At 41.7% G+C, this 118,604-nt stretch overlaps 1 protein-coding gene across 1 annotated transcript; it reads right to left on the reverse strand.

Annotated features, from left to right (window-relative positions):
* Positions 1–11,303: 11,303 nt before the first annotated feature.
* top3b (DNA topoisomerase III beta) lies at positions 11,304–91,962 on the reverse strand. Its single transcript, XM_063040916.1, has 17 exons — positions 91,841–91,962; positions 78,669–78,800; positions 69,548–69,654; positions 63,057–63,131; positions 61,524–61,720; positions 60,309–60,465; positions 49,065–49,178; positions 48,329–48,419; positions 47,063–47,217; positions 46,015–46,120; positions 43,314–43,460; positions 40,645–40,818; positions 37,487–37,615; positions 34,091–34,240; positions 32,758–32,858; positions 25,695–25,896; positions 11,304–14,299 (listed from the first exon to the last, which is right to left on the reverse strand). Exons 1-17 carry the CDS (start codon positions 91,908–91,910, stop codon positions 13,812–13,814), a joined length of 2,595 nt encoding a protein of 864 aa, XP_062896986.1. The 5' UTR covers positions 91,911–91,962; the 3' UTR covers positions 11,304–13,811.
* Positions 91,963–118,604: the final 26,642 nt, after the last annotated feature.

A 118,604-nucleotide genomic window follows, 5' to 3' on the forward strand; every position in this document is an offset into this window, starting at 1 on the left:
AGGGTCCAGTGAGATGGAGGAACTGAGGGAAATACATATTAGTAGAGAAGTGGTGTTAAGTAAATTGAAGGGATTAAAGGCAGATAAATCCCCAGGGCCAGATGGTCTGCATCCCAGAGTGCTTAAGGAAGTAGCCCAAGAAATAGTGGATGCATGAGTGATAATTTTTCAAAACTCGTTAGATTCTGGACTAGTTCCTGAGGAGTGGAGGGTGGCTAATGTAACCCCACTTTTTAAAAAAGGGGGGAGAGAGAAACCGGGGAATTATAGACTGGTTAGCCTCACATCAGTGGTGGGGAACATGCTAGAGTCAGTTATCAAAGATGTGATAACAGCACATTTGGAAAGCGGTGAAATCATCGGACAAAGTCAGCATGGATCTGTGAAAGGAAAATCATGTCTGACGAATCTCATAGAATTTTTTGAGGATGTAACTAGTAGAGTGGATAGAGTAGCTTCTGAGAGGATTTCCCATCTCAGAACCTGGAACAAGAGGGGCTAGTTTTGGAATAAGAAGTCATCTGAGAATTAATGAAGAATTTCTTTTCCTGTATGGTCATGAATCTTTGGAATTCTCAAGCCCAGTGAGGTGCAGGGGTCAACTTAGTCAAAGCAGAAGTCGTCTGTAGGAGTTATCTGAAAGAGGCAAGGAAGTGAAGCTGAGACTGTGATGAGATCAGCTATGATTTTATTGAATGTAGTCCATGATTGATATCTCATATGTTGATATCGCTACTCCTGCTCCTATTTGTTATGTTCTTTTCCTTAAACCTAGGCACATGTAACATATATAGTATACAATCCTCCCTAGCTCCAAATGACAACTTAAGTAATAGTCTGCACATACAATCAAGCATTTGGGAGACTGGTGGATAGTTTTGCCAGCTACTGCAGGGTTGCATTCATTATCCGCTGGGTGGAAACTTGATTCATGGCTGTATCATTACATCTTGCAGAGAAATCTGAATGGTTGAATTCAACGTAGGTTTAACTATATGTTGTTCCTGGTTGGCTTATTTTTTTATCTAAATTGTCGGATAGCTGCATTTCCAAGTTGAAAACTTTTCAGGTTATGAAAGTTCTCATGAACCTGTCATAATATGGGGAGACACGTATGTAGGTATTTCATCTTAAATGGTAATGGTAACTAAAACTAAGTATCAACTAGTTTGATCAAACCCTTTCAGGGCATTTGCTCTGAGAGTGTTTGACATACTGATGTAAACACTTAGAAGATAAGGTTAGTTACTACTATGTATTCATTACCATTTGGCCAAACAAAGAGAGCAGTTTTGTCAGTTCCAATCTCTTATTGAGACACGGATTCACACAGCACAAAGCAGATTCTCTTGCTCACTGAGTTTACATTGAGCATCAAGCACCCATTTATGCTGATCCCTCATCAACCCCATTTTGTTCTCCACATACTCCCATCAACTCTGCTATACAAAGGGCAATCACCCCACAAAACTGTGTGTCTTTGGGATGGATGAGGAAAATGGAGCATCGGGAAGAAAATGGAAAGCCATGTAGTCACAGAGAATATATGCAAATTCCCCGAATTCAGGATCAAAGACAGGTCCCTGGGGAGCTACCTCAGAATTACGTTTAATATCACTGGCATATGCCGTGATATTTATTGTTTTGCAGCAGCGATATATTGAAATTCATAAAATAAAAAATGATAAATTACAACATATAACATTAAATTAAGTAAGAACTAAAAGAGAGCAAAAAATAGTGAGGCAATGTTCGATTTATTGTCTATTTAGAAATCTGATGTCGGAGGGAAAGAAGCTGTTTCTGAAACATTGAGTGTGTGTCTCCAGGCTCCTGCACATCCTCCTTGAGGTAGCAATAAGGAGAGGGTACGTCCTGAGTAATGGGGAGTGGGGGTCCTTACTCATGGATGGCACCATCTTCAGTCATCATCTTTTGAAGATGTTCTCGATGTTGGAGAGGCTAGTGTTCATGATGGAGCTGGCAGAGTTTATTACTTTCTGTATCTTTTTCAAATCCTGTGCAGTGGACCCTTCATACTTGATGGTGTTGCAACCAAGCTGCGAAAGTCTTTGGTGACTTACCAAGTATCTTCAAACTCCTAATGAAATATAGCCGCTGTCATGCCTTTTCTGTAATTGCATCAATATTTTTGGCCCAAGGTAGATCATCAGAGATGTTGACACTCAGGAACTTGAAACTGCTCACACTTTCCACTTCTGATCCCTCGATGAGGACTGGTGTGTTCCCTTGACTTACCTTTCTTGAAGTCCCAATCAATTAGTCTTTCTGATGTTGTGCGCAAGGAAGTTGCTGCAACATCACTTAACCAGCTGTTTGAGCTCATAGGATTAGATGTTTCAATCCCTTTGATAAGCAGATCCTCTCTCGGATCATAGTACAGTATAGAGATCTTGAGGTGGGGCTAGGTGGGTGGCAGACACTTCCCAGGGGTGATCAGGTGGGCACCCCCCTTCTTTAATGTTTCGTCGTTTTAAGCCCACTACATCTCCAGAGGGCCCAACAGTGCGACCCGGCATTCCAGGTGCGCCCACCCCTTCACATCTAGCCACCCATGGGTCATTATAGGGCCCAGCTGCCGTCACTCCTCTTCATCCATAACCAATTGCTACTTCACTCAGCTACATCTGAGAGTTCACTTATAGCTTGCTGCTGGCCCTGGTCTCTGTCTCCCAATCCCCTCAGCAACCTGACCATGGAAGTAGCCACAAATCCTCTGCAGCCAACCTCTACTGGGAAAATTTGCACCTTCCATCCACGCTGCTTGGCATGTGACCAGCTCAGCGTATCTTAGATGTTTCCACTCATACGCCTCACAGACTGCCTCTTCCCAGGACACTGTGAGATTTGAGATTACTACAGCCTTCAGACTGCTGGACCACAAGACCGAGTCTGGTCTGAGGGTTGTAGTGGCTTTCTCCAGGAGAAATATTAGCTTTTTGTCAAGGTCAATGGCCATGCTCCAGTCACAAGCAGACCCCAGTATGCCTGACATCAACCATGTCACTGAGGGTAGCAGTGTCTGGCCGTGGTGGTTCTTCTGGTCATATTGGGGCTTAGAGTTGTTATTCAGCCTTTGCTTCTCCACAATGGATGCTAAGCATCTGAGGACCTGGTTTTGTCTCCATGTGTATCTTCCTTGAGTAAGGCTTACTTTGCAAGATGAGAGGATGTGCTTGAAGTTTGCTGTTCTTTCACAGAGTGGACAAGCTGGGTGTTCACCAATCCACTGGTTCAGATTTTTGAGATCAATCTCAATTCTATATGCCTCCTCATCACTATCTGAAAATCTGCCAACAATAGTTGTGTTGTTGGCAAATTTATAGATGGCGTTTGAGTTGTGGGTGTAGGGAGAGTAGAGCAGTGGAGGTGCACCAGTGTTGATTGTTAGTGAGGAGGCAATGTTATTTCCAATCTGCAGAGACTATGGCCTCCCAGTGAGGAAGTCAAGAATCCAGTAGGTACTGAGGCCCAGGTTTTGGAGCTTTTTGATTAGAACTGAGGGTATATTCATGTTAAACACTGAACTGTAGTAAATAAAGAGCTGCCTGATGCAAGTATTACTCCTGTCCAGGTGATCCAAGGCCAAATGGAGAGCAGTAATATTGAATCCACTATAAACTTATTATAGTGAAAGGCAAATTGCAGTGGGTCCAGGCCTTTGCTCTGGCTGGAGTTGATTCTAGCCATGACCAACGCTGATTTAAGGATAAAGCACTTCATCACATTAGATGTGAGAGTTACTGGGCAATAATCATTGAGGCAGCTCACCCTGCTCTTCTTGACCACTGGCATCATTGTTGCTCTTTGGAATCAGGTGGGAGCTTCCGACTGCAACAGTGAGAGTTTGAAGATGTCCCTGAACACTCTTGCCAGTTAGTTGGCACAAGCTTACAGTTCCCTGCCCGGTACATCTGCTAAGGTCTCCATGTTTGAAACAGCCGAGCACCCTGTTCAATGCACATTGGTCTATGCAACATTGTCAACCTCTCAAAAATAAATTCAAATGGACAGTAGTGTTAATGCTGCTGTTTCATCCTCCAGAGTTGATCCTGATTTCTGGTACTGTCTCCGTAAAATTTGGACATCCTCCCCAGCACTGAATGGATTTCCTTTAGGTGCTGTGTTTCCTTCCCACAGCCTAAAGATGTAACAGTGGGTTAATTGGCTTCTATAAGTAACCTAGTGTAAACGGTGTAGACGGTGTAGTTGATTGGAATGTAGAAGTTGTTTACAGAGAGATTAGTAAGGAATTAGGACTGATGAGTGTGTTCCATCACCCTCTTTAGTAATGTTGATTTAAGGATAAATATTAGCCACAACAAGAAGAATATTGCAGAGTGCTATCAGTAAGGGATACCACTTTATTTTTGATATTGTTGAGCATGGGATCCGCAGTCATTCAGGCATGTTGTGAACATTTCAATTTCTACTCAAATTATGTTGTGCAGAATGTGGAATTGGGAATTAATGGGTTACTCCCTGGAAAATATCCAGTCTTTGAGCTATTCTTGCAGCCATGCTATTAATATGCGTAGTCCATTTAAGATTATGCTTGACAGCAACCTCCCAGTTGTGAGCACATATCTGCACTTAGTCTCCACACAAGGGTTTGCACCTAAATTCTGACTCCATGAGACTGACTCAGTTGCCGGTTTGCTACTGCAGCAACCCAACATCACAGTGCAGGTCGTGAGCTATGTCTCAATCTGTGATATCAGATCTCAAGGCTCCTTGTCTACAACTCTGATATCTCACCTCTCTCAAAGGCCTTTGAAAATCTCATTTAAAAGAAAAAATATTTTACACAAAATAGTTTAAAATACCAGAGAATTGGTCACAAAATAAATGAAAGAAAAGTTAATAGCATTTTCATTAAAGGTTCACGATCACACTGAATACAATAACTGGTGGCATAAAGTCAAATTATGTGGTGCAAAGTGCATGTCTCTTATGGAAATCAGATATTGTAGTGATCAAGAATGGAAGTTAGAGAAAAGCTGACCTGCAAAGAACACCTCTCTCCAGAATTACCGTAAAAAGGCATGTATAACTCTGACCACTGATGCTAGGGAATTAATTGATTGCAAAGCCATTGAATGTCAAGGTAAAAAGGTGATCCAGGTGTGTTTTTGCCACGCTGGTATGATGAACTGGGACCGAGGCTTCAGCCTACTCCAGCTGCTCCAGGAACAGATCTGCAGACTCAGTCTGGTTCAGAATGCTGTTGGCTTGCTTCTATTGGTTACATGATTTGTGTTTTTTTTCTCTTTCTCTGAACATTGGTTTTGGGTCTTTTTTTTAAAATTCAGGTTTCTTGCTTTGTGGCTGCCTGTAAACAGACAAATCTCAAGGTGAATAATTTATACATTATTTGATAATAAATGGGGTTTGAGTCTTATGGCCTTCTCCTACATCTTGATTCAATGTTTGGTACTGGAGATGGAGTGTCTTCCCTGCTTCTTATTGGCTTTAATCTTTATTAGGGCTCTTGCTACTACTGCAATTAGAATGTTATTGTCACATGTACAATGTACAGTGAATAACATCTTGCATACTTTTCATGAAAATCAAATCATTACACTGAGGTAGTACAAGGTAAAATAATAATTGCATGCAAAATGAAGATTACAGCTCCAGAGAATGTGCAGGTAGACAATAAGGAGGTATATTGTGAGGTTCGGATTCAGACCAGGCCATTATTCAATAGTCCTATAACAGCTGGGTAGAAGCTATCCTTCAGCCTGGTGATACATACTTTCAGGCTGCTGTATCTTCTGCACAATAGAAGAAGGGAGAAGAGAGAATATCTAGAGTGGATGGGGTTTTTGATTATGCTTTACTGAAGCAGCAAAAGTTATACACAGAAGCTGGTTTCTGTGATGTGCTGAGCAACATCCACATCTCACTACAGTGTCTTTCAACTGGTCTCAAGAGTGATTGCCAAACCAAGCCATTATCGTCCAGATAGGATGCTTTCTACATTTCATCAGTGAAAGTTGGTAAGAGCCATACCTGGTCTGAGGACTCCTTCGATCAGGGTTGACCATGGATATTGCATCCTAGCTGTCTAAATACACAAGCCTGAACAGTACAATATGGAGAGCAAGCTGTTGCCCTCATAGCAAGCTCCCCCCCGCCAAGCAACTGATGAACCCAAAGGAATGGCAGAGATTGATACAGTTTGGTACCAGTCATAGGAGTTGCCAGTCAACATTGAACACATTGTGGGACTGCTTTAGGGAATCCAGCTCCAGATTTTTCTTCTCTGGGTTTACTCCCGAAGCCTTCCCCATGAGTGGGTATAGCCGCAAGGCAGCGGAGGTTTGAGGTCAGAATTTTCCTTTTCCTAGATGAGCTGCCAATTATGGCTTATGAGCCCCATCTGCCCGAAGCAACTAGTTTTAAGGTGCCAGTAACCCACCTTTGCCCCTTCTCCTGTCAGTAGAAACAGTTCCGGCAGGCTTAGTAGCTAAGCCACATGTGAAGGCCAGGAGCTGGACTTGGTTGTCAGAGGCTATTTGAGGCACACACCACTGGGAGCATTTAGTAGGTAGTGGGAGCTTGTCCCATTACGACCTCCGGTTATAACAACCTTAAGGACCCAAGAGCCATATGCTGTCTTAATATTAATTGCAGTCTCTGAAATTCAGCTCCAAGTTAATCTTTGAAGCAAGAGTGCAATAAAGTCAAGTGTGGAGTCATGTAAATACAAGACTAAATTTACAGAGCAAGTTACTTATAATTGCTGCTTGGTTTCACATTTGATCCACCTTACTGCTGATTGAAAGTATACCAATGAAATGATAACTGGCTAGATTGTATTTATCCCACTTTCTGTCAACAGAAAAGGCTGGGCAGTTTGTCATATACTATTGGATATATGCCACTATTCTAGGTGTAATGAAGTTACTTGGTTAGTGTTCCAAATGAATTTAGAGTCATATAGCTAGGATGTCATCAAGTTCCATAATCTTTTCTGTGTTCAGCTGTTTCTTGGAATTACATGGAAAGTACTGAACATCGGAGCTTTTGCAACGGTTAGATTCTCAGTAGTTTGTGATGGCTAGAAATAATTGCATACACCTCTGACTCATCTTTTGCACTCAAGCAAAATCATAATCGAGGATTAGGGAAAGAAGCTGCAGAACTTCCTGTTTAAATGTAGCTAATCATTCATAACCAGTGTAAGAGGATTGAAGAACTTTGGTTTGATCTGTTGGTTGACAACAAAAGTACAATAGCAATATGCTCAACAATAACATTTCAGTAAAATGGGTACAGCAGCCTATTGGTTAAATTACTTAAAAGCAAAGATCTAGAGGCTCAACTTTAAATCCCATCATAGAAGCTGAGGAATTTAAACACATTTCTTGAATTAGGAAGCCACTATTACTAATGGTGACCATTAATCTACTAGACATGTAAAACTGTGTGTGTACATGGGTGGGTGAGAGTGAGAAACGGGCAACACACACAGAATGCTGGAGGGACTCAGCAGGCCAGGCAGCATCTATAGGAAAGAGTACAGTTGACGTAGATCTACTGTTTAGATTTTTTTTCTCCAGTCCTGCCGAAGGGTGTCAGCTCGAAACGTCACCTGTACTCTTTTCCATAGATGCTGTCTGACCTGCTGAGTTCCTCCAACATTTTGTGTGTGTTGACTGGATCTCCAGCTTCTGCAGGTTTTCTCTTATTTCTGCAGGGGGAAATGGGATCTGTTTTGCTGTTTCTGTTTTCTTGCTTGTTGCGTTGTATTGTGCTACCAAGCATTGTGGGCATGCTGCGTTGACGAAGAATGTGTGGTGACATTTACAGAAGGCCCCCCAGCACACTCTCAGGTGAGTTAGTTGTTAACTCGAATGGCGCATTTCACTGTACATTTTGATGTACATGTGTTAAATAATATATTTGAATCTTGAATTTTGAACCCACTTTGTCTATCAGAAAAAATGGAACCTGGTATCTTTACCTGGTCTGGCACACATCTGAAAATTGTCTTCAGAGATGGCACCGCATTATTTGTATCAACGAAGCTGATGCAATTCCCATGATTTATCTCCAGGCAGCAACCCGAACCAGGACAATACAAGATGAAGAGAGCCTGCTTATAAAGGAATACACCGCCCCTGACTGGCTGAAGTAATGGTACACAGCGTAAATCAAAGTCCAGCAAGAGCTTCAATCATCTGATCACCTCAATGAAATCCTATCCAACTAGATACCTTCAGGGTAAAGAATCTTTAGAATATCTGACTTCCACTCACAAAACAATTCCATATATATTACCCCATTTTTAAATCCTTCAATAAGCCAACCATTTGAACTGCCTAAGATGGAGACTTGAAACTTGTGTTGCAGGCAAGGACATAGAAATGAGAAACAGTACAAATATAAAGCTTAAGAAAAACTTCAAAAGCAAATAAACTACAGAAACTACAAACGTAGAAACTTGAAATAAAAACAAATTCAGGGCTGAAGAGGATAAGAAGCTTGAAATGGTTCTTAAACTACTGAGTCTTTTCAGCATTGACATTATTTATTTGTTATCTAAGCAGAAAATAATTAACTTCAACTTGATGAAATGCCAGGCAAGCCTGTGGCACTAGTAAAGTGCCGTCCAGGAAAAACTTGGCTCAGTGAGTCATCAGGTTTGGGCAAGTAGTAACTCTCACAGTTCATTTACTGTCAATTAAAACTAGAAATGTTACTTATCCATATTGTGAAAGAATCACAAACTAGTTGTTAGACTAGTTTTCACTCCTATGAAGTTTAATAATTGCAAACCATCTTTATATTACAGAAATAAATGCCTTTAGGACTAATGCTGGTAAGAAAGAGATTTGCTCTTAAACGGTGACTTTGATCAAAATTCTATTTGGTATGGTGACTTTCATCTCAGAGTGTCTATTGTTCAGATCTGCTGGTCACAAATGATTCTTTTGCTAGAAGTTGGAGGAACACTGGTGTGGATCTGAGAGAAAACCTCAAGTGGCATTACTCAAACAAATTATGTTGAATCAAATAAGTTCAATGGAACAATACCCTAGCAGGGATGACAGTGGAACAGCAATGGCAACTGTTTCTGGGAATAATGCGGAAGGTGCAGGATCAGTTCGTTCCAAAGTGGAAGAAAGATCCTAAGGGGAGTAAGGGGAGGCCGTGGCTGACAAGGGAAGTAATGGACAGTATAAAAATAAAAGAGAAGTATAACATAGCAAAGACGAGTGGGAAACCGGAGGATTGGGAAACTTTTAAAGAGCAACAGAAGGTAACTAAAAAGGCAACACGTGGAGAAAAAATGAGGTACGAAGGTAAACTAGCCAAGAATATAAAGCAGGACAGTAAAAGCTTCTTTAGGTATGTGAAAAGGAAAAAAATAATAAGACCAAAATTGGGCCCTTGAAGACAGAAACGGGTGAATTTAGTATGGGGAACAAGGAAATGGCAGACGAGTTGAACAGGTACTTTGGATCTGTCTTCACTAGGGAAGACACAAACAATCTCCCAGATATAATAGTGGCTAAAGGACCTAGGGTAATGGATGAACTGAAGGAAATTTATATTAGGCAGGAAATGATGTTGGATAGACTGTTGGGTCTGAAGGCTGATAAGTCCCCTGGACCTGATGGTCTGCATCCCAGGGTACTTAAGGAGGTGGCTTTAGAAATCGTGGACGCATTGGTAATCATTTTCCAATGTTCTATAGATTCAGGATCAGTTCCTGTGGATCGGAGGGTGGCTAATGTTGTCCCTCTCTTCAAGGTTAGCCTGACGTCGGTGGTGGGAAAGATGCTGGAGTCAATTATAAAAGATGAAATTACAACACACCTGGATAGCAGTAACAGGATCGGTCCGAGTCAGCATGGATTTACGAAGGGGAAATCGTGCTTGACTAATCTTCTGGAATTTTTTGAGGATGTAACTATGAAAATGGACAAGGGAGAGCCAGTGGATGTAGTGTACCTGGACTTTCAGAAAGCCTTTAAGTCCCACATAGGAGATTAGTGGGCAAAATTAGGGCACATAGAATTGGGAGCAGAGTACCGACATGGATTGGCTGGCTGACAGAAAACAAAGAGTAGCGATTAATGGGTCCCTTTAGGAATGGCAGGCGGTGACCAGTGGGATACCGCAGGGTTCAGTGCTGGGACCGCAGCTGTTTACAATATATATTAATGATTTAGATGAGCGAATTAAAAGTAACATTAGCAAATTTGCCGATGACACAAAGCTGGGTGGCAGTGTGAAATGTAAGGAGGATATTATGAGAATGCAGGGTGACTTGGGCAGGGTGAGTGGGCAGATGCAGTTTAATGTGCATAAATGTGAGGTTATCCACTTTGGTGGTAAGAACAGGAAGGCAGATTATTATCTAAATGGAGTCAAGTTAGGAAAAGGGGAAGTACAAGAAGATCTAGGTGTTCTTGTACATCAGTCACTGAAAGCAAGTATGCAAGTACAGCAGGCTGTGAAGAAAGCTAATGGCATGCTGGGCTTCATAACAAGGGGAATTGAGTATAGGTGCAAAGAGGTCCTTCTGCAGCTGTACAGGGCCCTGGTGAGAACACACCTGGAGTACTGTGTGCAGTTTCGGTCTCCAAATTTGAGGAAGGACATTCTTGCTATTGAGGGAGTGCAGCGTAGGTTCACAAGGTTAACTCCCAGGATGGCAGGACTGTCATATGTTGAAAGATTGGAGTGACAGGGCTTGTATACTCTGGAATTTAGAAGGCTGAGAGGGGGTCTTATTGAAACCTATAAGATTATTAAGGGACTGGACACGGTGGAGGCAGGAAGCATGTTCCCACTGATGGGTGAGTCCAGAACCAGAGGCCACAGTTTAAGAATAAGGGGTAGGCCATTTAGAACGGAGTTGAGGAAAAATTTTTTCACCCAGAGAGTGGTGGATATATGAAATGCTCTGCCCCAGAAGACTATGGAGGCCAAGTCTCTGGATGCTTTCAAGAAAGAGATGGATAGAGCTCTTAAAGATAGCGGAATCAAAGGTTATGGGGATAAGGCAGGAACTGGATACTGACTGTGGATGATCAGCCATGATCACAGTGAATGGCGGTGCTGGCTTGAAGGGCCGAATGGCCTACTCCTGCACCTATTGTCTATTGTCTAAACCATCTTAAGAAACGGGAGTAATTGTTGTAAACCTCACACCTTACCCTACTAGCTAAAAGACAGAACAGATATAATTAATTCAGACCATAGGAAAAACCAGGAAATAGAATAATAATTAAGAAGATTCAGAAAATAAAAATATCAGAAATGATGATTTATTTACTCAATTTTTAAAAGGGATAAGAATCTTTAGTGTGTGCCAAAACATATATATGCATAGTAACTAGTGTTCTTACAACACACATCAGATTTTGCAGCCTTGTATATTTCCTCTGTAGATCCCATCTTCTCTAGAATTAAGATATACTTTAGTTGTTGCTTATTTCAAGCTATCTTATTGATACAGAGAAAATAATATTCTTTAAAATTGCTTTCCATGTTTCTTAGACAGTGATACTGAGAAGTGCAGGCAGCTTTTACTATTCTGGCTGGTAAACCCACAGTACATAAACACAGAAACTTTGTGTGTGTGTTTTTTTAAAATCAGAATACCAACACATAAGAAATAGAAGTGCTGTTTATGCCCTCAAGCATGCTTTGTCATTCAATAAGATCACGGTTCATCTTTTAACTCGGTGGCACTTTCCTGCACTAACTCTACATTGCCTTAATTTCTCTAATTTTGAAATGTCTATCAATTCCTGCCTTGAATATAGCCAATAACTCAGCCTCACCAGCCCCTTGAGGCAGAGAATCTCAGAGATTGACTATACTCTGGATGAAGAAGAGGTTTCTTCTCATGAATCTCTCCTTGAAGTATCTCCCTGAGAACAGGTAAAATCAAGGACAACTACCCATCATCACCCACAGAGTGTTAAACAATTACTGGGAGAAACTGTGCAAGTTGAATACTTGATAAGTTCAGAAGTACCAGAACAATAAGTGTGTTAACATTCATAAGAACATTTGGGTGAGAAATTTATCTTCTGTTACTGGGGGAAAATGAACTCTGCAAAGGCCTCCATTATACTCCCATTAAAGTCACTCAGCTATGAGTTCTAAACACCAGATATTTTGCAGATGCTGAAAGTCCAGAGAAACATACACAAAATTCTGGCGGAACTCAGCAGGTCAGGCAGCATCTATGGAAAGGAATAAACAGTCCACGTTTCAGGCAAAGACACTTTGACCAGAAGCTTTGACTGTTTATTTCTTTCCATAGATGCTGCCTGACCTGCTGAGTTCCTCCAGCATTTTGTATTTGTCACAACATGTGTTCAGCCCGTGAGTTGATTAAAGGATGTAGTTGTGCTGAAGAAGGTACAGAGGAAGTTCACCAGGATGTAAGGAGTCTGAGTGGTGACCTGATAGGGGTATTTAAAAGCTTGATATAGAAAGAATAAATTTCCTATTGGGGTTGGGGGAGGAGTGTCTAAAACAAGAGGACATAGGTTTAAGGCAAATAGGAGTAGGTTTACAAGGGATCTGAGGGGACAGTGTTTCACCAGATTGGTCGCTATCTGGGACATGCTGCCAGATAAGATGGTGGAGGCAGATGTAATCACAATTTGTAAGCTGCATTTGGCATAGCAGGGTATGGACTTAATATGGGCAAATGTGATTAGTATAGATAATTACAACAAATAGTAAGGATGTGATGAGCCAAAGGACCTGGTTCTGTTTTGTATGAAACTATCACTCTTGTTCAGAGTGGTCAGACATTATAAATAATGCAATGGAAATGCTCCTGGACAAATATTCATTGTGCCAGTTGAACATGACATACTTGTTTCACGCAAACAACAGGAATTCTGCAGATGCTGGAAATTCAAGCAACATACATCAAAGTTGCTGGTGAACGCAGCAGGCCAGGCAGCATCTATAGGAAGAAGCGCAGTCGACGTTTCAGGCCAAGACCCTTCGTCAGGACTAACTGAAGGAAGAGTGAGTAAGGGATTAGTTTCTTGTTTCACGTTGTTTTCACTGCATGTTTCATCCCCAAATGCTTACTTCCTGAACTTTGTGAAGACTTAACCTGTCAACTTCAACACATTTCAACAACAAAAATCCAAGGCTTAAATTATTGCACTGATAATTCTCAATTCATGAGCAGGGATATTGGATCTCCTTTTTGAAGGACTTGTTCTCATTTTATGGGCTTGCATGTATACTGTGCTCTTTAGAGTAAAAAGTGCTCAGTCAGTTCCCCTTGATCTGTACCTAACTAAGAACACGAAAAAAAGTTTTCTACTGCCATTCCTACCATGGCTGAGATCAGTACTGAATGCTGATTTTCTCAAAGCTGTATCATGTCATACATTTGCCAGCTCAGCAATCAGAGAAATTACTCAACACATGTGAAGCACAACTTTAAACATTTCTAGGACAAGGCAAACTGTATATTGCATGAACAACACAACTAAACTAATAATAAATTTAGCACCATTTGTATATATCTGGAGGCCTCATGAACCACATATTTTATTTTATTTTGAAGGTGAGCTATTTTAGTTTGACACAGTCATGTGCCCAAATCCTAGCTGCACAGCCTGCAGATTCCATAGTTTCTTCTGAGTTTTCTTTTCCTTTTCCTCATTTCCTTGGGGTTTCAGGCTTTATTTCAGATCTTCAGCTAGAGCAAAACAGGAAGAAAACAAATTCCCTAAACAAAGCAATGAAAATGCAAACCATGCATTATTCAAATCCCTTACTTACACCTACACAAAATAAGCAGCTAGAGCAGCCATTTTGTCTTTGGGCTTCTTCGGATTGCCCCTGCCTGGAGCTCTACGTCCCCTGCCTCTCCCTCGGCCCCGTCTTCGTCCCTGTCCTCCACCACTTCTGTGCATTGGGTGTTTCATTTTGGCATACTGAAGTTCGACAAGGTTTTGAAACACTGGATCACAGAAGACACAGCCTGAATGCTGTGTTGCTTCACCAGGCAGCGGGGATTTTGCTTTGTTGAAATCTACATCAACGATTGCTGCTTCGCACACGTCACAGGTTTCAGATGATACTTTCACTCTGTGGGCATTTTCAAAGAAGTGCACCACCACGTTGCATTTGTTACATGCCATCTTCCATTTGGGGCCTGAGGTGGGGTCGAAGACCAGCACACCACTGTCACAATCAACACACTGGACAATCCCCAGCAAGCTCAATGAATGCTGACAGGTCGGATGGGTGCATTCGTTACATCCCATTCCTAAGAAAGAGAAACAAATAATGAGTCACAAGATGAATTTCCCTGACCTCAGTCATGTTCCTATCAATTGATCTTACTACTAACAGAAGAATAATTGGTTATGTGGAGCAACAAGCAATCTGCTGAAAGACTGCATTTGTAGTTATTTTATTTCTTATATTCAAGGGAGTAAAAATCTTTATGTTGCGTCTCAGTTGCCATGTACATGCAAAAAAGAGGGGAAATGTGGGAAGATACTGCCGAAAAACTAAGATTGTATACATAATTGCTTTGTATACATGTACAATCAGATACACAATCAGATCAATGTACAGTCAGATACACAATCAGATCAATGTACAGTCAGATATACAATCAGATCAATGTGTTTTGATAAATCTGATGGCCTGGTGAAAGAAGCTGTCCTAGAGCCTGTTGGTCCTGGCCTTCATGCTGAGATACCACTTGCCAGACAGTAGCAGCTGAAACAGTTTGTGGTTGGGATGGCTGGAGTCCCTGGTGATCCTCTGGGCCCTTTTTACGCACCTGCTGCTGTAAATGTCCTGAATAGGGGAAATTTCACATCCACAGATGTGCTGAGCTGCCTGCACCAGACTTCTTCAGCCGTCTGAGGTGAAAGAGGCGCTATTGTGCTTTTATCACCACGTAGGCAGTATGTATTGTCCAGATGAGATCCTTGGTGATGCGTATACTGAGGAACTTGAAACTACTCACCCTCTCAACTTCAGACCCATTGATGTAATTAGGGGCTAGCCTGTCTCCGTTCCTCCTGTAATCGATCAACTCCTTTGTTTTTTCAACATTGAGGGAGAGGTCGTTTTCTTGGCAATCTGACAGGAAGTCCAGGATCCAGCTGCACAAGGCGAGGTGTAGGCCAAGGTTCTTGCTGAGCCTGACGGGAATTATGGTGTTGAATGCTGAACTGTAGTCCAAGAACACCATTCTAACCTAAGCATCCCTCTTCTACAGGTGAGTGAGGATGGTGTGTAGTGCTGTGGCTATGGCAATGTCTGTTGATCGGTTGTGTTGGTAGATGAATTGTAGAGGGTCCAGTGTGGGTGGCAGCATGTAGCAGATGTAGTTCTTGACCAGCCTCTCAAAGCATTTGCTTATGCTTGAGGGGAGTGCAACAGGATGCCAATCATTCAGGCATGTTACCTTGGTTTTCTTTGGTACATGGACAGTGGTGGATGTTTTGAAGCAGATTGGGTTAAACGTCTGGCCTCCAAACTCTATTAGTTAGAATGATGCAAAATAAATGACCGGGGTATTTACCTTTATGAACTTTACTGCAAAATGGTGGCTATGGAGCTAAAAATAAAGGTTACTTCTCTTACCTGCAAAGGAAGATGTCTAAGAAAGTGGAAGAATTTGCATACATCTTAAATCATTAATTTTACAAAATGTTAGTGTTCTGTTTCAGGATTTATCCACATTGTCTTCAAATATAAATGTACGGAACAACATGGAAATCACTGATGACTGCCATCAGTGCCACCAAGTTAAAACAACAGATTAGATATGTTTGATCACCTTTTTCTTGTGTCTATACTGCATGAAGCAGTTAACAGAACACAAGAGCTAAAGGAGAACCATCACCACAACCATCAGCGGACACTAAAAATAAACGTGGATTCTTGGGAAAAAAGAGGGAGGCAAAGAATGAAAAGAAATCAAACTCCCAATGTCAATGAAATGAAATTATCACAATGTCTGAAAAATATTCATAATATTAACCCATTTGAAATGATACTTCACAGTTTAAGTATAGAATTCACCCAGCTTTTTTATCCCCTTCAATCTTCCTTTCTACCCACAATTCAAAGCCTGTGCTCATCATTAGTAATAACTTCCTGGTTTTTCTTTTCTTTACCTGTTTTGTTTTTCTTAAATTTATAGGCTCTTGCATTTTCAATTTTTAGCTGTACTTATCTGCCAATAAAAATCTCCGTGCTCTAAAACTTCTAAATTCCAATGTATTGACTAGTAGTCCTTTGACAAGCAAGTGATCCTGGAGAGTTATGGATAAAACACTGCCCAGGTATTGCTGTGGACCAAACCAGATCCACATTCCTTAGACCAGTTAGGAACCAAGTGGTGAGGCAGTGTCATGAATCAGGTCATGTGGATGGGACAGAACAAACCCATCCTGTAAACTCTTCCAGAATGACCTCGTGAAAGCCATTTCCCATGCGAAGTGGCAATTCTAGACAAAGACTGAATCATGGAAGGATATTCAACCACTCTTACTTACCTTACCTATACCTACACTAAATGATCTATATTATTGAACTATGACTTTTACTTATTGAAAATGAATACCAGAGCACGAGAAGCCAAAGAAGGGAAAGGTTCCGCCGGGAACGGAAAAAAAAATGGTGACCCTGGAACTTTGAAGGATACTCCGGTAACTATGGAACAAATGAAGAAACTTTTAGAAGATACAGTTAATCGAAGACTCACCGCAATTGAAGAAGCGTTGAATTTGAGGAAAGAAGAATCAAGAACATTCAGACCTGAAATCGACCAACATCAAGTCAGGATTTCGGAGTTAGACGAAGATGGTCGTAAAAGAGATAAAAGAATTGAAGCGCTCGAGAAAAGTTTAACTTCGGTAACTCAGCAATTGGAACGCTATCAAGCTAAGACTATCGATCTTGAAAATCGTTCCCGACGACAGAATTTGCACTTAATTGGTTTCCCTGAGGATGTGGAGAAGGGAGATCCAACTAAATATTTTTCTAAATTGCTAATGGATGTGTTTGGCTCTGATACATTGGAAGAACCACCGATATTAGATCATGCTCATCGCTCATTCCGTTTTAATCCGGAGAAATCGGCTAAACCGAGACCGATCATTATTCGGTTTCATTATGTCCACGAGAAGGAACGAGTTATCCGAGCTGCTCGGAAGAAAGGTATGATCGAATTTCAAGATTTCAAGTTCAGAATTGTTGAAGACTACAGCCAACACGTACTGAAAAAACGGATGGCCTTTAAACCTCAGATGGCAGAACTTTATCGTCGGGGCTATAAAATAGCGCTACTGTTTCCAGCCCGTCTGAGAGTGATTATGCTGGATAACTCGTGCAGTCTGTTTAAAAATCCGATGGAAGTCCAAAGTTTTCTCGATGATCTGCCTCCCTTTACGGAGGATTAATCAATGTATCATTTGGTTTTTTCTCTCGTCTCCGATTGTTTAGTTCGAGGCTTCGTTTTTTCGATCTGGCAGTGTAGGTTCGTCTTTTATAGTTAAACGATATTAGGCTTTTCTGTTAGTGATCCTGTATATCTTACTCTTAATATCTTTGGGTAGTTATTTAGTTATAAGTTTAATGATTGTTTTCTTTTTGAAATGTTACTAAAGTATTATATTTTAAAATGGGGGATTGTTTTTTTTCTTCTCCCCAGAATCCTTGCTGTTTCTTACGTCACTTCCGATCATTTATATTTGAAAAATTAATATAGTAATATGATTTAATGTTTGATGTTCTTTGAAATATGAGTAGCAAGGAACTTTTTAATGCTTTTAATCTTTTTAGATTTTTTTTTCTTGTTATAGTTAGTTTTTACTTTTTTCCATAAGGGAGGTGTTTTTCTTGATAAACATATTTCTGTTGGGTCGCCCTCCAGAAAGATGGGGGTAGGTTTAGTCTTAGATTTAGCATTGGCCACTGTCTGGCTTTTTTCTGGAGTTTTGTGGGAGGTGGGTGGTATTTTTCCTTTTATTCCTTTTTCATTTTTTCTTTTTAAACGGGCTGACCAGAAACTACTAAAATGTCTGAAATGTCGTAACTTTCGGTTCCTCTTTGGACCTTTTTTCCTCTTCCGGGGTCATGAGTCTCTACTCTGGTTAACCCTTTACATTCTTTATACTCGAGCTCATTATGATGGATAAGACATTAATTTAGTTTCTTGGAATACAAATGGTTTAAGCCACTCGGTTAAACGGAAGAAAATTTTTGAAGTATTCCACAGGATGAATGCTCATATTATTTTTGTACAAGAAACTCATGTCCAGAAAGAGGATAATCAATGTTTCTTTAGATTCTGGAAGGGCCAACAGTATCATGCAAATTCACAAGCTAAAGTAAAAGGCATTTCTATATTTATAGATTCGTCAATTTCATTTACGCACTATGAGACGATTTCAGATTCTAATGGCAGATTTTTATTGATTACTGGCTTGCTATTTAATAAAAAAGTTGCCATGCTCAACGTTTATGCTCCAAATGTTGACTGTCCTGACTTTTTCAAGAATCTCCTCACATCTCTTCCCAATTTAAATGACTATATGCTGATTATGGGTGGTGATTTTAATTGTTGTTTAAACCCTTTGATAGATAGATCCAAGTTTAATCAAGCACTTCCGAATAAATCGGCTACCCTTATTAACTCTTTTATGATTGACTCTGGAATCTCAGAAATTTGGAGATTCTTGCATCCAAATGACAAAGAGTTCTCTTTTTTTTCACATGTACATCAGCATTATTCAAGAATTGACTACTTTCTTATTGACTCTCGATTAATTCCTTTTGTTACGAGTTGTGAATATGATTCTATTGCTGTTTCTGACCATGCACCGTTGAAATTATTTATCAATTTAAGGGATATATCTACTAATTCTAGACAATGGAGATTTAATATCTCTTTGCTTCAAGATTCAGATTTTGTTAGGTTTATTGATGAACAGATTAAGTTTTTCTTTACAACGAATTCCACGGATGATATTTCCAGTGGGATCCTCTGGGATACTTTTAAAGCATATATTCGTGGACAAATTATTTCATACACTGCTGGACTAAAAAAGTGAACTAATAAGGAAATACTTAAACTGGTTATCAAGATTAAAGAAGTTGATAAGAAATATTCTATAGCTCATATATGGGGTATATGGGGTGTCAGGGAGGGGTAGCACCTCTGGTGGGGGAACATGTCGCGTCCTTTTCAGGGCGGTTAGTCCACCTTTGGTCCCCACCTGGCACTCAGCTCTCACCTGTGGCTCCCCGTAGCTGTTTGCATGCGACAGCGGCCACACCCCGGGCAACAGCTTCGACAAGCCGGCTAAACCAGGTGAGGGTAGCCGACAGGTCTTAAACCCTCGGTGAGATAGGGAGTTGTCTATCCCAGCATGTGAAGACAGACACCGGCGGATTGAGCGGACGAGACCAGCGGAAGGTCCAATGGTCAAGAAGGCGGTCTCTGCAAGCGTCGTGGAACGTGTAGAGCAGGACAAGACACAGAAGACGTCCTGGTCATCCACTGCGCCTAGTCTCATCTCCAGCCGTCTAGACTCTGTCTTGCCACTGGATCCAGATGGGAATTGGGAAGAGAGAGTGAGGCTGACGCTACGCAACTCTCCCTCACTTAAATCCAAATCACGCGCTAGTCTGACACCATCATTATGGTGTCGAGGTCCTCTTCGACGTCAACGATGGACGAACAACATAGCTCCTAATCAAGAACTTTATAAACAGAGAGTTGAACTTCAAATGGAACATAACCTTTTATTATCATCTTCAATTTAAAGTCAATTAATCAAAACTAAGAGTCAATTTTATATACATGGTGATAAAACTGGGAAACTCTTAGCCAATCAATTGGAATCGGCCTCGGTTAAACGACAGATTCTTAAAATTCGTAAACAAGATGGCACTTTGACAGTTGACCATGACGAGATTAATAAATCCTTTCAAGAATTTTATACTCACTTTATCAATCAGAATTTCCTGATGACTCCACTATAGTGTATGAATTTTTTAAGAAATTGAATATTCCAAAGTTATCATCTAATGAACGTTCAAAACTAGATGTACCTATTACTGTAGAGGAAATAAAGAATGCTATTTTTTCAATGAATTCAGGTAAAGCACCTGGTCCAGATGGATTTACAGTAGAATTTAAAAAATTTTTCTCAACTACACTAACTCCTTGGCTATGTAGCGTTTTTAGGGATACAATTTCAATAGGTAAATTACCACAATCTTTCTATCGAGCTTCTATTTCCCTAATTCTTAAAAAAGATAAGGATCCTACTGAATGTGCATCTTATAGGCCTATATCTCTGCTGAATGTTGATTCTAAGATTTTTTCTAAAATATTGGCAATGAGATTGGAGAATGTATTACCCCAAATTATTTCTGCTGATCAAACTGGATTTATTAAAAATGGTTACTCTTTTTTTAATATTAGGAGATTAATGAATATCGTTTATATGCCTTCACCCAAAATTCCAGAATGTGTCGTTTCACTGGATGCTGAAAAAGCTTTTGATAGAGTTGAATGGGTATATTTATTTAATACCCTTGAGAAACTCACTTTTAGTCCGATATTCATTTCCTGGATTAAACTGATATATTTTACCCCTTTGGCCTCGGTATTTACTAACAACCAAAGATCCCCTTTTTTTCATTTATTCCGTGGTACTAGGCAGGGTTGCCCTCTTAGTCCATTACTATTTGATATTGCCTTGGAACCGCTAGCTATTGCCATTCGTGACTCCCCTAATATATTTGGTATTACTTGTGGAAATGAGACTCATAAATTATCACTATATGCAGATGATCTACTATTATATATTTCCAACCCAGGAAAATCTATTCCGGCAGTATTAACTTTGCTTGCTCAGTTTAGTAGCTTTTCTGGTTATAAACTGAACCTAAGTAAGAGTGAACAACAGGAATTCTGCAGATGCTGGAAATTCAAGCAACATACATCAAAGTTGCTGGTGAACGCAGCAGGCCAAGCAGCATCTATAGGAAGAGGCGCAGTCGACGTTTCAGGCCGAGACCCTTCGTCAGGACTAAGTAAGAGTGAACTCCTTCCATTAAATATGCAGGTTCCTATTTATAGAAATTCTCCATTTAGATTGATTACTGATTATTTTACTTATTTGGGAGTTAAAATTACTAAGAGACATAAGGATCTATTCAATTTCAACCTTTTACCATTAATTAATCAGGTTAAACAACTGACTACTAAATGGTCCCCTTTGTCTCTATCATTGATTGGCCGTATTAATGCTTTTAAATGATTATTTTACCCAAATTTTTATATTTATTTCAAGCGAGACCGATTTTTATTCCTAAATCTTTTTTTGATATTATTGACTCTAAAATTTCTTCTTATATATGGCAAAATAGAAATCCCAGATTAAGTAAAAAATACTTACAGAAATCTAAGAAAGAAGGTGGTTTGGCATTGCCTGTCCTAAGATTTTACTACTGGGCAATTAATATCCGATACTTAATATTTTGGACACAAGATTGGAATATAACTCCAAGCCCACATTGGGTAAACCTTGAAGGCCATTCTGTACAAGGGTTTTCTTTAGCCTCCATTTTAGGAACTTAATTGCCTTTTGCACTATCTAAATTGAATAAACAAATTTTCAACCCTATAGTTAAACATACATTGTGAATATGGTTTCAATTTCGTAAATTTTTTGGCCTGAATGAATTTATGTTATCAAGTCCTATTATATCTAATTTTTTTTTCCAACTTTCGGTAATAGACCAAGCCTTTTTGATATGGAAAACGAAAGGCATAATATGTTTTCGCCATTTATTTTTGGATAACTGCTTTATGTCTTTTGAGCAGTTATCTGAGAAATTTGATTTGCCTAGATCTCATTTTTTTAGATACTTACAAATAAGAAATTTTTTAAATATTACGTTGCCTACCTTTCCGACTTCCAATCCTTCTGGCACTCTTGATAAAATTTTAGGCTTTAATCCTTTGCAGAAGGGATTAATAGCAATAATTTATGATATAATTATGAAATTACAGCCAGATATATCTGACAAAATTAAAAATGAATGGGAAAGGGAACTTCAACTTTCCCTACCTACAGAGAAATGGGATAAAATTTTTCAATTAGTTAGTACTTCTTCTATATGTGCTAAACATACTTTAATACAATTTAAAGTAGTACACAGAGCTCATATGTCCAAAGATAAACTAGTTCATTTTTATTCCCATATAAACCCTACTTGTGATAGATGTCACTCTGAAGTGGCTTCTTTAATTCATATGTTTTGGTCCTGTCCTCTTTTAGAAAAATATTGGAAGGACATTTTTGATATTATTTCAACAGTTCTATGCTTTAATTTAAAACCCCATCCTATTACGGCAATCTTTGGATTGCCAATGGTAGAACATATATCTTTGTCTTCTTCAGCCTGTTGAATGATAGCTTTTGTTACTTTAATGGTGAGAAGATCTATTTTGTTGAACTGGAAGGAAACTAATCCTCCAACTACATTCCAATGGTTTTCTCAAACCATATTAAGTTTAAATTTAGAAAAAATTAGAAGTGATATTTTTGACCCTTTGGTTAAATTTGAAGAAACTTGGAAACCTTTTATGCAACATTTTCATATGATGTAATCTGACCTTTCCAAATCTTTTTTCTAAACTTAAATTATATGAGGAGAGGAGCGGAGTTAACGACATTATCGAACATGTCCGATATAAGCTGTTGGTCTAGCCCTGTTTTGTTTTTTTTTCTTGGGGTTTTTTTTTCTTTTGGGGTTTTTTTTTGTTTATATATTTTTTTTCTTTTTATTTCTTTTTTAATGTTTAATCTCATTATGATTTTGGAAGTCTTTTATATCTATGTTACTTAAAATTCATTTTATATATGTTGATGAACATTTTTCCAATCTCTTTGTACCAACTTTGTTATTGAGTTTGTAATTTTGAAAAATTAATAAAAAGATTTAAAAAGAAAGAAAGGAAGGATACTCAAGAGCTGTGGCAGGGTTTGAATGCTATCATCTCCTACAAAGTAAAACCAAGCGACATATGCGATAACAAGGTTTCACTCCCAGATGAGCTCCATGCCTTTTATGCTTGCTTTGACCAACAGAACACATAGGCATCTTCATGAACTCCCAAAGCTCCCGACAACTCTTGCTTCTGCATTCTGAGGTCCCCACCTACTTCAGGCAGGCTTCAATCCTACCAGTACCCAAGATGAACATGGTAACCTGCCTCAACGACCATCATCCAGTCCCACTTACATCCACTGTGATGAAGTACTTTGAGAGGTTGTTCATGCAACATATCAACTTCTGCCTGAGGAGTGACTTTGATCCACTCCAATTTGCCTACAGTCACAACAGGTCAACAGTAGAAACCTATTTTATTGGCTCTTCACTTTGCTCTGGAATACCTGGATAGTAAAAATGCACATATTTGAATGTTCTTTATTGACTACAGCTCTACATTCAACACTATTATCCCCTCAAAACTAAACAATAAGTTCCAAGACCTTAAGCTCAATACTTCTTTGTGCAACTGAATCCTCAATCTCCTCACTTGCAGACCCCAGTCAGTTCAGATTGACAATATCTCCTTCACAATCACCTTCACCACACATCCACCACAAGGCTGTATGCTTAGCCCCGTGCTCTACTCACTTTTACAGTTATGACTGTGAGGCTAAGTATAGCTCCAATGCCATAGTTAAGTTTGCCAACAACGCCATTGTTGGCTAAATCAAAGGTGGTGACGAATCAGCAGATAGATTGAAAATCTGGTTGAATGGTACCACAATAACAACCTCTCACCCAAGGTCAGCAAAACCAAAGTACCGATTATTGACTACAGGAGGAGGAAACCAGAGGTTCAAGAGCCAGTCATCATTGGGGATCAGAGGTGGACAGGGTCAATAACTTTAAATTCATTGGTGTTATAATTTCAGACCATCTGTCCTCAGTCAGCACACAAGTGCCATTCCAAAGAAGGCACAGCAGCGCCTCTACTTTCTTAGAAGTTTACTAAGATTTGACATGTCATCTAAAACTTTCATAAACTTCTACAGATGTGTGGTAGAAAGTATATTAACTGATTGCATCGCAGCCTGATATGGATACACCAATGCCCTTGAACAGAAAAGCCTACAGAAGTAGTGGATAGAGTCTAACCCTCCCTACCATTGAAAACATCTACAAGGGGAGCTGTTGAAGGAAAGCAGCATCCAACATTATGGACCCCCAACATCCAGTCCATGCTCGCTTCTCACTGTTGGTGGTACAGGAACCTTAGGTCCCACACAACCAGATTCAGGAACAATTATTACCCCTCAATCATCAGTCTCCTGAATCAAAATGGCTGACTTCACTCACCTCAACACTGAACTGATCCCACAACCTGTGGACTCACTTTAAAGGACTCTACAACTCATGTCCTCAGTATTGTTTACTTATTGACTTAATATTGTTTTTCTTTCTGTATTTGCATAATTTATCATCTTTTGCACATTGGTTATTTGCCAGTATTTGTGTATAGTTTTTTATTGATTCTGTTATATTTCTCTGTTTTACTGAAAGAAAAGTAATCTCAGGGCAGTATAGGGTGACGTGTACTTTGATAATAAATTTACTTTGAACTTTAAAAATCCTTTCATGGACAGCATTGTCAAGCCTTCAGCTTTTGACGCATGTCAAAGCTCTTAGGTCTTTTTAATGCTTTTGAATGTCCTTCAGAAACAGTTAAAAATGTTAGGAATGAAATAAATAATTAAAACAAAAACTAGGGAAAAAACAACTTCTTCCTTGTTGTTATATAACTGCCTTTCAAATGAATGTGTTTATGATTCTGGATTATGGCTCAGCTAGTGTAGAGTTCAAGAGCACAGTAATGAATGTAAATGCTGGGGAACTGCAGCAAGCTCCTGCTCCACTCTTTGGATTCAAGCAGGAAAATCGGTAAATTGGCTTATTATTGTCATATGTACCAATGTAGAGTGAAAATTTTGTCTTGCATATTGTTCATACGGGTTAATTCATTACAACAGTGCATCGACGTAGTTCAATGTAATATAACAGAGTGCATAATAAAGAGTTACAGTTACAGAGGAAGTGTAGGTAGGCAACAAGGCACAAAGTCATTAACAAGGTAAATTGTGAGGTCAAGAATCCACCTTTTTGTACTAGGGCATTATGAGTTTTCAGGCTTTCTACTGTTGGTCTAATTTTCATAAGGGTGGATGTGCCATCCTCATCATATACTTTGGTGTAGTGTGACCATGGAGTAAAACAGATTAGGTCGTCTCTGGAATCTAGTCTGTGCTTAAAGCCATCAGGCTTCAGCTACCTTGTTCTTGAATGGGATTAATTTTCTATCTGATTACTCAAATTGGGGAAATATCATAAAACTTACACAACTGAACAGCCCATATCACTGGTCACTGCTTTATTTTGAATCACCCATTAAGAACCAGTGCGAACCAGTGACATTTATAGAACCCTCCTAGCAAACAGCATGCTTAAGGAAAAATGTAAATTGGAAATATATCAATACCAACTCTCCTTGCTTATTTGCATCCTATTTACAGCAGATTCACAAACAAGGTGAACTCAGTCAGCAACGATGTTGACAAACATCTTACCTTTCCTCATATCACGGAATGGTGGGTGGTTGTAGCAATATGGACACAGAGGGTAGCTCTTTCCTCTGGAACCAGAAGACCAGAGAACCAGTTCAAACTCATCTAGTGGACAGCGGAGTTCCTTATACAGTTTGATAGTTCCATTCTGGGGTAAGCTGTAGGTATCGTCACAATGGGAACAATGCATCCGGCTTGGTTTGGCCTGAAAGGTGAGAATCAAATTTAAGTAGTATGTTATTGAATTAGAGTACTACTGCAGAATGGCCATAGTTTTTTTTTACTTCAATGATTACTAATATCTGCTAACTACAAATGGAATCCTACAGTTCAGTTCACCTACCTACCAATCGTATATTGAGAAGAGTGTGTATCCAGACCTGGTAACTGAACAACTAAACCATTAGAGTTCCATCCACAAGCCTGGTAACTACAAACCAAGATCCTCAAATTCACAATCACAGACCGGTGAACAATGATCCATCAGTATTATATTTCCATTCACAGCCAGTGGAAGTAACCATTCTGTATTCAATATCTGATAAACTCAATGTTAGAATATGGGAGTTCCATTCTCTGCCCAGAATCTATTAAAAGTTAAACTGTTCTGGAGTCCTACTTTCTCCCCAGTACATAGAATGAAAGAATTCCGACCTCATATTTTCTACCTGGTAATTATATTGTACTCTAGAATCAAATTCCATGTTCAGTAATTATAATGTGATAAGACAAGATGTTCATTCCCCTTTCATTAGCTGTAGCAAGAGTGGACTCTACAATATCTGTAACTGCAAGAACAGAACCTTGTACTTCCATTCACTGCCCTTCACCTACATTGACTTTGTTCTGTTCTTTCCTTATTCAGGACTGGAGCAAACCAGATGAAGGATCTCGACCAAAATATACATCAAGGATTATTCAGGAGTTATTAAAGTTCAGAAGTTCGAAGCAAGTTTTATTATCAAAGCACATATCTGTCACCATTTACAATCATGAGATTCATTTTCCTGTGGGCATACTCAATAAATTTACAGAATAATAACTATAACAGAATCAATGAAAGACCAATGAAAAGCTCGGGCATTCAACCAGAGTGTGAAAGACAGCAAACTGTGCAAATACAAAAGAAGGAAATAATATGAATAAATAAATAAGCAATAAATATCAAGAACATGAGATGGAATCCCTGAAAGTAAATCCTTTCGTTGTGGGAGCATTTCAAAAATGGGGCAAATGAAGTTATCCCTTTTGGTTCAAGTGCCTGACGGTTGAGCCTGACTGTTCCTGAACCTGGTGCTATGAGTCCTGAGGGGTTGTGATATTTGAATGTATCAAATATGAATTCAAATGAGAACCAGTCTTCAGTTCTTAATGTAAATTGAAGTTAATAACACACTTTTTCAAAACTGTTGACCATGGAACATTCACATATGGCCTGCTTCACTCAAGACAACTATGGGTTCACCATTGTAAACAAATTCAAAGGAAGCACTGTTAACACAAAATATTGAAGTAACCAATGTATTGAATTACCTCCCATTGCCATTGATCTTAAGAGTATCAAAATGTGATGTGTGTTTTGAGTTTGTGTGACTCTACCAAGAAGAACTCCAGGAGAATGTCTGTAGTCATGATGAATGAAAACTCATATCTATAACTTCTCCAGTTTCTCATGTAACTTAGTTACAGCAACAACAACGTTGACTGCCCATTTCCCTCCACAGATGTTTCCCGGCCCGTTGAGTTTCTCCAGTGTTTCATATGTTGTTCTTATGAATATAAATTGTACTATAAACTGTTGTGAGAGGTATCACATTTAATTTAGAAACATCTGACAGGCTGCATTATATTTTCAATTTGATGTTCACATTATTTTGGTGTTTGATTTTGTTGTTAAAAAGAGCAGCTGGATTTCAAATTAATTAATTGATCTTATCCTCCAACTTCCAATGTATGTCAAAGTTCTCAGATCTTTTCAATGCTTTTGAATGTCCTGCAGTAACATTAAAAGCAGGGGGTCCCTCTACAATACTCTGCAATTGGATCCTCGACTTCTTCTTTCTTTCTTTTCAAATCTTTTTATTGTATATATAGGAAAAATAACATGAGTACATCGAAGTAACAACACTTACGATGCCTCAAAAAAAACATTATCTTAAAGACTGAAAACAAAATTTTGTGATAACAAAAAAAACCCTACTGAGCAGAAAAGTGAGAAAAAAAAGAGAACCCATTAGGTGTACAACCCCGGAGTCATGCGTCATACAAAAAGCTTCTAAAAATAAACATCAAACCGCCAGCAAGAAAAGAAAATATACTAAAAAAAATTTACAATTAGATCGTGGAAAAATTGTATCAATTAACTCAAATGATAATAACGAACCCAATAATAATAATAATAAAGCCCCATTTTTTCTCAAAATCAAATAAAGGTTCAAAGGTTCGACTTCTAATTTTCTCCAAACTAAGACACAGCGTCACTTGAGAGATCCATTGTGACAAGGTGGGAGCTGATGTATCCTTCCACTTCAACAAAATGGCCCTCCTAGCTATCAATGTAACAAATGTAATAACATGTTGGCCAGACACAGAAATACCATGAATACTTTGAGGAACTATTCCAAAAACCACAGTTACTTTATTAGGTTGTAAACTAATTTTAAGTGCTTTAGAAACTGTTGAGAAAACCGACTTCCAGAACTGTTCCAATATAGAACAAGACCAAAACATATGTGTCAGTATAGCTATCTCAGTTTTACATCTATCACAATGACTATCAACATTAGGAAAGATTTTAAAAAGTCTCTCCTTTGTCAAATGATAACGATGTACAATTTTAAATTGAATCAATGAATGGCTAGCACAAATTGAAGAAGAGTTAACCAACTTCAATATCCGCATCCAATCCTCCATCATAAAAGTCAAATTAAGTTCCTTTTCCCAATCCTGTTTAATCTTAGATAAAGGACGCTTATCCCATTGTAATAATAAATTATAAATTCTTCCAATAGAACCCTTAATCAAAGGACTCATACTCATAAGGTTCTGAACTTAAAGAGGGGTAACTTTGAAGGTATGAGTCATGAATTAGCTAAGATAGACTGGCAAATGACACTTAAAGGATTGACGGTGGATATGCAATGGCAAGCATTAAAAGATTGCATGGATGAACTACAACAATTGTTCATCCCAGTTTGGCAAAAGAATAAATCAAGGAAGGTAGTGCACCCGTGGCTGACAAGAGAAATTAGGGATAATATCAATTCCAAAGAAGAAGCATACAAATTAGCCAGAAAAAGTGGCTCACCTGAGGACTGGGAGAAATTCAGATTTCAGCAGAGGAGGACAAAGGGCTTAATTAGGAAGGGGAAAAAAGATTATGAGAGAAAACTGGCAGGGAACATAAAAACTGACTGTAAAAGCTTTTATAGATATGTAAAAAGGAAAAGACTGGTAAAGACAAATGTAGGTCCCTTACGGACAGAAACAGGTGAATTGATTATGGGGAGCAAGGACATGGCAGACCAATTGAATAATTACTTTGGTTCTGTCATCACTAAGGAGGACATAAACAATCTTCCAGAAATAGTAGGGGACAGTGAGATGGAGGAACTGAGCGAAATACATGTTAGTAGGGAAGGGGTGTTAGGTAAATTGAAGGGATTAAAGGCAGATAAATCCCCAGGGCCAGATGGTCTGCATCCCAGAGTGCTTAAGGAAGTAGCCCAAGAAATAGTGGCTGCACTAGTGATAATTTTTCAAAACTCGTTAGATTCTGGACTAGTTCCTGAGGATTGGAGGGTGGCTAATGTAATCCCACTTTTTAAAAAAGGAGGGAGAGAGAAACCGGGGAATTGTAGACCGGTTAGCCTAACGTCGGTGGTGGGGAAACTGCTGGAGTCAGTTATCAAAGATGTGATAACAGCACATTTGGAAAGCGGTGAAATCATCGGACAAAGTCAGCATGGATTTGTGAAAGGAAAATCATGTCTGACAAATCTCATAGAATTTTTTGAGGATGTAACTAGTAGAGTGGATAGGGGAGAACCAGTGGATGTGGTATATTTGGATTTTCAAAAGGCTTTTGACAAGGTCCCACACAGGAGATTAGTGTGCAAACTTAAAGCACACGGTATTGGGGGTAAGGTATTGATGTGGATAGAGAATTGGTTAGCAGACAGGAAGCAAAGAGTGGGAATAAACGGGACCTTTTCAGAATGGCAGGCAGTGACTAGTGGGGCTTAGTGCTGGGACCCCAGTTGTTTACAATATATATTAATGACTTGGATGAGGGAATTAAATGCAGCATCTCCAAGTTTGCGGATGACACGAAGCTGTGTTAGCTGTGAGGAGGATGCTAAGAGGATGCAGGGTGACTTGGATAGGTTGGGTGAGTGGGCAAATTCATGGCAGATGCAATTTAATGTGGATAAATGTGAAGTTATCCACTTTGGTGGCAAAAATAGGAAAACAGATTATTACCTGAATTGTGGCCGATTAGGAAAAGGGGAAGTGCAATGAGACCTGGGTGTCATTATACACCAGTCATTGAAAGTGGGCATGCAGGTACAGCAGGCGGTGAAAAAGGCGAATGGTATGCTGGCATTTATAGCGAGAGGATTCGAGTACAGGAGCAGGGAGGTACTACTGCAGTTGTACAAGGTCTTGGTGAGACCACACCTGGAGTATTGTGTGCAGTTTTGGTCCCCTAATCTGAGGAAAGACATCCTTGCCATAGAGGGAGTACAAAGAAGGTTCACCAGATTGATTCCTGGGATGGCAGAACTTTCATATGAAGAAAGACTGGATGAACTAGGCTTGTACTCGTTGGAATTTAGAAGATTGAGAGGGGATCTGATTGAAACGTATAAAATCCTAAAGGGATTGGACAGGCTAGATGCAGGAAGATTGTTCCCGATGTTGGGGAAGTCCAGAACGAGGGGTCACAGTTTGAGGATAAAGGGGAAGCCTTTTAGGACTGAGATTAGGAAAAACTTCTTCACACAGAGAGTAGTGAATCTGTGGAATTCTCTGCCACAGGAAACAGTTGAGGCCGGTTCATTGGCTATATTTAAGAGGGAGTTAGATATGGCCCTTGTGGCTACGGGGATCAGGGGGTATGGAGGGAAGGCTGGTGCAGGGTTCTGAGTTGGATGATCAGCAATGATCATAATAAATGGTGGTGCAGGCTCGAAGGGCCGAATGGCCTACTCCTGCACTTATTTTCTATGTTTCTATAATAGCATCTAACAGGTCAGCCTCCGATATGTAAGGGAAATTACTTAAATATTTTTGTAAAAAATATCTAACTTGAAGGTATTGCAGAAAGTGAGAGTATGAAAGAGAACATTTATCAATTAATTGTTCAAAGGACATCAATCTATCTTCTTTAAATGAATCCAAAGAAGAATTAATACCTTTATTTTTCCAAAGTAAAAAAATTGGATCACTCAAAGAAGGCTTAAAAAAGTAATTTCGGTAAATTAAACTACAAAGTTTAAATTTTTTAAGATTAAAAAAATTGCGGAACTGGAGCCAAATTTGTAAAGGATACTTAATCACAGGATATAGGTTTAAATTAACAACTTTACCTAATTGCATAGGTAAAGGAGCTCCCAATAACGAGGTTAAATAAAACTGTTTTACAACTTTCAGTTCCAGGTCTACCCAAATTGGCCGATCACTCTTATCAACCCAGTATAACCAAAAAGACATATCGCAGATTAACAGCCCAATAATACATTCTAAAATTAGGCAAAGCAAGACCTCCATCCTCTTTCAATTGATCCTCGACTTCCTAACCAGAAGACCACAGTCTATGTAGATTGGTGATAACATATCCTCCTTGCTGACGATCAACATTGGCATACCCCAAGGGTGTGTGCTTAGCCCACTGCTCTACTCTCTATATACACATGACTGTGTGGCTAGGCATACCTCAAATACCATCTATAAATTTGCTGACGATACAACCATTGTAGGTAGAATTTCAGGTGGTGATGAGACAGCATACAGTAGTGAGATATGCCAACTAGTGGAGTGGTGTCACGGAGCTGATTGTGGCCTTCTGGAAGGGCAAGACGAAGGAACACATACCAATCCTCATAGAGGGATCAGAAGTGGAGAGAGTAAGCAGTTTCAAGTTCCTGGGTGTCAAGATCTCTGAGGATCTAACCTGGTCCCAACATATCGATGTGATTATAAAGAAGGCAAGACAGTGGCTACACTTCATTAGGAGCTTGAAGAGGTTTGGTACGTCAACAGATACACTCAAACACGTCTATAGATATTGTGGAGAGCATTCTGACAGGCTGCGTCACTTTCTGGTACGGGTGGGGGGAGCTACTGCACAGGATCGAAAGAAACCGCAGAGGGTTGTAAATTTAGACAGCTCCATCTTGGGTACTAACCTACAAAGTACCCAGGATATCTTCAAGGAGCGGGTGTCTCAGAAAGGCAGCATCCATTATTAAGGACCTCCAGCACCCAGGGCATGCTCTTTTCTCACTGTTACCATTAGATAGGAGGTACAGAAGCCTGAAGGCGCACACTCAGCGATTCAGGAACAGCTTCTTTCCCTCTGCCATCCAATTCCAAAATGGACATTGAACCCTTGGACACTACCTCACCTTTTTAATATATAGTATTTATGTTTTTTGCACGATTTTTAATCTATTCAGTATACGTACACTGTAATTTATTTATTATTATTATTAGTTTTTTTTCTTCTATATTATGTATTGCATTGAACTGCTGCTGCTATGTTAACAAATTTCATGTCACATGCCGGTGATAATAAACCTGATTTTGATTCTGATTCCCAACTTGGGGTCCATGGACCCCTCGGTTCATGGTAGGGGTCCACGGCACAAAAAAGGTTGGGAACCCCTGCCTTACAGCAGCTTGACATAATTTCAGAATTCCTAAAGATGTCCTGTGTTAATTTGGACAGCAAACATATGGCATTCTCAATGGAACCAATGCATTCGCAAGAAATTATTAATGTGATTATTAAAAACGAAACAATTAACTCTGCACCCTACAGTTTCACATTCCTTTTACCAACCTGAATGTACTTCATGAATCGATGGCACTTGCCACAACGGGACAGAGGCTTCCCTGTTTCAGCAATGGGAGAAAATGACACCTCCATTAATTCATCCATACCTGTAGAGAGATCAAGTGCAAACTGAGCAAAACAGCCAGAGAGGAGACAAGCCACCATGATTCCTTCACTGACATTCAAAGGAGAATCCTGGAGTTCAATTTTTCAAGACTACATACAAGATTTAGCCATTTAGCCCCTGGAGTCTGTTCTGTTATTCAATCTTTGGCTTAACTCCATGTATCTGAAATGTTCCCACACTCTTTAAGCATCAAAAATCTGTCCAGATTTAAGATCTGTAAATGACCGAGCATCAATTGTCTTCTTTTTGTTTAAAAAATGTTTTAGTGATTGAAAATGCATTGCTACAACATATGTGACTCTTCTAATTTGGGCAGGCAGATTATTTTTGTACAATGCTATCATCTAATTAAGATGAGTCGCAGTGTGGATTCTGAGGAGTATGCAGAGAGGCTTCACAAGGATTACAGGCAGGCAGGATCATAGAATATGGAGCATAACGTGGAGAAATGGGAGAATAAACCTAGACAAATTATTGTTTTTTTCCATGAGATATTGAAAGATGCTGGTATTCATCTCCTTGTATGTAAATTACAAAAGTTAACTTGTAGGTACAACAAGAAATTAGGAGGCAAAGGATATATTTATTGTCTTTCATTGCAGAAGGATTTTGGTATGAGTAAATACATATTGCTTTAAATTTACAAGGTGTGGTGAAATCTCATCTGGAACACTGTGTACAGGTCTGGTCTCCCTATTAAGTCAGGATACGATTGCAATAGAATGCAGTCAAACAGTCTTCAAGTAATTTTCCTAGTCTGAGTATGATGGGGAATATCTTTTGTTGAGGACCTACTTTGTACTGTGCAATCTGCTCTGGTTTGGGATACCTGGGACAAATTACAGGGCACTTCTACTTCCACCACTGAACTTTACTTGACAGGGACACAAGAGATTCTGCTGATGGTGGAAATCCAGAGTAACATACACAAAATAATGGAGGAACTCAGCAGGTCAGGTAGGAATACGGAGGCGACGTTTCAGGGAGAGACCCTTCAGCAAGACAAAATGTCGATTCTTTATTCCAGTTCATTGATGCTGCCTGACTTGCTGAGTTCCTCCAGCATTTTGCGTGTTTATTTGAGAGGAGCATAGATTACACACCTGCCTGTCTGTATCTGTAGTAAGCCTTATAAAATATCTTTTTGAACAATGAGTTGAACAGTCCAGCAATTAGGGATTTTCTATAACATGTTAAAACATTCACCCATACCTCCTATTGAGTCTACGAAGTAATGGAACTTCCTTTTGAAGATATTCAGAGCATGCTCCAGTACCGGAGGGAAATCAGCCTTGCCTGCAGCAATGAGACCAAGCTGCTTCTCCACTGCACTGCGGATAGTGGGAAGGACAAGCTCCTGGTCTGTAAACAGATCATATATTTTACATGATGCTACGAAGTAATTGGTAATAAGAGAACCAGGGTGCTTCAAATAACTAATAGAACTTGATTGATTGATATTCACTCTCCAATCCAATCCTAGAGATGTGCTTGAGGACATAATTAAAACCTGATCTGACACCAACCCCAGTGTAAGGTCCTATGAAACCAAACGTGCCCAATCTACTCAACACAGCAGGGATCTCACATGTGATCAACTTTTAATATTTGTATCCCATGCTACATCCTTAAGTGTGAGCTTCTTTCTTTTCTTTTTTTATTCTAATCAAGCTCACTTCTTCTCCATCCTGAAGTTCTCTTGATTGTGCACTGTGAGTGCACCTTTCCAGAGCAACTTTTCCTACTTCCCGGTTAGATACACTTGACCTGTCTTGAGGATAATAATCACCACCTCACAGTGTGCCTGGTGACAGAATACCCTTGAGAACAAGGTAGTCTGACCTATCAGGCCATTGATCTGAAAGAGATTCTACCTGCCCTATGAGTATCTCCAGCAGAACGTAGCTTGAAAATGATCAACAAACACATTTTATTTTACTTACAAAGGCTGCTCTAAAACATCTGGACATGCTATTACTGTATCAAAAGCTGCTGGTGCATGGACCTTTTCTTTCTCATAACAAACACAACCTGAAGCCAGTTGGGTCTTGTCAGGCCTAGATCATTTGGGGGTGGGGGAGGGATGACCTTTCCAACTTTAATTTTCTGCAATAGGGTTCTGAAGGCAAGTTTGATATTTAATTCCTGACCCCACCTGTCCTGAGTAGACCAGCTTCCTGAGTAACTGCAAGTAGCAATTTAATGTAACTAAATGACTAGCTGAGCAAATTCAGAGGGGAGTTAAGGGCTAACCATACTCTTAAGGGTCAATAACACACCAGGTAAAAAGGATAGGTTTCCTTCCTCAGCAGCCACTGGTGTAGCAGTTGTGATCTTACAATAATCTAACAGTTTTGTGGCCATTGTGATCGAAACCAATTTAAGTTTTGTACTAGAACATATTCTAGATTAATCTAGTAGAATAACACTATGTTACATTAACAGTAATGGCATCTGCACTGGACTTCGAGGTTCCTTGCATGCTTTCCATCCATACGGGGTTGAGCATTGAGCTAGCAACTTGGCCTCATAAAAACCAGACAAAATGCTAAAGAACTGGCAAGGTTGCCACCCGATGTGCAACAAGGCGCAGAAAGAAACAATAATTCTATGTACATCATAGCATTCAGTCATTGAACCAGACCTGAAGAAATCCAAAAAAAAAAACAAAATGTTTTTGGTGTGAAAAAGAAGCCATTTGACTTATTGAGTCCATGCTGGCTCCAAACAGAGCAATGCTGCTTTAGCACCTTTCCCATAAAGCAACAAAGAATTGCATATAGTGAGAGATGGTGGAAAGTAAAAGCAATGGTAAAAAAAAAATGAAAATAAAGGAAAAAGATGCTGGAATCAATAACAAATAATGTTAGAAACACTTAGCAGGTCAGAGAGCATCTGTGGAAATAGAAATAGAGTATTTCAGATTGAAGACCCTTTGTCAAAAGTATTGCTTCATCTTGTAAGTGGTACCTACATGAAGATGGACTAGCATTGATCAAAAATTGACCAAAATTCTAAATCAAGGGAGGCTTTTTTAAAAGAATGAGGGTTGAAATTGTGAGGAGAAGGTCTTAATTATAGTTTATAAAATTACCTATCATATATACGTTGTACTTTCCTGAAATCAGGTGTATTATTTATAGCATTTCACCTTATATACTGTGATTTCAATAAACTTTTTATAAAGATTTCCAATTGTTCAGCTCCATGAATCTCGCCTAGCATTACTCTGCAAAGCCAGGTTGAAGGCTGACCACAGATAATAAATATCAGAAGGAATATCTGAAGGAAATTAAATAGAATGAATATGTTAATCGTTTGGGGCTGCTTCTCTGCACTCCCCGTTAAATCCATGCTAAAGCTCGTCACCAGCCAGCTTTCTTTCATCATGTTACTGTTCTTTTCCGCGCAGTGTGGTGCATCGGGTGGTAACCTTGCCAGTTCTTTAGCATTTTTGTCCATTTTTTATGAGGCCGAGTTGCTAGTTTGACGCTCAATGCAGCACAGACGGAAGGCAGACAAGGAGCTGGCCAGATTTGAACCCAAGACCACTCACCTCAAAGTCCAGTGCAGATGTCACTACACCACTGGCCAGCTTAACCCATTACATGTAGGGCAGTTTAAAATAAGTGAAGTAATAAATAAATCCATTCTGTGTTAAACAAGACTTTTTCCTCATAAAAATGCAAAGTTCAAGTCACATCCAAATAAATTTAAACAATTCACCCATTTCCTTTGTATACTGCAGAGTAAAATATACCATTCTCAGTGAAGACTGCTGGCAAGCTGTTACCAATACACTCCCTGATGTGACCCACAGAGGCTACACAAGCTGTCTTTTGCGTTATCTTTCTGCAGGATACTGCTTAACCGAACTATTGCCAAGAATAGCTAAGGGGAACAAATGTACCAGAGAATCATGTTCTTTGACACTGTGCCATAGTGTAGCTATTCACTATGTCAACAGCATGCCAAAAACCAATAGAAGTCATGAGGAACTGCATCACAACACAAAACCTGTCTTTGATTTTTGCCAAGGATTAAGTTTACATGGTGATAATTTATGTCTCCCTTTTAGTTTTCTAACATGAAATACTTTACTGTAAAGTACTTATCTTAAGTATGTAATGAACATCAGTAGCAAAGTACATATTTCTGCAAGCCTGCTAACACAATTCTCCGAGAAAATAATGCCAACTGCAAAGGAATACAGTTTGGCGATGTAGACAGAGGTACATCTCAGCTAGCTCTGAGCAGCACCCCAGCAGCAATAAATATAACTGGATGAGCATGTGCCCAATGGATGGTTATCATTTTAGTACAGCATAAGAGATATTGGCAAAGCTGGCATTCTTCTTGAATCATGTCATGCAACACATTGAGACAATGTGAATATATGAAGCAATTTGTTGATGTATTTTTTTTAAATTGGTGTTCAACTTTACTTATAGGGGCAACCACCATTTATTGCCACAAAATCAGAGCTATTACATTGTCCATTTGCAAACATTCTGAAAAGGCATCCTGGGATAATTAATTCTCCTGAAGGATAAATAAAGACCTGCAAGCAAGATCCTACATTCAGAACTGTAGGTTTCCAGTCCTCACCAATTTTGTAATATCCATGAACAAGAACAATCCCAAGATTTGTGGGTTTCAATCTGCGGCCATTCTCCACGGTTACATAGTTGCGTTGACAGATGTTGTTGATGTGAACAGGAATACTGGCATCTGTTCCTGTTAATGAAAAGAAACAATTTAAAGTTAAACATTTCCAGGTTAAATTTCAGATAAATTCTCTGATGCTGCATTCCTCAGAATCCAAATCTGCACCACTGCTGAGATAAACTCACAGCCTAGGTTTTTGTCTTTGAGAAAAGATGTTAGAGCTGTTATTACTTTAATTACTGCCTATCTGAGAAAGAGGATAGGGATAGGGGTGTGGGGCAAGGACAGGGATTCTGTTTTACCACCATTTCCACACAAAACCATCCATGGAAAAGTTCAGCTAAAATTAGAGAAAAGCTTCACAAACACAAGGAAATCTGCAGATGCTGGAAATTCAAGCAACACACATCAAAGTTGCTGGTGAACACAGCAGGCCAGGCAGCATCTCTAGGAACAGGTACAGTCGACGTTTCGGGCCGAGACCCTTCGTCAGGACTAACGAAGGTCCTGATGAAGGGTCTCGGCCCGAAACGTCAACTGTACCTGTCCCTAGAGATGCTACCTGGTCTGCTGCGTTCACCAGCAACTTTGATGTGTGTGGCTTGAAAAGCTTCATAAGACTGTTATACTTAATTGAAAATCATCAGCAGCCTTCTGGAAAAAAAAGTTAAGAGAATAACTTAACTACTTTACTGAAATATACTAATACCAGATGGCAAATTCTTCACACTATACAAGTGTTTCAGCACCCATACACAAGACTGGTTATGCACAAAATAAATTAGTAAAAACTATCTTGCAACACTTCTTTTCTGAGAAACCGTCAGTTAAATAAAGAAAGGTTGCAGCTGTGATGTTTTTTTAATCCTGGGAAATGGGGAAAATGAGAAAGCTGTTAGAGGAGCAAATCTGATGCCAAATAGAAAAGACTACAAAAGCAAATCATGTCCAGTTGGAGTAACAAAATAGATCAGGCAGCACAGGCTAAGAATATAAAACCTATAATTTTGCTTAAAATAGTTTTGTTATTGATAGCAACACACACAAAAAGCTGGTGGAATGCAGCAGGCCAAGCAGCATCTATAAGAAGAAGTACAGTCGAGACCATTCGTCAGGACTAATGGAAAAAAGAGATAGTAAGAAATTTGAAAGTGGGAGGGGGAGGGGGGGACCCGAAATGATAGGAGAGGACAGGAGGAGGAGGAATGAAGCCAAGAGCTGGAAAGTTGATTGTCAAAAAGGATACAAGGCTGGAGAAGGGGGAGTATCATAGGACGGAAGGCCTTGGAAGAAAGAAAGGGGGATGGGAGCACCAGAGGAAGATGGAGAACAGGCAAGGAGTTATTGTGAGAGGGAAAGAGAGAAGAAAAAAAAATAAAATAAAATAAAAATTAGGGATGGGGTAAGAAGGGGAGGAGGGGCATTAATGAAAGTTAGAGAAATCAATGTTCATGCCATCAGGGTGGAGGCTACCTAGACAGAATATAAGGTGTTGTTCTTCCAACCCAAGTGTGGCTTCATCTTGACAGTAGAGGCGGCCATGGATTGACATATCGGAATGGGAATGGGCCTCCTCTACTGTCACAATAACTCCTTGCCTGTTCTCCATCGTCCTCTGGTGCTCCCATGCCCCTTTCTTTCTTCCAAGGCCTTCCGTCCTATGATACTCCTCCTTCTCCAGCCTTGTATCCCTTTTGACAATCAACTTCCCAGCTCTTAGCTTCATCCCTCCCCCTCCCAAATCTCTTACTATCTCTTTTTTCCATTAGTCCTGATGAAGGGTCTTGACCCGAAACGTCAATTGTACTTCTTCCTATAGATGCTGCCTGGCCTGCTGCGTTCCACCAGCATTTCGTGTGTGTTGCTTGAATTTCTAGCATCTGCAGATTTTCTCATGTTTGCGTTTGATATTGATAGAATGATTAAGAATTTTCTAAAGATTAGCTTTATTTGTTATGTGTACATTGAAACATACAGTAAAATGCAGTCCTGCTGAAGGGTCTCGGCCCGAAACATCAACTGTATTTCTTTCCATAGATGCTGCCTGGCCTGCTGAGTTCCTCCAGCATTTTGTGTGTGTGTTGCTTGGATTTCCAGCATCTGCAGATTTTCTCTTGTTTGTGAAATGCAATGTTTGTGTCAAATCAAATCAGCAAGGATTATGCTGGAGGCAGCCCAGAAGTGTCACCACTCTTTCAGTTCCAGCATAGTATGGCCACATCTCACTAACCTTAACGTCCAAGTCTTTGGAATGCTGCAGAAAACCAGAGCATCCAGAGAAATCCCAAGCAGTCACAGGGAGAATGTACAAATTCCTTACAGAGTGGCAGGAATCAATGCTGATCAGTGATCACTGGCACAGTGACAACCACTACGCTACTGTGCCATCCTGAGCCGAAATTAATACACCAGGTGATGGCATGACTGAGTTAATGAGGTGACTGAAGTGAGGGACCATTAGTCAGGTTAAAATTTAAACATGAACAGAAGGGAGGGATTATCTAAAACTAAAATTAACACTGAGGCCCAATATGGAATTAAGTATATTAAGTGATAGGAGACAGCAGAGACTGAAATTATCCGTATAATTGAGAAGTGTGGATTTTGCTTTATCCTCAGGTGGAAGCAACAATCCTTGCTGCCCATACAGCGAGTTACCCACCGTTGCTAGGGTTCTCATTTCCAATGCTAAGAATGTTGGGATGCCACGGTAGTGAAGCGGTTAGCACAATGCTATTACAGATCTGAGTTTGGAGTTCGATACCAGCATCCTCTGTGAGGAGTCTCTCTTTGTCCTCCCCGCAGAATGCATGGGTTTTGTCCAGGTCCTGTTTCCTCCTACAGTCCAAAGACGTACTGGATACTGTAAATTGTCCCATGATTAGGTTAGGGTTAAACTGGGGTTGTCAGGAGTTGATGGTCAGTACAGCTCAAAAAGCCAGAAGGGCCTATTCCACTCTGTATCTCTAAATAAAATAAATGTTGACTCAACACAATGAAGGTAAATGAGACAATACACCGTGATTTATGTCCAAGATGCAGTGGTGGTGAAGATCTTTAAAAACAAAAAAAAGGCCAGAACAGTAAAATGAATTTACCAATGCCATGTTTTTCCATTAAAGTGATGAGTTCTGACTCTGTCAGGTAGTCGGGTGGATTTGTCTGTTTCTCTAACAGCTTGACCTCATTGACAGTAAACCCATCACCTCGCTCACAGACTGGAAGGGTCTCCTCATCTGCTAGGCTTTGCCATGGCATCACTGCAGTGTAACCTGGATTACAGCAAGAAAGTCAAACATACAGAGCATGGAGCAAATGCAGCAACCTTGAAGAAATAGTATCCCTGATCTTGTTCTAACAAATGCTTAACCATCAAGAGGCAAACACAGATATTTAATAATTGGTTCCCTTGCAATCAAAACATGGCAAAAAAATGAAAAATCATCAGGCATATCAGCAACAAAAAGCTGAAAGTATTCTTCTCAGTCAATTCCTTCAGTGAAAAACTTAGCAAATTTTTTTTACACAAATTAAGCATTAAGGATGCCTATAAATTTATTAATTAGTAACTTAGCTTTTGCCTGAACTATACTTGTCTGTACCCATTCATTTGATTGCCTGTTGCAATAATATGGCATCAACACAGGTGATGCCAACAGGCTCAATAAACTAAATAGAGAGGCTGGCTCTGTTATAGGAATCAAACTGGACATACTGGAGGCTGTGGTAGAACAAAGGATCCTACGGAAAATCCTGGACAATGTTTCTCACCCTCTGCATGCCACCTTGACTGAACAGAGGAGCACTTTTGGTAGTCATAGTCATACTTTACAGGTAATAGGTGAAGATAACTGCACTGCTCCAAAGAGTGCCACATGAAGTCATTAGGTGTGGCTATTAGGTTCTATGAGTCAACCTATAGCCGGGGAAGTAATGAACCCCTCCTGTTAGGGTAACTTATTTTTTATTCTTCTTACTTCTCTTCTAATATTTGATTATCTGTGCACTTGTAATGCTACTGTAACACTGTAATTTCCTTTGGATCAATTAAGTATCTATCATCTATCACCCTGTAACAACACAGATATTCTGAAATCTACAGCAAAAAAAAGGTCATCAATCAATTTATTAATTTCCATGTGTACTTTTATCAATTTTCTATTATAAATAAGTTCACCCACAAATAAAATGGAAACTGTTAAAAAGAACTTCGGCTGGAAATGCATGATACTTGCCGATATCTAAATGATGTCCGTTCCAATCCTGGAAGAATAGTTTAACTTTGTGATAACACAAAGGTTGGGAGTGTTGTGAATAGTGTGGATGGCTGTCAGAGGTCACAGCGGGACAATGATAGGACACAAAACTGGGCTGAGAAGTGGCAGATGGAGTTCAACCGAAATAAGTGTGAAGCGGTTCATTTTGGTAGGTCAAATATGATGGCAAAATATAGTATTAATGGTAAGACTCTTGGCAGTGTGGAGTATCGGAGGGATCTTGGGGTCCAAGTCAACAGGACGCTCAAAGCAACTGCGCAGGTTCACTCTGTGGTTAAGAAGACTTACAGTGTATTGGCCTTCAGCAATCGTGGAATTGAATTTAGGAGCCGAGAGGTAATGTTGCAGCTATACAGGATCCTGGTCAGACCCCACTTGGAGTACTGTGCTCAGTTCTGGTCGCCTCACTACAGGAAGGATGTGGAAGCCATAGAAAAGGTGCAGAGAAGATTTACAAGGATGTTGCCTGGATTGGGAAGCATGCCTTATGAAAACAAGTTGAGTGAACTTGGCCTTTTCTCCTTGGAGCGACAGAGATGAGAGATAACCTGACAGAAGTGTATAAGATGATGAGAGGCATTGATCGTGTGGACAGAGGCCTTTTCCCAGGGCTGAAATGGTTGCCACATGAGGACACAAGTTTAAGGTGCTGGGGAGTAGGTACAGAGGAGATGTCAGGGGTAAGTTTTTTTTTTACACAGAGAGTGGTGAGTGCGTGGAATGGGCTGCTGGCAACGGTGGTGGAGGCGGATACGATAGGGTCTTTTAAGAGACTTTTGGATAGGTACATGGAGCTTAGAAAAATAGAGGGCTATGGGTAAGCCTAGTAATTTCTAAGGTAGGGACATGTTCGGCACAACTTTGTGCGCCAAAGGGCCTGTATTATGCTGTAGGTTTTCTATGTTTCTTGTGTTGAGTTTATTAAACACTTTCCAATATCCCCTCACTGTTTTTACTTATTCACATGATATGGTCATTGTTGTTAATGCTTCCATCCTCAATTGCTCCAGAACTGAGGAGAGAGTAAACAACTTTATTCACCATATATATTTACATGTATTAGGAATTTGCTGTGGTATTTTGGTCAGGGCACAACATGCAACAGAAACAACATTCAACAATGATAAAGAATAAAGAATTATACAAAAATATGTATAAATACAAAAGTACCAGCAATGGTTCTTCTAAAGTTATATATAGACCAAAACAGTAAGGATGAGAGAACTCCATGTAGAATACCTTTTCATTAATAAAGTAGGTAGAGACTTAAAAAAAAATCCAGTTGTTTAAAGAATATAATCACAGACTTTTATTTAAAATAAATCAAATGTATTTATTTAATTGAAATAAAACTCCTTAGGTGCCACATTAGGATTCAAGTTCATGTTTCTGGACCAATAATTCTGATTGATGATTTGACTATCAAGTAACTCAACTATTACACAATTGTACCCAACCACTACCACATTAAACTGATGTTTCATCCTTACCAGCCAAAAGTAAAGTCTTCCCCGAACAAGTAAAATGTTCCTCATCAATACTGAAAGTGATTGTGGTTTGGAGATATTTGCAGTCAAAGCTGATTGTAGCAATGAAGTGTCTGGTAATGTACTCATAAAGCCTCCAGCCATCACTACCTAGAACAACAGACAATAAAACAAAAGGTTAGAGGCAAGTTGATGTTCACAAGGAAAGGAGGAGCAACCATAACTCAGTTAGATCCTTTCACTAGTCCAATCGACCAGTGCATCCCTAATACAAACACAAACATTACAAAAAATATTTCCAAATCTAAAGGTTTCCTTCAAATTATTGACAGGTTATTTGTTCTGAAGCAAATCTTCACTTATTGACAAAACCATTGTAAAAATAAAAAGAATGGTACCAAATCTTATTTGCAGCAAACTATCATATGCCATCAAGTAAAACTTCATTCCTACTTAACGTCTCTATTTTTGAGATGATATTCTACAATTCAACTCAATTACAAGTAGGCTTAGTTACTCTCTAATGATTTGTAAATAACATCTTTTAAACACCATTTGGTAATTTGCATCTGGTATCTCAGAAATCATGAATTCCAAAATTCCATACAATTTCTTATAAATCAGCCCTTGTCCATTATTGAATAGTGTTTGCATCTGGAAATACTACAAAAACATACTCAATCATGATGTGAAGTCACTCAGTATCCATCAGCAACCTTCCATTAAAGGATATAAATTTTAAATGCTGATTAGAGGCAGGAAACCTTATGGTTATATTTTCCTAGCACAGGGTGTACATTGGCCCAGTTTTACTTCAGTTGATTGCTAACTTTGCAAAGACGTGCAATCTTCTGTCTAGCTCACTTCCAAACCAAAGATCATAATTGCTGGTTTAGCACTGATAAGACCCAACCTGGAGATGGGTTTACCACTTCCAGCTAAATTATTTTTGCAGTCATGAAATTTTTAGAATGATCCAAAATACACTGTACCAAATTAAAGACTTCAAGGTCTACATCTTCACACCTCTAATTAAGGGCCTAAACCACATCTGAGCATTTCTTGACTTGAAACCATATCTTTTTAGTCTAATTTTGCAATTTTAAGCCTTAGGAAGACCAGACGTCCTAATAACATTGGGAACAGCAAATTAATTGGGGCTTCATCCCAAAATTAATCATGTTTCTGTCAGGGTATCATTTGACCTAGTTTCCAAGCTTGCTGCCTGCTTAGAGTGAGCAGATTGGTTAAGTTTGTGGTTGTCTAGGAGACAGTCACTGCCTCAATTCCAGGTTATAGTTGTCATTATTTGCTTGGATGAATAACACAATATATTGTACTCTGACGTTTTAAACAGGTGGATCATTATTCCTAATTTTGTAAGATTCTATTCAACTGATATAGAATACAAGTCCCTTTTTTAAAAACATAAATGACCTCAGTTACTGTAGGTGTTATCTGTAACATTCTGTGAACATCTACCCCAAGGTGGTATTATGCTTCCATTTTCTTGATGGAGTGTATGGTACATGTAGTTTTTCAAAAATATAAAAGCATTATCTGACAATAACAAAGCCAACAAATTTTAACCACCCCATTAACCACCAAGAATTAATTGTTGAGGTGACAGGGAAATACAGATCAGGGTTATGGTGTCTCTATTCCCTATTGGAGATGTTTTATGTCTAGTAACTAACGTCAGACACAATAAGTAAGGGTCTAACTTAAATTGTAGTTTGCTTTGTAATTCTCATAATGATTCAGGAGAAATGTACCCAATGACAATCCTGCCAAGGAAATCCGGGGAAATCTAAGAAAGGCCAGAAGAATCCAAGTGGAGAATTTCAACTAATGGAAGATGGGAATGAGCAGAAATTCTATTGTTTTGACCCTCTTCACATCAACATTGGACAGCAACTCTACATGCCTACTGCACTGTATAGTAATTATCAGCAGGAATTAATCTGGCTTTAATTTCCCTTCTTTTCATGATATCGTAAAGCTGAACTCCATTTTCAATAAATAGAATGTTTGCTCCATACATCTGCAAGTTCTTTCGTAGAATTCTATTATCTAAAACAGATTCTCCTTCAGTTTGACTTCATCCAGCTCCTCATGTTTCTAAAATCTGCTCAAATCCAACCTTGTGTGAATAACTATCTAAGCAAACCTTTACCCTCACTAGTTAAATTTCAACCCTCGGAATACATTACAATAACTCGCCCACAATTAGTTCATCTCTCCTGGCTCTTTCATCACATGGCCATATTTCACTATATTCCCTTTTTACATCTATACTTTTAAGCTCAAGAACAGAATATGACAATCAGTTAATGAATTTGCATTCCCCATTTATATGCAGTTCTGATGAAACATCTTTGACCTGAAATGTACACTTGGTTTCTCTCTCTCTACAGATGCTATTGAATATCTCCAAAATTTTCTGTTTTTGATTCAGTCCATTCACTCAGTTCAGGGATTTAAAAAAATATATTCTGAGCTAATTTCCTGCAAACTACATCACATTGTAGGCCAAGACCATTAGGTGTATGCCTGATGCTTTGATTTAGAATTAATGAATCTAAGCGACAGCATTAAACAAAACCTTCCCAAACCTTCAAGGCCATGAAAGTCAACCACAAATATCATAGGTGTGTGACTCACACATGGGCTGCAATTTAAATATCCATTATTGCAGACATACCTAATTCAGCTTCTGTAGCTGAACGCATTGGGGTTATGGGTGGATGATCACCAACATCCTGGCCCTTCCGAGGACGATTGATGCCTTCAGCAAGTAAAGCTTTCACCTACAAAAAATATTTAAGTCCGTCATTGCCAGATAAGAGATTTCAGCTTTATCTCTCCATTATTTTTAATTTCATCTTGCAAAATAATAAGACCACAAGACATAGAAGCAGGATTAAGCTATTCGGCCCATCGAGTCTTCTCCACCATTTCATCATGATCAGAATAGGTGAAAAAATACAAATGATGCAACAAACAATAAATTGGGATTCTGTGTTTTTGATGAGCAAGTAGAAAAAAGAGATAAAACAGCACAATGAGAGCGAGGACAAGGGCAGCTCTCTTTTGGGTTGCAATCTGAGATAATCTTTAAAGCTGAATTTTAGATTATGAGAGCACTCAGTCCTCTTTTATTGTCATTTAGAAATGCATACATGCATTAAGAAATTAAGAAATTTGCAGAATAAATAATGACTGGGGGAATAATGTCAGTTGCATCTCAGTTAGGAAGTAAATCACCTTTGGTTTGGGGTGCTGGGAATCAGCAACATCTGCCTGCCTTTGACCAATCTCCTTCTCACTACTACTGTCGGGTGGAAGGTGCAGGTCCCACACCGCCAGGTTCAGGAGTAGTTGTTGCCCTGCAGCCATTGGGCTCTTGGTCAGATTTCACTCGCCTCACCGCTGAATGGGTCCCGCAGCCGCAAACTCACTTTTGGGGACATTGCAGTTCATGTTCCAAATGTTTTTTTTGTATACTTTTTTTTTACTGTTTGCATGGTATTCTTTTGCAAATTGGATCTGTGGCAGTCTTGTGTGTGTTTTTATTGAATTTTATTGCGCGTGCAAGAAGATGAATCTTAAGGTTGTAGATGATGTACATATTTCGATAATAAGTTTGAATTTGATCACTTGTTTATGTGCATCGTCAGTTTCATAGTGCTTTGCATCATCCTGAAAAAGCTATTAAAATGCTACGTGAACGCAAGTCTCTTTTTACCAACCTCATCACTCCAGTAGGGGTTGTTTGCCTGCTGTCGGAGGGTTCCTTTGAGGTCAAAGTTTTCTGGATATTGTGTGGTCTCGGTTCGAGGGTAACTGATATATCCTTGTGTGTACAGTTTCTCTGCTACTTGCATTGCATGCTGAGGGCCCATCCCTGGTCAGACAATATGAAGGGTATCGTTAATTAAACACATCACGAAGTCAGAGACAGAAACAATCAACACACAGTTTATTGTGCAAAGATATAGTGCCCTACTTGATGACCTTTATGAGTACTGGGTTTTAATTTTCATATTCTTGGCAACCTGCTATTCTGCCTTGTTCAATGAATAATACCTTTGAACATTGCTGAATTCCCACATTTTAATCACAATCATTTGAGATGTCCAGGAAACATATCCAAAATGTCTGTCCAATTTTAAGGGCCATATTACATATTGCTGAAAATCTTAAAAATGAGGAATTTTGTGTCATGTTTTCTTCTCCATTGTAGAAGGTCCCAAAAAGTAAATTCAAGTTCTTTGGAAAATCTTGCCCATGATCAATGGCATGCAGCTAGTAGGGATGATTCTATAGAAATAGAGCCATTCAATTCTTGTGGACTTTCAGATGTCTTTTTTTTACAATTACTAGTATCACCTTACTCTCCAGCATCATATAGCCTTGAAAGTAAAACACGTACAGTAACTGTTATACACAGAGGCAGTTACACTGTTGGATGTTGTCCACATTTATCTCAGACAGCTCTTCAAACAGTTTCTCACAAAAAAGTTCATGTTACTTACATTAAAAAAAAACAAACTTTTACATTTTGGTAAGTCATTTGCCCCATTTTCATTTTATAAATCTAGATTGCATCATTGGACACGAACAACATGTTTGCAGACTTATGCTCCCTTATGAAGATAAATTAGGTAGCCCCGAGCCAAAAGGACATGGGGAACGAATAGCTAGCATGCAATCCATCTCACTAAGTGAAAACACAAAATATGTTGAGGAAATTAATATGCTGGTGGGATGCTGTTAATGTTGAGCTGTATGAGATGATTTGGAAGTGCTTGTTTCTGGAACTGATTCTTTAAACACCCATGATAATTTCCCACCAGTTACATGTCACCAAGACAAGGACTGATAAAGCCATTTAAATAAAAAGACAGAAGGAAATAAAGTAGGTGTTATTCATTTGAAATACTCAGACATTTTGATTTTACTCAATTGAAGAAACCCAAATCATCAGTAAGGGCTGTTAATAATAGAAGGCATACCCAGGGCCGAGCTTGCTACACGTAACATCTCCACAGTGTTAAGTGCCTGTGGCCTTTGCTTCACCTTTTCCTTTTTACTCACAGATTGCACCTGCAAACAAAACATTAAGATAAGTAACCAGACCAGAAACTACTTCTAGAGTTAAGGACCAGAATTTCTACCTGTCTTAGACAATGTTGATCATGAGCCAAATTAAGCTACAAGAAAGGCATTAATTTGTTAACTAAATCCTGGAGTTGATGGCATAACATTTTCTGAGTGACTAATGAACACAGTTGGAATTATAACTGAAGGAATTTCTGTTTGTTTAAGGACTCCAGTGAGCTACATTCATATAATTTTATCCTGGTGTGTCAGCTGGTACAAAGGCATCTTCCATATACGTTGCAGAGTCATCACTTTAAGAGTTTTATTTTCAACCTAAAATTCTCCCCTTCCTTCATTCCCTCCCATCAACGTCCTTCTCAATCCCACTCCATTCCTCCCCCCCACTACCCTTGCATCTTCCTCCTCACCTTTGTGCCTTTTACTTCCTTACTTAACATTTATCCTCTGCCCACTTTCTCTCATGCCATTTCTCTCAGTCTGTGAACTCCTGCTCAAGTACATGATTATTAATTTATTGTAGCCAGTACATTATATCCATATGCACGCTTGTTCCCTCACAAACATTCCCTACGGCCACAATCACTGGCAGCTTGATGGGTTCTGATCCATTTTCTTCCCCTTACCTACCTTTGTTTCTTTCACAGATTTTGTCATATTAAGATACATCTGTGCCACTTCTCGATCAAAAACTCTGACTCTGTCCCAGTCTAGAACCATGGAATCACCGGCACAATTACTGACCTGGAATGAATCAAAGAGATTGAGATTGGAATACATCATTCAGAAATCCCTTTTTTTAAAAAAGAAATATTGGCAAATTAACAGGAAATAGAAGATCGATAATACCAGTAACCACTGCAGCAGGATATCAGAGCCTGAGTCAGTGACTATTTTTTATATACAGGTGTTCCCCGCTTTTCGAACGTTCGCTTTACAACACTTCACTGTTACGAAAGACCTACATTAGTTAACCTGTTTTCGCTAACAGAAGATGTTTTCACTGTTACGAAAAAAGGCAGCACGCGATAAAAGGTAGTGTGCGCCCCAAGCAGCCAAACTCCTCCCACGGAACTGCATTCTAGCCGGCATTGCTTAAACATGTGCCTGTGAGCATCTGTGCTTTATGTCGATTTATTTTGAGCATCCGTTTGCAAGATCAGTTCTAAGGTATTGGAAAAGCCTAAAAGAACTTGTAAGGGTGTTACACTTAGAGTAAAACTAGACATTGTCATGTGTGACGCCAAGCAGAGCTACCAAACGGATGATGCTAATGAGAGAGATAACGGAAGACAATGGAGAAACATTCAAAATGCTAATAAGAGAGAAGAGAGAGATTAACGAGAAAGAAACACAATTCAGATATTGACAGATCGGTTGCTTTGATCCTGAACTGTTTGAAGTTTGATGGACAGGTGATACCCCAGCAGGGGGATAAAAACAGCAGGTTTGCTAAAGCATGAGACACGCCATGAGACCCTGGAAAGAACAGTGTGCCCCCACAAGTTGGTCGGAGTTTGGAGGACCGGTTCACGGGAACCGATCAGAGGCTCACAGGGTGTAAAGGTACGATCGGTGGGAACCTGGGGTGTGTGTCCGCCCTTGCCTGGGTGCCGGGTACACAGCAGGAGAACGATTGTATCCGGAACGGAGGGGTCACAGTTGGTGACCACAGCGGGATTAGAAGACATCAAAAGGTCTGCCCGAAACCAACTGCATCTCTCACTCTCTCTTCCCCCCAACGGTACAACAGCGACTACTTCGAACTGCACTAAACTGAACTGAACTCTGCTTCACTTAAGACTGATCATTTTACCCCCAGACTGTGATAGAGCTTGGTTGATTCCTATCACCCTAGTTCTGTGTATATGTGTGTATTATCATTGCAAACCTGTTACATTTATATCCTTAGTGTACTGTATTACTTATTTCTTTAATAAAACCTTATTAGTTCCTAGTAATCACAGACTCCAACGAGCGTTCCATTTCTGCTGGTTTGGCAACCCAGTTACAGGGTACGTAACATAAGTGGGGTTCTCGTCCGGGATTTTGAACGCCAAAATTGGGACTGGGTAAATTGATTGGGTTAAAATTCCGAAAGAAAAAAAAAAGGGCAAACAGCAGAACTGGAGATTGAGGAATTTCTAAAGGCGCCAACCTGGGAGGCATTAGAGGATGCCAGGAAATCAGAATTGGCGGCTGTTGCAAAAGGGTTGAATCTTTTTAAGGGGAAGCCGACAATGAGGAGAGCGGAGATGCACAGAGCTATCATTGAGCATTATGTATCTAAAGGTGTGTTTCCCCACGGGGAGCTGGAGGTGGTGTCTATGGGCAACCTGGTGGAGAAGCAGTGCAGCTGCAGATGGAAAAATTAAGACCCAAGCACGAGTTCCGAGTAAAGCAGTTAGAACGGGAAGAGAGAGTACAGCAGTTAGAACGGGAAGAGAGAGAGAAGGAAAGGGAGTTTGAGCTGGAGAAGTTAAGGATGACGCTAGAGAGGGGACAAATGCCGAACCAAGGTGGAGGGTTCAGGGCGACCCAGGAGGTTAGGTTGGTTCCCCCATTTGAGGAGGCTGATGTTGATCGGTACTTTCTACATTTTGAAAAAGTCGCTGCAAGTCAGGACTGGCCGAGGGATAAGTGGGCTGTTTTGCTTCAGAGCGTACTTAAGGGGAAGGCTCAACAAGCTTACTCGGCATTGTCAGCAGAAGATGCCCAGAGGTATGATGTGGTGAAAGAGGCTATACTCAGGGTTTATGAGTTGGTCCCGGAGGCATACCGGCAAAGGTTCCGGAATGTGAGGAAGCAGTGGGGCCGCACGTATTTATAGTTTGCCCGTGACATGCAGATGTATTGTGAGCGTTGGTGTGCCTCGAAAGGGGTAACTGGAGATTATGACAAACTGCTACAGCTAATACTGATTGAGCAATTTAAAAGTTGTGTCCCTGAAGGTATGAGGCCCTATCTAGATGAGAAAGAGGCAGAAACCTTAGCCGCAACTGCTAAGTTAGCAGATGAGTACACGTTAACACACAAAGCAAAGTTTACCCCGAGTAAGAGCTACCAGAAGGGTAGTCGAGAGGGCGGAGAAAGTCCGCCGGAAAAGCCAGAAAGTAAGTTGGGGACTAGTGAGAAGGATAAGGATGACAGGAAGCAGTTTGGTAGGAAGTCTCCTGGGGTCATATATTATAATTGTGGGAAAGCCGGTCACATTGCGTCCAGGTGTTTTGCCCCAAAGAAGAAGACGGGGAAAGGAAAAATGACGACTCCGACTGGCTGTATTGAACCAGCAAACAAACCGCTAGGGGAGAAGAGGTCTGATAGAGTTCAGGAAGGGCGTGAGAAGTTTATTTCGGCCGGATTGGTGTCGGTGAAGGAGGGGTCAAACCCAGTTCCAGTACGGATCTGGAGAGACACTGGGGCTTGTCAGTCATTGATCTTAAGGAGGGTGTTAGACTTTAGTTCAGAGACCGAGACTGGGGAGGTCAGTGTGATAAAAGGCATTGGGAAAGGGACTGAAGCAGTACCTTTGCACCAGATACACCTAAAAAGTGACTTGGTCTCCGGACCGATCACGTTAGGGGTGAGGCGCAAATTACCGATGGAAGACGTGGAGGTCTTACTCGGTAACGACCTTGCAGGTGGAGATGTGTACCCAGCAGAAAAGCTGACGAGCAAGCCGGCCAGGACTGAGGACCCGCCCATGGACTCACAAGTTTATCCCATTTGCGTAGTAACTCAGTGCATGTCCAGAAAGGCTGACGAAGCGAATGTAGATTTAGCCGAGATGTTTTTACCAGCCTTGTACCAGGAGGGGTTAGAAAGTGAGAAGAAGGAGCATAGTGGAGCGGAAGGAAGTGAGGGAGTTGAGGTAGATTTATCATTAGCAAGGAAGGAATTTATACAAGCACAGGAACGAGACGAGGAGCTGATGGTTTTGACAAAGACAGCTCTCTCCGAAGCAGAAATAAAAAGGGAACCAGTGGGCTATTATGTGAAGGAGGGAGTACTGATGAGGAAATGGAGACCAAGTACCGTGCCCGCAGATGAGGAGTGGGGGGCGGTACACCAGGTGGTAGTGCCGAAAATTTATAGCGACGAGATTTTTAACCTGGCCCACAAGATACCCCTCGGTGGACATTTTGGGGTGAGGAAAACAGTCGATAGAATTACCAAAGAGTTTTACTGGCCGAACATGAGGAAGGATATTATTGAGTATTGTAGATGTGAGCCGACACAGTTAGAGCCTATTAATATGTTAAAAGCTTACCACGATCAGAAAGCAGATCTAGTTGGTGTTATCATGAAAATTAATGAGGTTGGGGTGCAAAATGATAAGGGGATAACCCATCTTGAAAAGATAAGTATGGTGCCGACCAGATTGGAGAACTCTATTGTTTTGGCCAACTTTGCTGATAAGGTCTGTCACTTAACCCTTGAACAGAGCTGATAAAGCTAATTAACCGGCATGCAGATATATGTCCGGATGTCCCGAGGCGATGCAAGGGGACGGTACATGATGTTGTTGTCACATCAGATCAACCTATTAAGCAACCTATCATAGGATGATGAATTCAGTGATTAAAAAGGTTAAAGAACGTAGAAGTGAATATTGACGATTTAGTGGTCTGGAGTAACACGTGGGAGGAGCACATTGTGGCAGTAGAGGCACTGTTTAAACAGCTGTCTGAAGCCAACCTGACAGTGAACCTCACGAAAAGTGAGTTCGGTCACGCTAAGGTCACTTGTCTGGGGTATGTGGTAGGACAGGGGCAGCTGGCACCGATCCAGGCTATCTCTGAAGTTCCCATCCCGACGGACAAGAGAGCCCTAAGAAGGTTCTTGGGGATGGTGGGGTACTATCGGAAGTTTTGCAAAAACTTTGCGGTTATTACCCTCTCTCTTACTAAGCTCTTGCCGAAGAATGCGAAGTTTGTGTGGAACGACCTTTGTCAACAAGCCTTCGAGAGTCTGAAGGTGATTCTGTATCACCACCCTGTATTGAATGCGCCTGAGGTTTCAAAAGCCTTCTCCCTAACAACAGATGCTAGCGATGAAGCGGCCGGGGTGGTGCTGTTGCAGACAGACAAAGAGGAAATTGAACACCCAGTGGCTTATTTTTCTAAGAAGTTTAATGTCCATCAGAGAAATTATTCCACTGTGGAGAAGGAATTACTGGCAATCATACTGGCATTACAACATTTTGAGGTTTATATTTGTCCAGCACGGAAACCACTGATAATTTACACTGATCACAATCCATTAGTGTTTTTGGCCACAATGAAGGATAAAAACAAATGCTTACTAAGTTGGAGCCTGGTGTTACAGGAATTTGATATTAAGATAAAACATATAAAAGGAACGGACAATGTGATTGCTGATTGTCTGTCAAGGGGTTAAACCTTAAAGTTCTCTGTATTAGCCGAATAGCTGATGACTACTTGTATATTAGTGTGTATCTTATAACGTGCATTCATGCCCATAATTTTTACCCCGGTAAAAATCCTTTTAAGGGTGGGAGTGCCATGTGTGACGCCAAGCAGAGCTACCAGACAGATGATGCTAATGAGAGAGATAACGGAAGACAATAGAGAAACATTCAAAATGCTAATAAGAGAGAAGAGAGAGATTAACGAGAAAGAAACACAATTCAGATATTGATAGGCCGGTTGCTTTGAACCTGAACTGTTTGAAGCTTGAAGGACAGGTGATACCCCAGCAGGGGGATAAAAAGAGCAGGTTTGCTAAGGCACGAGACACGCCATGAGACCCTGGAAAGAGCAGTATGCCCCCACAAGTTGGTGAGAGTTTGGAGGACCGGTTCGCGGGAACCGATCAGAGGCTCACAGGGTGTAAAGGTACGATTGGTGGGAACCTGGGGTGTGTGTCTGCCCTTGCCTGGGTGCCGGGTTCACCGCGGAAGAACAGTCGTATCCGGAACGGAGGGGTCACAGTCGATGACCACAGCGGGATTAGAAGACATCAAAAAGTCTGCCCGAAACCAACTGCGAAGACATCAAAAGGTCTGCCTGAAACCAACTGCATCTCTCACTCTCTCTCGCTCTCTCTCTCCCCAGCAGTACAACAACAGCGACTACTTTGAACTGCACTAAACTGAACTGAACTCTGCTTCACTTAAGACCGATCATTTTACCCCTAGACTGCGATAGAGCTTGGTTGATTCCTATTACCCTAGTTCTGTGCATATGTGTGTATTATCATTGCTAACCTGTTACATTTATATCCTTACGATTAGTGTACTTATTTCTTTAATAAAACTTTATTAGTTCCTAGTAACCACAGACTCCAACGAGCGTTCCATTTCTGCTGGTTTGGCAACCCAGTTACGGGGTACGTAACAACATAATTAAGCATTTCGATCGTGGTGAACGAAGTAAGGACAAAGTGAGTTTGGCTTGTGGAAGTTGACGAAGATGATATTGAAGAGGTTTTGGCATCCCATGACCAAGAACTGATAGATGAAGAGCTGATGCAAGAGGAAGAGGAAAGGATAACAATTGAAACTGAATGCAGTAGCGAACAGACCAAAAGTGAAGTCATCCAGGAACTGAACGTGAAGCAACTGCGTAAGATTTTCGCTGCAATGATAAAGTACGACTTTAATTTTGAAAGGGTACGTAGGTTTACGGCATATTTGCAGGATGGTTTGTGTGTTTACAACGAACTGTATGATAGAAAAATGCGCGAGGCTAAGCAGTCAGGCAAGCCTTCCACATCAGCCACAGCAGACGGCGAACCTCGACCTTCAACATCGAGGCAGGCAGACATAGAAGATGACCTGCCTGCCCTGATTGAAACGGATGACGATGAGATGACACCTCAGTGTCCCACCACCCCAGTGATCCCAACCTCCGGGCCGCGGGACTGATACATTGCCGCGAAGCATGCAGTGGTGCAGCGGTGGCCGAGAAGTGCAATGACACAACAATTGTAGGCCGCATCTCGGGTAATGATGAGTTTGAGTACAGAGAGGAAATTAAGAACCTGGTGGCATAGTGCGAAGACAATAACCTATCCCTCAACGTCAGCAAGACGAGTGAATTGGTTACTGACTTCAGAAGGAGTAGCGGACCACACAACCCAATTTACATCGGTGGTGCGCAAGTGGAACAGGTCAAAAGCTTTAAGTTCCTCGGGGTCAATATCACAAATGACCTGACTTGGTCCAACCAAGCAGAGTCCACTGCCAAGAAGGCCCACCAGCACCTTTACTTCCTGAGGAAACTAAAGAAATTTGGCCTGTCCCTAAAACCCTCATTAATTTTTATAGATGCACCATAGAAAGCATTCTTCTAGGGTGCATCACAACCTAGTATGAAAGAAGCTGCAGAAGATCGTGAACACAGCACAGCACAGCACGTCACACAACCCAATCTTCCGTCCTTGGACTCACTTTACACCGCATGCTGTCGGAGCAGTGCTGCCAGGATAATCAAGGACATGACCCACCCAGCCAACACACTTTTCGTCCCTCTTCCCTCCGGGAGAAGGCTTAGGAGCTTGAAGACTCGTACGGCCAGATTTGGGAACAGCTTCTTTCCAACGGTGATAAGACTGCTGAACGGATCCTGACCCGGATCTGGGCCGTGCCCTCCAAATATCCGGACCTGCCTCTTGGGTTTTTTGCACTACCTCACTTTCTATTTTTTATTTATGATTTATAATTTAAATTTTTGATATTTACTATTCATTTGTAATCCAGGGAGCGGGAAGTGCAGAATCAAATATCGCTGTGATGATTGTACGTTCTAGTATCAATTGTTTGGTGACAATAAAGTATAAAGTACTAAAGTACCCAGCACATCTTTAAGAAAGAAACCTGAAATAAACAAGCTAATTAATTAGGTGCCACCCGGCACGTAAGTGTTGGCCCAGATCAGAGGCGATTGCCGATTGCGTCACCTCTGATCTAGGCCACCATTTACGTGCCGGGCGGCACCTAATTAATTAGCTTGTTTATTTTGGCTTTTTTCTTAAAGATGTGCTGGGTGCATCTCGGTCACCGCTGCACCCCTGCATACTTCACGGATCGGTATCGGTCCGCGACCTGGAGGTTGGCGACCAATGTACCACCCCACCCTCTGACGACTCAGCCTAACACACCATCATCAGTGTGCTCGGCGCTGTCTTCCCGATTCCGGTAAGTGATACTACACTGTACATACATTATTTCTACTTTATATAGGCTGTGTGTTTTTATGTGTTAGTTGGTATGATCTGGCAGCTTCATAGCTTAAAGGTTACTGGAGAGAGTGTTTCTACCGAGAGCGCTTGCGCCGTGTTTCTGCCGAGAGCGCTTGCGTGAGATTTTCGCTGTGGTGGACAGTGCGGCAATGATTGTAGAAAAGTATTTCTACTTTATATAGGCTGTGTATTTATCACATCATTCCTGTTTTTACTATATGTTACTGTTATTTTAGGTTTTATGTGTTATTTGGCATGATTTGGTAGGTTATTTTTTGGGTCTGCGAACGCTCACAAATTTTTCCCATATTAATGAATGGTAATTGCTTCTTCGCTTTATGACATTCCGGCTTACGAACAGTTTCATAGGAATGCTCTACCTTCGGATGGCGGGGGAAACCTGTACGTATATATACATACACATACATGAGGGGTGATTGATACGTTCGTGGCCTAAGGTAGAAGGAGATGAGTTATTAACTTCAAACTTTCTGTATTTTCACTCAAAGAGTTGAACTGCACGTGAATGTAACGAGAGCCATATAACTCATCTCCTTCTACCTTAGGCCACGAACTTATCAATCACCCCTGCCGTGGACCACTTCTACAAAGAAGGGATCCGTATGCTCCACGACCACTGGACTAAGTGTATACATTTAGGAAGGGACTATGTTGAAAAATAAATGTGCTAGGTTTTCTAAAATTAACTCCTTCTACCTTAATCATCAATTATTATTGCTACTCTCCACTCAGCAATTTGGAAAGAATCTCATGAGCCAAACACAATGACACATATTTATAAAAATGGAAAGGGATAAAATGCTTTGGACCAGCAAACTGTTTTAAAACAATAAATATGTTGTATTATATATTCTCACTCTATCCTAAACTGCCCATCAAAACACAAGGTTTCAGCCAGGGTGGGAGACTTTGAGTGATTAACATGACTGGCTGGGTTGGGCCTTGTTTTCTTTGGCACAAGAGAAAGATTTAACTGAGGCTTATCAAATGCAGCAAGGATGAATAGGAAGCTCCTTTCTTCTTTAGCAAAGAGCAATACTACTAGGGGACATTGGTAGCAGGATCAGAGGAGCCAAACAAAACACGCCAGCATGGTGGGGACTGGAATACGCCACCTGAAAGGCTCGTGGAGTCAGAAACTCTTCAAGTATTTAATATCCGGATGAGCATATAAAATATGGTAACAAATAAGACTGTGGAAGATGAACTGATATATAGAGAAATCATGAGCTTTCCTTGCCCAGTATGATCATAACAGATCCTGTGTCATAAACTTCTCTAATTTGTGAAATTACACAAAACTGGAGCAAACAATCTCCCACTTTCAGATAAAATCTTCACTTCACCTGCTCTTCAAGAACTTTGATAAAAATTCTTGTAACCACCTCCTCTTGCCCCCACCTCCACTATACTCCCAAAATGAAACAACATTGATATATAATCCTCACTGCTTTGAATCCTAAGCAGTGGGTCAAAATCATTGATTTAGAACTTCAAACACTAACAACACAGTACATGGCTTTTGTTGTAAAGGAAAAAGTAATCATGTTAAAAATACTGTTGATTGAGGAGTATGAGGCAGTACAAAGGGAGAAAAACAAAATCAATGTTCTTTAACAAGTTTTGTCGCATCTCCCTCTAGCTGAGAAGGTAGATATGTTCTTCGTGTAATGTTTCCACAGAAAAAATAAAGAGCAGGAGCAACATCCTGGGTTAAGATCCTATTGTGCAGTATGAGTCCGAAATCTCATGATTCAAAAAATTGAAGTGTTAGTAATATAATGTTAATGTTTAAATACTGCAACCAATAGAACACTTCTAAGCTCAACACTCAACAAGAAGGTGCTCTTATACCCTGCAGCCAGCAGAACTGTGCTCAAACCCAGCTGATACTGTGAAGCTGTCCGGATGCACTGTGCTGGCAAAAGAGCAGGATGCTCCAAGCTGTTCTGCACAATGACCTGTGGTAAGAGAAAACTCCCAGAAGAAAAGGGTTGCAGCACTCATCTAGAAGCTGATGGAAGTAGGATGTTCCAATCCATCATACTAAGGCAGCTTCTTGTTTATTATTTAAGAATAAGGCAAATTTATGTGTACACAAACAAGAGAAAATCTGCAGATGCTGGAAATCCAAGCAAAACACACAAAATGCTGGAGGAACTCAACAGGGAAGGCAGCATCTATAGAAAAAAGTACAGTCAACGTTTTGGGCCGAGACCCTTCGGCAGGACATAATGCATATGTATGTACCATGAATGGCAAGTAACTATGAATGAGATCCAGCTATTTTCTAAAGATAGAGCTATCCAGGCAATGGACACTCCACATTACAAACCTCATTTACTCTCTGTAAATTGTTACGTACCCCGTAACTGGGTTGCCAAACCAGCAGAAATGGATCACTCAGTTGGAGTCTGGAGTACTAGAACTAAGAAAGTTTTACTAAGGAAACAAGCAACACAGTAATCGAAAGGATAATAAATGCAACAGTTCAGTGATGATAAACACACATGTGCACAGAATTAAGATAACAGCATCAATCAAGCTCTATCGTTGTCTAGGGGTAAATGACCAATTTCAAAATGACTCAAAGTTCAGTCCAGTTTAGTAGTTCAGTTCGCAGTAATCGTTGCCATGGCGGTGGACAATGTGGGGGAAGAGAGAGATAGAATAGGAACAACTCATCATTCAGAACGGCTTCACTCACAGACCAGCAGGATGGCTCACAGACCAGCGAGATGGCTCACAAACAGCTTTTTGGGCGGGTCCTTGGTGATGTCACCTGAGGTCACCGACTGTGACCCCTCCTCCAGATGCGGTCGATCCTCTGCAGTGAACCCGGCACCCAGGCAAGGGCGGACACACACCGGGTTCCCGCTGATCGTACCTTTCCACCCTTGTCGTTGTCCGGTACTTCTCACCACTCGTGAGAAGCGTACCGCTTCCAGGGTCTCGTTACCTCGGGTGGCGTGTGTGTGTGTCTTAGCGAACCTGTCCCTTTTTATCCCCCTGCTGGGGTATCGCCTGTCCATCACTTCAAACAGTTCAAGGTTCAAAGGGGGGAGCCGCTCCAGACAGCTCTTCCTCCCACATCCCTTCATTACACATCTCCAGACGCTGCTCCATTGTTCCTTATCTCTCCTTCCCCTGAGGGCAGGTGGCAGACCAACTGCTGATGCCACTGATGCTAGCCCAGGCCAGCAAACATCTTAATTTTATGTGTATTCTCGTAACAAAATAAAAATGTTTCATTTCTGGAAGCTTTATAAACGTGATTATCACATTCAAAACTTGCTGGAGTTTCATTAATGTAGATCAAAGTCTGTAATATCCACGGCATTCACATCAGAATACTCCATATGAACACAGATAAAACAGTGAACAACTCCAACTTCAAGATGGAACACGGACTGCCACTGCCATGTGGGCCTCACAGCCACCGCTCTGCACCAGATTGAGGATGCTATCTGGAGTGCAAATCTAGCCTCTCAGATTTACAATCACCTCCCCTCTAAAGAATCAGAGTATTAACAGCCTTCTAAAGCAAAAAGGATTACTATATCATGGTTTATACTTAATGGTTAGCAAGAACTTGGTGTGTTGAAGGGCCTGTCTCCAAGCTACATACACTACAACTTTATCACAAACCTTTGCTTGCAGAACCCAGTACGTCTCAGGCTTGAAGGACTGGATCTTGTCATGTCTTTCTACACAGAAACCAAGAGTGGGTGTCTGACAGGGTCCAAATGAGATGAGAGAACTGTCCAAATTCCCATATTTACCCTGAAAATATTTAGTCTGAAACCTGAAAAACAACAGTGAAAATGTCGGTCACTTACTGGAAAATAATAGCTTTGTGCCCTTTTAAAGGTAATTAAAGTTCATCGTAAAAACCTATCTGTGCATATGGTCTTTCAAATACAAAAAGGGTTTTTCTTTTGCAAAAACAATATCCCAAAGAGACTTATTTCTGTTGATAAAATACCAGTAGAAGCACCAAATGTAGAGGTAATGGATGGAGAGACAATTGATGGGCAGGCCAGTTGTCCAGATGACCTGCATCCTAGTTGGTTGACTGATGTAGGAAGAGGAAATAACACAAAAGTGCAACCTTCCCAAGGTGCGGAGGTGGTGTCAGAGTACAGGAAAATAGTAAGTATGTCAGCCTGGTTTAAAAAAGAAAGGACATCTTTTACAGTTCCTCTAAATGTATAACAGTAAACTGTATGAGGAACCCCTAAACACACATTTGTTCCTATATGCTCACTTTGGAAGTAGACACCAATAATTAAGCTGAAATGATCATTATTCTGCGATTCAAGTGCACATCACCAATTTCTGAAACCACGTTACAGGCTCTCTGCTCACACTTAAGGTTAATGAGCCAAATCATCAGGATTTCCGTACAGCTAGACACCGGATTATTGAAAATTTTACTGTAGCTACTTCTCTCGTCTGACAGTGAAATTTTACTTTTACAAAACAAAATGAAATTCAAAGCTATTGCTAGAATTATTAGAACCTTTTTTCTGTAAAAGTTTATGAACTAATTGAGCAATAGTGTCAAAGAAAAGGCAGTATTGTCAGAGAATAAATGGCATTTATTGTGGAGGATGATTAATTGAAGCAACAAGAGAACTTCCCAAGGAAGCAATATTATACCAAAGTTCACACTGACTTCAGGTTATATTGAATGAAAATTAGACTCATAGGCACTAGGGTTATTCTTTTGGATTATTTATTGACAAGTCAAAGGCTTTGGTTTGATGATGTTCCATTATCAGGCCAATCTACTTCTTCAGTATCTGTAAGATGCTGGCTGAACATTAGGCTTGGTGTTTCTGAACACTGTACATACTGTACCTTGTAAAAGCACAACCCACTCTCAGGTCAAGCTCCTGACGCGCATCAACTGACAGTGCTTCGTTCCGATTAGGTTCTCCCAAATGGTTCATGGCTTTGCTAATGTCACTGTCGGTTATAGCACTGAACTTTGCACGATATATCACCCTTTCATTTCCATGGAGAATGTTCATAACAGGTTTAACGGCATCCAGTACCTAAATGAACACAAAAACATACCACATTGCAAGTCTGAATGTAAAACAATACTTCCTTTTGGAAGATAAGCCAAATGCTCTATGATTTTCTGAAACAACAGACAGAGCACCTTGCAATAATGCTCTTTATTTCCCTTGGGGAATTGTTACTTCTAAATGGCAAACAAGGAAAACACTCCTGGACATTCTGAAGAGCTAGTGCACATACATTGGTTCTGTGCACTGTGCAGGTCACGGTTTTTGAAACTGGCATTTCCAAGAAATATCCAAAAAAAAATGTTTTGAGATTTAAGATTTCCTTCCAAATGTTTGCTCAGACACACTTGAATTAACTCCATCAAGTTACTAGGTGGCATATATAACACCATGAAAACACTGAATTGGGTTTTTTAAGTCATAATAAGAATGACTCTTCTCAAAGGACATTTTATCCTGCATCTGCAATATTGCTATAGTCAGGAAACACCTGGCATTAATCAAAACCAAGGAAAATTTAGAGAATCCACTCAGATAGCTTCAGGAGTTGTGTCTTTTGTGTCTGAATGGTACTCTACGCTACTAGCCATTACTTAGATGAAAACAATTACTAGATTCATAGGTACTAGGGCTCTTCTATTGACAATTCAAAGGCTTGGTTTGATAGTGTTCCATTATCAGACCAATATACTTCTTCAGCACCACAGTGAGTTTCATGCTATTTTAGATCAGTACATTCTCAACATCAACCATCGGTCAAAATAAAAATTTTTATTTTGGAAGACTTTCTTCTGACCTTTGGCTTGATTGTCAATGTATTAAAGCCATTCAAAACCTTTGGAACAGGAAGGACATATAATTCTTGCATCAATAATCATGCATATTTAGAAAATAAGCATATCTTGCTCAGTTAACTTTTTAAAGAAGAGTTTTCTAGAAAAAATGTTACTTCCTGAATATAGCGGCATTTATGTGTATATATTCCTCAAAGAAATCTAGTTTTATTAAACTTAAGACTATGTTGATTTTCATACTGTAAATTTTCACAGCCAACTGCCTGAAATTCAACACTAACAGATGTCACAATGAATCCAAAAGAACAATGATTAACAAGCAAATGTATTAGAAAAAAACTTCAGAACCCTGAAGCATCTTGCAAGTAAACTATTCTGAAGCTAGTTAGCTATCATTTTCAGTCTTCTCAAACTCCAAGTCTTTATGTCTAAATTATTTCTAATGACAAGAATTTCTTTTTGTACCATAAATTGCAATGGCCATCCTTGTCTACCAAAACACCAGGAAATGCACAAGGAACTGTCTTTTACGTGACATGAAAGAGAGGATTAAAAAAAATTTGTACCTCAAAGCAGATGTTTTCTCCTTCCTTGTCACAATCCAGCCAGAGGACAATGTAGTCAATGCCTCGCCCTTCTACCTGCTCAGAAAAAAGCAACTGTGTGAATAAATGGGACTAATTACACAAACTGACGCTTTGGTCTAATACTAAGGAGACTTCTGCCCTCACGATGAGAAGCTAAGAGTGAGCTCCAGTTTGATGGACATAAAGGATTCTTGGTACCATTTAAAAAATCATTGTATCTGTCATGCATCTGACCCTTACACACTGTAAAAACAGGGACACTTGTATCAGAATGCTGTTTCTGATTTTCAGTTTGACGTTCAAAATTATTGCCCCACGAAGACCTTGGTGAACAAATTTCTACCTCTCAGTCTAAATACACCACTATACAACCAGTGTTGGACATCCAAACCGACAGACCTCACATAGTAAGGATGCACACCTCTCCTCCTTCCCCATCATCCTCAACATAGGGGCCCCTCAGGGCTGTGTGCTGAGCCCACTGCTTACACACAACTGCGTGACCCGAGCGTTCACATTGTCAAGTTCGCCAGTCACACAACAGCTGTGGGACTCATCACAATGAGACTGCCTACAGAGAGGAGGTGGAAGAGGCTGAGGCCTGGTGCCAGGCACATAACCTCTTCCTCAATATCAACAAGACAAAGGAAATGGTAATCGACTGGAGGAGAACTCACATCACTCACACCCCTCTTTACACTGGCAGCACAGCAGTAGAAACTGCGAGCATTTTCAGACTCCTGGGAGTGCACATCTCACACAACCTTTCATGACCCCAGAATGAATCCTACACAATCAGGAAAGCTCACCGAAGTCTCTACTTTCTGAAGAGGCTGAAACGAGCTGGACAACACATCAATAGACCATAAGACCATAAGACAAAGGAGCAGAAGTCGGCCATTCGGCCCATCGAGTCTGCTCCGCCATTTTATCATGAGCTGATCCATTCTCCCATTTAGTCCCACTCCCCGCCTTCTCACCATAACCTTTGATGCCCTGGCTACTCAGATACCTATCAATCTCTGCCTTAAATACACCCAATGACTTGGCCTCTACTGCTGCCTGTGGCAACAAATTCCATAGATTCACCAACCTCTGGCGAACAAAATTTCTTCGCATTTCTGTTCTGAATGGACGCCCTTCAATCCTTAAGTCATGCCTTCTCGTACTAGACTCCCCCATCATGGGAAACAACTTTGCTACATCCACTCTGTCCATGCCTTTCAACACTCGAAATGTTTCTATAAGGTCTCCCCTCATTCTTCGAAACTCCAAGGAATACAGTCCAAGAGTGGACAAACGTTCCTCATATGTTAACCCTCTCATTCCCGGAATCATTCTAGTGAATCTTCTCTGTATCCTCTCCAACGTCAGAGCACATCCTTTCTTAAATAAGGAGACCAAAACTGCCCACAGTACTCCAAGTGAGGTCTCACCAGCGTCTTATAGAGCCTCAACATCACATCCCTGCTCCTATACTCTATTCCTCTAGAAATGAATGCCAACATTGCATTCGCCTTCTTCACTACTGACTCAACCTGGAGGTTAACTTTAAGGGTATCCTGTACGATGACTTCCAAGTCCCGTTGCATCTCAGAACTTTGAATTCTTTCCCCATTTAAATACTAGTCTGCCTGTTTATTTTGTGATGAGAATACACATAAAATTAAGATGTTTGCTGGCCTGGGTTAGCATCAGTGGCATCAGCAAGTGGTCTGCCACCTGTCCTCAGGGGAAGGAGAGATGAGGAACAATGGGGCAGCGTCTGGAGATGTGTAATGAAGGGACGGGAGAGAGAGCTGTCTGGAGCGACTCCCCTTTGAACCCTGAACTGTTTGAAGTGATGGACAGGCGATACCCCAGCAGGGGGATAAAAAGGGACAGGTTCGCTAAGGCGACACACACGCCGCCCGAGGTAACGAGACCCTGGAAGCGGTGCGCCTCTCACGAGTCGGTGGGAAGTACCGGACCTTAAACGCACAGGGTGGAAAGGTACGATCAACGGGAACCCGGTGTGTGTCCACCCTCGCTTGGGTGCCGGGTTCACTGCAGAGGATTGACCGCATCTGGAGGAGGGGTCACAGTCGGTGACCTCAGGTGACATCACAAAGGACTCGCCCGAAAGCTGCTTGTGAGCAATATCGCCGGTCTGTGAGTGGAAGCCGTGTCTGAATGATCAGTCGTTCCCGTTCTCTCTCTCCCTCCCCCCACCACGTTGTCCATCGCCATGGCAACGATTACTGCGAACTGAACTAAATTGGACTGAACTTTTGTGTCACTTTGAAATTTGGTCATTTACCCCTAGACAATGATAGAACTTGATTGATGCTGTTATCTTAATTCTGTGCACATGTGTGTTTATCATTGCTGAACTGTTGCATTTACTATCCTTTCGATTACTGTGTTGCTTGTTTCTTTAATAAAACTTTCTTAGTTCTAGTAATCCAGACTCCAACTGAGTGATCCCTTTCTGCTGGTTTGGCAACCCAGTTACAGGGCACGTAACAATTTCTTCTGCCAAAGTGCATAACCATACACTTTCCAACATTGTACTTCATTTGCCACTTCTTTGCCCATTCTTCCAATCTATCCAAGTCTCTCTGCAGACTCTCTGTTTCCTCAGCACTACCGGCCCCTCCACCTATCTTCGTACCGTCAGCAAACTTAGTCACAAAGCCATCTATTCCATAATCCAAATTGTTGATGTACAATGTAAAAAGAAGCGGCCCCAACACGGACCCCTGTGGAACACCACTGGTAACCGGCAGCCAACCAGAATAGGATCCCTTTATTCCCACTCTCTGTTTCCTGCCAATCAGCTAACGCTCTATCCACGTCTGTAACTTTCCCGTAATTCCATGGGATCTTATCTTGTTAAGTAGCCTCATGTGTGGCACCTTGTCAAAGGCCTTCTGAAAATCCAAATATACAACATCCACTGCATCTCCCTTGACTAGCCTACTAGTAATTTCCTCAAAAAATTGTAATAGGTTTGTCAGGCAGGATCTTCCTTTAAGGAATCCATGCTGAGTTCTGCCTATCTTGTCATATGCCTCCAGGTACTCTGTAACCTCATCCTTAACAATCGACTCCAACAACTTCCCAACCACCGATGTCAAGCTAACAGGTCTATAATATCCTTTATGCTTCCTTGCCCCCTTCTTAAATAGCGGAGTGACATTTGCAATCTTCCAGTCCTTCAGAACCATGCCAGAATCTATCGACTTTTGAAAGATCATCACTAATGCCTCCGCAATCTCCACAGCTACTTCCTTCAGAACACGCAGGTGCATTCCATCTGGTCCGGGTGGTTTATCTACCTTTAGACTATTCAGCTTCCTGAGTACTTTCTCTGTCGTAATCGTGACTGCGCACACTTCTCTTCCCTGCCACCCTTGAGTGTCCGGTATACGGCTGATGTCTTCCTCAGTGAAGACTGATGCAAAATACTCGTTCAGTTCCTCTGCCATCTCCTTATCTCCCATTACAATTTCTCCGGTATCATTTTCTATCGGTCCTATATCTACTCTCACCTGTCTTTTACTCTTTATATACTTGAAAAAGCTTTTAGTATCCTCTTTGATATTATTTGCTAGCTTCCTTTCATTGTTAATCTTTTCTCTCTTAATGACCTTCTTGGTTTCCTTTTGTAAGGTTTTAAAAACTTCCCAATCCTCTGTCTTCCCACTAATTTTTGCTTCCTTGTATGCCCTCTCCTTTGCTTTAACTTTGGCTTTGACTTCTCTTGTCAACCATGGTTGCATCCTTTTTCCATTTGAAAATTTCTTCTTTTCTGAAATATACCTGTCTTGCACCTTCCTCACTTCTCGCATAAACTCCAGCCACTGCTGCTCTGCCGTCTTTCCCGCCAGTGTCCCTTTCCAGTCAACTTTGGCCAGTTCCTCTCTCATGCCACTGTAATTTCCTTTACTCCACTGAAATGTCGACACATCGGATTTCGGCTTCTCTTTTTCAAATGTCACAGTTAACTTAATCATGTTATGATCACTGTCTCCTAAGGGTTCCTTCTCCTCAATCTCTCTAATCACCTCCGGTTCATTACACAATACCCAAACCAGTACAGCCGATCCCCTAGTGGGCTCAACAACAAGCTGTTCTAAAAGCCATCTCGCAGACATTCTACAAATTCTCTCTCTTGAGATCCAGTGCCGACCTGATTTTCCCAATCCACTCGCATGTTAAAATCCCCCACAATTTTCATAACACTGCCCTTCTGACATGCCTTTTCTATTTCCTTTTGTAATTTGTAGTCCACATCCCTGCAGCTGTTTGGAGGCCTATAAATAACTGCCATCAGGGTCCTTTTACCCTTGCAATTTCTTAGCTCAACCCATAAAGATTCTGCACCTTCCGATCCTATATCACCTCTTTCTAATGATTTAATATCATTTCTTATCAATAAAGCCACACCTCCCCCTCTGCCTACCTTCCTATCCTTTCGTTACACCGTGTATCCTTGGACGTTCAGCTCCCAGAGACATGCATCCTTTAGCCACGTCTCACACTCACAGCCCTCTACAGATGCGCAGTAGAAAGCATACTACATCTCTGCATGGTGTGAGAACTGCGCTGTGGTGGACAGGAAGGCTTTATAATTGTTAGTCAAAACAGTCCATTGCATCACAGCCATATATACAGAAAGTTGCCAGAAAAAGGCCAGCAATATCATGAAGGATCCCATCCACCCTGCTCATGGATTGTTTGTCCCTCTCTTGTCAGGGAGGAGGCTACATAGCATCCACACCAGGACCACCGGATTCAAAAACAGTTACTTTCCCTACAACCAGTAGGGTTGATCAACACCTCCACCCACGAACCCACCACTACTTTATCATTTCCTGTCAGAGTCACCTTATGTACTGACACTCCTGTACCATGCCTCACTTTATGCACATATAAGCTATCATGTATTTATATTTATTACAATTTTTAATTATTGTGTTCTTTATCTAAGTGTGCTTTTTGATCCAGAGTAATAATTATTTCATTCGCCATACACTTGTGTACTGGAAATGATATTAAACAATCCTGAATATTCTAGCAAAACATTAATGTCTCCATCAGCATATTCTAGTTATTAGTATATCGCTACTTGTGAAAGCTTGCTGCATGCAAATCAACTTGTAAGTTTATTTCCCCCACAATGGGGAGCACTTTCATAATACATTAAAGAAACTAGAAAGGCAACAGAAAAGGAAGTCTTATACTTCTTTAAGACAATAAACTCAAAGGTTGCATTTGTTGTCACACAAGCATAGAAACCAACATTTGAAGAAAAAGGTGAATCTCACACAAGTTATTGGAGTAGGCAAAAAGTTGGAATAATGTGGGAAAGAGTGAGGTTAGCCACTTTGGAAAGAAGAATAATAAAAAAAAATTTGGAAGAACAATGCAACATTGGCCTTTTTTGCAAGGGGTACAGAGGATAAAAGCTATCATGAAACTTTACAGGGCACTGGTAAGACCACATCTGGAGTACTGTCTAAACATTTTGGTCTTCAAACTTAAGAAAGAAGCACTTGCCTTAGTGGTGGTGCAGAGAAGGTACATTGAGTTCATTTCTGTGATGGAGGAATCGATGTACAAAGAAAAATTGAGCAGATTGGGTCTATGTTCATTAGAGTAAGTAGAAAGAGGAGAGATTTCACTGAAATGTTTAAGATTCTGAGGGGAAATGGATGTTAAAAGTTCTTTTTGTCCCTTGTGGGGGAATTAAGAACAAAAGATGAATTGTTTCAAAACAAAAAGCCATGCACTTAACATAGAAATGAAGAGGAATTTCTTTCCTCAGGGAGTTACAACTCTTCATAATTCACAAACACAGAGTGCAGAGGTAGTGTCAATGAAAATATTAAAGACAAAGGTTGAGGGAGAACGTTGACTCAGACCATGAGAGGCCTGCGTCGGGCATTTTCATGCCTTACAAGGCGCAGATTGGAAGTCTGTGTGGGGTACCACTCCTCACACAGACACTAGAGCAATGTGTGATTAAGTGCCTTGCTGAAGGACACAAACACGCTGCCACAGCTGAGGCTCGAACCAGCAACCCTGAGATCACCAGACAAATGCCTTAACCACTTGGCCACGTGCCCAACACAAAGATTGAAGTCTACTGAATTGCAAGGGACAGAAGTATTATAGGGAGAGAGAAAGATATTGGCAGTCCCACCAAGATTCAATCCCCAGATATGGAACAGCAGAGTAGCCTCAAGGGACTGATTGTCTCCATTCTCCTCCTGATCCTTATGAATAAATAGAAACTTCATTCACTAGGACAGTGAGCAAAACTTTCTTAATTAAATGAATCACTGCACAGTTCTACAGCAACTTACAGAACTTACTGACAACAAACTGTATTTAAACATTATTCAAAGTATTTTCATATACTTGACAAAACTGGGTGTACATGTATATTAACCATTTGAAAAGCTCAATGCTGGTTTCAGCACCTGTAAAAACTTCACCATATTGAGTTTAGGGTTGGCTTCCTTCTTTTCTGTCGGTGCTTTGCTGAAAAGTTCTGCTGGATCAACTTTGTCCCAATTGTTATATTTTCCTGAAAAATAAAAACAAAGTGTTATAAATTATGATTAAAGCAATCCACATAATCCACCATCATCCCATTATCAGAGAGTACTAAATCACACTACCAGGTTCATGGATAACTTCACTCACCTCAACTGTGAATTGATTCCACAACCTATGGACTCACTTTCAAGGATTTTACAACTCATGTTCTCAGTATTATTTATTTACTTATTATTATCATCAGTATTTGCAGATTGTCTTCTTTTGCACATTGGTTGTTAGTGTGTAGTTTTTCATTGATTTGATTGTATTTCTCTGCTCTACTGTGAATGCCAGCAAGAAAATGAATTTCAGGGTAGCATATAGTGACATATACATATTCTGATAATAAATTTACTTTGAACTTGAACTTTGAAAGCAACAATGCACCAGTACAAAAATCATTTACTTCCCTGTTGCCCAAACCTGTTGCAGAATCTCATCTGCAAATATATTACAATGGCCAGGGTATGTTGGCATTGATCAAAATAAGTCACATCACAAGTATACCTTCCTATAATATTCAATTCCAGTTGTAAATCTTTTGGAATTTTCCCTTTGCATGTGCATCATTAATGAACTGGGCATAAAATTTGAAATGAACATTTCAAGCATTTTCATATTTGAACAAGTTTTTTTGCTGTTTTACTAATATACAACAAGGAACAACTTATCAACAAGTTTCTAAACCTGGGCCTCTGTACTTTCCTCTGCAACTGAATCCTTGACTTCCTCATCAGGAGACCACAGTCAGTCCATTTCGGAAATAATATCTCCTTCTGGCTCACAATCAACATAGCGTGCCTCAAGGATGCGTGCTTAGCTCACTACTCTACTCCCATGACTGTGCGGTTTGGCACAGCTCAAACTCCATCTATAAATTTGCTAACGTCACTAGGAGTGAGGTTGATTGGCTGGTTGAGTAGTGTTGCAACAATCTTGCACTCAACATCAGCAAGGTTTGGACAATCCACACCAGCGCTGCATGAAAAGAACAACTTTTTAAATCAGGGCAGCGATCGAGATTTTGAAGGCAGAGATTCGCTGCAGTTTTTCTGATTTGAGGAGTGACCAATCAGAAAGCGGCAGTACATAAAAAGGGCTACCTTTCAGTCAGGTCCACATTCAAGATGTAAAAGCAGAGTTTCAAGCCAATTTTCTCTGAGTTGGACAATCTGCAACAGCGGTGCATGAAAAGAGCTACTTTTCAAATCAGGGCAGCAATCAAGATTTTGAAGGCAGAGTTTCATGGCAGATTTCCTGATTTGAGGAGTGACCAATCAGCAAGATGGATTCATTAGAAAGGGCCAAATAAGAATAATTCATATACAAGCAGAGTGGTCGTTCTTATGGAGTGTTTAGAGTGGCGTAGGCTCATCAGGTTTGGGTGAGGTAGATTGTCTTGTAAGTTCTCTCTCTCTCCCTCTGTCCTTATTTGTTCATTCCTCATCTGTTAGGGCATAGCAGGTTAGTAAAAATTGCTCCAGTTTTATACTCTGTGTGGGATGTGTGACGTCTGAGAGACTTCCAGAATGAGGAGGTGATAGTGAGGAATTGAGGATATAAAAAAATCATTTTGAACCTATGTAACCTCTGGCTAAAAGAATAATTGGGACCAAATAGGAATTTTTGAACTAAAGTAAACTCTGTCTTCAGCAGTTAGCTAAAACCGGCTTATACTAGTTCTCCAATACACACACACAAAATGCTGGTGGAGTGCAGCAGGCCAGGCAGCATCTCTAGGAAGAGGTATAGTCGACGTTTCGGGCCGAGACCCTTCGTCAGGACTAACTGAAAGAAGAGATAGTAAGAGATTTGTTCTAGTTCTCCCTTGCTTTGCAGAGAGACATTGAGAGCTTGATAACATTGCACATTGTACCCTCTTCTGAGTAAGGGGAGGAGGACTCACCAATAAGGACAGGAATGAACATCCATCTGTAATTAAGCCTTCATTTAGCAGACTCTCTTATCTGCAACTAAGTTTTGCGCCAACTGACTTGGTGGGCGTACCAGTTCAAATGACATCTTGCAACAGTAATGTATGGAGCTTACTATGTATAAATATACGGCTGTAACCAGAGAGAGTGGGCCCACTTGTCGGATGGTGGCAGTACTTACGTGCCTCCCCTCTGACAACTGGGTCTCAAACTCCTGCAGGAGGGTGCGCAATAAACTGTTGTAACTTTAAGAAGCTAGTCTCCCGAGTTTTATTCAGATTTGACTTTAACAATAGAAATGAGCTACAGGAAGGTAGTCACCCTAGGTTGCAGGAGTCAGGTAACTGGGTGACTGTCAGGAAAAGGAGGAGAAATGCACACCAGTGCAGAGTACATCTGTGGCTGTTCTCCTCAATAATAAGTGTACAACTTTAGATACTATTGAGGGAGATGACCTACCAGGGGAGTCTCTAGCACTAAGTCTGGTGCTGTGGCTCAGAAGAGCAGAGAGGTGAAGAGGACAGTGTTGATAGAAGATTCCTCAGTCAGAGGAACAGAGATGAGGTCCTGTGGGTGCAATAGAGACACCCGGATAGTATATCGCCTCCCTGGTTTCAAGATCAAGGATATCTCGGATCAGGTCCATAGGATTCTCAAGGACAAGGGTGAGCAGCTGGAAGTCTTGGTGTGTATCAGCACCAAGATGAGGTAATCCTGAAGAGAGATTTTATGAAGCTAAGTAGAAAGCTGAGAAACAGGACCTCCAGGATAGTAATCTTTGGATTGTTGCCTGTGCTACGTGCCAGTGAGAATAAGAATAGAATGATTTAGTCACAGTCATAGTCATACTTTATCGATCCCGAGGGAAATTGGTTTTCCTTACAGTTGCACCAACCAAAAATAGCGTATAAATATAGCAATATAAAACCGTAAATAATTAAATAGTAATATGTAAATTATGCCAGGAAATAAGTCCAGGACCAGCCTATTGGCTCAGGGTGTCTGACCCTCCAAGGGAGGAGTTGTAAAGTTTGATGGCCACAGGCAGGAATGACTTCCTATGACGCTCTGTGTTGCATCTCGGTGGAATGATTCTCTGGCTGAATGTACTCCTGTGCCCAACCAGCCTCAGTGTTCTTTGACCAGTCCAGTTTATTGTCAATTCATATCCCCAGGTACTTGTAATCCTCCACCATGTCCACACTGACCCCCTGGATGGAAACAGGGGTCATCGGTGCCTTAGCCCTCCTCAGGTCCACCACCAGCTCCTTAGTCTTTTTCACATTAAGTTGCAGATAATTCTGCTCACACCATGTGACAAAGTTTCCTACCGTAGCCCTGTACTCAGCCTCATCTCCTTTGCTGATGCATCCAACTATGGCAGAGTCATCAGAAAACTTCTGAAGATGGCAAGACTCTCTGCAGTAGTTGAAGTCCGAGGTGTAAATGGTGAAGAGAAAGGGAGACAAGACAGTCCCCTGTGGAGCCCCAGCGCTGCTGATCACTCTGTCAGACACACGGTGTTGCAAGCACATGTACTGTGGTCTGCCAGTCAGATAGTCAAGAATCCATGACACCAGGAAAGCATCCACCTGCATCACTATCAGCTTCTCCCCCAGCAGAGCAGGGTGGATGGTGTTGAACGCACTGGAGAAGTCAAAAAATATGACCCTCACAGTGCTCGCTGGCTTGTCCAGGTGGGCATAGGCACGGTTCAGCAGGTAGACGATGGCATCCTCAACTCCTAGTTGGGGTTGGTAGGCGAACTGGAGGGGATCTAAGTGTGGCCTGACCATAGGCCGGAGCAGCTCCAGAACAAGTCTCTCCAGGGTCTTCATGATGTGGGAGGTCAATGCCACCAGTTTGTAGTCATTGAGGCCGCTGTGGCGCGGCGTCTTCGGCACAGGAACGAGGCAGGACGTCTTCCACAGCACATGAACCCTCTGGAGACTCAGGTTCAGGTTGAAGACATGGTGAAGTACTCCACATAGCTGAGGGACACAGGCTTTGAGCACCCTGGTACGACACCATCCGGGCCTGCAGCCTTGCTTGGGTTGAGACGTTTCAACTGTCTCTCACCTGTTCAGCTGTGAAGCCCACCGTGGTGATTTCGTGTGGGGAAGGGGTATAGTCATGAGAGCAGGACAGATTAATGTGTGGCTGAGAAACTGGTGCAGGGGGCATGGTTTCAGATTTACAGATCATTAGGATCTGTCCTGGGGAAGATATGACCTGTACAAAAGGGATGGGTTACACCTGAACCCGAGGAGGTCCAATATCCTTGCAGGCAGGTTGGCTAGAGTTGATTGGGTGGGTTTAAACTCATTTGGCAGGGGAATGGGAACCAGAGTGATTGTCCTGAAGGTAAGGTAGTTGGTTTACAAACAGAGGCAATATGTAACGGGACTCCTGGCAAAGAGAGGCTGATGATAGTGCAAAATTGCAGTCAACGGGATGAGTTGCAATGTAAGAAGTGCACAAAATCCAAAAAGGGTGAATACAGGGACTGAAAGTGTTATATTTGAATGTGCGCAGTATACAGAATAAGGAAGATGAACTTTTAGCACAATCACAGATTGGCATGTACATTGCAGGCTTCACTGAATCATGGCAGAAAGAAGATTATAGCTGGGAGCTTAACATCCAAGGATACACACTGTATCAAAAGGACAGGCAGGAAGGCAGAGGGGGTGGCATTGCTCTGCTGGTAAAAAAATGAAATAAGATCATTAGAAAGAGGTGACATAGGGTTGGAAGGTGTTGAATCATTGTAAGAGCTAAGAAACTGCAAGGGGAAAAAGACACTGCTGGGACTTACATACAGACCTCCCAAACAGTAGTAAGGATGTGGTCTACAAGTTACAGCAGGAGATAGAAAATGCATGCCAAGGCCAATGTTACAATAGTCGTGGGGGATTTTCAATATGCAGGTAGATTGGGAAAACCAGATTGGGGGAATTTCTAGAATGCCTACGAGATGGCTTTTTAGGGCAGCTCATGGTTGAGCCCACTAGGGGATCAACTATTCTGGATCAGGTGTTATGCAATGATCTGGAATTGATTAGAGAGCTTAGGTTACAAGAATCCTTAAGGGAAAGTGATCATTATATGATCAAATTCACCCTGAATTTTGAGGAGGAGAAAATAAAGTCAGATGTATCAGTATTACAGAGGAGTAAAGAGAATTACAGAGGCATGAGAAAGGAGTTGGCCAGAATTGATTGGAAAAGAACACTGGCAGGGATGATGGCAGAGCAGCAATGGCTGGAATTTCGGGAAGCTTTTCAGAAGCCGTAGGATATTTATGTCCCATAGAGGAAGAAAAATTCTAAAGGAAAGATGGCACAACTGTGGCTAATAAGGGAAGCCAAAGCTAACATAAAAGCCAAAGGGAGTGCATGTAATACAGCAAAAAATTAGTGGGAAGTTAGAGGATTGAGAAGCATTCAAATACCAATAGAAGGTACCTAAAAAATCATTAAGAAGGTAAAGATGGAATACAAAAGTAAGCAAGCCAATAACATTAAAGAGGATACCAAAAGATTCTTCTGATACATGAAGTGTAAAAGAGAGGCATGAGTGGATATCGGCCACTGGAAAACGATGGTGGAGAGGTAGTAATGGGGGACAAGGAAATAGTGGACGAACTGGATTCTGATTCTGAATAAGAATTTTGAGTCAGTCACTGCGAAAGACACTAGCAGTATGGTGGAAGTTCCCAGCGTCAGGGGTCATGAAGTGTGTGAAGTTACCATTACTAAGGAGAAGGGCCTTGGGAAACTGAAAGGTCTGAAGGTAGATAAGTTACCTGGACGAGATGGCATACACCCCAGAATTCTGAAAGAGGTGGCTGAAGGTTTTTGGAAGACTAGAAAATTACAAATGTTATTCCACTCTTCAAGAACGGAAAAGGGCAGAAGAAAGGAAATTACAGGCCAGTTAGTTTCACCTCAGTGGTTGGGAAGATGTTGAAGTTCATTGTTAAGTATGTGGTTGGGAAGATGTTGGAGGTACCTGATAAAATAGGCTGTAGTCAACATGGATTTTTCTCAAGGGAAAATCTTGCCTGACAAATCTGTTGGAATTCTTTGAAGTAGTAACAAGCGGGATAGACAAAGGAGAATCAGTTGATGTTGTGTACTTGGATTTTCAGAAGGTCTTTGACAAGGTGCCACACGAGGATGCTTAACAAGCTGCGAGCCCATGATATTACAGGCAAGATTCTAGCATGGATAAAGCAGTGACTGATTGGCAAGAAGCAAAGAGTGGGAATAAAAAGAGCCTTTTCTAGTTGGCTGCCAGTGACTAGTGGTATTCCACAGGGATCTGTGTGGGGACCACTTCTTTATGCATTATATTTTAATGATTTGGATAATGGAATTGATGGCTTTGTTGCAAAGTTTGCAGTTGATACCAATATAGGTGGAGGGGCAGGTAATTGAGGAAGTAGAGAGGCTACAGAAAGACTTAGACAAATTAGGAGAACAGGCAAAGAAGTGGCAGATGGAATACAGTGTCAGGAAATGTATAATCATGCACTTTGGTAGAAGAAATGAAAGGGTTGACTATTTTCTAAATGGAGAGAAAATACAAAAGACAGAGGCACAAGGGACTTGGTAGTGCTTATGCAGGATTCCCTAAAGGTTAATTTGCAGGTTAAGTCTGTGGTGAGGAAGCCAATTGCAATATTAGCATTAATTTCAAGAGGGTTAGAATATAAAAGCATGAATGTAATGTTGAGACTTAATAAAGCACTGCTGAGGCTTCACCTGGAGTATTGTGAGCAGTTTAGGGCCCTTTATCTTAGAAAGGATGTGCTGAAACTGGAGCGAGTTCAAAGGAGGTTCACAAAAATTATTCCAGGATTGAATGGCTTGTCACAGGAAGAGTGTTTGATGGCTCTGGGCTTGTATTCACTGGAATTCAGAAGAAGGTGGGGTGACCTCATTGGGACCTATCGAATGGTGAAAGACCTTGATAGTGTGGATGTGGAGAGGTTTCCTATGGTGGGAGAGTCTAAGACTAGTGGGCACAGCCTCTGAATAGAGGGGCATCCTTTTAGAACAGAGATGAGGAGGAATTTCTTCAGCCAGAGTGGTGAATCTGTGGAATTTGTTGCCACAGGCAGCTGTGAAAGCCAAGTTTGTATGTATATTTAAGGCAGAGGTTGATAGGTTCTTGATTGGTCTGGGCATGAAGGGATATGGGGAGAAGGCAGGAGATTGGGGCTGAGAGGAAAAATCAGTCAGCCATGATGAAATGGCAGAGGAGATTCAATGGGCCAAATAGCCTAATTCTGCTCCCGTGCCTTATGGTCTAAGACCAAGAAAATGATTGTGGACTTTAGGAAAGAAAAGATAGGAGAATACATGTGTCCTCACTGAGGGATCGGCAATGGAAAGGGTGAGCAGCTTCAAGTTCCTGTGTGTTAGTATCTCAGTGGATCTATACTGTGCCCAACCATTGAAGCAATCACAAAGTTAGCACACCAGCCGCTGACTTCATTAGGAGTCTGAGGAGATTTGGTGTGTCACCAAAGATCTTAGCAAATTTCCACAGATATATGGTGGAGAGCATTCTGACTGGTATGGAGGCTCCAAAGCACAGGATTAAAAGAGGCTGGAAAGGGATGTAAACAAAGTCACCTGCTTCATGGGCACAGCCCTTCCCACCATCAAGGCTATCTTCAAAAGTTGGGGCCTCAAGAAAATGGCATCCATCTTTAAGGCCCCTCACCATCCAAAACATGTCCTCTTCACATTACTGCCATTAGGGAGGAGGTACAGGAGCCTGAAGACATTCAATGTTTTAGGAAGTGCTTCTTCCCCTCCACCAAACTCATGAATGTTCCTGAACACTATTCTTCTTTTGCACTATTTTTTGTAACATGGAAGCATTTATGTTTTGCACTGTACTGCTGCCACAAAACAACAAATTTCATGACACGTCAGTGATAATAAACCAAGTTCTGACACTAAATAAAAGGCACTGGACTAGGTAGCATAGTCTTTATGTTACAGGATTAATATTCCAGATTTTTAATTTAGTTATCTAGTGCCACTGTGACTGTTAGTTAAATTAACATGAAATAAAAAGCTAAGAAGCTACTTGATCAGTTTATTGTTTTCTTCCTCTTCAGGGAAGTAAATATGCCATCACCCCTACCTAGGTAGCCTAATAGTCGACCCTCAGCAACATGGCTGGTCTTAATCACTCTCTGAAATTAACAAGTGTGGTACTTCGCTGGCAAGGCAAAGGAATTATATAAAACCAGCATATATCCTTTCAAATTCCAAATTGTTTTCATGCTGAATTAGCTATTAACAACTGAATGACAGTAATTAAAATAGCAAAAAATACAGCAATCAGTATAGGCATAGGAGCAGAATTAGACTAGACTGCTCCACCATTCCATCATGGCTGATTTATTATCCCTCTCAACCCCATTCTCCTACCTTCCCCCCATAACTTTGATGCCCTTACTTAAATATACCTCCACTTTAAATATACCCAAGGATGTGGCCTCCATAGCCATCCGCGGGAATGAATCTGTGGAATTCACCACCCTACTGAGATCTATCTAACTTTAGATTAGGGTTCATTGATCAGTATCAGCAGCCATGCAAACCCAGTATTTTTGTGAATGCCAGCATTCCATGGTAATTCACGGATTTGAATTTTTGATTATTTGTTACAAAAATATTGGAGGACGTGGTTAAAAATAAGCTATTTTATTGTGTGGAGTTGACTTTAGATTGGAACTTGATATTAAACCTTGTGGACCATATTGAGTTACAGTACAGCCAAGAACCCCATGCTACTGTTTTCACTCAATCTAAATTAAGTTTTACTTGCTTAAAGGCTTACTTTTGCAAAGAAGCAACCAGGTCAGGAACTGCTATAATTATCTATAATTATAAAAAAAATTATCTTAAATTATCTATAATTTCATAAAATGAAGAATACCCACTGAAGAATGTAACTATAAGCAGATTTGGCAGTATTCAATCATTAGACAATAATCTCTACCTTTACCAAGTAAAAGCTGCACCAGAATTCACATTACCTATGAAATCCAAGGTCATCACGTGACCGCAGACCGATGTCACCTTGAATCGGACATTCTGCCCCAGGAAGGTCCCAGTGTACTCATGAACAGAGCATACTCCATTCAAACCTTTTCGTGAGTTCAAGTTACCTGAATGGAAAGCACAAGAGAAAACAAGTTTAATCTCCCAGAGCTTTTTTTTAGGAGACCCAATGAAGCGAAACAGAATTCATACAATGGGTATCCAAGCTCTGGATTCAAGCTCAATGATTTACAATGCCTTTTTTCACCGCTTAAGGATCTGTAATAATATCTTGGTTAATATATGATGGGGATTGTAGTCATGAAGGAACCAACATGTCTGAAACAGGAGGGTTATATTGCTGTTATGATGGTTAGTGAGCAATAGAGGGAACTGGATTAATGACCCAAAAAAAAATCACAAGGCAGAGAGTGAATTTAAATTTGCTTAGTTGAATTCAAGTTAATAAAAAGCTAATGTTGTCAGAGGCAGCCATGAAACAAGATTGTCATAAAAGCCCAATTTTCTCATCAGTGTCTGTTGAAGAACTCATGCTAGTTTGAGTTTTGAGACTCTGGGCCAGCAGCAATGTGACATCTGGATTGGTCTAGCAGGCCATTACAACAGACCACAAAGAATCAGTGTTGTACCCAATTCCTCACAGGGGGTAGCTGTCGATAAACAACTGAATAATATCTGATATCATCGTGGGGTTACTGGAAAATCAGTAGCTGAATCAGCAACATACCTACAGTTAGATGTTTAGCAGCATGTGATTTGCAGCCCCATTGCTGTACGAATTTAGTTTGCATGTCCTCCTGTGATTGTGTGGACTTCCTCCATGTGCTCCAAAGACATGAAGTAACTACTGCAAATTTGCCCTAGGTGAGTAGCAGGAGAATCAGGGCGACGCATGGCCAAGAGGAAAAGGATACGTTATAGGAAAATAGTGGGGGAAATAGGATTGATGAGGCCAACATAGATTCAGCCTCCAACACCATAAGGAGAAATGTTAAACTTCCTGATTCTCCAGAGCCTTTCCACCACCTACAAGGTACAAGCGACAGAACATTCTACAGCTGCCTGGGCAAGTGCTACTGTAATGTAACACTAATGCTACTGCTACTGTAACACAAATGTTCCACACCAACGGGATTAAACAGCCCTTCATCATTGTGAACATTGATTCCTGCTTCCGCTGCTGTGCCACATACTCTACAAACCAGAGGGGGAAAAACACTACAGCAACTCACTGAGGTTTTTTTCCAACGGTTACTCTCCAACCTGTGACCTACTTCACATGGTACATGGGAATGCCATCACTCACAAGTCGTCTTCCAAGTAACATACTTGGGAAACTTTATCACCTTTCCTTTATCACCATTGGATAAAGCATTTCCAATTTTGGGAATATTCACATTACAAGGACTGTGGCTCAAGGCAGCAGAAGACTGGAACCATATAGAGGAACAATCACTGAAAGGCAGTCTTGTAAGCAACAACTTGGAACCATCCAAGTTTGCATGGCTCAACAATTCACTACATACACATAACTGTAAATCCTCATTTATACAATTGCCATTAGTCAAGCAGCACTTGAGATACCAATGGGAAACTTTAATCATATTTCTGAAAATCCATTGCCTGCTCGTAAATAACTACACCATAAAGGATGAATGACTTTTTACTCTCCAGAACTTTCTTTTCCCTCAGTTTCAACATTCTAAATCAAATAGAGTTTGAAAATAAGTACAGAGTTTGGCTTTGTCAAAGGCAGGTATTGTTGGCAGAATATCAGATGGTGATGAAAGGACGTATAGGAGCAAGATATACCAGTTAGTTGAGTGGTGTCACTGCCAACAACCTTGCACTCAACTTCAGCAAGACCAAAGAGCTGATTATGGACTTCCAGACGGAAGGAACACGTAGCAATCCTCATAGTGGGATCAGAAGTGAAGATAGTGAGCAGTTTCAGGTTCCTGGGTGTTAATATCTCTGAGGGCCCAACCTGGACGCAACATAATGATGCAGCTATAAAGGCAGCAAGACAGTAGCTATACCTCATTAGGAGTTTGAAGAGATTTAGTTTGTCAACTAAAACACTTGTAAACTTCTACCAATGTACCATGGAGACACTCTGATTGGTTGCGTCACTGTCGGGTGGTGGGGGGGGGCAGGGGGGAAACTACTGCAAAACACCGATGCAAGTTGCAGAAACTTGTAAGATTAGCCAGCTCCATCATGGGTACGAGGCTCTGTAGTATCCAACACATCTTCAAACAGCGATGCCTTGGGACTGCTCCATCATTAAGGGCCACTACCAACCAGGACATGTCCTGTTCTCACTGTTAGCGTTGGGAAGGGGATACAACGGCCTGAAGGCACATACTCAGTGACTGAGAAGCTGCCTCTTCCCCCTCTGCCATCCGATTCCTAAATGGACATTGGACCCATGAACACTACCTCACTAGTTTTTTTTTGCACTCAACACACATCAAAGTTGCTGGTGAATGCAGCAGGCCAGGCAGCATCTCTAGGAAGAGGTACAGTCGAAGTTTCAGGCCGAGATCCTTCGTCAGGACTAAATGAAGGAAGAGTTAGTAACAGATTTGAAAGTGGGAGGGGGAGGGGGAGATCCAAAATGATAGGAGAAGACGGGAGGGGGGAGGGATGGAGCCAAGAGCTGGACAGGTGATTGGCAAAGGGGATATGAGAGGATCATGGGACAGGAGGTCAGGGGAGAAAGACAAGGGCGGGGGGAAACCCAGAGGATGGGCAAGGGGTATATTCAGAGGGACAGAGGGAGAAAAAGGAGAGTGAGAGAAAGAATGTGTGTATAAAAATAAATAACGGATGGGGTACAAGGGGGAGGTGGGGCATTAGCGGAAGTTAGAGAAGTCAATGTTCATGCCATCAGGTTGGAGGTTACCCAGACGGAATACAAGGTGTTGTTCCTCCAACCTGAGTGTGGCTTCATCTTTACAGTAGAGGAGGCCGTGGATGGACATGTCAGAATGGGAATGGGATGTGGAATTAAAATGTGTGGCCACTGGGAGATCCTGCTTTCTCTGGCGGACAGAGCGTAGGTTTTCAGCAAAGTGGTCTCCCAGTCTGCGTCGGGTCTCGCCAATATATAGAAGGCCACATCGGGAGCACCGGATGCAGTATATCACCCCAGCCAACTCACAGGTGAAGTGTCGCCTCACGTCCTTCCAGGTGATCCTCTCATATCCCCTTTGCCAATCACCTGTCCAGCTCTTGGCTCCATCCCTCCCCCTCCTGTCTTCTCCTATCATTTTGGATCTCCCCCTCCCCCTCCCACTTTCAAATCCCTTACTCACTCTTCCTTCAGTCAGTCCTGACGAAGGGTCTCGGCCCGAGACGTTGACTGTACCTCTTCCTAGAGATGCTGCCTGGCCTGCTGCGTTCACCAGCAACTTTGATGTGTGTTACTTGAATTTCCAGCATCTGCAGAATTCCTGTTGTTTGTTTCTTATCACTACTTATTTTAACTTAACGATTAACACATAGATAACTCAGTTTTTTTTCTCTATATTTATTTATCATGTATTTCATTGTACTACTGTTGTAAAATTAACAAATTTCACAACATATGCTGGTGATATTAAACCTGATTCTTCCTCTATGGTCTAGAAAACCAATAAATATTTAGTTTACTCATTGAAGACGATCCAAAGTCCAATGGGGTAGAGAAATACTACCATTGATTTTATTCTGTTAATTAAATATTCCTTATCTTTATTATTTTATTTAGAGATACAGCATAACAGGCTGTTCTGGCCCAATGAGCCCACACCACCAATTACACCCATGTGACCAATTAGCCTACTATCCCATATGCCTTGGGAATATGGGAATAAACCCACACAGTCACAAGGAGTACACAGAAACTCCATACAGACAGCAGCACAAATTCAACCCGGTCGCTGGTACTGTAAAAGGTTACATTAACCGCTATGCCCCCAATTTCAGCCCTAAATTGCCACACCCTGAGATTATTCAGCAAGGATACAGACTGTAGTTGGAGAATTCAAACTTAGAAAAGCGGAAGATAAAATTCTAGTCCAAATCTCCCTAAGTAAAGAGGAGGTGCACAATCCCCTAATACGGATGAGGCTCATCTTAGACTGTGATGGGGGGGGCGGTCAAGGAAAGAGACAACTATAGCCCTGGCTGAGATCTTTAAATCTCCTCTAGCCACCAGATGAATAGGGAAATGTAGTCCCACTAGCTTCATCAAATGTGAGCCCCCAACGTGCACCTTAGTTATTTCTGAGGCTGAAGTGCACAGGCATTTCCAGTGAGTGGACAGTCACAAGGCTGCAGGACCGGACGGCAACCCAGGACGGGTATTCAGGATGTGCATGGCACAACTGGCAGGTGTGTTTACAGACATTTTTAATCTCTTCCTCTCCCACTGTAGAGTGCCCTCCTGCTTCAAAACATCCACCATTGTTCCTGTACCTACAAAGACCAAGGTAACATGTCTGAACAACTGGTGTCCTGTTGCACTCACCTTTATTCTTTGGAGCGTAGAAGGTTGAGGGGGGACTTGATAGAGGTATTTAAAATTATGAGGGGGGATAGAGAGACTTGGATCGGCTTTTTCCATTGAGAGTAGGGGAGATTCAAACAAGAGGACATGATTTGAGAGTTCGGGGGCAAAAGTTTAGGGGTAACATGAGGGGGAACTTCTTTACTCAGAGAGTGGTAGCTGTGTGGAATGAGCTTCCAGCAGAAGTGGTTGAGGCAGGTTCGATGTTGTCATTTAAAGTAAAATTGGATAGCTATATGGACAGGAAAGGAATGGAGGGTTATGGGCTGAGTACAGGTCGGTGGGACTAGGTGAGAGTAAGCATTTGGCACGGACTAGAAGGGCCGAGATGGCCTGCTTCCGTGCTGTAATCGTTATTATGGTTATATGGTTATATAACAAGCAAATGCTTTGAGGGGCTGGTCAAGGACTACATCTGCAGCTTGCTACCACCCACACTGGACCCCTACAATTCGTCTACCGACACAATCGATCAACAGATAACACAATAGCCACAGCTCTACACACCGTCCTTACACATCTGGAAAAGAAAGATGCTTATGTGAGAATGCTGTTCTTGGACTACAGTTCAGCATTCAACACCATAATTTCCCCAGGCAAGAAGCTCAGAGACCTTGGCCTTCACCCTGCCTCGTGCAGCTGGATCCTGGACTTCCTGTCAGATCGCCAGCGGTGGTCTGAGCGGGCTCCCTCACCTCTGCCCCTCTGACTCTCAACACAGGTGCCCCTCAGGGCTGTGTCCTAAGCCCCCTCCTTTACCTCTGTATACCCATGAATGTTGCCACCCACAGCTCCAATCTGCTAATTAAATTTGCTGATGATACTACATTGATTGGCCTTATCTCAAGTAATAACAAGGCAGCCTACAGAGAAGAAGTCATCACCCTGACACAGTGGTGTTAAGAAAACAACCTCTCTCTCAACATCACAAAAACAAAGGAGCTGGTTGTGGACTACAGGAGGAATGGAGACAGGCTAACCCATTGATATCAATGGATCTGGGGTTGAGAAGGTGAACAGCTTTAAGTTCCTTGGCATGCATATCACTGAGGATCTCACATGGTCTGTACATACCGGCTGTGTGGTGAAAAAAAATCACAACAGTGCCTCTTTCACCTCAGATGGTTGAAGAAGTTTGGCATGAGTTCCCAGATCCTAAGGACTTTCTACAGGGACACAATTGAAAGCATCTTGACTGGCTGCATCACTGTCTGGTATGGGAACTGTATTTCCCTCAATCGCAGGACTCTGCAGAGAGTGGTGCAGACAGCCCAGTGCATCTGTGGATGTGAAGTTCCCACTATTCAGGACATTTACAGAGACAGATGCGTAAAAAGGGCCTGAAGGATCACTGGAGACTGAGTCACCCCAACCACAAACCGCTCCAGCTGCTACCATCTGGGAAATGGTACCGCAGCATAAAAGCCAGGACCAACAGGCTTCTTCCACCAGGTCATCAGACTGATTAATTCACACTGATACAATTGTATTTCTATGCTATATTGACTATCCTGTTGTACATACTAGTTATTACAAATTACTACAAATTGCACATTTAGAGAGAGAAATAACGTAAAGATTTTTACTCATATATGTGAAGGATATAAAAAAAAAGTCAATTCAATTCAAAAAGGACAGAAAGGAAAAGCCTGGTAATTACAGGCCTGAGGGTCATACATCTGCAGTAAGAAAGTTATGGGAAAAATTTTTGAGGGACAGGCAGGATTAATGATTATTTGGAAAGATAGGGACTAATCAGGTAGCTCACAGAGCTTTATCAAGAGCAGAAATCATATGACCAATCTGACTGAATTTTTTGAGAAGGTAACAAAGTATATTGATGAAGCCAGTACAGAAGATGTGGCCTACTTGGACTTCAATAACAATGACAAAGCCCCATATGGGAGTCTAGACCACAAGATCAAGGGCAATTTGGAAAAATTAATCCAAATTGGCTTGGCAATAGGAGATAGGTGATGGGCTGCTTTTGTAACTTCGGTGTAGATGAACGATTTGAATGTAAATGTAGGAGGCATCAATAACTCACAGGTGGTACTAAAATTGGTGAAGTTGTTGACAGTGCAGAGGGTAGTGTTAGGCTGCAGGAATATCAATAATGTTGGGAAAATGGGGAAGAACTGGCAGATGGAGTTTAACCTGGGTAAATGTGAGGTGATTCACTTTAGGAGTACTAATTTGGCTGGGAATGGTAAGGTCTTCAGCATACAAGTGCAAATACTCTACAACTCCAGGTCTACAATCTGAGTTCTACACTTCCCACATTGGGGAAACAGCATTCATCATCTACTCTGTCAATTAGTTCAGTACTCCAAGGAGTAAAAGATTTACAGCATGATGGGAAAAGAGTGGACCTGTGGTTAATCTGACTGCCCTTTGAAAGAACGAGCAGGTTCAACGGGCTGCCCAGCCTGCTTCTGTACTCTGTTATTCTGTGACTGATACCAGATACATTAATGCTTCTTCACTCATCTATTTTACACATGAACATAGACGATGGAAACTATTTGATTTTCAACATCTGTCAAATCTAAACCTGCCCGCAGCACAGTCCCAAGTAACTTCTGGAGCAGGTCAACATAAGATAATAGACAATAGACAACAGGTGCAGGAGTAGGCCATTCGGCCCTTCCAGCCAGCACCGCCATTCACTGTGATCATGGCTGATCATCCACAATCAGTACTCCGTTCCTGCCTTCTCCCCATATCCCTTGACTCCACTATCTTTAAGAGCTCTATGTAACTCTTTCTTGAAAGCATCCAGAGAATTGGCCTCCACTGCTTTCTCAGGCAGAGCATTCCACAGATCAACAACTCTCTGGGTGAAAAAGTTTTTCCTCAACTCCGTTCTAAATGGCCTACCCTTTATTCTTAAACTGTGGCCTCTGATTCTGGACTCCCCCAACATTGGGAACATGTTTCCTGCTTCAAGTGTGTCCAATCCTTAATAATCTTATATGTTTCAATCAGATCCCCTCTCATCCTTCTAAATTCCAGTGTATACAAGCCCAGTCGCTCCAATCTTTCAACATATGACAGTCCCGCCATCCTGGGAATTAACCTCGTGAACCTACACTGCACTCCCTCAATAGCAAGAATGTCCTTCCTCAAATTTGGAGACCAAAACTGCACACAATACTCCAGGTGTGGTCTCACCAGGGCCCTGTATAACTGCAGAAGGACCTCTTTGCTCCTATACTTAACTCCCCTTGTTATGAAGGCCAACATGCCATTAGCCTTCTTCACTGCCTGCTGTACCTGAATGCTTACTTGTTCAGAGACTGATGAACAAGGACATCTAGATCTTGTTGTACTTCCCCTTTTCCTAATTTGACACCATTCAGATTAGATTAGATTAGATTATGAGGACACGCAGTCCTCTTTTATTGTCATTTAGTAATGCATGCATTAAGAAATGATACAATGTTCCTCCAGAATTATATCACAGAAACACAAGACAAACCAAGACTGGAAAACTGACAAAAACCACATAATTATAACATATAGTTACAACAGTGTAACTACTTGGAGGGGGGGAGAAGATGGCAGCGCGATGCAGCACACGCGGCCGCTCCGAAATGATATTGTATCCAAGTAGTTGCACTGTTCTAACTACATGTTATAATTATGCGGTTTTTGTCAGTTTTTCAGTCTTGGTTTGTCTTGTGTTTCTGTGATATCATTCTGGAGGAACATTGTATCATTTCTTAATGAATACGATATCATTTAGTAATCTGCCTTCCTGTTCTTGATACCAAAGTGGATAACCTCATAGTTATCCACATTAAACTGCATCTGCCCACTCACCCAACCTGTCCAAGTCACCCTGCATTCTCATAACATCTTCCTCACATTTCACACTACCACCCAGCTTTGTGTCATCTGCAAATTTGCTAATGTTACTTTTAATCCCTTAATCTAAATCATTAATGTATATTGTAAATAGCTGCGGTCCCAGCACCGAGCCTTGTGGTACCCCACTAGTCACTGCCTGCCATTCTGACAGGGATCCGCTATTCCCTACTCCTTGTTTCCTGTCTGCCAACCAATTTTCTATCCATGTCAGTACCCTACCCCCAATACCACGTGCTCCAATTTTGCCCACCTAATCTCCTATGTGGGACCTTATCAAAGGCTTTCTGAAAGCCCAGGTACACTACATCCACTGGCTCTCCCTTGTCCATTTTCATAGTTCCATAGAAAATAGAAAAGTACAGCACAGAAACAGGCCCTTCAGCCCATCTAATCCATGCCAGACCATTTAAACTGCCTTCACCCATTGACCTGCACCAGGATCATAGCTCTCCATACCCCTACTATCTACGTACCTATCCAAACTCCTCTTAAACGTTGAAATCGAGCTCGCATGTACCACTTGCGCTGGTAACTCGTACCACACACTCACAATCCTCTGAGTCGAGAAGTCTCTCTTCAATCTTTTCACCTTTCACCCTTACTGAAGACCTCAAGCTGTCGTCCCACCCAACCCATATGTCCTCTGTGTATCTGAATGGAATGCTGTCACTGTGACCTTAACCTGCCCTTGATATTACACTCAACTGAGACTGTCAACAGGAAGCAGACAGATTTCAGCATCAAACTGCATGCAGTAAACATGCTTGACAAATAGCAATTGCATTTAGATGGATCGGTCCACAATTTGGCCACTGGTTCCTGTTTTGACTGAGTTCTTGTTTGCAGCTGACTCATCCTTACTCTTCAAAATTCACTTTGTTCTTGATTGAATCCAAAGTCCACAAACAAGGCTAAAATTTTGCCTGCTTCTTTTACTAAATTTAATGGCTTGTGCTCTATGACTAACTTTGACCATTCCCAATTTGAACACGTTTATCCATCATCCAAACTGCTGCAGGATAGGCGTGTGTTGAGTCTGAGTAACACACACAAAATACTGGAACAACTCAGCAGGTCAGGCAGCATCTATGGAAATGAATAAACAGTTGACCTTTCAGGCGGAGGTCCTCCGTCAGGACAGGAAACAAAGTGGGGAGAAGTCATTACAAGATGGTGGGGTGGGGGAAGTGGACTGTCGGGGACTGCTGACCGTCATTGCTGCATCCTGCTGCTGCCCCCCCCCAACTCATGTCCGCGTACTTTTTTTTTGTTTCCCCTCTCCCACCTTGTTATTCTGGCCTCCCTCCACTTCCCTCTCAGGCCTGACAAAGGGTCTGAATCTGAAATGTTGGCTATTCATTCCACTGCATAGATACTGTGAGACTTTCCGAGTTCAGCCAATATGTTGTGTGTGTTACTCTGGAGGGCTTCGCGACATTTACTCGGCTCTGCACTGAACTGAGGCTGAGGCTGTGGCCTGCTTCGGTTGCTTCGAGCTTTGGGTCTATGGACTCAATTTTGTTCTGAATAATATTTCCTTACTTTTATAGTTTGGGTCTATGGACTTACTTTAGTTCTGAATACTATTTGCTTACTTTTATAGTTTGCACAATTTGTTTTATTTTTCCTCTGCACATTGAGCATTCAATGGCCTTTTTTAAAATGGGTTCTTTTGGGTTTCTTTGTGTTGTGGCTGCCTAGAAGGAGACAAATCTCAAGGGTGTATAATAGCTATATACTTTGATAATAAATGTACTTTGAATTTTGATTTGCATAATCTCTGGTGTTTATGTGCTGAGCTGAATTCTGCTGTCCCTTAACCTTGCCTGCTCTGAGTAATGACCGCTAAAGTCACTTTCTCCATTCACTGAGACCACGGTAATTATGGGAGTGTATAGACTGGTTGCATCATGGTCAGGTATGGAAACGCTATTGCCTTTGAGTGGAAAATCCTACAAAAGGTAGTGGATTCGGCCCAGTACATCACGGGTAAAGCCCTCCCAACCATTGAGCTCATTTACATGAAACGCTGCCGTAGGAAAGCAGAATCCATCATCAGAGATCCCCAACACCCGGGTCATGCTCTCTTCTCGCTGCTGCCATCAGGTAGAAAGTACAAGATCCTCAAGAGCTGCACCACCAGGTTCAAGAACAGTTACTACCCCTCAACCATCAGGCTCTTGAACAAAGGGGATAACATCACTCACTTGCCCATCCTTTGAGATGTTGCCACAGCCAATGATCTCACCTTAAGGACATTTTATCTTGTTACCTCATGTTCTCATTATCTATATATTTGCATTTGCAGAGTTTGCCGTCTTCTACACTCTGGCTGATCTTTCATTAATCCTGTTATAGTTACTATTCTATAGATTTATTAAGTGTGCCCGCAGGACAATTAATCTCAGGATTATATATGGTGACATAGAAACCATAGAAACTACAGCACAGAAACAGGCCTTTTGGCCCTTCTTGGCTGTGCCGAACCATTTTCTGCCTAGTCCCACTGACCTGCACACGGACCATATCCCTCCATACACCTCCCATCCACGTATCTGTCCAATTTATTCTTAAATGTTAAAAAAGAACCCGCATTTACCACCTCGTCTGGCAGCTCATTCCATACTCCCACCACTCTCTGTGTGAAGAAGCCCCCCCCAATGTTCCCTTTAAACTTTTCCCCCCTCACCCTAAACCCATGTCCTCTGTTTTTTTTCTCCCCTTGCCTCAGTGGAAAAAGCCTGCTTGCATTCACTCTATCTATACCCATCATAATTTTATATACCTCTATCAAATCTCCCCTCATTCTTCTACGCTCCAGGGAATAAAGTCCCAACCTATTCAACCTTTCTCCGTAACTGAGTTTCTCAAGTCCCGGCAACATCCTTGTAAACCTTCTTTGCACTCTTTCAACCTTATTTATATCCTTCCTTCCAGCTCTTATACTCAATACTTTGATTAATAAAGGCCAATGTACCAAAAGCTCTCTTTACGACCCTATCTACCTGTGACGCCACTTTTAGGGAATTTTGTATCTGTATTCCCAGATCCCTCTGTTCCACTGCACTTCTCAGTGCCTTACCATTAACCCTGTATGTTCTACGTTGGTTTGTCCTTCCAACGTACAATACCTCACACTTGTCAGTATTAAACTCCATCTGCCATTTTTAGCCCATTTTTCCAGCTGGTCCAAGTCCCTCTGCAGGCTCTGAAAACCTTCCTCACTGTCTACTACACCTCCAATCTTTGTATCATCAGCAAACTTGCTGATCCAATTTACCACATTATCATCCAGATCATTGATATAGATGACAAATAACAATGGACCCAGCACTGATCCCTGTGGCACACCACTAGTCACAGGCCTCCACTCAGAGAAGCAATTCTCTACCACCACTCTCTGGCTTCTTTCATCGAGCCAATGTCTAATCCAATTTACCACCTCTCCATGTATACCTAGCGACTGAATTTTCCTAACTAACCTCCCATGCGGGACCTTGTCAAAGGCCTTACTGAAGTCCATGTAGACAATATCCACTGCCTTCCCTTCATCCACTTTCCTGGTAACCTCCTCGAAAAACTCCAATAGATTGGTCAAACATGACCTACCATGCACAAAGCCATGTTGACTCTCCCTAATAAGTCCCAGTCTATCCAAATGCATCCTCAAAAAATTGCAGAAGATTAGTCAAGCATAATTTCCCCTTCGTAAATCCATGCTATCGATCATGAAATCCAGATTGACTTGCCCCCGCCCCTTCTAGCCAAAGGGAATTGAAAAATAAAACTTGTTACATTTCTGCTTTTGTCTCAGCTAAGATCAGCAGAAACCATAGACAATATCTGATCTTATCCACCAACACTTTGAAATACTAGCAATATATTGGCTATTTTTTGAGGTGTTCAGCATTAAAAGTGAGTATTAAATGAGAAACTATTCAGGTCTCTTAGTTAAATGAAAGGAGTACTGTAAGGATTTGTTGGTACCAAGTATTGTGTGTATTTTGACATCTGTATACATAGCTTTGCCCCAAAATCATGTTTACTTTATAATTAATTCTTTAATTGTTAGCCTTAATTGTTGAAGTTTTAATAATCTGGTTACTAATACACCATTTGATTTCAGGTGGCCTAACCAATACTTATTCTTAAAACATCAAAAGAAAAAGATCTGATCACTTATCTTATGTTTTTTAGAACTGTACACAGCTGTGACCCAAGTTTGCAAATTAAAATTTAAAAACTATAGATACTGGAGCCTGAACATTTAAAAAAAACAGAAGATGCTGGAAACACTGGATCAACACACACAAAACGCTGGAGGAACTTATCAGCAACTTATCAATGGAGGGAAATGAACAGTGGACGTTTTGAACCCGAAACCCTTCATAAGCCTTTTATGTGCATTGATCTAGATTTCCAGCATCTGCAGTATACCTTGTATCTTGGTTATGCTGGAAACACTAGTCAGAAGTTCTTTCCACAGATGCCACATGACCTAATGAGTATTTCCAGCAAGTCTTGTCTATATACTAAACTTTGCAAAGTCAATAAACACTTTAACCTGTCATCAGAGCCTGGCTTCTTCTTTCGGTATCTCAGCTCGGTCCCAGCACTCAGCGTCTGATGCCCGTGCTTTAAACTTGAGCTCAAAGGAACTAGCCCTATATTCCTGCAGCTCCAGGTTTCCATCGGACTGGACCGCCGCAGCGTACTTACCCCGCGATAGGATCTTAGCAATGGAAAGAGCCAGGGACGGCTTCTCCGCCACCATCAACACCGACTTCATCTCCTCAGCCTCACAGCGCCGGCTTCAGGCGCCGTATTACCGACACTTCCGGTGCGAGTGTCGCACCTTCCGGTTCCTGGATTGTGGAGGCGGGGGGAGTGTGGGACCCTTGTTGTCAGGGTAACAGTCAGGTCCACTCCGCGCAACGCAGGCCGCTGCTGGAACAGGCTCAGGAAGACTTTGCTGTAGTAACTTCGGACGTAATCGGTGCCGGCATCACATCCAAAAGTAGACCCCATTCATTGAGCCCAATCGTTATTCATTGTGCGGCCTCACGAATTTATGCTCCTCTCTTCCTGAAACAAGCAAACACTCAGCACCTCCGGGGAGAGAAACGGGAGCAAGATTTCAAATTAGTGATATGTTGCCCTCGAAGTCAAGCCTCGGTTTTGATCTCCATTGCTCACGCTGCACTGTGACATTTCTACCAAGCCGCTAACTTCCATCCGGACCTGTCCAGATATGAATTTAGATTACTATTATTGGGATGATGCTCAAACTGGAGACGGAGGCAGGGTCTGATAGAGGTACAGTATTCAAAGTTCTGATGGACATAGATAGGGTGCATAGTGAGATTATTTCCCTCCAATAATGGAGACATAAAATCGGAGGATCAAGCTTCAGGCTAGGAGGGTTAGAGAAGATCTGAGACTATACACTTTCTGATAATGTGACAGAGGGCAGGCACTCTAATAATATTTTTTAAGTATCGAGGTCTCCATTCGATTCACAGTTGCCATAGACATAAAGTGGTGCTAGTAATTTTGTGAACCCTTTAGAAGTTTCTCTATTTCTGCATAAATATGACCTAAAATGTGATCAGAACTTCACGCAAGTCCTAAAACTAGATAAAGAGAACTCAATGAACACAAAAAACATTATACTTGTTCATTTATTTATTTATTGAGAAAAAAATGATGCAATATTACACCTATTTGTTGGAAAAATTATGTGAACCTCTGGGGTAATGCCTTCTACATTAGCTATTTGGAGTTGGGTGTTCCCATCAATGAGGTGAGATTGGAGGTGTGGGTTGTAGAGGTGCCCTGCCCTATAGAAAAGACAAACAAAGTCAGGTTGCTGACAGAGTCTGCACTTCTCAAGAAAGATATCGGGCAGGGTTTGCAAGACATTACTTCCTACAAAGCGAAGCCCAATAGAATGAATGGCAGCGATGCTTCACTACCAGATGAACTCAACGCTTTCTGTGCACGCTTTGAAAAAGAGAACACAACTACAGCTGTGAAGATCCCTGCTGCACCTGATGACCCTGTGATCTCTGTCTCAGAGGCTGATGTTAGGCTGTCTTTAAAGAGAGTGACCCTCGCAGGCAGAAGGTCCCGATGGAATGCCTGGTAAGGTTCTGAACTCCTGTGCCAGCCGTCTAGCGGGAGTGTTCAAGGGCATTTTCAACCTCTCACGGCTACGGGCAGAAGTTCCCACTTGCTTCAGAAAGGCAACAGTTATACCAGTGCCTAAGAAGAATAATGTGAGCTGCCTTAATGACTAACGCCCAGTAGCACTCACATGTACAAATGCTTCGAGAGGTCGGTCATGGCTAGACTGAACTCCTGCCTCAGCAAGGACCTGGACCCATTGCAATCTGCCTATCGCCACAATCTCAGACAGACACAATCTCAATGGCTCTCCACGCGGCTTTAGACCACCTAGACAACACAAACACCTACGTCAGTATGCTGTTCATCGACTATAGCTCAGCATTTAATACCATCATTCCCACAATCCTGATTGAGACATTGCAGAACCTGGGCCTCTGTACCTCCCTCTGCAATTGGATCCTCAATTTCCTCACCGGAAGACCACAATCTGTGCAGATTGGTGATAACGTATCCTCCTCGCTGATGATCAACACTGGCGCACCTCTGGGGTGTGTGCTTAGCCCCCTGCTCAACTCTCTGTATACATATGACTGTGTGGCTAGGCATAGCTCCAATACCATTTATAAATTTGCTGACGATACAACCATTGTTGGTAGAATCTCAGGTGGTAACAGGAGTGAGATATGCCAACTAGTGGAGTGGTGCCATAGCAACAACCTGGCACTCAACATCAGTAAGATGAAAGAGCTGATTGTGGACTTCGGGAAGGGTAAGATGAAGGAACACACACCAATCCTCATAGAGGGATCAGAAGTGGAGAGAGTGAGCAGCTTCAAGTTCCTGGGTGGCAAGATCTAACTTGGTCCTAACATATTGATGTAGTTATAAAGAAGGTAAGACAGTGACTGTACTTCATTAGGAGTTGGAAGAGATTTGGTATGTCAACAGATACACTCAAAAATTTCAGTAGATGTACCAGGGAGAGCATTCTGACAGGCTGCATCACTGTCTGTTATGGGACAGGACCGAAAGAAACTGCAGAGGGTTGTAAATCTAGTCAGCTCCATCTTAGGTACGAAAGTACCCAGGACATCTTCAAGGAGCGGTGTCTCAGAAAGGCAGCATCCATTATTAAGGACCTCCAGCACCCAGGGCAGGCCCTTTTCTCACTGTTACCATCAGGTAGGAGCTACAGAAGCCTGAAGGCACACACTCAGCAATTCAGCAACAGCTTCTTTCCCTCTGCCATCCGATTCCTAAATGAACATTGAACCCTTGGACATTACCTCACTTTTTAAAAATTATACAGTATTTCTGTTTTTGCACTTTTTTTTATCTATTCAATATATGTATAAAAAAATAGAAAATTTACAGCACAATACCGGCCTTTCGGCCCACAAAGCTGTGCTGAACATGTCCTTACCTTAGAATGACCTAGGCTTACCCATAGCCCTCTATTTTTCTGAGCTCCATATACCTGTCCAGGAGTCTCTTAAAAAAACCTATTGTATCTTGGAGCGACGGAGGATGAGAAATGACCTGATAGAGGTGTACAAAATAATGAGAGGCATTGATTGTGTGGATAGTCAGAGGCTTTTCCTCAGGGCTGAAATGCCTAGCACGGGAGGGCATAGTTTTAAGGTGCTTGAAAGTAGGTACGGAGGAGATGTCAGGGGTGAGTTTTTTACACAAGAGAGTGGTGAGTGCGTGGAATGGGCTGCTGGCGGTGGTGGTAGAGGCGGAAACGATAGGGTCTTTTAAGAGACTCCTGGACAGGTATATGGATCTTAGAAAAATAGAGGGCTATAAGTAAAGCCTAGGTAGTTCTAAGGTTGATGTTTGGCACCGCTTTGTGGGCCGAAGGGCCTGTATTGTGCTGTATGTTTTCTATGTTTCTATGTATCCGCCTCCACCACCATCACCAGCAGCCCATTTCACGCACTCACCACTCTCTGCATAAAAAACTTACCCCTGACGTCTCCTCTGTACCTACTTCCAAGCACCTTAAAACTGTGCCCTCTTGTGCTAGCCATTTCAGCCTTGGGAAAAAGCTTCTGACTATTCACATGATCAGTGCCTCTCATCATCTTGTACACCTCTATCAGATCACCTCTCATCCTCCATCACTCCAAGGACTGAGTTCCCTCAACCTATTCTCATAAGGCATGTTCCCCAATCCAGGCAACATCCTTGTAAATCTCCTCTGCACCCTTTCTATGGTTTCCACATCCTTCCTATAGTGAGGCGACCAGAAATGAGCACAGTACTCCAAGTGGGGTCTGACCAGGGTCCTATATAGTTGCAACATTACCTCTCGGCTCCTAAACTGAATCCCACAATTGATGAAGGCCAATACACCATGTGCTTTCTTAACCACAGAGTCAACCTGCGCAGCAGCTTTTGAGTGTCCTATGGACTCGGATCCCAAGATCCCTCTGATCCTCCACACTGCCAAGAGTCTTACATTAATACTATGTTCTGTCATCATATTTGACCTACCAAAATGAACCACCTCACACTTACCTGGGTTGAACTCCATCCGCCACTTCTCAGCCCAGATTTGCATCCTATCAATGTCCCGCTGTAACCTCTGACAGCCCTCCACAAATCCATAACACTTCCAACCAGTGTGTCATCAGCAAATTTACTAACCCATCCCTCCACTTCTTCATCCAGGTCATTTATATAAATCACAAAGAGTAGGGGTCCCAGAACAGATCCCTGAGGCACACCATTGGTGACCGATCTCCATGCAGAATATGACCCGTCTACAACTACTCTTTGCCTTCAGTGGGCAAGCCGGTTCTGGATCAACAAAACAATGTCTCCTTGGATCCCATGCCTCCTTACTTTCTTAATAAGCCTTGCATGGGGTGCCTTATCAAATGCCTTGCTGAAAGCCATATACACTACATCTACTGCTCTAACTTCATCAATGTGTTTAGTCACATCCTCAAAAAATTCAATCAGGTTCGTAAGGTATGACCTGCCTTTCACAAAGTATTCTGTAATTTATTTACTTGATTTATTTTTTATTATTAATATTTTATTTTTTCTCTTCTTACTATGTATTGCATTGAACTGCTGCTGCTAAGTTAGAAATTTCACGTCACATGCCAATTCTGATTCTGATAAACCTGATTCTGATTCTGATGTGCACCATGCCTCGACCAAAACAACTTTCAGTCTTAGAAGAAGAATTGTAGAGATGCAACAAAAGTTGACAAAAGTATTTCTAAAGACCAGAGTGTTCATCGGTCCACAGTAAGAGAAATTGTCTACAAATGGGGGAGATTCAGTTTTGTTGCTACTCTCCCTAGGAATGGGTGTCCTACAAAGATCACACCAAGAGCACAACGTTCAATGCTGAAGGAGGTGAAAAAAAAACAAGGGTAGCAGCAAAAAACCTGTAGAAATCTCTAGAACTTGCAAAAGTCTCTGTCATGTGTCCAGTATAAGAAAAACACTGAACAAGAATGGTGTTTATAGAGGAAACCACTGCTCTCCAAACAAAAAAGCACATTGTTGCACGTCTCAGGTTTGCAAAAGACTACCTGGATGTTCTACAATGCTTCTGGAACAATGTTTTGTGGACAGACGACCAAAGTTGAAAATTTTGGCAGAAATGCACACATAGAAGTTTGGAGGAAAAAGGGCACTGCACACCAACATCAAAATCTCATCCCGACTGTGAAGCATGGTGGAAGGAGCATCTTGGTTTGAGGCTGCTTTGCTGCCTCAGGGCCTGGACAGCTTGCAATCATTGAGGGAACAATGAATTCAAAATTATATCAAGACATTTTACAGGAGAATGTCAAGGTAGCAGTCCGTTACCTGAACTGCACAACTGAACACCTGAAGTTGGATAATGCAACAACACAATGATCCAAAAGATGAGTGAATCAACAACAAAGTGGCTTAAAAAAAAGAAAATTTGTGATTTGTAATGGCCTTAATCCTATAGAGATGTTGTGGGAGGACAAACAGTTCATACTAGAAAGCCCACCAACATCCCATAGTTGAAGCAGTTTTGTAAGGAGGAATGGCCTAAACTTCCTCCAAGCCAATGTGCAGGACTGATCAACAGTCACTGGAAATGTTTGGTTGGAGTTATTTCTGTACCAAGGGGTCACACCAGTTCCTTAAAGCAAACGTTCACATACTTTTTCCAACAAATACATGTAATATTAGATAATTTTTCTCAATAAATAAACGAACAAATATAATGTTTTTGTGTTATTTATTTGATTGAGTTCTCTATCTAGCTTTCGGGCTTGCGCGAAGATCTGATCATATTTTAGAAACATAGAAACATAGAAAATAGGTGCAGGAGTAGGCCATTCGGCCCTTCGAGCCTGCACCGCCATTTATTATGATCATGGCTGATCATCCAACTCAGAACCCAGCCTTCCCTCCATACCCCGTGACCCCTGTAGCCACAAGGGCCATATCTAACTTCCTTTTAAACATAGCTAATGAACTGGCCTCAACAGTTTGCTGTGGCAGAGAATTCCACAGATTCACCACTCTCTGTGTGAAGAAGTTTTTCCTAACCTCGGTCCTAAAAGGCTTCCCCTCTATCCTCAAACTGTGACCCCTCGTTCTAGACCTCCCCAACATCGGGAACAATCTTCCCGCATCTAGCCTGTCCAATCCCTGATTTTTGGTGATATTTATGCAGAAATAGAGAAAATTGTGCAGGATTCACAAACTTTCTAGCACCTCTGTAGTGGGTCCAGAGCATCATTGCTACACTTTCAAAATGTTGCAAAGTTACATATGTTTCCGTCACGTAATGATGCTGAAAAACTAATTCAAGCCTTTATATCGAATAGACTAGATTACTGCATAGTACTTTTTACTGGCCTTCCAAAGCAATCTATTGACTGATTTCAACTGAATCAGGATGTTGCTGCTGGACTTTTAACTAAAAACCAGGTTCAGGGAGCCTGTCACTCCCTTCCCATCCTAACTACTCTGCATTGGCTTCCTGTATCTTTCAGAAGGGGTTTTAAATTTCTCTTACTCGTTTCTAAAGCTCACAATGTTCTGGAACCTGAGTACATCACAGAATCACTTTATGATTTTATAATTACTGTTTTCTAATCCTGCTCGAGCTCTTGGGGCTTCTTCCACCACTCCCTTAAATTTAATCAGTCTCCCTCAGAAGATAATTGGCAGATCAGCTTTTTTTGAACTACGCTCCTAACTACAAGGGACACAGACTCAGTTGATACTTTTAAATGCCAGTTCAAAATTAATTTATTTAACCTTACTTTTAACTAACATCGTTTTGTCTTTTATTTTCATGTGAAATGAAATGAAATATCTTTATTGTCATTGCATAGTACAATTTGTCATGCACCAAATACAATGAAAATGAGTTTGCAACTCTCGTACTCAAATGCTATAAAACAACAAATAAAATAAATAAACAATAAATAAAATCAAGTAACCAGCCAGTACAAGCAATGTCCAGCACTACAAAAGCACAACTCAGATGCATGACAACCATAAAACCAGTATTAAAGTAGCAATATAAGAATTTATAGATGATGCTTGATCGATTGGTTCAGAGCCATTATAGCTCTGGGGAAAATCTATTTTTCAGTCTAGAAGTGTGGGCATAGAAAATCTTATAACGTGTGCCAGATGGAAGAAGTTCAAACAGATGATTGCATGTTTGCATTTTATCTCATTGTAAAGCACGTTGAACTATATTGCCTGAATGAAAAGTGTTCTATTATTAAAGGACTTATTTGTGAGCTATATGTCTGTCTGACAATTATTCTAATAAATAGGCTCCTGCCAGCCCACACCACTTGGGTAAATTGGAGGAGGCCAATATCTTGAAAGGAATAGAATTGTTGAATACTTGACAACCCATCAAGTTAACTCTCAATTGCCTTTCTGATATGATTGAATATATCACTCAATGGTATTACCTGATGTATCAAAGCATAATCAACTGGGCAAACCACCTAGTAATAACCAAGACACAGGAATAATCAGTGTGATGGATATTCACTGCCCAAAGCAAGGGGGCCTTTCTATTTTGCCAAGCTCAGCTTTCTAACATAGCAGCTGAAACTTCTTGAGATCAAAGGGTTGTTTTTGAGTGAGATAAACTTCCAACCAATATTCTTTGTTTAACTTCTAGTCGTAAATGGGAGCCAGTCTTTAGTTCTTGAAGTAAGTAGAAAGCAATAATCAGTCTGAAGTTAAAAGGAGAGCTTTTAAGCAGCACTATCTATATTGCACAGACTTGCCGGCCTCAGCACGAGACTAACTGCTCAAGAGATGCTGTGTAAGACATTGGGGCACATTAATTGTGCTTACATCAAAACAGACACTGCTGGCTGAGATATTTATTTATTTTATTTCGAGATAAAATGTTGAACTGTCCTGCCCAGCAACCCACAGTTTTAACCCTCACCGAATCATGGACAATATACAATTAGCCTACCATCCGGGATGTCTTTGGACTCTGGGAGGAAACCAGAGCACCCGGAGGAAACCCACGCACACACAGGAAGGAACGTGCAACCTGCTTACAGAGGACGCCAGAATTGAACTCTAAATTCTGACTCCCTGAGCTGTAATAGCATCACACTAACCACTACGCTACCATGGCACCCCAGTTACTTCAAGGAAGCTTGTGGACCAGATTGATACTATCAATTAGCACATCAAATAGCTGATCTATTAATAGTGGTAAGGTTTGTGTGCTGAAAGAGTCAGCTTCATAGCATTAATTGTGGGTGTCTGGGAATCTCTGTCCCCAGAAGGTCTTAGACCACCTGTGTAAAAAGTTATCTGAAAAAGATATACATATGTGAAGTCACCCAAGTGGCAGGAAAGCAATGTAGATGTAGAGAGTAGTCAGGCTTATTAGGAATGGTCCAGAAACAGCAAGAATGACAGAAACACAAGGTGAATTAGAATCTATTCCTCTGCTTTGATTTCTGCCACGGACAATTTGTTCATCTGCAACTCATTGGTGTGTCTTTTTAGCTCAAAGGAATTGTATTTCTGCAAAATCTGCCTCATGAGTAACAATGTGTCTAAATTGGGAGAGCTACCTCAATAGTCAAGTAACAAGCTGCTACGGTAGTATTCACAGATCTGTGCTTTTCAGTCAATATCCCAGACTCTTCTATTACAACCCATTGGTAGGTCTTGATCTACCAGCAGGATAGGCACACCAGAGGTGAAAACGTAATGACATTCAATAAGGAAGGAATAAATATGTAGTTTTTCATTGATTCTATTGTATTTCTTTGACTGTGAATGCCTGCAAGAACATGAATCTTAGGGAGTATTTAGTAACATATATTGTATGTACTTTGATAATAAATTTACTTTGAACTTTGTGTTAAAGCTGTTCCACAACATCTTCAATCTTACTTCTATCCTCCATCTACCAATGCCATAGATCTTTCCATGATATGCAAAATGCAAAGCTCTTTCATTGTCATCAGCAAGATGGTGAACAGTGGTATGACCAGCGGATAAATAAAAAGGTGTTGTAGGTCCTACTCCTTGTCATATTTACAGGTCATATGTATTGTATCAAAATCTCATTTCACCAAGTTGGCTATTAACTGTTCAGTATGGATAAGGAAATGCTTTCAACCTCTCAAACAGTCCATATTTCCTCTGCCAGTGTAGGAAGCAATTCAGTTATCCCAGTAACCAAAATGACCCTACCAAAGAGACATCTTGGAGATAGCCATAAGGGAAATATTGTGTTCCTGTGTTGTCATGGAGAAACTCTTGCAGAACATTGCACAAGATTATGTCAGTGGTGTAACCATGTGGGCTTGCCTGGCATCCACTTCTTGCCATTCTTGGCTGGTGGTGGTTTCAGGTGGTTACATTTGAATGGGTATATACCAGCCTTTGATGTTTATAATCTAGCATTGATACTGAAATTGTAACCAATACCAGTTTGGTTTTTCTTTAGCAAGGACTAAGCTTCCCATCTGACAAGCACAATCAGCAAGAGATTAACAATTCAAGGTTATTCCAAAGTGTAATGTTTGTGTGCTGTGAATGAGTTAGATACTGCCCTATCTGGTGTTTAGCTTTTTATATCACTCACATTTGCTCAGCTGGAAAAGGCAGACCTGTTATTAATTGAGTTTAGCTTTGACGTAGACAAGAATGTAAATATTTGTCCAGGTATGTATTGTCCACAAAGTGAAACGGGACAAATCTAAACAGAATATTTATCGATCTTCAGTCACCCGCAGAGTTAATGAAAGTATTGTGGACAATTATTTTACGATACAGTTATTGACCAATAACTTGATCACTGATTAGCAGTTTGATCTTTGTCAGGACCTTATCTTTCCGCAGGGATCGCTCCTTCCGCAACTCCCTTTCCATTCGTACCCCCCATCCCTTCCCACCGATCTCCCTCCCGGCACCCATCCTTGTAAGCGGAACAAGTGCTACACATGCCCTTACACTTCCTCCCTTACCACCATTCAGGGCCCCAAACAGTCCTTCCAGGTGAGGCAACACTTCACCTGTGAGTCGGCTGGGGTGATATACTGCGTCCGGTGCTCCCGATGTGGCCTTTTATATATTGGCGAGACCCGACGCAGACTGGGAGACTGCTTTGCTGAATACCTACGCTCTGTCCGCCAGGGAAAGCAGGATCTCCCAGTGGCCACACATTTTAATTCCACATCCCATTCCCATTCTGACATGTCTATCCACAGCCTCCTCTACTGTAAAGATGAAGCCACACTCAGGTTGGAGGAACAACACCTTATATTCCGTCTGGGTAGCCTCCAACCTGATGGCATGAACATCGACTTCTCTAACTTCCGCTAATGCCCCACCTCCCCCTCGTACCCCATCTATTACTTATTTTTATACACACATTCTTTCTCTCACTCTCCTTTTTCTCCCTCTGTCCCTCTGAATATACCTCTTGCCCATCCTCTGGGTCACCCCCCCCCACTTGTCTTTCTTCCCGGACCTCCTGTCCCATGATCCTCTCGTATCCTCTTTTGCCAATCACCTGTCCAGCTCTTGGCTCCATCCCTCCCCCTCCTGTCTTCTCCTATCATTTTGGATCTCCCCCTCCCCCTCCAACTTTCAAATCCCTTACTCACTCTTCCTTCAGTTAGTCCTGACGAAGGGTCTCGGCCTGAAATGTCAACTGCACCTCTTCCTAGAGATGCTGCCTGGCCTGCTGCATTCACCAGCAACTTTTATGTGTGTAACTTGCTTCCTGAGTTTTTTTACTGATTGTGACTTTATTTTCAAAAGCTTTAGTCTGTTCTGAGATTCCAATAGTCATTTAAAATAGTCAGCACTTTTTACATGTCATATGGCTGTAATTTGTAGTTAGGTGTTTTTTTTAATTTTGCTGGAGCCATTGGTACATTTGTAAGTTGTTTGCCACAGACTAGACACGATGGATAACTTGGATCACTAGTCCATGTAAAACCCATTGATAAGTAGCTTTCATTGTAAAGATATGGTACTGGCTGATTACTTTAGTTCCACCCACTGCTTGTCTCCAGGACCCAGAAGAGGCTGGTGGACTTCTTCTGGGGCAACAGGAGGCATTGGGTCTCTGCTATGGTCCTGAGTCTTCTGATCACGGAGGGCGGTCGGTCATTGGTGAGCATGCACACCTAGCTGGCAGCTCTCTGCCTCAGGACCCTGCAGAGATACCTGTACAGCAACCACCCTGTGTGATGACATGTGCTGCAGAGACACCTGTACAGTGACCACCCTCCGAAACGGCATGTGCTGCAGAGATACCTGTACAGCGACGACCCCGTGTGATGACATGTGCTGCAGAGACACCTGTACAGCGACCACCCTCTCAGACGGCACATGCTTGTGATGCATTTTCTCCACCGGGGACACTGCCTGCAGGAGGACATGGGACTTGCAGCGGACAGCATCAGCCGCCTCACTCTGAGGGAACTGTCTCGCTTTTACCAAGAGCTGTTGTGGGTGTGGGGTCTAGTCTCATCCAGACAGGGTTCTCCTCCACTGGTGGAGGATGGTGCTCTTTCTGTGAGGGGTCTGGTCCCCATCCTATCACGGTGGGTGTCGAGGGGGCTCGGGGAAGCGTAGGGGTTCCGGCTGCACCACCACCTGATCGGCCGGAATTGCCTGTCGGACACAGACCTTGGGAGACCACGCGGGAGAGGGTCCCGCACAACGTGAGCCGTCTCACGGGGATGCCCGCCGTGCCGTTCCGTGATGATCCAAAGCGTTTCTTATCCAGACTGCTCCCGCTCATCTTTCACTTCCTTGCCTTCGTCTGCTGACCAGACACGCCTTGGTGGTCCGTGTTACCATCCAACAGCAGAGGAGGTCCCCAGTGGAAATCTCTTTATGCAGCGGTCCTTCTCCTGTATATTGGGGACCCAGGGTGGAAGGTGTTGCATCGGGCAGTACCGCGCATCAAGTCTTTAAGTGGGTTCACTGACACCCCATCTACCTGTCCATTCTATGGCCGGGAGGAGACAATGTACCACGCTGAATAGGAGGGTGAGAGGTTGCAGTGCCTGTTTGAGGCACTTCGGCCCCACGCTCCTCATACACGGGCACCAGTGTGGAATGCAGCGGGTCGGGAGGAGGATCTGCTGGTGGGCCTGGCCGAGACGGCCATTCTCGGGTCCTGGGCCTGGCCGAGACGGCCATTCTCGGGTCCTGGGCCTGGCCGAGACGGCCATTCTCGGGTCCTGGGCCTGGCCGAGACGGCCATTCTCGGGTCCTGGGCCTGGCCGAGACGGCCATTCACGGGTCCTGGGACTGGCCGAGACGGCCATTCTCGGGTCCTGGGCCTGGCCGAGACAGCCATTCACGGGTCCTGGGCCTGGCCGAGACGGCCATTCACGGGTCCTGGGCCTGGCCGAGACGGCCATTCACGGGTCCTGGGCCTGGCCGAGACGGTCATTCACGGGTCCTGGGCCTGGCCGAGACGGCCATTCTCGGGTCCTGGGCCTGGCCGAGACGGCCATTCTCGGGTCCTGGGCCTGGCCGAGACGGCCATGCACGGGTCCTGGGCCTGGCCGAGACGGCCATTCACGGGTCCTGGGCCTGGCCGAGACGGCCATGCACGGGTCCTGGGCCTGGCCGAGACGGCCATTCACGGGTCCTGGCGGTGAAAAGTCAAGGATTTTTTTAGCCGTCTGCCTACCCCTCTTCCAAGGATACATTCGTGCCCGGCTGCCCTTGGAGAGGGAGCCTGTGGTCACAATGGGTAACAGTGGGGGATTTCCAAGAGTGGTGGTCCCGCCAGGGAATTGACTGTTTTATAGACAGTAGTAAACATATTTAATTTGAATTTATTCTAAATATTTAATATTTGTACTTTGTATATTTGTTGCGTAAATAAACTTTTATAGTTTTGTAAAAAAGACAGACTTTTCTGTGTATGTTGTTGCACTAGTTCAGTGAAATGACTCAGAAGATTGTAGTTCTTCATCATTAACATTATTGGAAACGTTCATAGGCCTAGAATCATCCTCTTCCATCTCACACCTCCTCTTCAAAAATTGTCACGTTGGACTGTCTTTCGAATGAAAATTTCCCTCCAATTTTCTACCACACCAGTAAAGTTCGTTCGCTCTCAGAAGTCAGTCAGCAGCATGTGAGGTGGGGGGGGGGTGGAAATTAGGGAGGGAGAGGCTGACATCACAGCCCAGGTTGGGCGACTCCATTCAATGCTCAGAATACGCACTTCATGCTCCTCATCAGCCTACTGTCCTCCCCTCCGTGCAATACAACGCTCACCAATTATCAGCCTACCGTCCTCCCTCCGTGCAATACAGCACTCACCAATTATCAGCCTACCGTCCTCCCTCCATGCAATACAGTACTCTCCAATTACCAACGGCCTCCCTATCTCGCATCGATAACTGAGAATGGATTCAAGCAAGTAATCATGGTCCTACTACGCACTGTCACACTGGGCTGAGAGACCTCTAATGAATTTGCTAACAGGACTGCCATAGTTACAGAGAAAGAGCAGTGCAGGTAGACAATAAAGATGCAGGGTCCATGAGAGGTTGATTGTGAGGCCAAGAGTTCGTATTTAATTTACAAGAGACTTACAACAGTGGGATAGAAGCTGTCTTTGAGTCTGTTAATGTAACTCCTCAGGCTTGTGTTCCTCCTGCCCAATGGAAGCGGGGAGGAAAGAGAATGTCTTTGATCATGTTGATTGCTTTTCTAAGGCAACAGGATTTCTTTTGGTCTTGGATAGAGCAGCTCCCAAACTGAGCTGCGATACATCCAGATAGGATACGTTCAGTAGTCTATCTATAAAACTTAGCAAAGATCAACAGGGACATGCTACATTTCTTTAGGGAGTATTCCGGAGTTATACAAATTCAGCAGATATTAATTTAAATAAGAACCAGGCTTCATTTCTTATTGCAAATGTTATTAAGTTTGGGAAGCTCACAATTAGCTTTCCATTTTTTTGTAAATTGCAAGCAGTAAATTGAAGTTAAAAGCACCAGGCTGCTCCACAGACTAACAAGAGCCAAACAAAGACAGTGGGTCTGAGATAATTCACTTGCATCAAACCAAGTAACATGGCTTAAGTTATTTGCATCCTTGTGACTTGAGAGCAAGCTGGCAGACTAGACTGATGTTGTCACTCTGCATTTCAAATATAGTCACAGGTATAGACCATCAATAGGCTTTATGTGCCTATCATTTTTTCTGTACTTGGAGACAACCCTAACAATATTAATTTTAGGTGCCTGGCTCTCTTTTGTCAAAAGGTTTTAGAATATATATGTTAATTAGTTTCTCCCAATGGTGCTTGGACCTTCAGAGATGTCTCATCAATTATAATGTATTTGAACTACGTATCTCAAAGGAACCATTTGTCAACCCAAAGTATTAAAGTAAACAATGACATAGTAACTATTGAAATTGTATTGAATTGCCTACTGTTACCTTTGATCTTAAGGGTATAAAATGTGATGTACCTTTGGGTTGGTGAGCCTCTACTGAGAGTGTCTCCAGAATGATGCCTGCTTGTTGTGCTGAATGAAGACTTCTATATCATCTGCTTCAGTGTCTCTCCAGTCACAGTCACACAAGGACGTAGAGGGACTGATGTGCCTTCTTGGCCACAGCGCCTACATGGTTGGATCAGGACAAGCTATTGGGGATACTTACACATAGGAACTTGAAGCTCTCAACCATCTCCACCTCAGCACTATTGATAAATACAGGGACATCTGCTCCACCCTGCTTCCTGAAATCTAAGACAAGTTCTTTTGTTTTACTGATATTGAGGGAAAGGCTGCTGTTCTGACCACATGCCACAAAGTACTCATCGACTTTTGAGATCCAGCCACTATGGTGTTGTCATCTGTGAATTTATAAATGGAGAGTCTGGCTACACAGTTACTAGATAAGGGGTAACATTGGGGGCTGAAGGCACAACCTTGCAAGGCACGAGTGTTGGGGATGAACATAATCCATAGAACCATAGAACATTACAACACAGAAACAGGCCTTTTGGCCCTTCTTGGCTGTGCCGAACCATTTTTCTGCCTAGTCCCATTGACCTGCACGTGGACCATATCCTTCTATACACCTCTCATCCATGTATCTGTCCAATTTATTCTTAAATGTTAAAAAAGAACCCGCATTTACCACCTCGTCTGGCAGCTCGTTCCACACTCCCACCACTCTCTGTGTGAAGAAGCCCTCTCTAATGTTCCCTTTAAACTTTTCCCCCTTCACCCTTAACCCATGTCCTCTGGTTTTTTTCTCCCCTAGCCTCAGTGGAAAAAGTCTGCTTGCATTCACTCTATCTATACCCATCATAATTTTGTATACCTCTATCAAATCTCCCCTCATTCTTCTACGCTCCAGGGAATAAAGTCCTAACCTATTCAACCTTTCTCTGCAACTGAGTTTCTCAAGTCCCGGCAACATCCTTATAAACCTTCTCTACACTCTTTCAACCTTATTAATATCCTTCCTGTAATTTGGTGACCAAAACTGAACACAGTACTCCAGATTCGGCCTCACCAATGCCTTATACAAACTCACCATAACATTCCAGCTGTTATACTCAATACTTTGATTAATAAAGGCCAATGTACCAAAAGCTCTCTTTACGACCCTATCTACCTGTGACACCACTCTTAGGGAATTTTGTATCTGTATTCCCAGATCCCTCTGTTCTACTGCACTCCTCCGTGCCCTGCCATTTATCTTGTATGTCCTACCTTGGTTTGTCCTTTCAAAGTGCAATACCTCACACTTGTCTGTATTAAACTCCATCTGCCATTTTTCAGTCCATTTTTCCAGCTGGTCCAAATCCCTCTGCAAGCTTTGAAAACCTTCCTCACTGTCCACTACACTTCCAATCTTTGTATCATCAGCAAATTTGCTGATCCAACTTCCCACATTATCATCCAGATCATTGATATAGATGACAAATAACAATGGACCCAACCCTGATCTCTGTGGCACACCACTAGTCACAGGCCTCCACTCAGAGAAGCAATCCTCCATTACCACTCTGTGGCTTCTTCCATTAAGCCAATGTCTAATCCAATTTACCACCTCTCCATGTATACCTAGTGTCTGAATCTTCCTAACTAACATCCCATGCGGGACCTTGTCAAAGGCCTTACTGAAGTCCATGTAGACAACATACACTGCCTTCCCTTCATGCACTTTCCTGGTAACCTCCTCGAAAAACTCCAATAGATTGGTCAACCAGGACCTACCACGCACAAAGCCATGTTGACTCTCCCTAATAAGTCCCTGTCTATCCAAATACTTATAGCTCCTACCTCTCCGTACTCCTTCCAATAATTTACCTACTACCGACGTCAAACTTACCGGCCTATAATTTCCCGAATTACTTTTAGAGCCTTTTTTAAACAACAGAACAACATGAGCTATCCTCCAATCCTCCAGCACCTCACCTGTAGATACTGACATTTTAAATATATCCGCCAGGGCCCCTGCAATTTCAACACTAGTCTCCTTCAAGGTCCAAGGGAATACCCTGTCAGGTCCTGGGGATTTATCTACTCTGATTTACCTCAAGATAGCAAGCACCTCCTCCTCCTCAATTTGTATAGGTTTCATGACCTCACTACTTGTTTGCCTTATTTCCATTGACTCCATGCCAGTTTCCTTAGCAAATACAGACACAAAAAACCCATTTAAGATCTCCCCCATTTCTTTTGGTTCCATACATAGCCGACCACTCTGATCTTCAAGAGGTTCAATTTTATCCCTTACTATCCTTTTGCTCCTAATATACCTGTAGAAGCTCTTTGGATTATCCTTCACCTTGACTGCCAAAGCAACCTCATGTCTTCTTTTAGCCCTCCTGATTTCCTTCTTAAGTATTTTTTTGCACTTTTTATACTCCTCAAGCACTTTATTTGCTCCCTGTTTCCTATACATGTCATACTCCTTCTTCTTTATCAGAGTTCCAATATCCCCTGAGAACCAAGGTTCCTTATTCTTATTCACTTTGCTTTTAATCCTGACAGGAACATACATACTCTGCACTCTCAAAATTTCTCCTTTGAAGGCCTCCCACTTACCAATCACATCCTTGCCAGAGAACAACCTGTCCCAATCCATGTTTTTTAGATCCTTTCCCATTTCTTCAAATTTGGCCTTTTTCCAGTTTAGGACCTCAACCCGAGGACCAGATCTATCTTTATCCATGATCAAGTTGAAACTAATGGTGTTGTGATCACTGGAACCAAAGTGTTCCCCTTCACACACTTCTGTCACCCGTCCTAACTTGTTTCCTAATAGGAGATCTAATATTGCATCCTCTCTAGTTGGTACCTCTATATATTGATTTAGAAAACTTTCCTGAACACATTTTACAAACTCTAACCATCTTGATCTTTAACAGTATGGGAGTCCCAATCAATATGTGGAAAATTAAAATCACCTACTATCACAACTTTATGTTTCCTGCAGTTGTCTGCTATCTCTCTGAACATTTGCTCCTCCAATTCTCACTGACTATTGGGTGGTCTATAATACAACCCCATTAATGAGGTCATACCTTTCCTGTTTCTCAGCTCCACCCTTATTGCCTCAGTAGACAAGCCCTCTAATCTGTCCTGCCTGAGCACTACTGTAAAGTTTTCCCTGACCAGCAATGCCACCCCCCACCTTTCATTCCTCTGCCTCTATCACTTCTGAAACATCGGAACCCTGGAACATTAAGCTGCCAGTCCTGCCCCTCCTGTAGCCAAGTTTCACTAATGGCTATAATGTCATAATTCCACGTGTCAATCCACGCCCTCAGCTCGTCAGCCTTCCCCACAATACTCCTTGCATTGAAATAGACACACTTTTAGATTAGATTATGAGGACATTCAGTCCTGGTTTATTGTTATTTAGAAATGCATGCATTAAAAAATGATACAATGTTCCTCCGGTATGATATCACAGAAACACAAGACAGACCAAGACTAAAACTGACAAAAACCACATAATTATAACATATAGTTACAACAGTGCAAAGCAATACCGTAATTTGATAAGAGCAGACCATGGGCACGGTAAAAAAAAGTCTCAAAGTCCCAATAGCCCCAATACCTCACGCAGACAGTAGAAGGAAGAAACTCTCCCTGCCATGAGTTTCCAGTGCCACAAACTTGCTGATACAGCACCCTGGAAGCACCCGACCACAGTCCGACTCTGAGTCCGTCCGAAAACTTCGAGCCTCTGACCAGCCCTCCGACACCAAGCACCAAGCACCATCAGTTGAGGCCAGTTCATTGGCTATATTTAAGAGGGAGTTAGATATGGCCCTTGTGGCTACGGGGGTCAGGGGGTATGGAGGGAAGGCTGGGGCGGGGTTCTGAGTTGGATGATCAGCCATGATCATAATAAATGGCGGTGCAGGCTCGAAGGGCTGAATGGCCTACTCCTGCCCCTATTTTCTATGTTTCTATGTTTCTATCTCTGCCGAGCACTTCGACCCCGGCCGCCAAGCCACAGGCAAAGCCAAGGATTTGGGGCCTTCCCCTCAGGAGATTTCGGATCACTCAGTAGCAGCGGCAGCGAAGCGGGCATTTCAGAAGTTTCACCAGATGTTCCTCCATGCTCTCACGTCTGTCTCCATCAAATCAGGATTGTGCACGGCCTCCTACTTGACAGATTACAGATATTCATCACCGGAGAGGCCGTATGTGCAGTGTCGTGCCGCCATCTTCTCCTCCTCCCGAATGCAATACCTCAGAAGATTATTACCACCACACACACCTTTCTATTTGTGACTTTGCATGAACTTTTAACATCATTTATTTTCATCCCCGCTCCACTATCCGCTCTGGCACTCTGGTTCCCATCCCCCTGCAAATCTAGTTTAAACCCTCCCCAAAAGCTCCCTGCAAGGATATTTGTCCGCTTGTAGTTCAGGTGTAACCCGTCAGAGTTATTACTTTTCCTTTCTGACTGTTGTCTATTGGTCAGGAAGTGAAGGATCCAGCTGAGAAGGGAGGTGCTGGGTCCTAGGTCGTGGAGGGTGGATTTGTTTGGAACTATGGTGATTAAAGGTGGAGCTGGAGGCAATAAATAGAAGTCTGACATGGATGGCTTTGATGATTAAACCCGGGGTATGTTTAATTCATTTTCAGATTGTCAGTAATGTTTCCAGCTCCCAACTCTAGTTGAATATTGGCAATCACAAAATAATTAGCATTAAAGTAGTTATGGAAAGGAGAAAGAGGAAATAACAATGAAAAGGCACATCTGGAAAGCTGCCCTTACAGAAAGTATGGAAGTCATCGAGGTAGTTATGGGAATCAGCAAGCTTGTAGGGGACACAGCTAATTTGCCAGTCCCCAGAAATAACAGAAAAACAAACTGACGAAGGAAATGGAAGGGAAGAGGAAGAGTCAGACAGAGCTAGACAAAATAAGGGGAAGAGGAAGAGTCAGAGCTAGACAAAATAAAGTTGAGGGAAGCTGGACTGTGAAGAAAAGTCAATGAAATGTTCTAATGTGGGATGAGAGCAGAACACCGATGTACAGAGAGAGATCTGGAAGGAGAATCCCTTGAAAAGACAACACTTAATCGTTACAAATCCCGTTGCACACCTTTGGAGGAAGTGAACTGAGTCCAAAGACACTAGAACAAATTCAGCCGGGTAAATGGGACAAGTCTGACTTCCATTCAGGACAGCAGCATAACATGTGTAACCAGGTGGCTGCTGAATACTATTTTTTATTACTTAAAGTGCGCTTTATGTATTCACCCTGCCAATGTTAAAATGCCTGCCTGTGCCTTTAAGAGAAAACGGTGACGTTATTGTGCACGTGCGGAGCAGGAAAAAAAATGAGTTACAATGTTTTAGAAAGATCATCAAAAACTGGGAGTTGCTTTTCCCAGGAATGGTGAGGAAAGATTTTTGTGAGTAAGGTATCAGCACTGGATAACATGGTTGTGTGAAGTTTCTTATCAACTGAATAGGTTAGTCTTTTCAGTAACTTAACTACAAGGCGATATATTACGAAAGTTTTTGTAAAGATTTCTTTTTGTCTTACTTTATTGTTTCATGGCTAGATGTGAACGTAACGGGTAATGGAGTGAACGTGTTAATCTTTGTTCACGTAGCGTGAGTGAGCAGAATTCAATTCAGGGTCTAGCCTTTACGTGTTTGGAAGTTTAAGCGCGTGTGTGCCAAAGTGAGGATACCTCTTAGTAAAGGTGAGATTTATTTATTCATACTTTTGATGTGTATAAGGTACAGGGTTGGTGGAATTCTAATGTTTGTATTGTTTCGAGAATTGCCATTACTGTATTGGTTTTGAATGTTTCATTTTCATTCTGCATATGTAACTAGTTGATACACAAGGGTATCAAGCTGAGATTGTAACGGCTGGAACTGCTTTTTTAAAAATTCATTCTGTTGTTTTTTATTTTTGATACCCTCTTTCTGCATTAAAGTATCTAAAACAGATAAAGGAACTAAAGATCAGAAAACCTATTTGTTGTCCCAAGTGTGTGTTTTTCTCTCCTAGGCTACAAAATATGGTTGTGGAGGGATGTAGTGAGCAGATGAGAAGTAGCATTGGTGTTGGGACGTGTTGCAAATGTATAGTAGAGGGGAAAAAATTCTAGTCAAAGGGGAGCTTTCTCTGGTTTAGAACTTCACAACTCACAAACTTAGCCTATGAGCCCCCCCATCCCCCACCACTTAGCCACATCAGCTACAGTATCACCTTTCTGCTATAAGCTCCCCTTCCACAGTTTTCTGGAACTTCATTCTGTACTTTACTGCTCCCATATCTCTTTAGCTTCAGTTTCCACTTTGCTAAATAACATATAATACATAAATGGAATTTTGATCTTATTTATGTTTTCTGCATTTATTGCACTCAGCTGTTGAGTACTTAGTTCCTTTATCAATGCTTCTCTCTGCTGTTTCCCAGAGGCATGAAATAATCAGGTTAAAAATCCTCTACATTATGACAAGAAATTTGAATGAGTCAACTAGTTATTTGTATGTTAGTAATGCATTTAGTTCAGTAACTGCTATCTTGACTGTGGCCTATGCATTTGGGTATCTTAATACACTGGTTATCAAGAGGAGAAAGTTCATATTGGGCACATTTGACTAGTGGATTGTTCACATCTGCCACCAACAAAGACATAATGTAAGATTTAAAAGAAATACAGAAGACCTCTGTATTGAAAGGTAATTAAAGGTCAGATTGTTGTTTACTACTGAAAGCTGACCTAGACTTCAAGGCAGGGGTAGATGCACTTGAGAGCAGTTAGAGGTTAGAAAGAAATACCTAAAATATCAAATATTTAAGTTGATTTGAAAAATTCTCAAGATTTTTGCTAGTTTACAGAAAATAAGATGGATAATATGTTAATTATGTTTTTTCTAAGTTAACAAATTTTCATGTCACATGCTGGTGATAATAAACCTGATTCTGATTCATTTATTGAGAATTGGCAATTCTAATGTTAACACCCAGGTAAACTGTGACAAAATATAATGCCCTGACGCAGTAAGTTCTCGTCCATCAGATCACCTAGGGTTTCCCAGTTTCCTGATCACCACAGCACCCTCTTATGAGCCTCACCAGCACATCTGAGGATTGCTGGTTCCCTCTCATGAGGTGCCCAGCCAATCTAATATCCACAGCTCCAGTTATGCATTAGCAAAGGACGTCACCCTCCACCAGAAACAGATTTAATATCACTGATGTATGTCATTAGATCCATTGTAGTATGGCAGTAGAGCCATTACGATAAGAAATATATATAAATTACGTAAGTAGTGCAAAACAAGAGTAAGAATAGTGAGGCAGCGTTCATGGGTTGGTTCATGGTCTGCTCAGAAGTCTGATGGTGAAGAGGAGGTAGCTGTTCCTAAAGCATTGATGGTGTGTCTTCAGGTTCTGATGGTAGTAATAAAAAGAGACTGTGATGGGGGTTCTTAATGAATGCCACCTTTTGAATGTATCCTTCATTGCTGGGGAGGCTGGTGCCCGTGATGAAGCTGGCAGAGTTTGCAATGCTCTGTAGCTTTTTCCATTCCTGTTCTTGTGCAGTGGCCCCTCCATACCAGACGGTGATTCAGCCACTTAGAATGCTCTCCACAGTGCAGCTGTAGTCTTTGTAACATGCAAAATCTTCTCAAACTCCTCATGAAATGTAGCCACTGGTGTGCTCTCTTCGTATTTTCATCAATATGTTGGGCCCAGGATAGATCTTCAGAGACGTTGCCACCCAGGAACTTGAAACTGTTCACCCTTTCCACTGCTGACCCCCCCAAGCATTGCCTAACCGTGGTCTTTTCCCTTGGGTGTTATACTTTCACTGTGGCTAGGATGTTTGCAAATTATAACTTATGCTCTTTTCTGTTGGCTATTAGTGAGCATAATCTGCACGTCTTTCCCAAAAAGAATAAATTTGATTAGACGAGGCCTCCGCTGGCCGGGACTATCACGCTGAGGCTTGTTCAGCTTCTCTGCCAGCCTCCACTAGGTGGCAATGCTGAGATCTGTGCCGTGACAGCTTATTAGTGCCATCAGCTGGTGATCACCAACAACTGCAGCGCAGACCAACAACCATTTTGTAAAAGTAATTTTCAGGGAGCACTTAAGAGTCAAGCGAAGTTCATTGTCATTTAACTACATACATGTATATAATGTATATAACCATATAACAGGCGTAGAAATAAGACAATGTTTCTTCAAACCAGGGTGTAAAGCACAAAACACGCGTAAGTAATGGTAACTTATGAAGGTAAGCATAAAATCTACAGGTGAATCGCACATAAAAGAACAAACTAAAGCGTATTAATATTAAATATTGTACGGTATGGAACAGATTAACCATTGAAACTTCGAAAATGAAGTGGCTGGGAGTTAAGAAGCCTAATGGCCTGAGGGAAGAAACTGTTTCCCATCCTGACTGTTCTTGTTTTTACGCATTGGAGCCTCCTGCCTGATAGAAAGTCAGAGGATGCTGGATGGTTGGGTGGGGTCCTTAATAATACTAAGGGCCGTGCGTTTGCAGCGCTCCTGATAGAAGTCCCTGATGGATTGTATGGAGACCCCAAAGATTCTCTCAGTGGTTCTCACGGTCCTTAGTAGGGACCTCTAGTCCAATACTCCACCACTCCCTAGCAGGTGGAGATGTAATTTGTCAGGACACTGTCAATGGTGCTCCTGTAAAACGTAGTTAAAATCAGGGTGGAAGGGGGAATCTTGCTTATCTTGATCTTGGGAAGTGGAGGTGCCTTTGTCTTCTCTATGCTCAGGGTTAGGTGGTTGTTCTCACACCAATCTGCCAGCCACTCCACTTCCTCTATACTCTGTCTCATCATCGTTCTTGATGAGGCCAAGCACTGTTGTGTCATCTGCAAACTCGATGGCACAGTGTGAGCTGGATCCTGCGGCACAGTTGTGCATCAACAGCGTGAACAGCAGTGGGCACACAGCCAGTGCTCAGCGTAATGGGACGAGAGACATTGCTGCCCATATGGCTGACTGTGGCTTTACTGTTAAGAAGTCCAGTATCCAGTTGCAGAGGGAGGTGTTGAGACCCAGTGAGGACAGTTTCCTCACCAGTTTCTGGGGTCTGGTGGTGTTGAATGCCGAACTGAAGTCTATAAACAGCAGCCTGGCGTGTGAGACCCCATTTCCCAGGTGGGTCAGGCCAGAGTGGAGAGCAGAGGCTATTGCATCATCAGTGGGTTGATTTGAGCGATAAGTGAACTGGAAAGGGTTCCGTGTAGCCGGGAGAAAGGCTTTAATGTGCATCATGACCAGCCGCTCAGAGCATTTCATGATGGTTGATGTTTAAGCACCGGACAATAGTCATTTAGGCAGGTCACTGTCAACTTCTTTAGCACAGGAATGATGGTTGCTGCCTTGAAAACCGAGGAGACAATGGATTGTTCCATTCAAATTCATTTTCCATTGAAGATTGTTCCATTGAAGCAAAGTTCCAAATAGGAACCTGAATTACATGACTGTTCATGCTTCTAGCTTCATTAGTCAACAAAATGACAGTCTCAGCATGGTAATAAAACCACTTGGGAGATCAATAGTCTACATTAAAAATTGGGGCATTGAACATAAATTTCATACTAGGGAAGATTTGTGCTTTATTGGAGTACTATGTGTAGTTAGAGATCTTCAATTACAGAATTGATTTAAGACTATGTACTTGCCAAAAGAATCGTAAGACAAAATTTTTCAGCGGAGTGATGGGCAAGATGGACACAATTGTGGAAAAGTAATAAGGATTCTTTAAATTAGTAGTTTATAAAATTCAGCTGGCGCATTCATTACCAGAGGAGAAATAGCAGTCTTTATACTAGCAAGAACATTTTATCCTAGAGGTTCCTGCAGAGAAAAGCTGCTGCTCCTCCTGTGCCCCAGGGAGCAACCTTTCTCTTCACAGATGCAGAAACTAACCCCTCGAGAAGAGAGCCCAGGTGAGATTTAAAGTGCTGCTGAGTATCGAGGGGAATATCATTTCCACGTTGTTGATCTGGTTTGGAAGGGGACGATGTTCGTTTGTTGGCAAGATCCAATGAAACGAATCTAGTTTATTGTCCTGCGCACAGGTACGGCAAGGTACAGGCACAATAAAAAAACTTAGAGTAATATCACACGCGTGTGGGTTCAGACAGCATGCAGAACATCACTTGTACAAGAAAAAGACTGTAGAACACAACATCCTGCAGATGCTGGAAATAAAGAGCAGCACCACAAAATGCCGAAGGAACTCAGCATCTGGAAAGGAATAAACATTTGACGTTCCAGACCAAGACTCTTCGTCAGGACTGGAAGGGGAAAAAGTCAGAATAAGAAGGTGGGGGAAGAGGGTTGAGTACAAGCTGGCAGGTAATAGGTGAAACCAGATGAGGGGGATGAAGTTAGAAGCAAGGAGGTAATGTTTGGAAAAAGTGAAGGGCTGAAGAAGGAGGAATCAATAGGAGAGGCGAGTGAAGAAAAGGAAAAGGAGAAGGAGGGGCACTAGAGGCATGATAGACAAGTGAGGAGGGACAAGAAGGGAGCCTTTGATGGGATAGCAGCGCAGATGCAGTAAAAGCGTTCCCGCACAGGTCTGGAGCGGAGCTTGAAAAACCCTGTCTCCATAAGAGAGATACCATCTAGTGGAGCGGTCATAGTTGGAGCAGTCAGGCTTTGGCAAGAACAGGTGGAGGCAAGGTAAGTAGTTAAGTTTATTTCTTATTTCTTTTTCTTATTTAACTCTTGAGAGAATAGGGGTATGTCTGCCGAGCCAATGTTCCATTCTGGGTGCCAGATGTGGGATTTCCAGGAAACTACTAGCCTCCCCGGTGGCCACATCTGCACCAGGTGCATTGAGATGCAGTTTCTTAGGGAATATGTTAGGGAACTGGAGCTGCAGCTCGATGACCTTCAGCTTGTTAAGGAAAGTGAAGAGGTGGTAGACAGGAGCTACAGGTGGGTAGTCACCCCAAGGCTGCAGAAGGCAGCAAAATGGGTCCCTGTCAAGATAGGGAAGGGACAACATCGGATAATGGAGAGCACTCCTGTGGCCATTTCCCTCAACCATAAGTACTCCATTTTGAATACTGTTGGGGTGGATGACCTACCTGGAGGAAGCGACAGCGGCCGTGCCTCTGCCACTGAGTCTGGCCCTGTGGCTCAGAAGGGGAGGGAACTGAAGAGAGTGGCAGCAGTGATGGGGCACTGCATAGTCAGGGGGACAGATAGGCGATTCTCTGGTGCAAAAAAGAAACTCGGATGATGGTTTGCCTCCCTGATGCCAAGGTCCGCAATGTTTCTGAATTTGTCCATAGTGTCCTGAAAATGGAGAGTGAGCAGCCAGAAGTTGTGGTACATATTGGTACCAATGACATAGGTAGAAAAAGGGAGGAGGTCCTGAAAACAGAATACAGGGAGTTAGGAAGAAAGCTAAGAAGCAGGTCCTCAAGGGTAGTAATTTCAGGATTGCTGCCTGTGCCACTCTGCAGAGGATAGGAATAGAATGAGGTGGCAGGTAAATGCACGGCTGAAGAATTGGAGCTGGGGGCACGGATTCAGATTTCTGGATAACTGGAATCTCTTCTGGGGCAGGTGTGGCCTGTACAAAAGGGATGGGTTGCACTTGAATCTGAGGAGGGACCAATATTGTAACATGAATGTAAGGAAGGACAAGCCAATGACTGAGTACAAATGCAGACAGTAATGAGTTAATTTGTACCACAGAGGCAAAATTCAAAAGGGTGAAGACTGCAGGACTGAAGGTGCTGTATTTAAATGTGTGTAACTTTCAGAATAAGGTGGACAAACTCGTGGCATAATTAGGGATTGGTCGGTATGATGTTGTGGGCATCACTGAGTCATGGCTGAAAGAAGGCCGTAGTTGGGAGCTTAATACCAAAGGATATACTTTGTGTGAAACGGACAGGTAGGAAGGCATAGGTGGTATTGTGGCTCCTTGGTAAGAGATGGAATTGCATCTTTAGAAAGAGGTGACGTAGGATCAGAGAATGTCACATCTTTGTGGGTGGAGTTAAGAAACTGCAAGGGTAAAAAAACTTGTGTGAAATCATGTATAGGCCTCCAAATAGTAGCCACAATGTGGGGTTGAGATTGCAAAGGGAGCTGGAAAAGGCATGTAATAAGGGTAATGACACAATTGTAATGGGGACCTTCAATATGCAAGGAGATTGGGAAAATCAGGTTGGTGTGGGATCACAAGAGAAGGTATCTGTTGAATGCCTACAAGTTAGCTTTTTAGAGCAGCTTGTGCCTGACCCTACTTGGGGAAAGGCTATCTTAGATTGGGTGTTGTGTAATAATCCAGATTTTATTAGGGAGCTTAA

This window comes from Mobula hypostoma, chromosome 2, assembly GCF_963921235.1.
Source record: "Mobula hypostoma chromosome 2, sMobHyp1.1, whole genome shotgun sequence".
Lineage (NCBI taxonomy): Eukaryota > Metazoa > Chordata > Chondrichthyes > Myliobatiformes > Myliobatidae > Mobula > Mobula hypostoma.

What these genes read in the sequence shown, in the direction of transcription:
- top3b (XM_063040916.1), bottom strand. Translation starts at nt 91,910, where the DNA reads ATGAAGTCGGTGTTGATGGTGGCGGAGAAGCCGTCCCTGGCTCTTTCC. An exon ending in GAGAAAACATCTGCTTTGAG is followed by an intron (nt 61,721 to 63,056) that starts GTACAAATTTTT and finishes GTGTTCATTTAG; the next exon opens with GTACTGGATGCCGTTAAACC. An exon ending in GAAGACTTTACTTTTGGCTG is followed by an intron (nt 40,819 to 43,313) that starts GTAAGGATGAAA and finishes GCTGTAATCCAG; the next exon opens with GTTACACTGCAGTGATGCCA.